Genomic DNA, 140,314 nt, shown 5'->3' on the forward strand with positions numbered 1-140,314 from the left:
CATCCTGACCCGAAAAACAAGAAGATGACTCATAACTTTAAATGTGCCGTAGTCTTTTTTTTTCTGTGTATTTAATATAAAATGTAATATATAAATGGGAATCAAAGAGATATTTGATTCCCACACTGACGGAAAAAAATAGTATAAGAGACACTAAAAACAGACATCATCCGCTGTCAAATTTCCAACGTTGTAAGACTGTTAAATGTATAAATCAGTGTTGTGGATTAAACTGAGCAAAAAAATGTATAAATAAAACGTGATGCATTCACTGCCAATGTTCTCTCTGAGAAAAAAAGCAGAGAAAGAAGACGGAGAGGGGGAGATGGAAGATGAGACTGCACCCTAATGTATTCTCCATCCATATTCTTTGATGTGTCTGTAATCCCCTCACATGCTATATTTGGCTTTGAAGCTCCATAAAATAATCCGCCATTCTTTACCGTAACAAAACTGCGTGAATTGGGCCCAGGATTACGCAAACGCACATTTGACGACTCAATGGCTGGCAGAGGAAGAGGTGCAATCGGCGAAACGAAAAGTCAGGAAGTTGAATTGTCAGTGGGAACATGTGGCTGAGTGTGCACACAGATGTCTGATGGTGTTGGTGTTTTATGTATGCGCGTGTGTGTGTGACCAGAGGAGCTACTTGTGTGTTGGAGATTTATGTGTGTCAGCTGCATGAAGCGGAGCAGGTCCTCCCAGGTTCTCTAGGTTCTAGGTTCTCAGGTGTGGACCCCTGCAGTGCTTTGTTGTGTCAACCTGCAGAGCTCGACTTTCAGTGCTTACAGAGGAGGTGGTGTGTGAGTTTCTTTAATACAGTAGTGCTCAAACTCTTTCAGGCCAGGCTCCCCCATCCAGAAGACAAAGTTCACGCTCCCCACGCCTCGATTTTCTACAATTATTAATAATGACAGGGGAAGCAACTATAGAGGTCCGCACAGATGCCTCATGTTCAATCAACTTATGTTCACCCCATCTTCCCCCTCTTGTCATCCACACTCATCCTGCAGTGGCACTATACATTTACATTTAGGGCATTTAGCAGACCTTTGGTCGAAGATCACTTCAACATGCAGAATCGAACCAGCGACCTTCCAATAACAAAACACTGGCTCAACCCAGGGCGGCCCCCTGTGGACAAAAGCAGTGTGAGCCCCCCCCGCCTCATATTTGAAGATCTTGATCTGGTCAGCGCCTGCATTTACTCTTAAATGGAGTGAAACAAACAGGTAACTTTTTTTTTTGTTATACTATTAATATCAGAGCAGTTTGCAGGGTGCATGAGGATGCGGTGATGTGTCTATCTGTGGAAATGTAAGATTAATAACTCTGATATGATGAAGCTGAGACAAGTAAACTTTATTCTAGCGCCGTAATGTTCCATCAGACTACAGAGCAGCTTCTCTCCTCAGGCCATGAGATTCCTCAATGCCTCCTCAGCACTGTGTCTTAGAAAAAGGTTGTTTTATGATTTATCAGACCCGAAGAACTATATACAAATAGCTCATCTTCCTCCTGGTCTCGTAGGTCATGTAAAAGCATCAGTGTTAGAGTAAGACTGTTTCATAACCAGTTAAAAGTTCCTTGTGGTGTGTTTAATCTAAATCTGTCAAGGAAACTGTAGCACTTGCAGCAAACAAACATTTGAAATGTATCCGGATGTGATGTTATGTGGCTTGATATCATTCCCAGATATAAAATCGATGTGTCTTCAAGGTCTACCACCACTTTCATATTTTAAAAAAGCAATATACTGTACGGTAAGGATGCTCATAAAACTATTCACACACTGATCACCAGTCACAGAGGGATGTAACAGTGGTGAGCGATCGGTAATGAGTCAGGAACATGATCCCCTGTTGAGTAGACCTACATTCCTGCTTCCATCCCCGGGGGCACAGGCTGACCCACACTTTAGGCCGTTTCTGCCCAGGCTCTGATGCTTCCTGCTGGGTTGTGACCGGGCGGCAGCCGGGGTGGAGGCTGGAGGTGGCCCATAGTGGCTGCAGCAGCCTCGGGGTGTTTCAGAGAGGTAGTGACACTCATTGACTGAGTTACTGCTGCATCACAAGGCATGAGGCTGGAGCGTGTGTGTGTGTGTGTGTGTGTGTGTGTGTGTGTGTGTGTGTGTGTGTGTGTGTGTGTGTGTGTATATGCGTGTGTGGGATGAGAGGAGGAGGTCAACAAGGAGTGGTTGTTCTTCGGTCCCCTGCCCCGAGCCCACTGCATGCCTTTACTCACGCACTGACTAATGGAGTCCATCTGTGACAGCTTCCAACCCCCCATCACACACACCTTCAGAGACAAGCTGCCCCGACTTCATTTAGAAGTGAGAGAAAGTACGTTTTGTGAATTCTGGATTAAAAAAACAAACCTTTCCTGACACAAAAATTAAGCAGAATTTTAATGGTGCATGAAAGTAAGATTACACACTGACTACCTGTCGTTAAATCAGTACAATTAGCCTACCTAATTATTCAATGTGCTCAGCCTCTCTTGTCATCCTGCCCAACTCATCACTGCAAGGGCAATCCTGCACCCTGTTTCTATGGAAACAGCCTCCGGAGCAGGCAGGCAGGCAGGCAGAAAGGGACAGGAAGAGATGCTGAAATGGCAGAAAAGCTTCTTTGTGCTCTCAGAGGCTTTTGGAGAAATTAGGCCTAATGGGGTTATAAAAGGGTTAATTACACACACGTACGCACAGCATCCACCTGAGGCGAAACGGAAGATAAGGAGCATCACCAGAGTCCTGAATTCCCCTTGAAGGCAAAGTGACGGAGCTCTACAGACAACTTTTTAAATCAGTTTCTATTTAAAGACTTAGTAAAACAAAAAAAGTGTTTAGTTTAGTTTAGTTTAGTTTAGTTTAGTTTAGTTTAAGACCAGTGTCAGTCATGATTTGCAGTCTTCTCACTGATACAGACCGTCGTAGTTGATGCATCCACTTGGAGAACAAACGCACGCACATACAAGCGCACGATATAAAAATAAATAAATAAATAAAAATGCAAAGGAAACGCATCGAGTCCCAACCTTTTTTCTCGTATACAAGCTTCACACACACACACACACACACACACACAAACACAAACTCTCACACATGAAATCTTACTCCATTCTGCATGGGAAAATTGGATTGCTGCTCCTGAATAACTTGATTATAAACAGCCTGCCTCTCACTCTGGGGCGGTATCACTTAATAAAGCTAAGTGCATTGACACGCCAGCGCCCACACACAAAGACATGGGCACACAAAGACATGCGCACACACACACACACACCGCTGCAGATCTGTCAACCCATTACATGTGTTCAAACAGTAAAGTAAAGAATATGAGGCGGGCTGAACGTCACAGACACGATTCAGGGGAAATGATGGATTCAAGGTCAAGAATCAGGCTCCAAGGAGTCCGATAGAGGCTTTGTACAACTAAGGATCGGCTGATTAGGACCTGAAGGCTAACGATGGTTCAAATATGTCAGCATCGAGCATGTGAAAAGGCTTCTCTAAGTCAATACGGTCATGTGCTGTTGCAGTGCAGCGGTATGTGGGCCAACACCGAGAACAAAAGCATGGAACGGCAACATGGAAAAACACTATGCGACGACCGAATGAGTTGCGTCGCAGCAGCAGCACAACTCGTCTTTTGTCGAGCCCACAATGTGACTGTGACAATATATCGACGTAATCATTTAACGTTGCTGAAATAAACGTAGCAGATGTGATGTGTCATGCTGGGGTTTTTCCCACGACTGATGTTGACAATCGAGTGAACACACAGCATCAGAAAGAAAGGAGGAAAGTATGACATCCTCTTACACAAGCTTAATGGTTTACAGACCAGGGAAATATTGTACTGTTTAGTCTAATACTTTTATTTGAGAGCTCTTGTTAATAGTCATTTACCCTATTTATATTCATTTCCACCACTGACACTTGACACCTAACCACAACACAAGTGAACTGAAATGTTGGGGGGTTTTTGGAGCTGATGCTGATGGAAGGAGGTCAAGGATTTTGAGATTGACGTGTCAGCTAATACACACACATTTTTGCAACAATCTCTCAAAGATGTTGTCAAACACTTGTGACAAAGATATAAAAGATAAGATAAGATTTTTTTTATCGTCACATCAGGACATCAGGGCACTGAAACAGAAAACTTACTTGGAATTCCATTATTTAATTACTCCAAAGCATCTTTTTCTGCACAATAATCTCTAAGGAAAAAAGGTCTGATATCAACGTGTATCGGGGCAACATACAGGCCTACACAGATACCCTTATATCTGTGATGGTTAACAGAAAGACATCTGTCCTGTTTAGAGAAGGTACGAGGGTCAAACCCTGTCAGTTTCCTTCAGATGAACCCCACTATGTTGATTGATTAGTGGCTTTAGTCCTCTTAATCTGTGTGGTCAAAGACTCGTGAACACCCAGCTTGGTGTTTGTCTGAAAAGCGATTTGGGGAAACCTCGACCCGGGTTCAGAATCAGTGGCATGATGCAGTTACACTGAAGCTCAGTAGCTCCATCTGGTGTGAAACTGTAGTACATACAAGTCACTCGGGGTGTGTTTGCATCATTGGCTCACCAGTTTATGCAAAGATAGCTGCAATGTCAGCATAGTGGCTGATTAAGATGTGTAAAAGTTGATGTGTACTAATGGCCCAAAATAGACAAAAGTCAAAATCAGGAAGGCAAATAAAAACAGACAAACTTACCCTGAAAAGGGGCGAGGCAGAAAATAAGGCCAAAAAGTCAGGAATTAGTAGAAATGGGCCTGTATGTAAATCCTGCTGCAGTGCTGATGAGGAGAAGTGTGAAGTGGTGAGCAGGTGGGCGGCGTGGCAAGGATCACAGAGCACACAAGAAAATGATGTGTGGTCAAAGAAGCAACATTTTGATATAAACAGGAGCATTTAAGACAGACTCGAAACATTGTGGACACATTATTTCATTTGTCTTAAGCAAATTAAGCATTAAGCATGTCGGTCTGACCAAGACAACACTGAAATACTTCAATAAATTAAAGCGATGACAGCCTGTGACCTCAAAGGAGGCAATGTGTAGTTCTCTAAGCTCGGAAATATACATTTTTTCCCATGACTGAACAAACAAGCTTGTTCTCAGAGGAAAATAAGGCCCCCTGAACACTGTTCGAGGCTAGACAGGTGGCAGGGTCCGCCAAATACAAAGTAAAACAGTAAAACAGTATGATACTGTGTTGTCCTTTAAGGTCAGTTTACTTATTCGGTTTATTCAGTCATGAAAATAAAGACAGTGTGTTTATTAAGTTTGTCGAAAAGTTTGTCAATGAAGATCTTTCTCTCTCTTTCTTTAAAGGTCTTCCCTGAAACGACATTGTGCACCTTTGAAAGTGAGAGGAGAACAGCCACTTACCAGAAGTGTAACTCGACTCTGTGGATCATTTAACCATCAATCATTCATTATCTGAAGACCACAGCCTCCCCCTAGAGAGAGGAAACACTCCTGACAGCTGACACTGAGGGGATTTAAACGCACTGGAGAGAGCACGTTGGCGTGCGGAGACAGATTTCCTCTGTGGAGTTATTCCTAATGTTAGACTGACGATATTTCATCCAGCAAAGAGGGGTTTAAAGAATGCTCCTGTTGTAACGAGAGGATAAAGGCTGTTAGCTGTTCGCTTTTTAACACTTTTTACAGACGACAGAAAACGAGACAAGGAGGGTGTGTTTTTTTCCCCCCCACTCAAACTTGTTTCCACCCGTTGAGGAGCGATGCTTCCGGCGCAGGAGGCAGCCAAAATCTACCACACCAACTACGTGCGTAACGCGCGCGCCGTGGGCGTGCTGTGGACGGTGTTCACCATCACCTTCGCCGTCATCACCGTGGTGGTGTTCATCCAGCCCTACTGGATCGGGGACAGCGTGAACACGCCGCAGGCCGGCTACTTCGGCCTCTTCCACTACTGCATCGGGAACGCGCTCACCTCGGAGCTCACCTGCAAAGGGAGCGCGCTGGACTTCGGCTCCATCCCGTCCGGCGCCTTCAAGACGGCCATGTTCTTCGTGGGGATCTCCATGCTGCTGGTGGTGGGCAGCATCGTCTGCTTCAGCCTCTTCTTCTTCTGCAACGCGGGGAGCGTGTACAAGATCTGCGCCTGGATGCAGCTGGCCTCCAGTGAGTTGACCAGAGTTCGCAGCCAGGTGTGGGCCACTGTGTGAGAAGTTTCGGTGAGGATGTTAAAGGGGCACTGTGTGGTTATGGAGAAGAGATTCAAACTCAACTATTAATGAGGTAATAAAACAAAGTCAGGGATCTTTTTTTTCCCATAAGTGAATAAACAAGCTGTTCTCAGAGGAAGGTAAGGTTCCCAGAACACTGTTTGAAACTAGAAAGGTGGCAGGGTCCGCCACATATAAACACAGTAAAACAGGATGTTTTCATGTCCTTTTAAGGTCAGTTTGTTTATTTGGTCATAAAAACAGAAAGTTTGTTCATTTTGCTTGTTTAGCTATTAAAGAAACAGTCAAGGAAGTTTTTTTTTTTTTTTTTTTTTTTTGTCTTCTGATTAAAGTTTATTCCCCAAAACTACATAGTGCACCTTTTAAAAAGAGAGTGAAAAAAATGAAAAGGATTGGCAGGACAAACTGAGGGAACAACAGTTCTGACTTTGCAGAGATATCTAACCAGCTACCCCAAAGCTCTATGCTACCAATGCTATCACCAACAGCGCTCTGAGCTCCCAGTCCAGACTGCTAGCTGCACAGCTAACTGTGCTAACTAGCTAGCCGTGACTGCAGTCAGCTGCAGTTGGCGGTTTTCCAGCGATATGCTGCTGCCGCCATTTGTTTTGAGGATATGTTCACTTGGTGGTCAATTCCTAAATATTGCACCTTTAAAAAAAGTGGCTTGTTACTGTACTGATTTGTATGACTAAAACTTGCATTTTGTCTCAAGTTATGGTCTTTGACAGGCTATAATTACTACACAAATTATTCTGTGTTTTTTTTTTTATAACAGCTCTTTCATATACAAAACAAAAGTAGTGCAAAAACTATGAAGAACATATAAAAAGGTAGTTCTCAACTTAATTCATACAAATAATGGGCTACATATGTATGGAAGCCCTTTTTTCCTGCCAGTTAATAAAAAGAAAACAATGAAAATTTAGCCTTGATAAAAGTGAAAAGAAAAAAAAAAATCCTGTAGTAAGTCATACTTGTGACAATAATGACTTACAATGGAATATATTTTCTTTCAAGGCTAAGTTTTCCTAATTATTTTCTTTATCTGGTGGAAACACGCTTGCATGCATGTGTGTCATGGTCATAGCTTTTCTGCATCCCCAGTGCATTTACTGTATTTTAAACACCAGCAAGGACCTTTTTATAGCACATCATAGCACTCAGTCTTCGCATTCATGCATAATTCTAACCATAATTTTAACCCCAAAGCGTGGAACCAAACCAATTTCAGTTATTGAGTTCAGAATGAGTTGTTTATTCAGCTCTTTATCATTTAAGCAAGTCTTGAAAACACAGAAAATCTTACTTGGTCTAACTTTTAAAGAATCAGTTACACATCGAAAAGGCTACAAAAGTATTGGGCTGTTATTTCTTCACAATGTATCATTCTGAAAATGTGCCGGTTTTTGTGTAAATCTGATGTGTAAGTAATAACCGTAGCTGTATGTGGAATATAAAGTGAGATATTTCCCTTTGAAACAGAGTAATGATATAAGTTGAATGACAGGCTGCAAAGACAACAGTAAACACAACCTAATCTCAGGACATCTGGCCCCCCACTAATCACTGGCCCTTTGGTTATTCTTGGAAAAAAAGCGGAGTACATCTGAGCCTCATGCAGAAATACAAGGAAACCCACATGCCAGCATTAACAAGGTCCCGCAGGAGAACAATTAAAAACTTTGTCTCGGATAATTAGAGGTCAGACCGGAACATCAGTGAAAGACCAAAGTGATGGTTTCAAATGGTGATTTCAGTGAAAACCTCCAGCGACTTCTCGGCCGTTGAACAGACACACACACACACACACACACACACACACACACACACACAGGCACAGGCACAGGCACATGGTCAGAATTGAAACCTGAGTCTGTTTCGTGGAACATGAAGCAGCTTGTGAACAGATGTAGCTGCAAGTGAAAGGACAAGCCTGTAATGAAACAAATAATGAGACTAACCTGGAGGTGTGCTGTTACACTTTCTCCTCGGCCTGCTCCCTCACACCTGCCTTTCGGTGTGTGTGTGTGCATCAGTGAATGCCAGACTCGCACTATGTGCCTGTATATTACACATGAGCCTCTAAATACAGTTGTATAATCATTTCTTTAGAATCCATATATATATATATATATATATATATATATATATATATATATATATATATATATATATATGTATATATATATATATATATATATATATATATATATATATATATATATATAATAATATGAGAGAATAACTGAGCCCTAATGATTTCAGGTTGCATCAACATTTTACTTCCTGATGAGAAGATGCAGTTTAATCATTTATCAATCTTAAAGTCAGGAAGAGACCTGAGAAAGTGAGCGTGAGAACAGGAGTCAGTGAAGGTGTCTGAGGCTCAGAAAGTGAAAGCGAGGTGTGTGTGTGTGTGTGTGTGTGTGTGTGTGCGTGTGTGTGTGTGCGTGTGCATGGTAATGTTTCACCTCATCACCTGATACCTTGCATGGCCCTTCATGCTGAGGTGGGTGTCTGTCTGTCTGCACAATCAATAATGGATGAACAAGTTCATCTTTCTGGAGCTGAGATGCTCTGGAATTGCTAGGCAACTCACCTGCGTGTGTGTGTGTGTGTTTGTGTCTACCTGAATGTGAGGAGTGTGTATATAGAGGCTCTTTAATTTCTCTGGTGGCGTCTTTGTTTTGGTGTTTGTTTCAGCGGCAGAGGTGGACATGGTGGTTTGTGATGTTGCCCGTCTACAGCAGCAAGACGCTCTCCTACCAGTCAACATGTCGTTACATAAGAATCAAACACAGTCAGTGAAGGAAGTATTTTAGATCCTTAATTCAGTTGAAGCACTAAAACTGCACTGGAAAAATACAATACTACACATTAAAAGTACAATTCCTGCAATGAAAATATGAATGAAAGTATGTAAGTAAGATCAGGAAAATGTGCTTGGATTATCAGTAAAAGTGCTTCATACAGAAAGCATCACATGTGACTGCTTTACTTTTATATTGTTTATCATATTAGTATATGACTCATTCAGTAATTCAGCATTGGTTTACAGTTTCAGATTGTTGATGTGGAGCTGATTTTGAAATGTATTGTACAGAACCACAATTACTGATTATATCCATTATGGATCAAGATGTTGATTGCTTTCTCCATCAATCAATTGTTTGTTTGGTTTGTAATCATTTAGAAGATAGTGAGAAATGTCCTTGACTGCAAGATGACCACAAGACGATGACAAACAAATTGATATCTAAAAGCAAAATCATCAAATGTTCACACTGGAGAAGCTGAAAACCATGAATAATTTTCTGTCAGCTTATGTTTCAGCTCTACTTATATGCATCAGTGGAATGAAACTAAGTACTTTTACTCAAGCGCTGTACATAAGTACAATTTCCACTACATTTTGGAGGCAGGTATTGTACTTTTTACTGCACTATAAGAAGTTGATAACTTAAGTGACTTTGCAGACTGCACACTGCATCAGAGCCAAAGCAGCATATTTCCGTATGAATTTATTTGATCAGCAACTGAATAAGAAAAATCCTTAATTCTGATATCAGACCAGATAGTAATAGTCGACCAATAGTATCCAGTATATACAGACATTTAAATATATGTATCATTTACTTTAACTTGTACTTTTTTGAAACCTATGTATATTTGATATCAGATACTTCACAACTTTCACTCAAATGATATATGTATGGTTGACTTTCCCTTTGCCAAAATATGACAGGTACTTTTACAACAATGCTTATACATACGGTTGGTTACTTTTTATTATAAAGCCATGTATTTTGTCTGCAGAGATATTAATTTGCAAAGTATCTTTGTAATGTCAACTCCCTTCCTTTTAAACATGTACAGCAGTGAAGTGGCATAAAAAGAAAATACTCAAATTTGTACTAAACAATAGCACCCACATCAAAATCCTCTAAAGTTTGTGTAATAATTTGAATAAATCAACAGCTAAGAAATGTTTCATGATGAATGAAATCCTTCCTCCTGTGCCTCCCTCGCTCTCAGGTACCTGCATGGTGATTGGCTGTATGATCTATCCTGACGGCTGGGACTCGGAGCAGGTGAAGCGCATGTGTGGCCAGCGGACCGACAAATACACCCTGGGCAACTGCACGGTGCGCTGGGCCTACATCCTGGCCATCATCAGCATCATGGACTCGCTCATCCTCTCCATGGTGGCCTTCAGCCTGGGCAGCCGGCAGGACAAGCTGCTGCCCGAGGACTTCCAGGTGGAGGGCAAAGGTACCAGAGTGAAGGGGAGGGCGGAGGGCTGGGAGAGGAGGACACGGGCCAGATGAGGATATTTAGCAGGAGGAAAGGAGGAGATAGGGAAAAGGGTGGAGTCCAGGATGTCAGCAGGAGGAAGGTGAAAGGTTTCATATCAGTGGTTAACCTACTCTCTGCAGTGCATACTTTCATCTTCTGGAGGCACTTCTTCATCAGAAGTCATACGATGTAGATATGTTGGTGGTTTTAGTACCTTCGATTGCCTTGTGCGAGCTTGAGCACCACTGTCAGGTCAATCGTGTACACAACAACCTCTGCTGTACTTGACATTTAGCACAAGTTACAAAATGTGGCAAGCTAAGACACTAAACTATTCACACACTAAACATTCAGTACGGCTGCTAGCACGGTGGCAGACTCTTCACGTAAAAGGTGTAGCCTGTGCGTATGTTAACATCCACCTCAATTACTGATGTAACAACACAAAGCTACGCCACTGTCTGCACTTCACTTTCCAGTAATGCTTTTTCTCTCGACTACAGATGACGCCTAATCGCCCTGCGGACAGCAGAGGGAGGGGCTGGAAGAGACTTAACGAGGAGCACCGCTGGCAAGAGGGATTCAGATGTTTCAGAGGATTCAGGATGGCTAATTACAATCTTAAAATAACTTTCGACACCAACTTCATACTGTCCCTCAAAATTGTGACATCTTGTAAACACCGTCCACCTCCAGTTCAGACCTCACAGTCCTAGATAAGTTCAATTGTTATTGCGTCTTGAAATAAATCAAGTGAATTTTTGGACTTTGTTTACAGAAATGACCAGTTCCTTGTTATTTTTGCAAGATCATTATCATAAATGTTAAGAAGACACTACAACAAATGTAATTTCATTCAGTATTTATCTCAGCATGTTACATTCATGAAGTGTTTAGAGCAATTTTGGTTGGACATCAGATAAATATATGCCCCCAAACAGTAAACTTCATTTTGGATTATGCGAGTGATAGTTATGTATTGTAGGTAATGATAGTTCTGGATAGAATGAAAACACTAGTGCGTTGATTCAAGAGGCAAATACAATCCAGTTAGATTCTGAAAAATCTTTATTCTTATCACCTACAGAAAAGAAATTAACAATCAAATTAAGAGAGAAGACATGGACAGAAGGAGACTTTGTAGAAAAACAAGCAAAATGGATTTGAAGGGATTCAAAGCGTTGTTACATTTGTTTTTAGTACAATCTGTTCTTCTCTAATCCAACACCTCCGTGTGCCCTTATCTTAGAACGAAACCTTTGTTTTTACACAACTTGAACTGACTGGAACATTCTTCAAGGCAATTCTAAAAAAGGAGGGCGAGAAAGCTCAAACCTTTCAGCTTGCACCTTAAATCTGCACCGCTGACGGTCTCTTCAAGAAAGTGTGCAAAGAGGGAGAGACTAAAGGCCGACTCTTTGGTACACTGGACTGTACTGACAGTGTGGATCCACATATGGTTTGACTGCATGTTGGAAATGACAGATTAAGTAAATTTGCATTTCATGGAGTAGAGAAGGAATCTGAATGTTTTTCACATCATTTTGTACCAAGTGCTTCATTAAGACATCATGAGATAATGCTGAAAAATCTGAGATTGCACAGCTTCCTGAAAAGTAGACTTGATTTCAGATGCGTCTCTCTGGACCTGCTGAACAAATTGAAAACGGATGAAATGTATGCTTTGTGATCATGTAGCTCTGCCTGTATATAAATGTACAAAGGTTTTAAGGATAAAGCTAACAGTGCTAAGAACATTGTTAGTCTCTAATTCATGCCTGTTAGCATAAAACACTTATTAACTCTGAGCACTTTGCACACATTTGACAGCCAAAGGCATAAAAGCTGGCACAGCTCACGTGATGACCGACAAACAGGAGACAGATTCGACTTATTACCTAAACAGTATGCGATTTTGGTGGTGATCTTTACGTTTCTGTTAACATCCTGCCTTCCTCTGCATTTGTAGACAAGTGCAACCTCCTTTTAAATCCTTTATCTATAACTAACAGATAATTATGTGCTGCAGAGAAAGAGCTAGGATCAGATAGAAAAAAAAAGTCCTGCGCAGCCATGAAGAAGAGAAGTCATAAATATAGGGAGAGAACCAAGAGTTCCTTCAAACACCAGCGTAATCCAAATCAGGACTAAGCCTCGGCAGCAGTCTCTCTTTTTATTGTAATAATGAATGTGTGTGTCGCCTCACAGAGCCACAACAGGAGGATGCAGGCACGATGCAGTCTCATGGTCTGGCAGACATGAATGCGTTTGTTTACTGTGTGTTTTCAAGCCCAGGATCTTCAAACTTAATTTATCTGTTCACAATATGGAGGGTGGAGGTGTGTGTGGCTGGCCTCTAGGACGTCAGCCATGGATGGGAGAGGCACTGGGCTGCCGTGGCCCTCCTTTCAGGCACCAGGTCCAGCATGGGCAGCAGGAAGCTGCTGAAGGTGTGTGCCTCATCTTTGGACCACTCGTACTTTTCTACCAACACGTCAAGCAACCCCCATGGCTTCAGCCTGGTGATGTGACGCAGGTCGCCTAGGGGGAGAAAAAAAAAATCTGCATTAGCATGACTACTTTAATAATATGGCTTGATATAGATAAGGTGTTTGACTTGGATGAAATGAACCCACTGCAGCACCTCTATGAACTGGAAATAACTGCACAAAATCTCATTTTCAAGCTCCGTCCTCAAACTGAGCAGATGGTCCGTCCCCAGAGCCATCAGGTGTTCAGTCTGGAATAGTAACTTCTGCCAGAAATACCGAGCATATTCTAAGAGCTCAACTGGATTCAGCTGCAGCAGACAGCTGGTGGCAGGGTGGGTGTGTTTACCTTTCTTGGTGAAAAACTCCTTTGAGTATTTGCCTGCCAAGATCAGCTTCCGAGGAACTTTACCCAGCAGCTCGATGATCAGCGCTATGTGATCTACAGGGAAGAGGAGAAAAACACAAACACAGATGATCAAGCACCGCAGGCAAACGGTGCCATTTCGATAACTCACTTCATAGCATTCATATCATGAAGTCTATAACTTCCCATATTAACCAGACATTCACCAAGCCACTGGAATAATCCTCAATTAAAACCACATGTTTTGGGGGTACTAACCTTCATCTCTGGAGTAGTCTTCTCCAGAGTGGGGTTCAAACAGATAATCTCCAGTGGCAAGCTCAAAGGCCTGAAGAATAAACACAAACACACACACACTCAATAACTGGTAGAGTCATAGGTTTAATTAAACACAAGTCAGTTGAAACCTGTAAACTCATTTCATTCTTTGTTTTGTTTTTCTATCTTAGACGACACAAAACATGCTCATTTTAAGGTTCATAATTTTATGTTGGGTCAGTTTTAGAATAGGTTTACATGCTTCAGTGTGTTTAAAAAAAAACAACAAAAAAAACATATCAGTTTTCTCATACTGTCGAGTGCTGCTCCTTTGTATGAAATACTCTGTTTTAGGCCTTCCTGATTACCCAGTCTGCTGTGATTGCTCTGCTCACACGCCTGAGCCAAATCCACTTGCAATGGCTTCAGCTGGCTCCGTCTTGTTTTCGAATACAGTTGGCTTCGCTTCTACTGTGAATATGTTAATTATAATAAAAATATACTGCACTTTGAAATGCATTTTTATTTGTTTGAAAGGTGCCATATAAATGAAGTCTGACTGATGGATTGAAAGACGGTTTTACAGCTCCTCATGTATGTACCCTGTGGAGATTTTGTCCACTTGTGTTGCCGTAGAGCTATATCTGTTCATTAGCTTAACAGATATTCGTTATCTCATCTCCTCCACGTGCACTCTAACACTGATACACGTTTCTGCCAAGTACAGTTACAGTGTGGGTGGGGATCATGCCTTTAAAACATAGCAATGAGTCAGCAAAAGGGGAAAAGCAGAGAGCTGATGTGAACAATATTGGTTCCAAAGCATTTAACAAAGGCTTTGCATATGTTTTATGGGGTAAGAGGGACATTCAAGAAAACACACTGTGTTTTAATGACAAATTTATTTCGTAAACTTGTGTTCAGAAATATCTTCACAGTTTCTCTTTCCAGTCAGTGTCAATGACCGGTCTGGTATAGTTCTACAGGTTCCCAGAGTGCGTGTGTGCGTGTTTTACCATGCATGCTGTGCTCCAGATGTCTGCAGGTGTACTGTATCCGGCTCCTGTCAGCACCTCAAGAGAACGATACTGCCGCGTCTGGATGTCGTCTGTGAAATGTTTGTGCTGCAAGAAGAGGAGAGAGAGCCTGAATGCTGAGGCACACAGTAACAGTCCAGCTGGTGTTCACACAGTGCTGCTTTTTGAATTAGGTGACATTTGAGTAACAGGTACATTTTACATTGGTCATTGAAATATAAAAGTGCTAACGTATGTTTGCACTCACCACCCAGCAGGCGTTGCCCAAGTCAGCAATCTTGACCTGCAGCTTGTCAGCATTAGCAGGCTCCAGGGGGTCTACTAACAAACTAGCTGATGCATCTGTAAGGAGAGGTAGAAGAATTACAAAGTGCAAGTACATAATATTTTGTTAAAATAATAATAATGAAACAAACAACAAACCCGTCCGCCTATGGCCTTCATAATGATAGTGATGATTACGTATACTGTGAAGCTGGGATATTTTCTGAGATGTAACAGTTGGGTGGAGGCTGTTATTGATGTTACGGGATAGTCTGTCAATACAATACACTCTTGCTACTCAAACATTTTTCTTTCTTTATGGCTAAAGAATGCGTACAAAACACATTCCATGTCTGCGTCTGCCATCCAATCACAGTGGGTGTAATAATATTCCAAATAGGAGAATCTTGATGTTTTCTGCGAGCCGGTAAAAGACAAACTGCATATATTGGAAATCAAATACTACCAATCCCTAAATCTAACTTACCAATACTGCCGTCTTCTTCCTCTTTTTTGGTCTCCCTGCGAGTGTCCATCTTCTCCTCCTTGTCTCCCTCCTTCAGCTCCACAGTGACAGAGTCTGGGCTGACAGAGGCAGGAAATTGCTGTGGGTCCTCGGGTGAACCGTTACAGGTCTGTTGCTCTTCTTTGTTACCTAACGAGTCCTCAGCCTCCGAGTTACTTTCTGGTCGATTTGCGTTCAGTTGGTCCTCCTGCTCCTCCGTCGACAGCTTGGTCCCTTGTACCTCCTGGCTGCTCTCGCTCTCCGGTGTGGAGGCGTGTCCGTTGCAGTTCACCTCCATCCTGTTGTCGTCCTCGGCTGCATCCTCTCTGTGTTCATCTTCCTCTGCCGTCTGCTGCAGCTGCTCATCAGGAGTCGAGTCTGTGGGAAGAGTGTGGATGAGTCAACTCTCAGCACAAACCAGTGGATAGCACCCGTTCTAATTTTCAAAACAATAAAAACATCTCTAAAACTAGCTTGACTGGTCACCCACCTGTCATTGCATGGCTGGCAATGTCCTGCAGCGTGGCAGACGAGGAGAGGGTGGCTGAGGACGTTGCATCTTCGGTGGTCTCTGTTGTCGTTGTCTCCTCATCATCCTCTTCTTCTGCTCCTCCTTCAGGTGTCGTCCCTCCCTCCATGTCCTGAATCCTCTTCTCCAGTAGCTCTGCCTGCTTCTTTTGCTTCTTCTTCATCTTCTTCTTTTTGTTCTTTGACATTTTGGCCATCTTGGGAAATGGAGAGAAAAAAAAGAAAAAGAAAAATGTGTTCTGACTCAACTCAAAATGTGCTTGGCCTCAGATCATTAGAAGTGGTTAAATAAATAAACATAACTTACTGGTTTGGAAACTGGGGCTGTACTCACTGTAGAAGACAGGAAATATCAGAGGATTACATTCGTCAACAACATATGTGGTATATCCTTCGCCTTTTTATAATTAGTATTCTGTTCGGGTGGCTGAGTTGATTCACACCAAGCTGTACTAATAGTCTGTGTCTGGAGCGGCACTCAGCTCAGTGGGAGTCACACACTCCTCTGAGCATGCTGGTAATTTCCATAACCAATCCAGCAGTGACTCATACTGTCATTCAGCTAAGAGCTCCTCTTTTATTAGAATCCTCTGCATGATTCAAAGTCAAATCCCATTAGTTTTTCAGAATGTACACAGAGAGAAGGATTTTTGGAAGAGCTGGAGAATCTGCATATTTGCAACTGATCAAATGTAGTAGTTTTAACACATCTGTCCAAATAATTGAAGACAAAAGCTTGCATTAATGTTGTGAACTACTAAATAAGTACTGCGTCAGTCAAACACTGAAAAGCGCTTGACCTGTAAACCTCTTTATTGTCAGCAAAATGCCGATCAAACTGCAAAAAAGATGCTTAGCAGAGTGCTGAGGGAAACAAAGTTTATGACCTGCAGAACCAGAAGGAGGTGCAGCGCCAGTCTTCTGCCACTGCGTAGCTTCAGCAGCCATTTTCTTGATGTAGGGCTCATTGACAGTCAGCAGGATGTTCTCTGGTTTGATGTCTGTGTGGATGATCTTGCACTTGGTGTGGAGGTAGTCTAGACCCTGCAGAACCTGCAGTGCAGAGAAGTCAATATGTGCCCCGCTGGGAACAGTAAAATGCATGACTCTCCAACAATCTCACAACTGAGCCACGATAAACCAAAACACTTCTGATGCATCTCCTGCTTTTTATTAAAGCGGGTCAAAGAGTAACTCCACTCCAATTTTACACATAAAATTGTGTTTACAGGTCTTAACTTGTTCTACCTCACACATGTAAAAGCAGCATCAAGTATTTTCTGTCTCCAGAGGAAGTTACACATAATCTCAAAACTGCCTCCAGTGATGTCACTCAGTGGCCACCTTGCCCTGTTGGTAATGTAGACGGCCAAATTTTGGAGGATGGAGGAACTTGTACATTCTTTGTATGGTCACCTACATTACCCACAATGCAATTTAGCCACTGAGTGACATCACTGGAGGCAACCACAAAAGGCTTTATACTACTTTTCGCACATATGAGAGAGTGATTCTACAAGACCTGTAAACACATTTTAACACATAAAATTGCTGGAATTAACTTTCAACTTTGACATCCCACTCAAACCAAAACACGATAATGAGTGATATTTTGATTTTGTATTAGCTGTACATTACCTGTCGTATGATGCTTTTAACACAGGGCAGGGGGAGGCCTTGATAGTTAGACTTGATGATCCACTTCAGCAGGTGATAACCCAGCACCTCGAAAACCATGCACACATCTAAAGAAATACAAGGTCAAGGTAATACAGCACAGCATCTACAATGACTTCGAGTTTGCTCAATGCACAGCAGACCTAAGCCAGGAAATGGATTATGTACACGCATAAAAACATTATTTTTCTTTATTAATAGTCAATCATCTTTATGTTTTGCAGGGCAGCTGCATCAAAAAGTACAAGAACTTGCAGTTGATTTTCTGCCAGCCGAGTTTGACTGCCTGAAACTGAAAACAGTCTTTCAGTAGACTCCACAAAGTTAACTTCATTTTCCAGAGGATGTCTGGGCACATTGCCTGAACACACAGCTGTAGACTGTTGGCGTGGGAGAGACTGCGAATCCTGGGGGTGTAATAAGATTGCTGGACAATTTGGACTGCCAAATGACGGCACTAATTGTAATTTGTCACTGCTGTTTGCATTCAAACTCTTGTCTTTTTGGTAGAAGTCGAAGTAGGAGTAATGTGGCCTTCGAGCACATAACAAGGATGAACTCAATTAATTTCCAGCTTGACAGGGCGCAGTCTTGTCCTTGAGTGTTTGACACTTGAGTAGTTATTTTGCCCAGAATGAGAGTAATCAGTATGTCAGATCCATTGCACAGCAACAGTCAGGAGGAGAAAATGGAAGGGCACTGAGCTTTTCAGTTGCAGTTGTAGCAATGTTAACTTCCTTTAAAGACAATGTAAATCATCAGCTGCACAGTCCGAGGATTTGTCTGTATGCTATGCGCCGTTTTAAAGGCACTCAAGTTAGGCTGTTAAAAGTATGTTTTTGTTGTTCAGGTATACATGAATTTTCTTCTCAAGAAAAAGTTTCTTTCCCAACAGAGGATACGAGTCCCATTCATGCCGGAGATTTTGAAGTCATCTAGAAGCTGCACCACTCTCTCTCTGTTGGGGTCACTTGGATCTGTGTTTCTCACCTGGAAAATAAACGCACACAAACGAGGTTGTGACAGGTGCAGGCACTGGAATAACTGGAGTATGAGCCAGTGAGAAAATATCTTCAAGTGATGACCGGCTGACTTACCGATTTGAGCAGCTTGATCTCATCCAGAGCCGTCTCTGTGTAATGTTCAGCACTTTTTACAACCTTCATGGCCACAAAGCGCTTCTCCCTGAATAACATACATGAAATCAGCAATTCAACTCATATCAACTGTAGAAACTAATGATACACAATTTGTATTGAACCAAAAAGTTTGCGGCCTGATGTTTGGAATTTTATTTTATCAGCTATTTATCAGGATTGCTGAAATTCTAGCTGATAAATAGAGATGATAATATGAAGCCAAATTGCTTTCATTGACTTTACAAGCGCAGCTCTACACACACATACAGTAGGTGGTGGTATGCACCTTTAAAGTTGGTTTGTGGTCTGTCAATAAACATAGAGGGGCAGGAGGATGAGGAGAAGAAGAAGCAGACACAGAACAAGACAAAGAATAAGGGTTTAGAAAGGAGGGAAAGTCTACCATATTTAACACAAAAACTTTTTATCAGAGCTCAGGAATATGAAATCACATATCTTTGCACACAACATCTTAGCCCTTCTTTCTCAGATGTGCATAAACTACAGGCTAGAAAATCACTTTTAAAATACAAAAATGTAAAATGATCAGATTGTCAGTTATCGGCCATGAGAGGCAGGTAATTTTCGGTTATCGCTGAAAAAGAATCTATATTTTGCATTCCTAATAGAAACATCGGATCTCTCCGTGAATATATCCACACAGCACTCCTTAGGTATTGTGTGAGATCCAGACTCTATTTCAGACCCTTTTTTCTAGGCTTATGACAGAACACATGTTCAAGTTTAGGAACAAAACCTACTGGATGTCCCAGGCCAGCCACACGGTGGAGAAGTGCCCCCAGCCCAGCTTGCGGATCACATGGTATCTCCCATTGAACAGATCTCCAATCTTCACATGGTGATATCCACCTGATCGAAGAAAGATGCAGATGAACTCAAGTGAGGTTGTTTCATCAGTGTCTAATATATGACGTGCAAAGACGAGTACGAAATATTCTACCCCTGCAGTAGTCGTTGGGGTCCTCCTGCTCATCGTCATCAGAGCCTAAGATCTCCTCATCTTGCTCTGGGAGTGGAGAGTCTGCCTGGCCCGGCTGAGAGCCGCCTCCACGACCGTGAGGTTCTGGTCTGAGGGTAGAGGAAGAGGGGGAGTAGAGCGGAATTAAAACTACAAGATAAGGATGTAACCAACACTGAGAGGAACGAGTTAACATCCAAGACTGTGTCATTTTTGGAGTTGAGACATTTTATCAAAAAGCTTACACTGCAGTTTCATCCAGAGAAACTCATAAGCGATGCTGTGGATAAGGATAAATTCTCATTTCACGAAAAGGACAAGCAAGCAAAGATCCAGAGGCAGTTTGACAAATCTGCCATGATAGAACTGTCTTGTAAGCACAAAGGGACGGAGAAGAAAGCAGCAGAAGAAAAAAAAAATAGATGATTTCATGGCTGTGAAGAGCGACAAGGCTCTAGTATCTGTCACTGATACAACACCAGTTGCATGCCAAAACAAAAAAGCTAATATCCAGTAATGATAGCAACCATGTCTAGACAGAAAAATGAAAGCATTTGAAACACTGAACCATTTTGTTCATTGTTTTAGCCCTAAAAATCCTGACAGCATCTGTTTCTCTCAGTACTCTGTATTGATAAGCCCATTTAAATGTACTATTTGTGTATTTCAACAATATAATAAAAGTGATTAAAGTGCATTTATGGTTATGGAATACATACAAAGCATGGTACACAGACACTGTTCACCTGTGAAAGGTACAGGACCACTGCAGTAAAAAGGGGATCAGACCAGCTGAGTGTCCCAGTGCATGCTGCAGAGCTCATAAATCCTTTCCCACCTCTCTTTCCCTCCTATCTTGAGAATCTAAAGTCATGCTAGATGTTTGAGAGAAAGAAATGGTAGCTTACACTAAAAGAAGAAACTGGCAGAACATTTTTCCCTTTAACAAGATCTCCCCGACTGTAACGAGAGAGCATTAAAGCCTCATAATAATACAGCCGATAAAATCTGAGTTTTCTCCTAAAGTATGCTATAATACTTTTTAAATAACAGTTCTTAACATTTACAGTGTGATTAAGCATCAATTACGGTACTTCCATCTTCGAAGCTCCATTGAGACACATTATCGCACCAATAGAATGTATTATATATGACTCTGGAGTGGAATTGTATTCATTTAAAACAGTGTGGATGAGTATGATAAGTACATTTTAAAGCTCTGCAGTGTAGTCACGTGTTATCATTGGTTTAGCAGGAAGTAAAGGACGGTAAGATACGTGTGATTTATTCCTCTTCAAACCCACCTGCTGAGGCTGGACCACCACAAAACCTGTACTAGCAGCATAGTAACAGTATTAAATTCCTTCAACCAAGACCTAATATCATTAAACATTAACTGTATTGTTGAATAACGGATGGCGAGTCCACTATGCTTAAATGAGCGTGCTGTGTTGTGTGAAGTTAAACATGGGGGCTCAATTATTAAAACCAACACTCCAGTTGTTCATATAGAGCAGTTCACTGGGGTATTACAGAGAATAAAGACTCACACATCAGACTCAAGTCAGAAATCAAACAAGTGCAACAAGAGGCACCCATAGTTTGTGAAGGTGCAACTACAACCAGCTTATCTATGAACTCTGAGAACACTACGTGCTGTACCTCGAGTTGATGATCTAAATGACGCATTTCTAAATAAACTGAAAAGCGTCTGGTTTGTTCACTGACTTCAGTCACGGTGCTGTCCGTGGTGCTGAAAGAAGAGACTGCTCTGTCTCACTGAAGCCAAACCACAGACTAAAAGACACATATAATGCTGAATAACATCAACACCCTTAAACCAATGAGTAAATGCTGTCACCTTTAGTACTATTTAAAGAATTCAACAAGAATACTGCATAATTCTAAAAGGTTTTTTGAAAATTCAAATAATGGCATGAAAAGCTAGACTAGGGCACGCTTTTAGATGTCTCCCTGCTCCAACACACTAGATTCAAATAGTCAGCTCACCATTAAGCTCTGCTGAAGCCTGATAATGACACATTCATTTGATTCAAGTGTGTTTGAGAGCAGAGAAACATCTAAACATGCAGGACAGAGGCCCCAGGACCAGGACTGAAAAACACTGGACTAGTGCATGCGTTTGTGTAAGACGTGTGTGCTGTGTGTTAAGCAAAACAGGATTTAAGCTGCTATACAATGGTCAGAGGAGTGGGAGGATGCAGGCATATGTGGACACTGCAGCAGCGTGTTTGTTTGTGCCGACTCGCTGTCGGAGGACAGACAAAGCGAGAAAGCTCAGCTAAACTTACTACTGAAACAGTTTCAAATATTCCGTATTGATAATTTATCAATATTTTGATATTTTTGACAACACTAGAGGCGATCTTCAGACATTTCACTCCATGCTTCCAGTAGCACCTCTCAGACGTTGGACTGGCTTGATTAACACCTCTTATAAACTGTACAGCCAAGCTGCTTTCACAGTAGCCAAACAGGGTTGAGATCTGAAGACTGCGCTCACCACTCCATTATAGACAAAATACCAGCAGACTGCTTCTTCCCCTATAGCTCCTGTATAGTTTGGAGGTGTGCTTTGAGCCTCCTATCATGTTGAGGGATGAAGTTGGCTCCAAACGGGCACCCTCCACAGGGTGTGGCATGATGCTGCAAAATAGTGATATCCTTCCTTACTCGCTTTAACCATCTCCCACTTTACCAGTACCAATGCACCCCCAGACCTTCACAATTCCTCCACCATGCTAGACAGATGGCGTCAGGCACTCCTCATTTGTTATGTTACTCATAAATGTTCTTCGAATGTGAACCAAACCCCTACAACGTTGGCTTGTCACCTGCAGTGTTATGTTGCATTAATGCAAACACCTGTACAAAACCTTAACAAAGCCCACATAAAAAAAATCACCAGAAAATATCAAAGAATAAGTAAACAAGACTGAGAATATGAGCAAACAGTTATTCTGCCATCTCATCATGAGCCCTTACGATACTGTAGACGGCTGATAGTGGAGCACTGTGGAGGTAAGAACAGCCAACAGCAATAAACACTGCACAATCTCTGCATGCGTAGCAGACAGATGTTTCCTCTTACAAGTCAACATTATTTTACTTCACACTGTTTAAAAGACACACGGTGGCCTAACATACAAAATCTCCAAGTCATCTACAGTGCTGTGTGCTACATTGAGTCAAACAGTGAACAGAGGGTGGGGAGGCTGAGGAGGATTTGGAGCTAATTAAAGCAAGTCACATATGATCTCTTAAGCTGTGAGAGGGTCGAGGCAGCTGAATTTTTCTTTTATAAAATCTGAAGAAAACTGTTTACTAACTTCTGACAATGGAATTTGACTGGAGTGGCTGCAACACATTGGTTTGATTACTTTGGTTGAGGATACTTTGATGTTATCTGCTTAATGTGAACTATGTTAAAGTCATTAGGATTAGCATCCACTAGCTAATCACTCATTGACTTAAATCTGAGCAGAGAGACTGCCGACCGCGGCTGCATTACAGCAAAACACCCTTACAAAATTAACACGCTCCGCTGCCTGCTGAACTCAACTGTTTAATACCATTCCTGAGGGGGGGCAACGTCATTGACAAGCCCAGTCAGACTTGCAGACATTAATTAATAAGGTCATTTGCTATTTTGACAACAAAGTGTTTGGAGCAACTTCTGAACTGGATATCTCTGCTTTAATATTTCCAAATAACAGCCACTAATATTGGGCTGATGATCTATCTGGCTCATATATATCTAGGGCACAAAGATTTGATATCTATTCATTCTGTGATAATTCATCTTCACGTTCACCCATCTGCTGTGAGATTTTTCTCTAATTCTCCAAAAAGAAAAGGTGTCACTGCAGTGGGGCACACTCACAATTTTTCATGTGCTCAGAATGAGTTTAAGCAAAAGAATCTGCAGTATTTAAAGTGAGGGGGCCGCAAAACTGCTTCAATGATTAAAATTTGAAATGACATCATAGTGCTGCAATTACCTGAAAATGGATCACTGCCGTCAGTCCTGACTGTGATTGAGGCTGAGCAATTTCAATCTCTTGCGAGAACATTTTCCGCCCACACACAGTGCGTGGCAAAGGTGAAACAACATTGTATTTGTTCATTTACATGCATGCACACACAGTACAAATTTTGCACAAAAAGAAACACCCATCCTTTATCCCTCCCACAGCTTCAAAAGTTGATGAAAATCCTTCATCATTCCTTTCTCAAATGCTGCTAAACATCAACATTTCTATTCTTTTTTTTTTTTTCTTAAATTCCCAACCTGAACTCCATGAAGGCACAGACAAGGTCAGTCAGCTCATTTTTTTGTTAGCACTTGATTGTCCATGTGTTGTATTTATAAGCTTTGGTGCTTACACTACCATCACAAGCGGATATTGTATTGTAACGTGATGCAGAATCTAAAAAGGTACTTTTGAAAACCTTCACACGTCACATTTTTATGGCTTGGCTAGACAGTGGACATAAAAGGATAAAATACTTCAGGGGGTAAACAATAACGAAAAAATTTAAATACAGATAGACTAAAAGGTTGGGAGAGTTTAGTCATCAACAATCAAAGGATTAAAGGGGCTCTTTGTAAAAATGTGCATTTATTTACATGTATTAATCACTTTTTTTAATGGCTTCTGTGGGCGCACTGTAATGTGACAATCACTGTCTATCAGTCATCTATACAAGACTGTGGACAGTAATGCTGCTGGACTGGATATCTCTGGGAAGGACTCGGGTTGGATTCTGCGCGACGGACCGTAAGAATGTGACTTTATGCGGGTCTCGGTGCCTCTTTGCACTCTGCCATCAAATAGCAACCGGAGCGACCGTTAGTTTAGAAATGGAGTCTACTAACATAAACTAACAAACGGCTTCCAGCACAACACAATTTCTCCACAGAGCTCAGCTCAAAAACTGACACATGAGCATTCGATCCCAGGCCAGAGGAACATTATTGTCAATTTGCATTATGTAGAGAGCAGAGATAGACTGACAGAATGGTGGAGGGTGAATGGGAAAAGATTTTGAACCTAACAAGAGCATTCACACATTTTGTGCAACAAGACAGACTGATATCTATGCCTCTCAAGATCACGAATGCAAGTTTGTTTGTTTTTTTACCACTGCGGCACATGAACACTCAGATCAATGTTCCCTGGTCCACAGACATGAACTGAAAGCAGGATACTTCAAGGACTTCTGGAGCACTCCAGAACACCTGGAGCTGTCTCAAGACAACCTCTAACTGTCTGTAGCTGTCAAGCCTGCCCACACTCCCTCACACACACACACACACCCTGCTCTTACCTGCAAGATGCACGGATGCCCATGGGACGTGATGCAGGGGAAGAGGACAGGAGAGAGTGCAGGTGTTAAAAAAAAAAAAAAACCTCTCACTCCATCCGCCAAGTGGAAAAAAAAAAGTGATTGAGAACCAAAGGAGAAAAGGGAGAAGAATAGATAGTGAAAAGTAGAGTGGAAGAGCAGCAGAGAGAGCGATCCGTGCTGATGACTGAAAAGCTGAGATTGCAGAGGAAGGGGGTGGCAAACAGAAGAGAAGAGGAGGAGAGGCAAGAGGACAGCAGGGAGCAGAGTGCAGGGAAGGAAGAAGAGAAAGAAGAGGAGAAATGTAGAAGCTCTGCTGCAGGCTGAGTCCTGGAGCACCACTGCACTCGCTGACTGCCTCGCTCACTTTTCCTCCCGCTCTCTCCCTCTCTTTCTCTCCGTCTGACCGAGAACTCTCCTTGGCTGTCGTCAGCCTCTGGCCCGCCCCCTTCACTGACAGCTTGAAGATGATTGGGTGATGCAGCCCAGCACTGCATTGCAGGTGAGGGACGACATCAGCCAGCAACCTCCCCGCCTCCTCCTTGTCTGACAAACAACACGTTTTCCTCTTGCCTCTTGCCCCCCTGTCTGTCCATCAGCATCATCATCACCCCCATTTCGTTTATGTGCCAGTCCAACAATGCGAATCAGAATGTTTGTCGTATGCTCATTATATCCCAGCCTCTGGAGGGTTTGCTTTTCATGTTTAAGTTCTTGGTGGCCCATGTGATGAGTTTCTACTTCACAATTTTGGATGAATGAAATTAGATTAATTATTAAACTGGCAACAGACAAGGTACTTTGCATTAATGTATGATTATCACGTGGACGTTGATCACACAACCTAACGGCTACAGAAAAATAACATCAGCATTTAAATTGGTTCAAACCACAAAGCTTTCAATGTGCGATTTTGTTCGATACCGGGCGTGCAATCTCCTGAGAAAATGAAGACTGGCACCATTTGGGTCTGATTCGCGTCTCCGTTACGGACTAGATGGAAGAATAAACTCATGTTTTGTCCTGTGTTGTTGAGAGTTATTACTTTGTTCTGGATGTTTTTTGTTTTGTAATCACTTCACAATCCCTTGACAAACATTATAAAAAAGGACAATCCTGCACCACTGGAATAATGTGCCAAAAATGATCGACCCCCTTCCCAACTGAATCGCATGGCTTCATTTATATAATGAATTACTTTTTCACCATCATTTGGCCTTTAAAAACCGAAGCTGCTGATGGCAGCATGTGACATCTGACAATAACATGGACTTTATTTATCCTCCTCATTTCATTTCACTTATCACTGCTTTAGTCATTCACTAACTACCTTCTCTTTGTTCACCACACAGAGGTTAATCTTTGATTGGATATGAGCCATGCTCTCCCTGCTCTCATGTCTGAGCTGAGGCAAAGTTAAACAAACGCCTCCTCCTTAAGAGTCAATATCAAGCACCAAGGTTCTTATTGTAAGGATCAAGTACAACGTGAGTATGTTAGGCATTCAAGGTTCGCAAGATATGTAATTAACATTAATTTTAATTCTAGTTAACAGAGATACTCAAGTTGGCAAAATAAAGTGACCAATGAATGCATTTATACATTGGAGCCATTTCTCCTTAGATTACATTTTTGTGATGCGATTTTTGCAGCTTGTGCATCGAAGCAAATGTCAGGTGCAGACTTGCTCTGGTGTATTGTGGAAACTTATCAGGTCAATCCAGTATATTCTGTGGTTAAGAGAGGAGCAGCACTTTCTCTGGAGAATTACCAAACTACCTTGTGTAAATACTCACACTAAACCCAACAACACAAGACCACATAGACACACACAGACTTGCAAAGTGAGAACATTACCATCCCACGCCGTCACAGCTGGTAGAAATAAAGTTAAGGAGAGAGCGTCCATGTTGCATTTGTGAAAAATTATATTAACTTTAACTTTCAACAACAACAACAGGCAATATCTAAAATAGTCCCTCACCCAATTTTGAAAGCTTTGCACATTTCAATTTTGTACAAATATTTTACTGTGAACTTTTGGACATTCCCTGTTAAATACTTTTTATCATCCCTGGACTAAAATGTACAGCCAACTTATTTCATTTCAACCATAACATTTGTATGTATTTTCTCATCAATTTTCTATTTATACTACAGTTCATGCTTTTAATTTCTCTCTCTTTTTTTTTTGACTTACTATATTTATTGTTATGTACAAGCTCACCAGGGCAAATTCTTTGTGTGATGACCTTCTTTGAAATAAACAGGATTCTGGCTCGCTTTCACAAAATATTTTCATAACGTTCACATCTCCTCAAAATATTGTTCAAAGCTAGTTCTGAAATTGTTCTGCACTCAAAGGGCAGAACAAATGGTTTAACTGCAGCCCAGGCCACATTTCCCTATGGGAAAGTGATTGTGCCAATGAAATCTAATACAGAACCACAAGCACTTGACATCTCCATCACTCCTGTGCACACATCTGACATGACAGAGTGTGTCAGTGTCTCCTGGTTTCTCCTGGCTGTATTGTTTCCACCCATCCAGCCCTATTACATCGCTAGAACAAAATAAACAAGGGCACAGAGGAAGAGGTGCTCTTGGGGATGGCGAGTGGCCAAAAAGTTGACGACGTCCTCCTCTCCTCTCTTCTCCTCCTCCCCTGCCGCCAGATAAAATCAATGCCAAGTGCCTGAGCAGTAGAATGAAACAGCAGCACTAGGTAACTATAATGAAGGTGCAATGCACACAAAGTGTAAATGAGTGTGCTGCAGCACCTTTACTTCAGGACCCCAACACCTGCTGACAGCAGGCACATCAGAGCAATGATACCCCGAGCATCACAGGCCGGGCCAGGTTCCAAAAAAAAAAATAAAAATTTAGAACAATGTTCAGATCGGGTTCAGTCAAGTCAGTACCAGTTACTGCCTGGATGTAACTCCACAGTGTACATGTGTGTACTACACAGGCAGGCTGTAACCATGGTAACAAATGAACGTCAGGGTAACGCAAACTCTGTGCTTCCACTTACATCAACTCCGCCGGCCTTGAGTTGAGTTTAGACATTAAAAACAGAAAGCCTTGTGAGTTTGGGATAGGCTTTGTTATTGCTCTCTCAGACTCGGGTTCAGACAGAAAAAATGACGACGAGATGCACTGTAATGTATATGCCATACAAGTGGTTGTGATTTTACTGACCCATTAGTTAGCATGCCTCCAAAATGTGTAAATAAACATATAATGACACACTGGTCTGCCGATTTTAATCATATATTACATTCTTGATAATGATTACATTATTTTATATTTTATTTTTCTGGTGGCTGATATATTAAAATCAACATTTTTTACCCCCCAAAATATCATATTGAAGCAATACTCCAGTATTGGCTGAGCTCTATAAAACCACAGACACAGTCTCATGTTTGCAGCACGGTTTAATGTATTAACTGGGCCTCCAAGCAGAAAGAGTGTGATGCTCCAGTAACAACAGAAAGAGGACACTACATCTTTGTACTACAACACCGGTTCAACCACTGCAGGCTTTCCAAGTTCACAGAAAACAAAGCCCCTTCACAGAAACCGGAAACCAAATATCTTCACAGGCCTATACAACCAACACATAAAAAAATAAAAAAAAAATAAAAAAATTACATATTTCTGCAAATTGATGGATGACAAACAGGGGCAGCAGTTAACCTGTAGGGTGAGGACAGAGAGAGGGAGACAGAGGGACACAGAGCTGTAGTGGGCTGCAGATGATAAAAGATTTGATGGGTTATGTAATGAACTGCAGCTATGGCTGGGAGAGGAGAGGCTGAGATAAAAAAGCAAAACACAACAGAAAGCAACTGTGATGGTAAATACTCTGCAATGCTGGCTATTCCCGTTCAGTCTCCTGAGTGTGCATGTAACACTGAAATTACATCTGAGGCACAGAGAGTCAGAGAAACAAGAGGTTTCACATCTGAAGTGATGCCAATAAATATAATATTGCAGAAATACAGTGGGGAAAAAGAAGCAGTGGGCGATGAGCGCTTTAAAAAGCTGGCAGCACAAATCCAACAGGGACATCATCAGTCCTGTTCGCACACGCGCACACACACACACACACACACACACACACACACACACACACACACACACACCTTGCATAGCAGCAACAGTCAGCATCTACTCCTGTTCTATGAAAAATAGATTAGCGTATGAATAAGTCAGCCGAACTGTAAACATACACATACACAAACACACACAGCTGAAGAACTCCCACCACTGTCACTGATACAACAGGCAATAAAGACAGGAGGCAAGTCTGACTTTTACGTCTCTTTTCCTTCACCCTGGCCTCCTCTCCCTCACACACAAATACAAACATGACTTGTTTCTTGCACTACTCACTTGCATGTGAGACCGCTGGCTAGCTTCACCACAGCTGTGTTGATTGAGAAGATCCAGTCCAGGAGCCACATGACCCAGAGGACCCTTGGCTAAAGCTATTGTATGTGACACACCAGTCAACGCTAAGCTAAACTTGGCAATAGGTGTGTTGCACTTGGGCTGGGCTGGGCCTGGCCAGATCTGGTGTCCTCTCCTCTCCTCTGCTCTCCCCTGGCTCTTCTAAATGAACGGTGGCTGCTACGTCCTCTCAGCAAAGCCCAACAACACGACTGACACAAGAGTGGGAGGGAAGGAGCGTGATGGGTGTAAGGGCAAGCGAGGGGGAGAGAGAGAGGGGAGCCGTTTTATGCTTGGATGCCCGCCACATGCTTGATGGTTATGGACAGAAAATCTGCATTTTCTCTCAGCTTTTTATAATGACAGACTTTGAAAATTGCTGCTCCAAGTCAACCCCGGAATAAACATTAAATTACTTCACCACAACAAGGAGACACTGTTGCCTTGAGACAGCAGTAGAGGTTAGCCTTATAACTATGAGTATGAGGATGTAATGACGCTGCTGTATTCAAACCAATGCAGAAAAGCATAAGCTTTTGCCAACCTGAGGCTATTGTAGAATGTGATAATAGTCATAGCTGTTTTACAAAAAAAGCCGGCAGAGGAAATTAGAAAACATCACTTATGACTCATGTACATAAATATAACATTTAACATGTTATTATCTTGTGTAGTCCTCCAGCAAGATAAAAGATAATTTGCTAGGTTGCAGTTTAAGGCTAAAAACATTTTAAATTAATTTCCTTTTTTCTACGAGAAGACCGCGGCAGCCCACAAACACCTGCTATAAAGCTAACGTTGAAAATGAGTATAGTGGCATTGAGCTAGCAGTATAGCAGCACAGTGCCGTTATTCCTCCGTCTGGGGAGAACCCTGATAATATTCTAGTTAAAAAGAAAAAGAATGAAATGCTATGAAATAAGTATTACAACCCTTAATTCAGTACTTAGCTGAAGCACCTTTCTCAGAAATTAAAGCCTCAAGTGTTCTTGTAACAACAAGCTTTGACCACCTGCACTTGCCAGGTTGGACGAGGGCTGCTGGTGGACAGTTCTCTCCAGAAACTTTTTGTTTGTTTAAAATACAATACAAGCGGTCACTCTCCAGAGATGTTCGATTGAGTTCAATGTTTTCATTATCTTGCCGGCCCATTTCAGGACAGTGAACCTTCAGCTCCTTCTGAGGACGGGGTCCTGAGAGCTTTGGATCAGGTCGTCATTAAATCGGTGTTCTTGATGCAATACAGTTTACCCTCAGCCCTGACCAGTCCACCAATCCCTGGCACTCACAAACACCTATGATGCTGCCACCACCATGCTTCACTGCTGTGATGGTGTTTCACAGGTGATGAGCAGTTCCTGGTTACCATCCAGCAATAACACTTTGAATTGAGGCCAAATCGTTTAATCCTCTTTTCATCGACCAGACAATCTTGTTTCTCAATGTCCCTTAAATGCTTTTTTTCTCTTTTAAACAAAGAAAAACTGAGGACCACAGCTAAAGTGAGCATCAAGTTCTCGGGCCACTTTCCTTACCAAGGGGCTTGTTTATAACACTGCGGAGAATTCACTCTAGATGTTCGTGTACCTAAAAATTTGGAAATGTCCTTGCAGCAAAAAATATCCTTATTTGAAAAACCTTGCATGTGCCAGCCAGTGTACATTTTCCTAACAAATCCCAGATCCACCTCATATCCGTCCTCTCCACACCCACAGTCAACCATAAATGGTCCATGCATACTCCAGTGTGCGTCTCTTTTGGTCACAGCGCCAAAGAGAATTCCAGGAAAATGATACACCTGTGTATCCTCCCCATACAGTCTCCCCTCTCCTCGAGGAGCATTTTAGGAATTAAGACATCCTTCAATATGGCACGTTAAGATCAATTTCTGGGTCACACGAGGGAGGACGGAGGAGCAAGGTGACAAGGAGGCACACAGTTTTATTGTCGTAGTGTTGAACTTATTTGCTTCATTTTCATATTGTCATAGCAAAATCACCCACATTTGATTTGCTATTATTGCGTGGTTACCTTGGGGGTGATTTAAATACAAAGTTTTAAAAAAATCTCATTTGCAGAGAACAGAAAGATCCCTATTAACCTGGTGTCTTCTGTTCAAAGTCAGAATAAACTTTTGTTTTCATTCCATGGATCATGGAACTTCAGACGGCTGTCACAATACAACATGTGCAACTAAATGTAGAGTTAAAAAACTATTATTAACAGGGCTTATGTTAGAAATGTTAAATCGTGTGCACATGTAATCAATTTGCAAAGAGGCTCTTATAATGGCCAATTAAGCACTCAAACGAACCACTTTCAATGAGGATTAAATGACTTCCTTACTATCCCCGAACAACCTAATTGGGTGCTTAAATGTCAAAGTCCTTCCTGTGCTTTTGCGTTGTTATTTTCATCATCTCTTATATTATTGTGTCTAGCGGCTGCGAGTTTAAATAACTAAATAAATAAATAGATAGATAAACCGTGCCTGTACGTTGCGGTTATCATGAGTACATCTCCTGCGGTGTGTTTACTGACCAGAGAGAGACGAACTGCGATAAGAAAACAAGCGGCAGGTGCTCCTCTACTTACTTTTTGCCAGGTTTCCTGGGCCTTGTCCTCTTCTTCCTTGCTTGCATTGCGAGTACTAACAGAGAGACAGACAAATAGTGAGACAATAAGCTTGAGTCGGATCTCGAAGACACTTCTCTTCTTCTCTTGGCTGTTAGATCTATATCGGCATTTTTGGTAAAGGGAACATGGTGTGCTCCGGACTGCAGGTGTAAAAATACTCGTAGTTACGAGTTAGCTGTATTAGCAGCTGTGGGTAGCTAGCAGGTACTTAGCTTAGAGTAACAGTCTCCCCAAAAGCTAAGTGAACCGGCCTGGGCGGTGTGTCGCTCCGAATGAGAGCCGTTTTGAGTTAGCTGCTAACAGAAACGTGCTGCTTTTCACTCCAGCTAACAGGCAGCTTTTGTCATTTATCATGCCGAGCCATGACAAACCCGCCACTACATGCAGGGACAGTGCGCCTTCTTGTTTTGGTCTTTTTTCTTTTGTTTTGTCTTACTCTAACCTGGATAGAAGTTTTTGCACAAAGTGGTCCACGATTAGATGCTAGTCTGAAAGCTACAGCTAGCTTACTGTTAACACACATACACACACAGCAGAGCGCATGGTCCACTTTTACTTCCAACAACTGTTTAGGCGGCTCGTTGGCGTTGTCAAAATAATGACGAGTTAACCCGCCACAGAGATGTCTTCAAGAAAAGCGCATGTGTCTGAGGTAATGTGTGTTCAAAACCATTTCGGAGCGGTTATCATCGTTACCTTTTCTTTCCATGCTGATACCCAGACAGGAGCTATGCTGCGTTCAGGAACCGTCGGAAACGTCGGAACTCTAAAGTGCGCGAAAGTGAACGACGAGTTTTGCTGCAGGGGGGCGGAGTGTGTAGAAACTGTCAACAGCAACTGATCATCTGTGATTTATATGTGTTATCTTTTGCATGTAGATTGAGACATTTACCGCGTGAATATAAACACTTCTTTTTGTAAATACAGCATAGCAATAGTTTGGATTGGATGTTTGGGTGTACCTGTCAGTGAGCACCAGGACAAAAACTGCTGTTGGGATCACACTGATCACACTGACTGTAGCTTCCCAAGTTCAATTAAATCCTATGCCTATACAGCCAAAACTCATTGGTATTTCAAAAGACATTTTATGGCAAATGTGATTCAGATTTTTAACAAAACAAAAGGAAATTAGTGACACTTATTTCTTAATGCCTTTTATTGTAAATTGCAGTATTTTCAGTGTTGAATCATAATCCCCAACTAATCCAGAAGTATCCACATTAGTTCGGTTTTGTAATCCAATGGATTATATTACTAAAAGCAAAAATATGCTGTGTAATTGGTATACAGTAACAATTTAATAATCTGGCACGGTCCGGGTAATAATACATGCGCATGTAAGAAAAGCAGTCTACATGTTCCCATAATAAACATGCTACTACTAACCCACACATATTTTATTTTATTAATAGCCTACGAGAATAAATAGAATCTAGCAGCGACTTGTCGTAAGCCCAGGAACTACTTATTACCTTACTTATTTTTTGTAAGTGTTACCAAAAAACACTTGCAGTGCAACTAGACTAACTGCAGGTGTACTGCATGTATTCTGCTCCCTGTGGGATGCTGTCGTTGGTCTTTGCAGATGACAGCAACTTTTTACTGAACTGGTCAGAGACGTGTTGCACAAAGCGTTGGCAATATTCCAAGAAACAGAAAGCTGTTTCCTAAGGTCTGCTCCTGCCAGCTCAGCCGCAAAGTGGATCACTTGTCTAAGAAACCACACACCCTAGAGGCACTTTGAGTTAATAGAGCATTGACTATCATGAGTAAAAGTTTTATAAGTTTGAAATTGCCCTGTTTTAATGATTGTAATCAAACATGTACACAGACAACTCCTTTCTCACCATCATGCACCACAGCGCCCTTTGTTCGATCAGTCCAAACTGAAAGAAGGGGCTTTTACTGACTGACCATTTGAACTAATGACCCGACATGGAAAATCCCAGATTAAATAAGAGCTCCCAATGACTGTAGCATCAGTACCCAAAAAAAGAAAACAAAAATGTTGCTTTTTTAAGAAAGTGGTGCAACACCAGGATGCTCTGAGGAAAAAAATAATAATTCTGATAGCTATTGACAAACAACCTATGAAATCAAACCAATAACATGCCATAAACACACATTTATTTGAAGGTTTGTTGGTATTAACCTATGATAAATGTTGTCCAGTCATTGATCATTTCAATACATTGTCAGTACTAACAACATTATTTTACCAGTGGTTTCTGTGGTTGCTTTTTTTCCCAAATGTAAGTAAACCAAAAACCTAAAGGTGTGGGTTTTCAACATGTCTGCATTAGGAAACAGGCCCCTGGTGTCTAAAATACCTCTATAGTTGATTAGGAAGCAGTTTAGCCAAGTGTTGATGAAGGTTCTCAGTCATGCAGGTCGTGGTAAATCTAGGTGCTGTCTCGTCTGCAACTGGACTTGTTTTAGTTTCTTGATGACATCAGATAAAATTCAGGGTTTGGGAGCAGGAAGGGTGCTGAGAGTGGTTCAATGTGTTTACAGTAGACTGATCAGCTGGTCCACGTCCACTCTCACATGCCCTCAGGAAGAGTCCTCTGCTCTATGAAACCAAAACAAGTCTTGATTTTATTTTATTTTTTGTTCAACACAGTTCTTCCTTTGTGTCGACAGGCATCATGGTGTTCTACCACAGTTCTCCTGCATACTCAGTTATCTTGAAATAAACCATTGTTCATCATTGTTCATTGTGCATTGTTTCACATCTCTGAACAAAAAGTAGGATTATCAAATGGCTAATAATAAGACTTGGAGGAGACTTCTGGCAATGTTATTTATAACCATACCTCTGTGAAACACACATAGCCGTCTTTAGGCTCCTACATTTTAAATTACAAAGTACAACAAAGTCAGTTCTATTGAGGCAGGATACAAATAGAGCAAAATGGAATTAATAATAAATAATAGAAAATAATAGGAAATAAGATGAGCACAGGGACTCGGGAAGGCTACTGGAGGCATCAGGGATTGACTTGATAAGTCAGTGATGGAGGAAGTTGAAGGTTTATATTCAGTTAAATTTAACCACAGTCACAGTTAGTGTTAGTGTCTCTAATGCAAGAAGAGTAGGTGAAGAGTTTGTCTTTTACCCACCTTTGCACAACACAGTTCCACATAATAATCCTGTTTACATTTCTGTATTCCTTTTCTAAAACACACCAGTTGTCATTTATAACTGGTTATTCTCCAGTTTTAGGAGCTGCAGTTGAGAGGGCCAAGGAGGGAGAGGTATGTATTTATTTATGTGAAAACACATTTACCAATTTAATTTAATTCTCATGCTATTTCTCCTTGCTTGTTTTCAAAATAAGAACACTTATAGTAACTCCAACACTTTTCCTCTTACCAACAGTGGCAATTTCAAGCTTTCAATGTCAATTTCTATGAACTCTCCATATCCAAAAGCAAATACTGAATGGTTAAGTTCTTCTTCTCAGTCAGTCTGATCTTTCAACTAAATAGTGAAATATATCAGAGTCACATATATTCAGACAAAACATTGACACAATGCGGGGTTGAATGTACAGAGACATTTTTAGTTTAAACTCTCATTTATTTGAAAACTAGCTCACAAACTGCATGAACTTTGGCCTCATAATGTGTCCACTAACAGGTCTGGATATATTTCTAGCAAAGCATCAACCATCAATAATCAGATTCAGTTATCCACATAAAGGAGGTGGCCATGTTTCCATGATGCTCAAGAAAAATACATTTCTTGGCATTATTGAGCCAGAGCTAGAAGTTGTAATTGAGCCATTATTGCCCAGTCTTCTTTGATTGGTCACATGTGTTCAGTCTAAAATCCAATTTAAGAAGCTCCTATTTTTTTATTTACTGTATTTTTTATTATCATTCTTAGCTGTGTTATAAAGAGTTGTTTCTTTTCCTGGTGGAAATGGGTTTCCATAATTAAGACCCATTAGGTATGAGAGGGAGGGAGCCCATGAAGACCCTGAGTGCACCAGAGAACAGAATCAAAGCAGCCAGTGATTAGTGTGTAGCGTCACGCTGTGAAGGAGTCCCAAGAGCACATGACTCAGAGATAGTTACTTACTTTCAGTTAGATCTCTGCTGCCGTTTCATATTTTGCTTCACCTTCTTTCCTTCTGGTTTGGTCATCTGACATGTTGGCAGAGGTTTTGCTCTACTCACGCAGTGCTGCCCCCCAGTGGTGGAATGTACAACATACTGTACACAGTTCCAGGTTTGAAAAATAGTAGCCTTTATTTTCTAATGGTGGTATTTACAGGTGCTGTGGGGTGCTGTCTTGGTACATGTGGTAAGAACAGAGTAAAAACATATGAACACATCTCAGGCAAAGAGAAGCAGAACTGATAAATTTGACTACTGACATTGGGATATGGACAAGATAAATAATCCAATTAATGCAGTTCTTCTGTAAAAACTACGAAGATGGAGGCTTCAGCATTGCCCTTCAGCATCCAGTGAGTAAACGTACACTCTTTCCCACAAATGTGCCCTGCTAAATTATTCAGAATAATGACAAACATAGTCCTAGCATTACTAAAAAAAAACAATATTACAGAATCACAGAATAACATCACATCTTGATTTAAACACACAAAAATAAAATAATTCATTACAAAAAGCACTACGTGGAAACAAGCAGTTGCAAATGAAACTGTGAAGACACCGATATGTTTGGTTGAGAATAGCCAGAGCAACTGTGGATATAGCTTGTATGTCACATGTCGATGTAATCTGACTCCTTAAATGGTTCACAGAGAAAAAACATTTTGTCAATATCTGAACCAGGAGTCTACTGTTAAATGGTATGTGTGTCAATACAAAAGTGAAGTGCTTGTCATAAGTCTTTTTGCTATGCTTTCTGAAAACATTTTCTACTCAAATTCTTTAGAAGTAGGACACTTTTGGAGGGCAGTAAGGAAAACAATAAGATAAATAAATCTTCAATTACTCCTTTAAACTGAGAAATCCCAGGAAATGAAATGAACTGAAACAACTGCAAGATTAGCAGAGTTTATCGGACTGATTGCAAAGTATTTGATACACAAGCTGTAACTGCAGTCACCACGGCTTCATTGACATTTGAGATTATTGTTGATACATTTGGTTTCTGACACAGTAAGCTCTCCATAAATAATAAAAAGAACCTTAAATTCTGACAAATAATATTCTCTTTTACATCGATATACAAACAACATAACAAAAGATCATAAATACGAGGCAGACTGGCGCCCCCGAACATTCAATAAACATTAATAGTACTGTGGTTTATAAATGCAATATGATTAAAGTACATTGTCAGTTGGTGTTGCGGTGGGAAACATCACATTTCAATAAACTAATAAGCCAGATCTGGCTTCATCATGCGTGTGTGGTACTGTAGATTGTGATAATGGATTCTTCTGAAAAAAACAGATCAGAAGTGCTTAAAAGACGCATGGATGTGTAAGAAAGGAGCAGGAACTAAAGTAGGTGAAATGCATACAAAAACTCTCCATACTCATGTTGTGCTTAAAAAAAAAAAAAAAGGGACACTATAAGCCTTCAAATCCAACAATAAGAAATACTGAGTTTGCCATATGGACGTGAATATTTGACATATTTTAGCCTATCCTTTCTACTAAATGATATACTGTATCTTTTTATATGCCGTTGCAGGCTAAACTCTAGTAATAAAATTCATACTGTCAAAGGGGTCGGCTGAGGCGTGACTCAGCTATTATGACTATTACACATATACGGTAACTGGTCTGACTAAAGTATTTAAACACAAATACTGTTTGTCATATTTACACAGGTCTATGTATTTATAGAAATCACATTTAATTATCATGTCCGGACAAAAGATAAACTTTAGACACACAGCTGTTCTGTTCGCCTTTTTCCAACCTTCTTTCCTACAATATTAATTACGGCTATGTAGCACAATTTCATTTAACATCTACCAATGGTTCAGGTTCTCTAATTTGCTTTCAAGATACTGATATGTAGATTCTAATTTGCTGAATCAAAGAGGGGATCAATATAAACAATAAATGTCTGAGGTAAAAATGCACTAAAAATATAAGGAGGATTAACGTTGGCTTCAGCGTGCCACGATGCAGGGTAACAAAAACAGCAAAGTGGGGGGACGGAAGGAACAGGATGTCAAGTTTTCTCCCTGATATCATCACGTCCCCCAGAGATGAATGACGGCAGGCACTTGAATGTCATGGTTGTGCGAGTGTGTGAAGAAAGTGGTGGATAGTCACATGAGACTGATAGTCCTTAAAGAGTGTTTCTTGGAAAACAAAAGATGGAGGAAGAGACGTCTCCTCCTCATGATTCCATCTCATCGCCGTCGAACAACTGTGGCACAAAACTGATTACCTCCTCATAGGTTAACCCTGAAAGACAACAAACGGTATGTGAGGTTATCGAATGATTATTTTCTGCAACATCTAAACTATTTTCTTCCCAAGAAGCTCGAGTTACAGTCAATGTTTCTAGGGTGTGCCAACTTACCCTTCCATTCCTCAATTTCCAGCTCACGGCTTTCAAAGCTCTGGTCATAAGGCTCTGCTTCTGGTTCATCGTCCGGATCATGGTACTGGGCAAAGTACGGGTGGGCGAGAGCCTCGGATGCTGTGATCCGCTTGTCTGTGTCCAGCACCAGCATCTTCTCTAGCAAATCCACCGCTTGAACAGAGACAAGAGAGAACACGGATGAGTATGTGAAAAGTAAAGTGGAAGCAAGGCGAAAAAAGAAGTAAGAAAAACATCAATCTAAACCTTTATGCGCTAGATAGGTGTTTAAACTGTTATCACACATTATAGCTGTGAGCATCTTTCAAAGTGGATGGTTGAAATTCAACAATTATGAATAGGAGTTGAGAATAAACTGTGTCTTAATTCTGATTTACTTTCCCTTATAAACACTTAAGACTAGAAAATTGGCCACCTGCTAACTGTGGCTGCCATTAGCTTATCAAATCATGCAACCATGCCGTTAGGTATATTAGCACACTCTGGCCAGATTGGGAGATTGTAGTACTGGGAAAGTGCTGCACTATCAGGTTATTCCCTCTTAAGGTATATAATGGCTCAGGGCTAGCTGGTTAGCATGCAAACTTCAACAGATACCTCTGCAACACAATGCACAGACTTCTTTGACATAATGCCCGAACTGTTATTTCTTCATATTCAGTTGTTCATTTTTGAAGGTTTTAAACTAACCTTTACATGTATGATCTTTAGTGTAGTTCACAGAGGTCCACAAGTGTGGACTTTTAACACCAGAAAAAGTAAACATGTGATAATGAGATCATTAGATTAGAACCAATTTATGAATAAACTGAGCTGAACTGATCTCCCTGGCTGTGACTTTACGAAACCCCTAGAGGGACTCAGTGAGCCAGGAGAAGCATCGGCCATGGTGTGATTGTGAAACTGGAATTTACCAAGAGGGTTGGCGCCAATAAACACATCAGCAAAGTTCCTCTTCGGCATGCATGGCAGTGAATTAATGTAGTTCCTGGCCTGTGAAGATGAACAAAACAAAAAATGTAAAAAGATCTTAAAGGAACCCAGAGGTACAACACTGTTGTGCCACAGCTTCAAACACAAAATCTTTTGTCATAGTTAGCATTATGACTGTGCATCCTTCTGGTAAGGCGTGCTCAAAGACTTGATTATGACCAAGATCACACACATTTCAAACATTGTGTAATTTTCAGAATCAATGTGTTAACATACAGAAGCTCATCAGAATACACTGGCAAAGCATTCTGGGAAGCCTTGCTGAGACAAACGCAGTGAGTCAGAGAGCAGAAAGGGAGTAAGTGGACTGAGAGTGGAGGCTGATACCACGGTAAATGATAAGAAATACTTCATAATACAACATCACGCCCAACAGTATTGGTTTGTAAACAGTAATGTGGGTACTGGCTGGTGCCCTTAATCCAGCTGGGAGGTGGGGGCCCCTGGGGAAGGCGGAGGGCACGTGTCTCACCTCATGGCTGGGCATCCTGCTTATGAGGGAGGCTGGGGGCGTCCCCGTCAGGCGCATTATCTGCTGCAGCTGGTTTATGTCTATAGCTTCCGAGTCAAGGGGCATCGTAACAATAATGTGAACATGTCAAAGAGTATGGGATGGTTAGGGTAGTTTGTGAATGGAGGGGGAACACACGCACACACACACGCGCGCACACACGTGCACGCACACACACACGTGCACGCACACACACACGTGCACACACACACACACAGAGTCCTGACATTTATGGGCACTGTGACCCAGCACTGTACCAAAGGCCTGTCACTGTTTTATGAAAAGATTAGAAGTTTGATGCAGCTCATAGTGCATGCTGGAAAGAAGTGGGAACCAAAGCTCAAGAGCAAATTAAGCCATTAAGAAAACGCACAATTTCAAGGGAAAACCAGGTGCGGCTTAGCAGCAGTGGGAGCGATACAAAGAAATAAAATACACTGTGTAGCTCTTGTCAGTGCAACACAACAGGCAGAGAGGGGCAGTGTGACAGAACTGGGCAGGATGGTATTTGACACTCACAGAATCTGAAGAGATTTTCATCAAGAGCTCGGGCCCTGGGGTTCCGACCAGCGTCATTATAAGTTTCAACTGATCAATGTCTACCACACTCACATGAAGGAAAACAAAAGGGATGGAGGGTGTTGGACAATGATAGAGGGGTGAGAGGCACATAAGGCAGCTATGATCTGTGTCTGTATTTTTTCATCCATTCAAAAGTTCTAAGTCAGCCTAGGTTTAACACAACATGTTTTCACTGTGTCATCTGATGTGATGCATGGATAGATACTGATTACAACACTGGACTTAAAAGTACAAGAATCCCAAACTTTCAAATTCATAGCCCACTATATTAATTGTTACATAAGATTAAACTGTGCTCTAATTAGGCAATATCATGCCATACTATATATATATATATATATATATATATATATATATATATATATATATATATATATATATATATATATATATATATATATATATATATATATATATATATATATATATATATATATATATATATATATATATATATATATATATATATATATATATATATATACAGTATATAAGTTACTTTGCATGCAAAATGCAAGCGTCTAATCATTATTAGAAAAAAATTATAGGGTGAAAATCACCAAAAGATATTCAATGAATAAATTATATTTAAAATAAGGTAACATTACAAAAGCTGAAACCTTTGAATGTTTCACATTTTTGCTTGACAAACACATCAACTGATAATCAAAATGTTGCTTTTATAGGTTAATTTTCCTGCTGATAGCCATGCCTGAGCCAGCACACTAATAACAATAGAGCAAGTGTGCTAAATCAATTTCAACGTGCAAAACTAGTCGCTAGGCATAAATTATGCAAATGTATGACATGATGATGCAGTTTGATGTCACAAAGTTGCGGAATTAAAGGCGAGAGTAGTGGCGTGGCGTTTCAGGAGCAGTTTTTTTCTGTGAAAGACAGAAAGCTTCTGTTTGTGCAGACATTGACCTTTTATACCTTTCAAGATCTTCTACATGCAAGAGCATCTCAAAAAAAAATCACTGAAAAAACAAACAACATCGCATAGTAGGTCTCCTTTAATCAACCAATCACTGCAGTTTACTCAAGCAAGGCATATCACAAATGTAAGTAAACAGCAGGCTAGAGTGCAGAAGTGATTTGGTGATACTGATACTCCACCAAACAAGTATAGATCAAGTACATCTATCTTATCTATCATTACTGTAATTTGCTTTGAGTAAAAAAAAAAAAAAATAGGAGCTTATAAGATGCAAGATCTCATTCTGGACCGTTGGCTTTGTTTGTCAGAGATCCTCCTGCAGCATCATGTTCAAAGACGACCATTCATTGAGACAGAGCAGGAAGGTGATTTTACTCTACATATTTGACTGGGTTTCTACATAGGTGGTCGCTCTACCACCTCTCTAGGTGATGGAGACTTGGTGAGAGGGCACACATTCAAATACACACAGCCATGGAGCACATAGTGAAGGAGTAAATGGACCGATTGATCCCCAAGAGCAGGAATCACAAACACATCCAACAAAAGCAAGCTTGTGATTTTGACCTTTAAACAGGACCATGACACCAGGTTCTGCATTTCAAGGTGTGTCCTAATTACCCAGCCTCATCCTGTGTGTTTTTGTTTAGAAATGCTGTTGTGTTCTGCTGCTGTGCATGGGAGGCTTTGTGGGAGGGAAACAGGAAGGTGTGCTGTATCTGGGAGAAGCAGTGGAGACAACAGTGGGCAGCACTGAGTCATAAACCACAGGGGACTAACTCCTATCACATGCATGCACACCCTCAAACACACGCACACGCTTCCTTGACTATTCTGGCATGCAGCTCTGAAAAGTCAATACACAGCAATGCTTCTGAGTCAGCGTGAAGTCTGTAAAGTTGTGCATTTGTGTGTTTGAGACCCTGTGGTCTTAGTAACAAAGCAACAGCTTGTGTGAGAGCCATGGATGCAGGGAACAATACATCTGAACATCTACCCACGAGTGTATACTCAAAAGACCAGCATGCATCCATCAACTCCCTCCTGCTGATCAATTTTTATTTCAGCACCGAAATAAGAGCAGTAGAAGGATACGGTCTGAGCCAGGGAAGAGCGTCCGTCCAGTGAGAAGTTCAGCCATGATGCAGCCCACCGACCAGATATCCACTATTACATGTAATGAAGAAAACATGCAGGACAGAGAAGACTTTAGAATATGATACTACTTCATATTCAGTATCAGTTACATTGCATTTCATAAGTCACTTTTGTACAGAGTGACTAACTCTTTTCCCAAGTTTAAAGATTTACAAAAAGCATAATGCAATAACATGATAAAAGGGTCCCCATGGGACTATCCAGGGACATAACATATGCAATTGTATAGTTTGTAATGTTTAAATAAAGGCTTTTAATAATGTTTGAATTCAACAACTCAACATGCATTTCCCCAAATTGCTATTGTTGAGCTGTGATTTTTGTAACTGCAGCATCTGGTGGCACAGCAAAAGGCCACATAAATAGTTTATTTGACCATTTATGTCCAAACCACAAACCATGCAGGATCACTGCTTTAGTTGCTGACTGACGTTGCACCTCACATTGAATCATCCAGAAAATTGAAAAGCTGGCCTAGTTTCTCTATAATTTCCTTCATCATTTCTTGTGTAATAAATTCTCAACAACTACAGAAGAAAAAGCTATATATAAATATAATTGGTAGAATTATGTTTTCTTATATATTTTGTGAATTATGACAACCACAAATTAAACACATGGATGCGGAAAGATATTTCAGGACAATTCCCATTTTGTGAAATTGCTCATGATGTAATATTTCATTCAGTTGCAGCCCGAAACTTTATGATTGAGTCTGTGTGTGTACCTGTCATGTTGTAGTGCATCCAGTTGAGCATGATCTCTGGGGCTCGGTACCAACGGGTGGCTACATAGCCTGTCATTTCATCATCTGTGTGCCGCGCCAAACCAAAATCCAGGATCTGAGGGACAAAGGGATTGTTCTTTTGTTTTTGTTTTTTGAAATAGGACAGATACAGATAGTAATATGTGGAAACAGCATGCATGGCTGACTCCACATGATCATCTATCATACATGGTGAAATGTTTTCTCACCTTGAGCTCACAGTCTTCATTTACAGCCAAATTACTGGGCTTCAAATCCTGAAGAGAAAAGGGGCAAGAATGAAAATTGAGAACAGGATAGAGAAGCAACAGCGAGGTATCGTGCTAATGGTTTTTGTTTTTCCCACTAGACATCATAAAAGATAGCCGACGTGGTATTCAGCATTTTGGCCTTTTATAATGAGTAAGGTCGAAGACACTTTGTCGCCAAGTTCAGGAGGCTTAATCAGTGTTTAAGTGTAAGTAAACAGAACTCAAGTGAATAAGGACATAAAGCAGAGTCATAACTTACTCTGTGGATGATGTCTGCAGAATGGATGTACTGTGGGAGAAAAAACAAAATCATAATGATTCAACCTTAACTGAACTCTCAGTTTGAATACAGTACAACTATGTCTTAGCCAAGTTTATAGAAGAAAAAAAAATGATGCATTGTTATCAAGACAGATAACACTGTATCCAACATAATAGCTTGTGGTCTTCCATTGGTTTGTATGGCCTGAATTGTTATGTTGATTATGGCATATACTCCTATAAGAATGGCTGATGTCAGGAACAAAAATCAGGTCAAACAATTACAAAGAGGGTTCAGGAAGTAAAATAATCATGGGAATGGACGTCAAGTGTTGACCTCTGTCCTTGTTACTCTGGAGTTACTGTGTCAAAGGTCAAAGCAGTTTTCAAAAGACAGTTTAAAGCCAAGCACCACAACATCATGAAGTTAAATGAAAACTTTAAATAGCCCGGTTCTCACTAATTGCCCATCAGTGTCTTACTAATTTGCTATTGTTTCTACATCTATGCCATCAAGCAAAAATTACATTTAGTATTATCAATATACTGACAAAGGAGGAGTTGGTACATTACAGGGAATGCACCAGTGTTGAGCTGAATCCTTGGAAAAGTATCACTGACCTTTAAGCCTCTGAGAATCTGGTAGATGAGGAACTGGACGTGGTCATCTGTCAGCTTCTGACACTTGACGATGTTGTTGAGGTCTGCACCCATTAGGTGGGTCACCAAGTACCTGCAAATCAAACAGTGCGAATGATAAGATTTTATCTCCTAATGTCTGTCTTTGTCCTCTAAAACCTTAATTAATTTGAGGATGGATGAGGATATCCGTTGGTACCATACAAGATACCCAGCCATGCTGACAGTATAGTTTGTGGTGGTATTTTAGTTTATGAAGTGCTGTGTTGTAAAATTATATTATAAAATGTTATTACAACGTGCAGTAATGGCTTTATGAAATATTTGGTTCTGCTCATCTTTCATTGTATAAAATAAATAATTCATACACCTTCAAAAGGCAGAATGGGAAGGAAACAGATATAATAGGTGGGAAAAGTACACTGGAAGGATTATTTCACTCATCTTCTCTTGTTAGCAGAATGTCTCCACAGCTAACCAATCACTTGAAAAGGTCAACAATAGCAGAAGTGTGTATGTGAAGTCTGCGCATGATTTATGTTCTCCATCTGACCTCACACCACTAGAGACCGGTTATTGGTTGGCCAGTAAAACATGAGCATCTGCTTCTCTTACATTGCAATAATCGGCCTGCTTTCACAATGATTCTGTCTTTATTACTGGTCATTCGCAAAGAGAAAAGAGAAGTGTAACATCTTTATTTTGCAACCTCTGTGATGGGTGTGTGGGTCTCTGGTCTGTGTGTGTAGCTTTATCTCACATTTCTACAAATGTGCAACATCCCAGTGACGCCACAACATGCGGCGGATTCAAGGACACTGATTGAGTATTCTGTGCACATAAAACACACACACACACACACACACACACCCCAGAGACTGCCAGATGGCTGTTACCATGGAGACTAGCTGTGATGTGTATAGAGCACGTGTCCACCCTGCATTCACCTTGGTGAAACCCACCACATGCTGGACTGAATGAAGTTGTGAGCAGCAGAGATTATGATGTGTTTGGAACTCTGGTTCTTCTGTCGGGTTAATCATGCAATCATCTGCTGATATGGGGGATTTCATTGTGTGAGAGGGAAACAAAGCTGTGGGAGAGCTTAAGACAGAGGGGAGGCAGAGAAGCAAAAACTAAAAGACAGAGGAAAAGGTTTGACTTACACATCATTGAACTCCTCTAAGCTTGTCCCTGGTGTGAAAACATCTAACAGACCAATCACCTGAAAGCAAAGAGAAAGGTCATGAGTTACAAAATAATTCCACATGCAGAAAAATACAGTTTTCATTGAGTGTTTTTATCAACAGTCTATTGATTTATTTGAATGCAAACACGTGGGTCTTATACAAGGCTTCAGATACCATTAGAGATTACATTTCTGCTATTTCTTTAGAATTAAATTACTTTGAATAGAATTACAGATATTGCAAGAAAACATCAGCTTCAGTCAACAAGCAGGAATTCTAACCTAAATGTTATGCTTGTAGACCGTTTTAGTCACTAAGCCGTTTAGTCACATAAACAGGGTTGATAACAACCACAGCAGATAGGAATCCAGAGAAAGCAGCAAACTTTATCTGGTCAAGTTTGTGCATCATGCTGACAGGACAGGCACCAGTCGTGTATTAATGTTGAGTCTAAGAGGGAACAAACCAAAATATACAGACATCCAAAAGCATCTTATCATGATTTATCAACATTACAACAGCTTTAGAGATAAGGAATGTTAAAGTGCCTTTCAGTTGGTGGAACTGCCACTTTCATCATCTCAAATGGGTAAACGTGTTTTGACTACATGACAGGAAACACAAAATGAAACATAATGAAAGCGAACGTGTGATAGCAGGTATGTCAGACTTGGATAAGGGCTGTGTGAACATAACAAACATATTCATTTTCAGTTTGGAACAAAGCAAATGAAGAAGAGATAGACTGAGACACAGAAAACATATTAGAGGCCAATCATATTGATGTGTATCTAGTTCATGTATGTACATGTAGACATTCCTGCATGCTAACTGTCAGAGAGCAGCCTGAAGTGCCAACCCTGCCCCCGCCCCCCTGGAGAGAGACACTGAGGTGGATAGGTAAAAACACAAGAGCAGCCCACCCACACAGGGTACAGACGCACAGCTGATTGGTGGGCTAGAGCCACAACAAACAGCTGATTGGTCCACTCGGGCTTTCCAAAATCAAAACCCAGGGAGTCTCCTGGCAACAGTGTGAGCAAAACACAGAATCCCTCGCGGAATAAGGCATAGGTGGGTATTAAAACACTTTGATGATAAAAACACAGCTTTATGCAATATTCCCTGATATGATGAAACAGAACCTGGCAACAACATGCACACTTATGATCACATACCACAACATAATCTTTAAAATAAGATGTCTGGAGCACCACAGGGATTATAGGTCACTGTTGTTATGACAGTCAGCTTTTTACAGACATTTCTATACACCATCTGCATGGTTCTGTATATCCTGAATAATCCATGTAAAACCTGTTCTTCAATTAAGTGTACCGAGGTGTTTTACCAGAAGTATCACTGCAACAATAATTCCCAAACTGCTTGACAAGTTCAAGCTATTCTTGCATAGAAATATTTAACCCATAAATAAAACAGCTATATTGTGCGCAAAATGATGTTCATATCAAATTAAATAGGGTCTTAAACTGCAGGTGCAGGGTTTCCCCCTTCTGAGACTTTCCAAACTGTTTCCTATTATTTCCTCTGTGCATGCGTCACGTAAAACTACTGTGCTCTACAGAGCCTGCTGGTTGGTGCTACCAGAGAAAACACCAGTCCACCATGTCACTCATCTGCAAACTCTCACAACAAGCTATTTCTACCCATCATAATGGACAAACTACTGAGTGAACTCTATACAATGCAAACTTCCCCCCTTTTCCCCCGAAAAAACCTCAGAAACAGAAACTCCCAGACCTACTTTCACTCACACACACGCACGCACTTCACCAGTTGACTTGCTCCCACACAGCACAAAGAAACCCACCACCTGCACACTCGAAAAAATCATAACCAGTGCTATTGCATAACACAAGAGGATTAACACGATTTGGTTGGTCAAAGCATTGGATGCTGGATGCATCAACACCACACAGGAACCAGGAACTGTGTTTGCGTTTTTTTAAGTCCTATTCTCATTTCTCTATTTTGTGCCACCTTGTCTCCTTGAAGGCAGGAGCGAGGAGCGGGAGATACACATAGGTTGTATAACAAACCATGGTGCAAGCACAGCTCTACAAATGTGTAGAACTTATCTATGATGATCAAATGCATGATCAAACTTTCTGCCCTTCACTGTATTCATTATGCCATGTTGTGAACTGAAGAGTAAAAGTAAATCTTTAAGTTGTCATGGACACTGGTATGCTCATCAGAGAGAGATAAAACACAGCTGTGACAAGAGAACGGACAGTTGGTGCAGCTGTGCCAAAACTCCACAAATGTGCACCACAAATGTTTAATTGACATCTCTTTAAAACGTAGCTCCAAAGCACAGACGTCTCATTTGGCTAAATGCCTGTTGCCTTAAATCCTCATTCCTATTGTCTCTCCCTTGCCTCCTTTGCTTGCATCTCATGAGGAACAAACTAAGACAAGAGAAGAGGAAGTGAGTAAATGAGTGAAGAATATACAAACTGAGAAATGACAGAGTAATTGTCAGCACAAGTAGAACCCACACACACACACACACACACACACACAAACCCAGGAAGGGGAACAAAAGCCGCTGCCAACCATTTTAAAGTAAAATTGCATGACTCTAAGTTGCTGCAGCAGATGAAAGGGGAAAGAACGATGCCACAGAAGGTGATACGACTGCAGTTGTAAACCTGTTTGGTGACTCACTGCTCACCAAGCGCTCCAGAACAACACACTTTGATCACTCCTCCTCAAACAGGACATCACACCCACCATAGTCTGTCCCCTTGCTCGAGGCCAGCAGTGTGCTCATACGTTTGTTTACACTGTCACACCTGAAACCAACACAAGAGTCCGCTTTCCGCTTCTTAACATGTTGTTGCCATTTCATAAATCCACCTATAACGTTTAGTTTCTGTTGTTGTGGAATGGGTTAGAGAAATTTCATGGCCAGCTCTGCTCCGTAGTGGGGCTGCTGTGTTGTTGTGACTTTGTCAAATGCAAAGCATGTGTTTATACCATGCGATCATTAGCTAGCGTCAAACTGGGTTGTGTTTACCTGATTCACAACAGCAGTCAAATGCAAATGGAAACTGGAATGTTTTGATACCTCATTTTTACACTTTTTGCAGTTCCCTGTAGAAACATTTTGAGCTGTCATACAGCCGGAGCACTTCCACTAAAGCTGTTTACAGGTTTTGGTTTCTAGTTTGAACTCTCCACCACATGGCCCACCACACAGACATACATTCCTGAGTGCAGATCTTAATAAGCTCCAGCAAGGATACAAACAGCATTACAATGTAAGCAGTGGTGAGAAGTGCCCGCTTCTGAAGTTAATACTCATTGTGGAAATCTCATGTGTGCACATATGCAACCCTTACTGAAGAGCTAAACTACACAATAATGCATAAACACACACAGTGAGGCCCCTGGTGGAGAGGGTGGAGGTGAGGGTGGGTCGGTTAGTGGCAGGTGACTCACATTCTCGTGCTTCATGTGTTTGAGCAGCCGCAGCTCTCTGTAGGTTCTCTTTGCGTGGATGATGGACTGGAAGGGTCTGGACAACTTCTTCACTGCTACCTTCAGGCCCAACTTCACATCGTACGCAGAGCTAGAAGACATATGGGAAAGTGTTAAAACTGATGGAACCTTGATCTTAAAACATAAAAAGGTATCAGATCAGGCTAATAACAATTGTCATATCAAAACCTAAACCACTTCCTTTGATTGAAACCAAGAATGAGATGTTTCACTAGACTGCGTAGGTGGCCTTAGCTGAGTAAACAAAACAAAAAATTGCATAACACAGAGCTCTTGGTTTTTATTATACTCTGCAGCCAGAGGATGTATGGGGGAGGGGGGGCATGACAGAATGTGTTGTCAAAAATCAGCTGCATTATGTACAACGAAACAATAGTGTAAAAATCTATCAAGTGTGAAGTGCAACAAGAATTAATGAAACAACACATTGGTCAGTCATTATATGCCTACAGAGAGCAGTGTTCAGACAGTGTTCCCTTTTTATATTCATGGTGTTTACATGTTGCAGGATGTTGGCACCATAGATGTAACGCAATCCCCAACCACAAACTTGACGCCTACAACTGAGAAGCTGTTAAATTAAAGCCCCGTTTGATAATGTATCACTTTTAACTCAAGTTGAATAATAAACTGTCAGTTTGTGGAACATGAATAAGAAAGTAAGACCAAGGTACTACACAGTATTTAATAGAAATAGGAACAAACACAAAAAGCAACATGCATTAAAAAAAAGATCTCATAAACAACCCTGACCCACATTTGCCCCTGGTGTCTAAATAACTGTTTTGACTTGTATACTGGTATAAAGGCTACTGTGGCTCCAGAGGAAGCTGCACGTAATCTAACAACCTCACTGAGTGGCAAAGTTGCACTATGTATAATGTAGGTGGTAGAGCTGAACGATATGGTCAAAATGTGATAATCCAATCATTTTTGACAGATATTGTGATATAATTCATGATTATTATGGATGATTACATTTAACATCACAAATGTCACTATCATTGAAAAACTTTCAGAAAACATTTCTCCTGGTCTCTGCCAAACAAACATGTTTTATTCCATCTGGAGTGCAAACTTTGTAGGCCAGAGGATCTCTGACGCACTACAACATTTTATCTAAGTCATATTGCAATTAATTGTGCAGCCCTACATTACCCACAATACAGGGTAATCTCATGACATCACTGGGGGCACTTTTTCAGATTACATGCAGCTTCCTAATATAGGGAGTTGTACTACCATAGACCTGTAAACACTTTAATGTGTAAAATTGGTGAAGATATCCTTTAAGTTCAATGAAAAGCAGCACCTCCCCTCAGATTCTGCTGGAGCCGTCCCTATGACTATGTTTGCTTTAGTCATCATGCATCTTTTCATTCATTACTGTCATTCTTGAGTCAGTGCAGAAGAAAACAAGAAGCAGGTGTGGCAAAAACAGTACAAAGAAAGCGTAACATAAGAGCTGAGGGGGCTGTAAAAAGCAGTAAGCAAACACCTTTAGCAAAAAGATATAGATAATCTTCTAGGGATGGATGGAAACTGTCCTTTTGCCAGGATAAAGGATTAATCAACTTAATCACACTGTAAAAATCAAGACAGACACTGCGAGGGTAGAAATAAGTGAAGCAGATGGGCTTTGTCTCCCCAATAAGCCTGACATTGCTGCATTTCCTGTATCTGTGAGGGAACACAACCCACTTAGAATAAACCACATTCCTTCCAGGTCAGTCACTTAAGCTGCATCACAAATGGATGATTGCAAAATCAGTCAAAAAAAAAAAAGTGCCGACACAAGTATAGTTTCCTCTTATTGTGCTCAAACCATGTGGGCGGAAAAAACCTGAAACTACTTTTTGCAAACTCCCTCACACACAAAATAAATCCAGAGTAGCAGAAGGGAGGGGTCAGAACTCATTCATATATTGGTGCCAGCTACATTAACTTCCTGGACCACTGACCCAGCTCCCAGTTGCACTGTGAGCTACTAGAGAATAGTTTAGTTCAAGGCCATGTCAGCATACTAGAGGAGGAGATGAGACTGATATCCTCTCAACATGCTTCACTAACCCATCAAGAGATCTGAACTGATGACCTTGTAACCTCACATGACTGGAAGTTCAGCACACCTTTGTTTGGAGTATTGACTACTAGTATCATTAAAAATGATCTGTGTGATTGCTCAAAATTATAGTCCATGTAGTAACATGTGTACGTCTATAACAAGAACATTAAGATAAGCAGTGAGTTTTTTCCAGTAAGTCAGAGATAATCTCCCACACCCAGTGCACTCTATGTTCCAGGCTTGCAGAACAACTTGTCTGTGTGTCACTTGTGAGGGAAAACCCATACTGAGCAAAGACAGAGTACACTAAAGCGAAATGAAACAAAACAAAGTCACATGTGTGCCATCTTTCAAACTGCTGCTCATCTGCAGGACAAACAAGTCAGGTCCAAGCAACAGAATCCAGTTAGTCCGTAATAAATGGAAGAGCAATAACGAATGGCCCATAAAAATGTAGGCTGTAAAAGGAGAAGCATTATGAGAATGAGATCACTGGGAGGGAGTGATCGTCTTGGCCTAAAGAGACACCGAGAGAGTACACGGGCAAATGTGTGTACTGTATATGACTCGATGAGATGTTTGTAGTGAGTGTTCTGCAGTCAGTTCAAGTTGTTTGAGAAATCAGGTTCACAATAAGGCTACAGCTAGTGGGTGCTTTCATTTGCAATTAATTCATTATTTTGTCATCATGATGTCCATGTACTGTGCTGCACAGGTATCTACTGAAGTTAGCATGCTGACTAGCTAGCCCTTGCTCGCCCCAGTCCAAAGCTCTTGTGCTAGTGGTGTAAACATTCACCTTCCCCTTGTCGCTGAGCTCCGAGTCCAGCCAGTCAGCTGTATGACTAATTGAGCTAACTAACTGAAAGCATCTACAGTTAGCAGCAGTTAGCGGTTACTCTGGTGATATGCTGCCCCTACTTTTTTTTTGGTATGAATTTGACAGGTGACCAATTCTTACATATTGCACCTTTAACATTGTTTTTTCCCACCGTATCAAATCTGCACATGTGCATGTTTAAGATAAAATTAATTTTCACAGTCTGAAATATAGGTGCATTTCTTTTACCTCTGTACCTTCAGTATTAAATCTGATGGCAAAGTAAGAACCGTACTGGAATCTTACACTTAACAAATATTGAAGATGAGCACTACAATGAGAAAATAAAACAAAACATCCTTGTGCATGTTACCACGAACAATAGTGAGATTAATAACAGCACAACCTGTGTGACAGGCATTTAACTGCTCAGACATGTCATCTAGACACAGGTCAAACAAGAACAGAGATAATAGGCCAGCCTGCCTAACCCCTTCAGCTGGCCTAACAGTCAAATGGTAGTCAAATGCAGCACTGCACCATCTAACATGCCACATGTTTCAAGTTGGTCATGAGGGACATGAATTTAAATTACAATATCTGACAATCACTTCTTTAGAGCACAGATGCACATATCTGTGATGTGCTCACTTTTAACAACAGCTTGAATAAAACATTACATCATTATAATCTGTTCATAAAAATGGTCTCAGCCATCAAGGAAAGACACCATCAGGCATGTTACCGAAGGCTCTCAGTTAAGACCTGCTTTTTAATCTGTTTATGCGACTGACATGAATTTACAGCCGTGAGATGAACATCCTGTTCCCAGCAGTGAGTACTAGCTGAAAGATGTGAAACCGGTTTTTGATGAGCATATTTTACATATTCAGCAGAAATCAGTTCCGCATTCACCATCATCATCCAGCTGTCTGTTATCCCAGGTCTAAATGGGTTAAGGCTTACCTTCTTTTTGGTACACATGATGAGCGTGATGATTTATTTGCCAGCTTCTTTAAAAGAAGCAAGCTTACAGTGATTATGACCACAGTGACAGGAGGATAACCTGGTTAAGATGTTTACACATCAGCAGCAGCAATAACCTTGTCTCATTTCCATGATCGAGCTTTAATTAAATTATCAAGCGTTACATAAACACGCTCATTTTCCGATCTGCTCTGCTAACACAATATTGATTAAAGTGAACCACTCACCTATCCCTCCTCAATCTCCAGGATAAACGGCCTCCCAAGTCCATTTGGCCCATTGTGTTTTCAGTTTGACAAGTCATGTATGGCTCTTTTCCATTGCTTCATGCATCTGAACACATTTGAAATTACCAAAATCCAGTTGCAAAAACTTGTCATCATGTACCCATGATGTCTGTATGAGAAGGGCTCTAAAAGCCTGATCCATAACTTTAGACCAAAATGAAAGGCTTTACTCTCCTGACATCACACTCAGTCATATACCCCACATGACTGCATGTGGCGCTAAAGTCATGTGAAATTGCTGGTTTTATCTTAAGCCTCCTGTTTGTTTGGAGAGCTGACAAGTCAGTGCACATTTCAGTGGGGTTAAAACCAAGTGCGTCAACCAGAACACGCCACAATATCGCAACTTCTCACCACACCAGCCTCAACATATAATCCTTAATCAGCAAAATATGTAATGTTGCATATTTTCTCTAAGAACAAAGTCAAAAGGCTGTTACTGGACATGAAGGCATGATGTCATGTGAAAGCAAGCTGAGACAAAGTGATGAAGAAATGCATGAGCTGCTGCTGGAGGCTCAATACAGTAAGAGAGTGAACATAAACATGTGCTGGAAATAAAAGTAATAGTAAAAATAATAAAAGTACAGTAATTATGTATATTAGTAAAAATACTTGAAAACAAGAACTGTTGTCTTCTTGGTAACTTAGAATGAGCCCTTTACATCTACAGAGGGAGCGGGTCCTTTTCCACAGCGTCCACCATGTTCCTAGGGTAGCCCAGAACAGACATACCAAACACTGGCTCTAGAGCAGGGCTGCAACTAATGATTGATGATTATATTCTCTATTGATTATTCTGCAAATGATTTTCACTATTGATAATCTGAGTATTTAAAGTGCAAAATGTAAAATAAAAATGTCTGAAAAATGCGCATAACAATTCACCCAATCAAAATAGTAAGTAAAGATTTTTTCCTCTTGATTACTAGTCATAGCTCTATTCTAGAGAATGACTTTTGTGTTTTACTGGGCCACCGTAAGGGAGGTATAGGTGAGGGGTATACAGCTGTTTGCAATCTGCAGCCACACCACAAGATGCCACGCAATCCTAAATGAGCTGCAGCTTTAAGATGGGCCTTTGTGCGAAGGACTCTTTGTGATCTAAATATGCTGAAAATTATTCTCAAAACACATAAACAGCAGTTTCAAATGTCACTTTGTTTTCAGAATGTATTTATGTAAAATATCCTTGGAAATCTTTATACAAATGCTATGTTTGGCAACAAGTGTTTTTTTCTGGTCCATGCATATCTAATCTAGAAACATGTAGATGTTATTTTCTAGCCATAATTCATTTTTCTGCACAGAGCTGAAAATAAGCCAGTCATTGAATATGCATTCATGCCCCGTGGCCTGTATGGGTCGGGTGCTTGTTTCTGCTCAGCTGAGACACATACACTGAATAACACGAGGCACTCGGCAGCACACAGTCCATAGTGTAATCCCAGCCAGCAGCATTCACTGTAAACACTTTCTTTCCACACCGACCCTGGATCTCCTCCAAGTCTGACATTTAGAATATAGAACAAAGGTCAGAAATAAGGAGAAAGTAGTAGTCTTGTATCTGACTGACAGGTTGACGAGGACACTCATTTTAAAACCCATAGTACATGCTTTCCATATTAAAATACTCAGCAGAGAGCTTGAGGAACGCCATGGCAGCAGCAACAAAGGCTGACGGCTGAGTCCAGCTGACCAACAGCCGCGACATGCTGGAGTAGGTGCTGCTGCGAGGTTATTTATACTTTTCAGATACCTTCTGAAGGGTTTTAAGGACAACATGCTGTTTGGGTCACTGTGTCGGCAGAATTTATTCTAACTGATACTGTCAAAAGGCTTCGGGACAATGAGCTTTCCAAGAAACAGGCAGTCAACTTCGCTGTGGTTGGGGATACAGACAAACACAGAGGAAGACACTGCAGGATTTCCTCGAAAAGGCAAATAAAAAGTAGCTTGTGACAGAACAAACGACGCAGCTGGCTTTTTTTTGTAGGAGTGGGAACCGATTCAGATTCTTGGTGTCACGATTCCATCCAGAAACCAAACTGAAAAGACAGAACGGGGTGCACTATTTTCAGGCTCTTGCTCAACTGATATGCAATATGAAACACAAATGGCCATTTGAGCTAAGACAACATGATGACAGTCATTTTCTCATTCAACAGGAATATAAAATACAAGCGTGAGCATGCAGCTTTTTTAATCAAATAAACTTGACTGTTAAGCATGTTACAGATTCTGTCTCTATGAAAACAATGATGTTTAACTTGTATTTAACTATTATTTACTTGTATTTACTATCACTGGGTAAAAACAGGATGATGTGTGTGCATTCTGAAGAATGAGGAAGAGTTAAGTAAGTACATTGACGTCATAATCTGAGAGTGCAGAGGCACAGATTATTTTCTGTTTTGGCAGCCCCTGAGCCTTTGAGATGCAAAAGGGTCACACGCCAATCATTTCTGACTAGCAAGCTGTAAGCAGCGCCACGCCTTCTCTGAAAATGCTAATTCTATTACCTTTAGTATTTGTTTGAACCATCCCACGCGGAGCATTTCAGTTCAGAGGTGGCAACAGGTCACACAAATAGTCTCTTATATTAGTTCTAATATTCTTCACTGTTAACACTATTCATAAAAACTGTTTATACATGATAATTTACCACTAAATCCAATGCAATTCTACTGGCTTAGTGTCAACAAATTTTGACTCTGAAAGTAGAAGAAATGATCTGACAGGTTGACCCTTCACTTCCAGGTCAAATCAAACAGGTGAGGACCTGCTCTCAGTTTGAGTCTGCTTCAGTCGGGAGGTTTAAACTTCCAAAAGTGAGCACTGACCATCACTGGCATGATAAACCTGCCTCAGATGTCCAGAAAATAATGAAGAATTGCTCATTATCAAAAGGTTCTCAACTATTAATCAGTTATCAAAAATAGCTGGCAAATGATCGTCTTTCCATCAACTGAAGGTTTGACCAACTACTCTCTGCAGCCTTCCTGAAGATACATTACATTTTACTCGCCACCTATAACTGCCACAGCCACACACACACACCCCACAGCTGAAGGTGTGGAAGTAACAGTAAAGTTAAAAATGACGGTCCGATGCCATCCGTGACTTTGTGATGACTAAAAGGCGTCACAGCTGAGGCCACTACCTAACCTCGGGACAGTGAGTCATGGGTGTACCACAACGGGAGAAAGGGTGACATCATTCTAGAGTCATCATCCTCTTCGGATGGGCTCCTATAGAAAGCTCTCACTATGCACGAGGGGGGCCTACTTTCTGAAAACCACGTGACCTTCTGGTACTCTGCAGGCTGCACCCAACTAGAAAATGCACAGTGCGTGCAGTGTGCGGATGTGTAAAGTGCCAGGTTGTGGGACTACAATACTATTGTAATGGAAGGTGATTCTCTGGCGAGGTGTCGGTGGAGCCTCATTGTTTGCTGAGCACAGATCATATCTCACGAGGAGGCACCGCTCTGGAAGATGATGCAAGCAGGGACATGCCACCGATCAGCCCTCTTCACGAGAAACCACCGACAAAATGATTAAAAGGCAGCTCGTCAGCAAGGAAAACACCGCGAATCTAGCTCAACTTTGATCCCGAGAGCTGCCAGAGTGTTTGCTGGAAATCAGCGGTTACACACACGCCTCCCCACCCTCAACACACACACACACACAGGTGTTTACGGGACAGCAGCACAACAAATATGTGCACAATAACAACTGAAATAATCCCCACCCTCCGAAGAAATGCGAGCCGCCCCGAAGCGTGCACGACGTGCCATCAATTCAACACCAGCCAAAAGTACGAAAACGTAAACAAAAAGCACCACCAATCTGTCCCGTTTCTCCCTCTGACACCGTCTACAGATCGATAAGCAGCCCGTGGGAAGACAACTCCGACGGGCCTCTGAGGGTGGTGGGAACCCGCTCGGCTGTTGTGCAATGGTGCTGTCGTTAGTGCTCTGCAACAACTGCTTACCACACGGATCCGTAAGCGCCGGAGCCGACTGGAGACAAGTTCTGGTACCTCTCCGGGACCTCCCACACGGTTTTGTTGAGCTCCTGTCGGTAGAAAGTGGGTCTCTCCTTCTGCGACATTCCTGCGGATTTACCAGCCGCGCAGTGACAAAACAAGGCAGCGGAAACTTCTGCCCCTCTCTCCTCTCTTCTCCTCCTCCCCGTGTGGCACGACGTGGTGAGCTGCTGCTGCTGCTGCTGCTGCTGCTGCTGCTCCTCTCTGCTCAAACTCAAACTGAGGCGGTCCCGAATCACACAGAACTTGAGCCAACCTGTCGTGCAAATTCGGTGCAGCTGTGCAAAACAGACTCCCAGTCTCTCCGTGCACGTCGTCGGGCCGCCTGGAGACAACTTCCTCCACAAAACGCGCTCGGGTCAGGAAGCTCAGTCAGGACTAGCTCTCGCTGAAACGTTCGCCCTGTTCTGGGCTCCCTCCGCTGGGGCGCGCGGAAACCTGAACGCGTACGTCTCTTCGTCACTGCGCGCTCCCGCATATAATTATTTTTATCGCGAGAACTGGGTCGCGATTGGGAAACCAGGGGATATCCCATCCGTGCTGAGGAGATGAGTGGGAATCTCCCTCTGTCAATCAACGACCATACTAAAATTACGTAAGAGCAGTTAACAGTAACACCTGTGTTTACCGAAACACATCTGACTGCAGACTTCCCTGTCATGACTGAACAATGCAGGCTTTAAAAAATGATGCAAATATGTCTGTAATATTGCCAGTCATCCTTCATTTTAATGTACACTGTTAAACATTTTGTTGGGGATTCTGCACGAAAACTTCCCACAGATATTAAATACAATTATTCTGTTTGGTATAATATTTGTCGTTAAAGCTCAGCTAAAAAAAATTGTAATATGTTATTGTCAATATGGAGACTTAACGTCAAACCTAGAGATAACACAGATGGCACTGATTGTGAGTGTCCTTGACACGTTTGTTTATGTAAAACATAATACTGATTGAAAGACTGACTGAAAGTACCAGTATTCATCCATTTATCAGGTCTGTGGCACACACCTTAATATGGCAAGTGGCGCCATTTTGTTTTATGAGCTGCATAAAAAATCTGGTGTGACAAGGAACTTTGAGCTGATTATGCTGGAACGTCGCTTGTCATTAAAACTATGGATCATTACAAACAGGTTTTTTTCATGGGGAATTGTGACATGTCACAGTAGGAAAAGTACTGGTGTAAGAAATGAAATGAATAATGGCTGAAATTTTGCTGATTCAGTTTCCTATTTACGGTATTGTGCTTTCTTAAAAAGAATAAAGCCATTATTAATGTTAAGAGTTCTACAGAAGACTATGATTCCTCTGCTGCTGTGAAAAAAGGGTTTGGGTTAGTCCACTCGGGGAATGGAAACAAGACTATTTCCAAGGAGAATAATAAACAATGGAAATATAGTTTTAAATCTGCTCAGAGCTGGATGTCACAAAATAAGTGTTTCTAACAAGGTCAGTGGGTGCAGAAGTAGACAAAGAACACAGAGAAGGGTTTTTGGCCTGACAGAACTAAAACAAGATTTTTGTATACCAGTATAATAAATGCTGTGTTTGGTGGCAGTACAGCACTGCACATTAGCAGAAATACATAATTGATGTCCCACCATCATGCAAGGTGGAGACATCCTTGTGCTGTGGGAGTTTATCTGCGGCAGGCCCACAGGGCTTGTGAGGGGGAACTCAATGCAGCAAAATACAGAGATTTCTGTGAGGGGAAACTGGGATGAGATGATGAGAGATGATTTATTTTACAGCAAGACAACAACCCCAAAGATGAAGTCACTACTGCACATAGATAGCTTTAAAAAGAGGAATTATGTCCAGGAATGGCAAAATAAAAAAAGGTCAAAAGATAGTGGCAGAAGTTGATAATTACTGTCCACTAACACCATAATGTGAATTGACAGAGCTTGAGCAGCTTTTCAAAGAAAACTTTTGACTGAATTGCACTTACCACATTTATAAATCACAGACCAAGCTAATGTAAATATGTCAAAACAAACTCAATAAATATGAACTTGCAGAAGGTGAATACATACACATTAAATTATACCAGATTAATCCTTTGTCAGACTTCTTCTGCTTTTTCTGTGTCCTGTTGATCAGTGCCAAAAGCTGAATTACATCCACTGTGATTGAAGATTTTAAATCAATAAAAAAAGAAAAACCCCACACATTGTATAGCCGCTAAATGTCATATGAGATCTGACATCTGATTTTCCAAAAACAACAAACACAGAGATTGTACAATTAATCTTTTACTCAAAATTGCATTGCATCCCCTCCCAAAACATTCTTCTTTTAAAAAATTAAAAAATAAAGGTGGCAGAATTACACTGATATTATGAATGATATTATGCAAATATTAGACGGTCCGATGAGCACCATCCCTATTTGGCATTGTATTTTAATCTTCAGGCAAGTCTGTTACAGCAATCTAGTTGTCACAATATGTTCAGTTATTACTCTTCTCTCTGTGAGATTGTGTTAGAACTTTTGACTCCTGCATGACTTAAAAGTTCAATTTGTAACAATATGTGGCATTTAAAAACATGTTAACTATTATTAGATGTCAAAGGAAATACAGCCTACACCTGTGCAAAATGTGTATTTCAAACCTTGACCAAATTCTACGAGATGCAAAACAGCGCTGTTCAGAAAAGAGATGCAAAGAATGTAAAATATAGTGTACACAAGAACATCTTCATATATTAGCTTTCCCCTCCACCATTGAGAGAAGTGATACAGAACCAAAAAAAAAACGCAGTTTGGAGCAAGCAGAATTGATCACCATCAGTTTGATCACACTTAATAACCTCTGACATATCTCTATTGGTCATATCTTTTTCCAAATACACTGCTCACAAAAATTCAAGGAGCACTTTAAAGAAACACATTAGATACATCAGATCTCAATATGAAGTTGGATATCTATACAAATAACGACAGGGCAATGTCTTAGGAACAAAAGGATGCCAAGTCTTTTAATGGAAATAAAAGTTTTCAGCCTACAGAGGGCTCAATTGTGTAGACACCCTAAAATCAGAGTGAAATGAAGATGTGGCAGGCTAGTCCATTTTTTCAAAAACTTAATTTCTGCAACTCCAAATGCTTTTCAGTATCTTGTGTGGCCCCCCACGAGCTTGTATGCATGCTTGACAACGTCGCGGCATGCTCCTAATGAGACGACAGATGGTGTCTTGTGGCATTGCCTCCCAGATCTGTGTGAGGGCATCCCTGAGCTGTTGTACAGTCTGAGGAGCAACCTGGCGGCGCCTAATGGACCGAAACATAATGTCCCACAGATGTTCTATTGGGTTTAAGTCAGGGGATCGTGAAGGCCATTCAATCGTTTCAATTCCTTCATCCTCCAGGTACTGCCTGCATACTCTTGCCACATGAGGCCGGGCATTGTCGTGCATTAGGAGGAAACCAGGACCTACTGCACCAGCGTAGGGTCTGACAATGGGTTGAAGGATTTCATCTTCATACCTTATGGCAGTCAGAGAACCATTTCCTAGGCAGTAGAAGTCTGTGCGTCCCTCCATGGATATGCCTCCCCAGACTATCACTGACCCACCACCAAACCTGTCATGTTGAACGACGTTGCAGGCGGCATAACGTTCTCCTTGTCTTCTCCAGACTCTTTCATGTCTATCACAGGTGCTCAGGGTGAACCTGCTCTTGTCTGTGAAAAGTACAGGGCGCCAGTGGCGGACTTGCCAATTCTGGTGTTCTTCAGCAAATGCCAGTCGAGCTCCACGGTGCTGGGCAGTGAGCACAGGGCCCACTACAGGACGTTGGGCCATCAGGCCACCTTCATGAAGTCTGTTCCTGATTGTTTGGGTAGAAACATTCACACCAGTGGCCCTGTGGAGGTCATTCTGTAGGGCACGAGCAGTGCTCAGCCTGTTCCGCCTTGCACAAAGGAGCAGGTATCAGTCTTGCTGATGGCTTGAGGACCTTCTACGGCCCTGTCCAACTCTCCGAGAATAACCACCAGTCTCCTGAAATCTCCATGTTCTGGAGATTGTGCTGGGAGACACATTAAACCTTTTTGCTGCAGCACGTGTGGATGTGCCATCCTGGAGAAGTTGGACAACCTGTGCAACTTCTGTAAGGTTAAGGAATCGCCTTATACTGCCAGTAGAGATAATTACTCAAGCCAAAACCAGCATGAGTGAAAAATCCGCCAAAAAAGATCAAGAGGGAGAAACTTGAAATGACCTCCACATGTAAAACCAGTCCTGTTTTGAGGGTTTTCTAATTGTTGCCACTGTGGTGCACCTGTTGTTAATTCCATGAACACCAATACAGCTGAAAGTGATTAACGATGCCCTCAGCTGCTTAACCAACCAGAAAATTATCAGACAGGTTTAACTGATTTCATGCCAGGCCCAATAAAAAAAGTGTCCCTTTAATTTTTGTGAGCAGTGTATATACATCTAGGCTAGTTTAGGTTGTATACATGTATAACGTATAATGAACACACTGCCCTTTGATCTTCTGCATCCTTCAGTATAAATATTTATGGGGTGTGGATGGAGACAACCAACGGTACAACCCTACAACAGAATGACACCATGTGACTCAACAGGCTCCCTCCTCTGTAACAACTGCGGGGTGGATTCAGGATGCCCTTCATGTCTGTAGTGCACACACAATAGTAAGAGAGGAGTTATTGTACCCAGTCACCAGAAGGGGGCAGCACTGGCTAGTCTTTAGCATGGGTCCACAGGGACAATGGGGTTTCATCAATCATGTAATCCAAAAGGTGTCCCACGACAAGGATTAGCACATAACCACAGAGATGAGTCCATCCCCGGCCTGCAGCCCTCCAGTTTTTTCCAGTCCGGTCTCGCTCTTATCATTTTAAGAAGACAATGTAGAATGCCATGACCAAACAGGAAATCGCCACGGCGATGTGAAGCCGCGTCCCGATTACCGCAGCTGGAAAGGGAGATGGAGAATAGAGAGGATAAGGGAAGAAAATTGCAGGTCAACGACAAACATACAAAAAAAGGAGAATATAGCATACCATCCAAACAGATGGGTTACAGTATGGTGAGCGTTTGGAAACACATCAGACTCTCCCCAAAAGTCAAGTGCATAAAATTACAGTGTGGTCTGAAAATATTTGAGCATTGCCACATCTTATTTTGTTGTGACTCTACAACAGGACAATATACCTGAAATGAAACAATGACTAAGGTAGAAGTTTTGACATTGAGCTTGCTCTTTTCACATCTCCATGATGGCCCTGTTCATCGTGGATATTCTGGAAGAGTGCTGGAGGGAATAATAACATCAGTGATGTCTTGACTAAGTGCCATTAAAATATCCAGTTAAGCTAGTATTCCAACGGGCCAGCACACACTAGACCTCTGACAAATTAAAGGAAAAACCTGAATAAACGAATCGAGAAACTTGGCTCTGTTATGCTGAGGGGGGCATTTTACTGGCTCTCTTAATCCCTTAGAAGGAACGGTCACTGCAAATCAATACAAAGTTGTTCTGACAGATACCCCTTTATGCTATGATGAAGTCATGAAGTATTGATGGGAGTGGCCTCTTCCAGGTTGAGAATGCAACCATCAGTAGGTCACGACATATCACTGAATGGCTTGATTAGTGTGAAAATAATGACAATTGTGTGACATGGCCTTCGCAGTGATCAGATCTCAACCAAATCAAACACATATAGGAGAGTTCAGACTGATGTGTTCGACAGCGCTCTCTACCACCAAAACACAAATAAGGGAATGACTTTTGGAGGAGAGATGTTCCACCATTATAAACACGTTCTAGAGACTTGTAGAAGGCACTCTGAAGCTGTTCTGGCAGCATGTGGCAGCCAATGCGTTATAAAGACATTTTACATAGGTTCAAGATCACCAGGATCAAATGTTTGTACTGACCATACAGTGACCTGACATAAATTCTCTTAAGCTGGTGTTTAACTGGCTGAAGATTGAAGCGAAGTAAAATGCCCTCAAAACAAGCAGGCAGTAAAGATAACCTTAGTAAAGCCTGGGAGGGAATCACCAAGCCAGATACAGAATGTGTCCTGCAGTCTGAGAGTCACAGACTTCAAAAGACATTGAGTACAAAGGATCTGACTGAAATATTGATGATGGAGACTTAATTTAAGTTTGTGTCCAATTATTTTTGGTCTCTTAAAATTTGAGTATTTACTCAAAAAGTGTTTAAAAACAAATGAACACAGTCAAATAATAGCAGGAAGTTGTTGGCACAAGGTCCCCACTGCTAATGCTAGAGAAAATGTTTCACAACTCCATAGGTTGGAGAGGAATTGAATGTGCAAGACTGCTTTAAGCACCAAGTTCTGTAAACACCTCTGAGTCTGCATTTTAACACTTGTCTCCCAAGAAAGACACACAAACGATGTCAATGACACTGGTCACATCTTCCCCTATTTTAATATCTTAAAGTATTCCCATATAAACACTATTTGCAGAAATCACATGTGTTTGTTGAAGCAGCATCTTGTAAAATTCATTACACTGCTACCTTTGTAGAAGACACCCCACACTCCTTTCTTCTCTGACAGCAGCCAGCTGTTGATGCGAGGCACCTTTTTGAGATATGCACAGGTGCAGATGAACAGCAGCCCAAACACCAGGATGCCATCGAAAGAGTACACTGTGGAAGAAGGGAGAATAAAAGATCTCACTGCTCGTGCCTGCCTTAAGATGCAAGCTAGCTCAACGTATTCACATTGTAAGTCACAAAACAAAATGAGGCAAACACAGTCGCAGCTATAAAATATGAAGAACAGCATCTAAAAGGAACATTCTCCACTTTATTACATCATTTAAAGATAACACATACAACTTTTCTTGTGGTAGATTTTCTTTTTATCCTACATGCACAGGCTCTGTTGTTGACTGTGGTTAGTCCAGAGCTGCTTGCAGTAACAAAAGCATGTATTATCTAATGTTCATGTACCCACATTAGTAGAGAAGGGCTGATATTTCAAGGACAAACATCAGTGGCATGCTAGCAGGTTTTCTTGCCTCTTTAGATTGTAGTTTTGATCTAGCTATATGGATTTTTTAGCATAAGCCTCTGATAGCCTAACGTTAGTCAATGCTAATTAGCATGAAACCTTGTAGCAGCACAAAAAATACGATGTTACAAGCTAACTTGTTATTGAGGCTCCCAAACCGCTCAGTTAAACTGTTATCGTAACACTGGTTAAATGAATGAAGAAGAATTGGGTTTGGTGCTAACAATCTAGCTGTGCTACTCAGGGCCACGTCTACAGCTAACCTAGCTTCCACTTTAGCCTTCCGTCTACGAAGTAGCTAGCCCAACTTGAATGTCCTGTTCTGCTACTGCACTTCTAAGATAGTTGCATAATGACGTAAACCTACCATTTGTCATATTCGCAGGTTGCTCTTTGACGATATTCTATGACTGTTCTTTATTCACTGAATCAGCAATCCATCATGTATTATAAAGTGGAGATATGATGCAGTGGACTTCGCTTCGCAGTCACTGAGTTGACATTTCCGGTTTCACTGGCTTACGTTCTTCTTCTACGCTACGTCATTGGATTGTTTTTGTGCATTTCGCATTACTGCCATCCACTGGACTTTGTGATTTACCGCTACTTGTCAGCATGAAGTTCACGTTTATCCATTTTTTAAATCTATATATTGTCTGTTGACAAACAATAGATGATACACATTTTACATATTAATCTGACTCTTTTGTCTCATACGTCCTTTCAATAAATTTACTTTACCATGAAGACTCCGGGCAACCTTTATCTCAACTCAGTGAATATACACCCATGCACAGAATTTCCTTCTTTTGTTGAAAGTTTCCCACAAATTATACTTCTTGCAGCTCAAGCCGAGTCAAACTGAAACATATTTGGAAAAAGAGAAATTGAGTTATTCCTATTCATGTGGCATTTTACCGGGTAAGACATGACCACGGTCACTGTCTATAGTGAGGAAACTTACATTTTGCAGTCACAGTGTGTGTTGAGAATATGTTGCCAACAAATGGGAAGGACTGATCATATAGACATACTCCACATGGGAAGACAGAAATAAATATATGGGGCGCTAAGAGCTAAGAACATGTCAGAGGATGTGGCTGACACACTGCACTCCGCCTTATAGGACATAGAGGCAGCACTTGCAGTGGAAGGAGGACAAGAGTAGGATTAACAAAGTGGTGAAAAATGCTGGCTCTGCTGCAGCTCTGAACCTGGACACACCTTAGACACACATGGAGCGGTGAGGATTAAGCTGAGCTTCCATTCACACCATAATGAGCTGACACCACTGTAAAAAGCCACCTCCAGCTCATGCCCTAGGGGGCCACCATGGACCAATTAGTGTTGACAGCCATCAGCCTTTCCAGAGTGCTCTCTGTCCAAAAAAACTTTTGTCTCAGCTAGTCAAGAGGACAGTCCTTGAACTGAAAAAGAAAGCCATACAAACCACCGTTACTTTACAATTTTCCCCAGAACAAATCATAAAGCACAAGTCTGTACAATTTGTAGCATATTTCAGTAACAAAATCACATTTAAAGTGAACAAATGAATAAATCAGTAAAATTGTGCACATATGCTGCTTTAAACAGCTGTTGTTTCAAACTGAGTAAACCAGACTCACACAGGCAACATGGTCAGGCTGCAAATAGCCAACTGTTTCTATAATAATATAATGTAGAAACACGGTACACACGACACCTGCACACACTTTGTGTTGCAAATGTATTGTGATTCCTATGTACCCCTAAACCTGGGCAATTCTGCTCATTAACTGCATCTATAATTTTTTTTCTTCTTTTTTTAAAATGTATTTATTTATTTATTTTTTACCTCTATTACTGTTTTATATCACAGTTTTTGTCATAGGCAAGTCTCAATTTATCATTCAAACAATGATTTAACACTGCCCATATTTTGCATCACAGGCAACATCCACTGCCGCTATTTGCGAAATCCTCTTACCATCGTCATTTGCACTTTGTCCATGCTTAATCCCTACATTTCTATTTAATATGCTGTAGCAGGGCTGAAATTATTTGCCTCTGCCGCACTGACCTGATTTCTCCTCAGTGCCATTAAAATATCCTCACAGGCTTCTCTTTCAGTGTGTTATTTCGCCATCATAATCATAATTTAAAAGCGGCAGGATGGAGGTAACTCTACACTGGAGAAAAAAACAGATTACAGACGGATTGACAGAGCACAAAAATAAATATGGTTGTGAAAAAACAGGCTTCACTCCCCTCAGTGTGTGTTATAACAGTTTTGTTCACAATATAGAGCCACAAAAGCCATGTTTGTTTGTTGTTATGTCACGTTGCATCATCCTAATCATTACCTTACATTATCCTAATCCCTCCATATGTTGTTCCCTTGCCTCAGAGACAACAGAAGTTTCTCCCCTGAAGGGAACAAGGGTGGAACAAAGGGTTGTGGGACAGTTAATAAGATTTGATCACAGGACAGAGAGGCACACCTGTTCAGATCAGCCTCACTGCAGCTGCAGCTTCTACTCCTTCATTCTTCTGCATGCGCTTCGACTGAGAACACACCTCAACACATCTCGCTTTCAGCAATGCGTCTTTACAACACACAGGTAAGACCGGTTCTGTCGTTGCCTATGGAGTGATGAAGTCTTACAAGGGTGTGGACCATCACAGAAGGTGGTAATGGTTATGATTAAGCAGGGAGAACTTTAACATAATCATATTATGAGTTTGGGTATGTTTGTTCAAAGCTCAGGTTTTCAGAGAAGGGAAGAAGAACAAAAGAGTTGGAATAAAATGATTTCCAAGACAGAGGAAGCTCACCTCAGCATTCTTACACGATGCTGAAAATAGTCACAAACCATGGTCTGTAAAAGTTATTGTTTCTGGCAAAGATGTAGCAAAGAGAAAGTAGGGTCAGTGAACGGACTGAACAGACTGGTTTGTGACCTCCTTTCAGTCCATTAAACGAACAGAATGACTGCAGAGCTTCTTGTTTTAGAAAATGTGTATCACTGGATGGCTCTTTGAATGCAATATACAGCTCCCTCCAGCAACAAAATACCATGTGCTGTCGCATCTGATTACTTTTTCCCCCACATGTCAATGAAAGCATGTCGAGATGTGTTGATTCCAGTGTAACATTCAGCATGGAATACTAAAAACACACACAAAAATGTATGTTGTCCATTTTGATACCTTCCTTATGCAACAGAAAGACAAATCAGAGAGAACCCACATGAAAAATGTCATTTCATTAAAGGAAAAGCAAATGCAATACGTATTTTTCTTAAAGATACATATAGTCAAACAAGAAAATGAATGTAACATATTAGTCATGGTGGTTTTTATCCAGTCCAATTTGTAGTTTGGATTGAATAAGAATGAGAATAGCATTTTCATACACGTCAGAAATGGCTCCCAGTGTTTTCCAGAGCTTTGCTGCATTTCATCTTCCAAAGTGGACTTGACAAAAGAAGTTGACTCTCTTGCCGTTCTTTCTTTAGGTATCCAACAAAATGGGTCTTCGGAACACAGAAGGTAAGATAAAATCAAACAACTGATAAGTTTAAAGTCAAGTTTCGATAAATCTAAAGAAATAGATGACGCAATCATCTTCAACGTCACTTTTAAAGTCATTGTTATGAGAACACATGTAACTTGAATAAGCAGATTGTGCTCATGTCTGTACAAAGACTAACTATGTAACTGCGCTTGCACTGCGTATCAGAGAGACATCACTGCTGGATGGCCCCACCTCACCAGGGGACTGAGGGTAGACAACAGGAGGGCAGTGACCTCATCCAACTGAGGAGGCTGCCGCATCCCATCCTGGCTTCTCGCCAACACAGGGCCCTTCACCGAGAGCTGCTTTTCTGCCACAGACGGTGAGAAAACGCTGAGCTCGCTCCGCGCCTGCTGTCTGTCACGAGGTCACCTAGGCAGCAGGTACATGCTGATCCACAGACACCCAAATGAGATATTAGTCAGGGAACATCTACCAGAGTCATTCTCTGGATCGCTCCGCAGTCAAAGAATCCTCTTACGCCTCCTCTGCCCAGCTGGCCGCCGTTGTGGTCTGTGATGAGCAGCACGTGTGGGTTGTGTTTAACACGATCAAATCAAAGGTACAACATCTCGCTGGAGATCACTGCTAATCTCACTGCACACGTAGGTCAAAAACAATCTGTCCAAATGTGATGATCTCATTGCTCAAGATAATCCTCCATTAAGAGCTCGATTCTACTGAATTACATCTGCCTACTGTGTATGTTCAGTCACACTTCTGTCTCAGCAGCCTCTCCTGGGGACTAGGAACCCTCTGGAAGAACTAGGTGCTTTTCAACCACAGTGACCAGGGACTATTTTAAGTAGGACTGAACATTTCTGATTGTTTAAGAACTTGCGGCACTCGTATAGTCACTTTTTTTCTCTCTTCACTTCAATTAATTTTCAGACCACTGTGGAAACACAGACAACAACAGGCTAAAGGAAACCTTTAGATCCTTGAAAAGTGGCTCCCCAGATTAAAAGTTGTGGGTACTTTGGTTGGAAGGGCAAAGAACCATTCACAACAAAGTTTGTAAATGATATTGGTACACTGCACTCCAGTGTGAGAAGTTTTATGGTAATTTGAGGTTTCATCTTCTTCCAGTGATCCGTGTAATTATCAGTACTTCTTCATGTTTTTTCAGGGGTCTACTGCCCAGAAGTAAGCCGGAGCTGCAGTGTGTTCTGGACCACAAAAGGACAGAGCAGCACAGGCAGAGGGAGCTGGCACTCTGTCCTCCCTCTGACTTTGAGGTGAAGCTGCGCACAAGGAAGCAGCAGATGCAAGTTGTGAGTAGTTGTGGAAAAAGATGCTAAATCTCTTGGGGCACACAAAATATTTAATAACCTTTTGACATTTTGGGCACGTGTGTGAGAAACCTGCAGATATTCTCATGAAGGAGGATGCCTCAACAAACGTTCCCTGTGTTACAGTACGAGCTGGAGGAAAAGAAGAAGAGCGAGGGCCAGCAGAACGTACCAGAGTTTGTCCGTGTGAGAGGAACCCTGAAACGCATTCAAACGTTTTCCTCATGACGACACAAGGGACAAAACTTTTATCATTGATTGACAGCTGTATATATTTCAGATTGCAATGATCAAATTGACTTATTTTGAGACTAAGGTGAAAGCATGATGGATCATGTGAAATCAGATGGTAGTTTTGAGTTGTATCCATTCAGTGTAAAATGCTTTAAATAAGAAATAGAGTGATAAAATCAGGGACACTAAGATTTGGATTTTTACACCAAATGTGTATTGTCTTCTTTATTACTAATAACTTGTATCAGCCCTGAAAGAAACACACTAGTCAGTCTGTAACTTAACTATTTCCTCTACAGTCTGAGGAGGTAAAAACAAGGCCAAAGGGTTTTTACACTAGAGTCATTCCTTAATATCATTGTTAGCTAAGTTGTTGTATTTTCAAGCATTGTCAAGACATTTTATCCAGTGCCCTTGGTAAAAATCCTTCCTTTTGTAGAGAATTTTACATCCCGTGTGCATTTGACTGTGATGTCACTTTTGAAATAAGTGAAAACAAGAACGTAAGTGACAAGAATACATTTAAAATTTTTAATAAAACATCCAGGGAGGCCGACCATGTACGTAAAAACAAACACCGGAACTGAGTTTGTACTGAATCATAATCTGCAAGTGACAACAGAGAGAAGATAGTCATGTCATTATTCACAAAAAAACCCCCAAAAAACGTAACAGCGGTCATAACCGTGAGCTCGGACTTGGCAGCATTCCTCATCTGTTTCGTGCTCCCAACACATTAACGCTGTACACATTTCACAAGTTTTGGGACACAGCTACTGACATCACAGGGTAAAGTTCAGGCCGGAGAGCTCAACATCAGAAAAGACAGGCAGTCATTGAATAATGATTCACAGACTTTGAAATGCTGTTTCTTGTTTAAAAAAAAGTGACCAAGTGCCTGCTGGAAGTCTTTATCAAGTTTCTCAATCTGAATATGTGGTGCACTGCAAACAAACATTCACAAACATATCTTGACATCTCTGCACAGTAATTGTCCTCGCTCTGTTGCAGGAATAAGAAGGCCAGCTGAATAAAACACATTCAACCATTTTCTCTTACACATTCTCCGCACCTCCAGAACACATGAAACCTTGTGTACCGTGGATCGTAAACAAACGTTTTACATTTAAAAAGCGAACATTTCTGGTCCAGTAATTATGTCCATAACACATGATCTCCAACCCAACATGTTCATAAATACAAAGTCATCTCACAAGCAGCAACCACAGCCACCGTATTTCTGTCCGGATTTGATATCAGTGTGCTGTGTTTGCTGCAGAATAAATTAACAATAAATAAAATACAAAAAAAGAAAAAAAAAATGCGATCACAAAAAGTGTAGATGTCATGGCAGGGTAAGAGTCTTCTGTCTGTGTTTCCCTGTGTTATCTAATACAATAAAATAAACCTAATAACCTTTAAACATACATCATAGTGTTGGAAAAAAAAATACTTAGCAAGAGTTACAGCAGAGTAAGAAGCACAGACAGAGCAGAGAAGTAGGCCACCAACGTGGTAAATTGGCGGTGAGGAGAGTACCGACATAAGCAGGGATCCAAGTAACAAGGCAAAAGGAGTTTACAAGCCAAGAAGGACAGCAGGCTGAAGTTGGCTTCCTGTTCGAGAGTAAAAAGGGGTAGTAGTTTTCAGCCAATTCTCTGCTGTTATACTGCTTAAAATAGTGGATATTACAGTAAACACATTAATGTTGGTTAAAACCAAATTCCATTTGCAAGAAGAGAAGTGAGTCCAAATGATTTCATTACTTGTTCTCCATTCAGATCATATTAAACCAGTCTGAGACTACAAAACTGCTGTACTCAGACCTGGTCTAAATTAATAGTGTCATTTTAAAGCCCCTTTATCAGATTTGTGAAACGTTTATTCTATTTGTAAAAACTAAAAAATGTTGATGTCATGGTTTTCCTCTCCATACAGAGTGCATCTGAGCAGCTGTGCATTAATATATGGAGACTCAGCCTGACGTTGACTCTCTTTGGTTAAAGGAGAAAAAAAGGAAAATGTTGCTACTCTTCCTCCCTCCAGATCCATTAGATCAGGTCCAGCTCAAAAACCCCTGAACCAAAATTGGTCAAATATATTCAATGGAAGATGGAAAAAAAATCTTGCCATTCGAAAAAAGGTTTTCCAAATCTGATAGAGAGTCCTCAACAGGATTAAGGAAGTTGTTAAGATGTCAGCGACCTCTTGCACAACTTGTATTTGCCTAACAATGGAGTCTTGGTCTAAAAATGTTATCCCTTAAAAGTTTCCAAATTTGGAAGATACAACTCGGGAGCTAACTTCAGCCTCATAAAAAGTACAAAAAATTAAGGAATACCATCCTTCCTTTGGCAACACTGGGAGGGTGGCACACTCCAGTCATACACGTAGGACAATCGCAGCTTGACTTCCTCCTTACAGAGTCTGCCCTCCCGCTGCAGAGTCTGGTGTTTTTCCAATATGTCCTCCAAGCTCTGCTTATGTGTCACCAAGTACTTGTTGTTGCAACCACGCGATTTATACTCTGTGTCAAAGCGTGGGTCATGTGTCCGCCGAACATCCACCGGTGCCAGCCAGGCGCCCAGTGACACATCCTCACTCTGCCACGTCTTGAAGTAGCCTGCATTAAGATGCACGTAACGTACCAGGTCAGCCGAAAGGATGTAGCCCCCTCCCAGTGCGTAGGGCAGGTAGTAGTCACAAAGCTCCCAAGAGCTTTCCCTCCACTTCCCAGCTGTTTTCACACGCCCTCTCCCCGAGAAGAAGCCCCAGTACAACCTGTTGGGCTCTTTGCCCTTTAGTTCCTCCTTAAGGAGGTCCAAGCGAGCAAATGTGTCATCATCTGCTTTGAGGACAAACTTGAACTCTACATTCTGGTCCAGCCAGGAGTACATGTGCAGCAGCTTCAGTGTTAAGTTTTCGTAAGAATCTCGCAAGTCAGGCAATAAAAGCAAGTCCTTGTGCCGCCCTTGCTCTGTGTTCAGGTTCTGAAGGTCCTCGGTGGGAAGCCCCTGAGTCCCCACCACGAACATGGCCAGAACATCAGAGTCTCGCTTGGCCAGCCAAGTGCTACGGATGATACTCCTCCGCTCTGTGTACTTAGGCCCAGTTGTGATGAGAACCACGAGGAATGCTGACAGGTCTTTGGATGCGGGGGCTGAATTATGCTGCTCCGGATGGGACTGTAAAGCAACTGCACGAGGGGCTAGGCCTGGAGGATCCTGGTGACCCTGTTTCAGTGTCTCTGAGGTACATTTGGCCAAGAAGACCAGAACTACTGCAAAGCTGCACACAGTGCCAATGACCAGCGCTGTCTTGTGGCGGCACACTAGACGGAACAGATTCATGGTGCTGAGTCTGGCGTGAAAACACAAAAGATTGTTAGCTCTTTTTTTTTTGTAACTCAAAACATCAGATTAATCATAAAAACGTGCAGTCATACATCTCTACAGTTAATATTAGAAACCTGAGCAAACACTTATAAATGACAAATCTGGCTTTTGGTTTCTCATCATTTTATGATTAAGTATGTGTCTGTCTGAAGGTGCAGCTGGCAATCCCAAACACTAAATACTTGCTTCTGCTGGTTTTACAGCTGTGTTTACAGGCATTACAATTATAAACGAACATATGGTAAAAGATGCCCAGTGTGTTTAGTCATTCTGAGTGTACTATCAGATGGCATTATTTACCATAGCTCCTTAAATCCTTGTGTTTGAAAGTATGGTAGTGAAGTTTATGCATTTAGATGACAGCTATTGCCTTGAGTAAAGGAACCTATCAAGTTAGCTAGTCATGCAAACTCGCCTCTGCTGCTCCCCCATGATTTCAAGCAGTACCTGCTTGCAAAGCTTAGTAGTACACTGTATACATGTGTCATAGCAATGTTGTTCACAGCAATAACAGAAATAGTACGTTAGTTACCTTCGCTTATTGAAAGGTACTTGTCCCGTAAACGTCAGTGTCAGAGCGGGCCACAAACAGCTGCTTTGCAGGGCTAACGCTAGCTACCGAGATAAGACCCTCTGCGCACTTGGTAAGCCCACTCCACTGAATGCGCACACACACAAGTTGCTCATAGTGGTCTAAACACGAGATGGAAATTAACAGGCTTGTGTCTGTAAGGCAGGTTATAATAAACTGGTTAAATTGTTCGCTGGTTGAGTTGAGCCAGGTACCGATGTGTTCATTTTTAGTCCCGTGCTGTGAACAAATATCAGTTGAGTGTGTGGCTCTGACGAACAGGAAGCGGAAGTGAAGCCCCTCGACAAAAAAGGGGATTCAAAGAACACAAAATAAATGGACAACGATTTTGTTTCTATGAGTTAAAAATAACGGAGCATTGCAAAACTTGGTTAAATATTACCAACGATTAGAAAAAAATATTTGAGAAAGAACAGTGAGGAGCAGTGTGTGGACAGCTGCTGTGTGGAGCATGCGCACTGTCGTCTGCATGCACGGTGATGCAGTGTCAAGTTTGGAGAGAGAGCGAGAACGAGACCGGACGTTGTGGACCAATGCTTCAAAATAAATGCAGAGAGGCAGCCTTTTTAGAAAACTAACTGCAGTTGATTAAAAATGAATTTTAGAGGATAGGCATCTGGTGATTAATTCATGGTTTTGTAACATCGGGATGGCCGAGTTGGTGGATCAGGATTAGGGCTGACATAACTCCCATGAGTCTAGGGGTGTGTTTTTAATAGCACAGACACTACTGAATTATCATGGCAAAAATATGAATAGTATATGGAGTTCTGAAGGCAACAAATGTCTCTATAATCTACTTTCTCGTTCACAGTCACACATTGCTACTTAATCATGAGGGTGACACTAGTCAATATAGTTCAGAATTCTATATATAGAGTACATATGTTACGGAACATTGTAGATCGGAGATGAAACTCAAAGAATTGACAGGACTGAGAGAAAAGGGCATACTAAAAAATCTGTTTGCTACTTCAGCACCATGGACAGAGTGTCAGGGATTTATCAGCACACAGCACAGGCCACTGTTATTTTAAAACCATGGTCTACGGCATGGATTTGCTGAAAAATGAAGGATCAGTGAGACAGGTGGAACAGGCAAACATATTCAATTGAATAAATTTAACTGTCCCTGTACTCTCTCTGCTGCTCTGGAATGAAGTGGAGACAGGTTAAAAAGGGGGGTGCATGATGGTCATTTCACTAGGGGGTTCCAACCCTACGAAGTTGCTTGATTTGTGTGACAGTGTCTTTGCACAAAAAGTCTTTACCTTGAAAAGCAAATCAACCATGAATGGACAATTTAAGCATATTAATTAAGCATCAGAACTTCATTCATTAATGGACAGGTCAAATGACTGATTTAGCGTAACTGACATGGGTGATTTCCAAACACCATTAAGACAAATTGTGGGTATTTCTCAAAACTGTTATTTGTAGCCTGTTATTTGTAACAGTTTGAATATAGTGTATTTCAGCAATACGTATGTTATCTTACATATGTTTTTGTAAAAAAAAAAAAAAAAAAAAAAAACCTGCTTTAATTGATGCAAATCAATTTTCACAGATATTCAATGACGGTTCAGCCGGATTTTACTTTGAAATGTGTAACCGGAAACTTAGTCTGTCATTGCGGACATGACACTAACGGGTTGCATTAGCTAGAAAAATAATGGCCTCATCGTAGCAAACTAGCAGTATGTCGTCCGTACTTCACTTAATAATAAAGAAGTCACTATACCTGATCATGTAAGCTCTTAGGTTCATATTTTAGTCCGTTACAGTGTAGCTTTGTAACGATACTCCACCGGGCAGCTCGGCTAGCTAACTGACGTCAACGTCCGACGAGGACAGTGGCAGAAATGACGGTTAGGAGGTCCAGCCGACATCCTCGGACATGTCCAGGTTTCCTCGCTTTTATTCTGCTTATTTTGAGTGTGGAGCTGGTGAAAACATCCTCTGAACACGACCCCTACAAAATCCTGGGTGTCGGCAGGAGTGCGAGTCAAACAGAAATCAAAAGGGCATACAAGAACCTGGCCAAAGAATGGTGAGTGACTGACATCAGGTCCCTTTAGGCCATCACATCTAGGCTGTACCAACCCCCCTATTCAGTCAGCAGGGTACATATAACACCTGAGCCAGTGCTTGTTAGCTAATTTAAGACGTTAACTGAGAACAATTTAACCTTATATGAGCCAGCAGTGGTCTCCATTCGTGATGTCCTGTCTGGGCTCTTTTTCAGGCATCCAGACAAGAACAAGGACCCTAAAGCTGAGGAAATGTTCATCAAGGTTTCAAAGTCATACGAGGTGGGTGAACATGTGTCACAACATATCATGCAGTAAAAGCTTGCCGTGAAATGTAGTTTCATGCAAGCTTTACCTGACAACTCTGACAGACCGTATGTTTCCACTGTGGCACTTTCAGTTTCACCTTCTGTATCATGGTCTCCTTGCAGTTATCATAACTTAAATTATCCTCTCTCAGATTCTGTCTAATGAGGAGCGAAGGTCCAACTTCGATCGCTACGGGCAGATGGACGAAAACCAGCCCTTTGGCCAGTCCCAGCATCAAGGTTTCCGTGGCTTTCACAACAGCTTCTACTTTGATGAGTCCTTCTTCCATTTCCCCAGGTACTGCACGTTCAGATTTGTTAAGGCTATCATTTATAACAAAGTATGTGTCGCTGTCAAAATCAAAGTACCAGCATTCTTTTGAGCAAACCCTGTGTGATACAGTTCTCCTCTCCTCTCTCTTCTGTGTTCATAACAGTGTTGCTCTGATACTGATGCCAGCAGCGGAAATGCCTTTGATACAGGCTAAAATGCTGGAATCAGTATTGGCAATTACTCAAATCAATGCACGATGCAATACCACCTAATAGTACTCTAGAAACAATACTCTTTTATCTATTTCTGTTTGACATATCTCCTCCTGAATACCCAGCCTTCTCTGATTGGTCAGCTTGCACATGCCTGAGCCAGCACCGCTAACACCAACAGAGATGCTGTGCTTGATCAGTTCTTATATGCCAAATATCTGCTAGGCAAAAATTATGAAAAAATGTGCCATAGTGAGATGTCATGGAGTTAACGGCAGGGCTACTAATGATGTGTTTCAGGAGTGTTTTATGTGGGAGAACTACTGTTGGTGTGGACTTTGACCTGTTTAACCTTTATGATTATTTACATGCACAAGAATCTAGATAAAATGCTGTGGGAAACGAAAAAAGAACAAACTCCTACACACTGTCTAATTAAAAAAAATGTATTCTATGATAAAGTCCTCTAGCATGGAAACACAACTTAAATATACAGTAAATTAATTTACATACATGGATGACAAATTGATAAAATGACCAGCATTTCTTGTCATTCATATCAAGTCTTAAATGTGAGGACTTGTGAATGGAACACCATGACTGATTTTTTTGTGTGCCTGTTTTTAAAACAAAGTAAGCCGTATAGAAACATAAAATTGAGCTCTGTGCTCCTAAGTGTGGGATTCGTTTTATAGTTTTACCAAGTTATCAAATACCAAAAACCCAAAATGGTGGAAGTTGCAGACTTGATGTGCTTAGCAGCCAGACGTCTGTATACTTTGTTTTCACAATGCAATTACTAAAAGGAGAAGATCACTGCAATCTTTAATCTGCTAAAGATCAACAAACTAAAGGGCCTTGTTAGTTGAACTGCTCTTTTGATGAGTTGTTTCAGAGAGGGATCCAGAAAGATTTGAATTGATTGAACAAATTAGAGTTACAGAAAGTTTTTTTTTCTCTCAGGTCGTGTCTAAAAAAAGACTCACTGACTTCCCTCTGACCCTCTTCTAGGTCCAGAGACTTTGCTGACAGCAAGTACCTGCTTCACCATGCACAGTTTAACAGCGATGTCCTTCCAGACAGCCACAAGAGGCCGTATCTAATCAAAGTGACCTCTGAGTGGTGCTTTGCATGCATCCACATTGAGCCTGTGTGGAAGGAGACAGTGCAGGAACTGGAGCCACTGGGTAAGTCTGCTGTCACCAGACTCCCATCACTCTGCCACCCCCATACACTCTGAGGATCATGGTTGGTTTTCCTAAAGGCATCATAACAAGGAAAATGTTTACTCAGTTCCAGGCCATTAGGACAAATGTAATTTGAGTGTTAAGATGCTTTTAAAAGTGTTAAGATGCTTTACAGAGAGCAAGCCATTTCTTAAATTATTCATCAGGGCTTAATGGTTCTTTGTGGCTTCCTCGAACAAAGGGTAAATGCAACCCCATGTTACAATCATCTGGCACAAGACGTTGAGTTGTATCTGCTAATTACAAGTATAGCTCCCAGTGCTCTGTATACGTGGTCCTGGTTTTAAGCAGTGAAGTTCTCTGCAGTGTGAGCTAGTAGCTGACTTTGTCTGCCATTTGGTGCCGAGCAGGTATCTTACAGTGTTTATAGAGCTTCAGAGCTTTTTGCTGAAAAGAGAAGACACTGAGACTCTAAAAACAGATGTATGCATCTTTCATGAACCCTTTCTATTAGGCAGTCCCTTACTAATTTCAGACACTGGAGTAAAATTCCCACAGCTTTGAGTGGTTCTTCTTTGCGACTTTCATCATCTCTTTGACTGGAGCTTGTTTGATGGAAGAGAGAAGTCACTTAAAATAGGATTCATGTTGGTTGTGTCTGTATTGTTTTACTGCTTAGTTTTTGTTTGTGGGTCCATTCTTTTAACAAAATTCTCTGTGATTTTGCTGGAATATATGCCCATTTTCTATAACCATCACCTTCAATTCATTTGTTTCTAAAATAACTGAAAGGGTTTCTGTGTTTGCATGTTTTATTGTCCAGAATCTCGGGAAAAGCAAAATGTTATGTGCTATTTTACCAGTCATTGCAACATTAATGGTGTTTCGCTCGATTGTGTCGGATACTATAGCTGTCTGTTTTTTTTACTCTTACACCAGGTGTTGGCATTGGTATTGTGGACTTGGGTTATGAGCGTCGCCTGGCCAACCAGCTGGGAGCCCACCGCGCTCCCTCCATCATCGGGCTGGTGAATGGCAGGGTGACCTTCTTCCATCAGGCTGTGGTACGGGAGCACCTACGACAGTTCATCGAAAACCTGCTGCCCCAGAGACTAGTGGAAAAGGTAAATGCAACAGAAATAAATATATTACCACTTTTTTGTTGAAAATTTATGGAAATTTTAGATCCAATTAGGGCAGTGCAATATGACTGAAATCTCTTTTCCCGATAGAGGTCATTTAACGTCCAGATAAGGATAAATATCATGTAATAGCACATATCCAGTAAATTTAATGAATAAATAACCACATGGAAAGGCGGTTCATATTACATTTTGTTACCCTCATGCAAATTTCTTGCCTGTTCCTTGATGACGGAAACAAAGCACCACCCAAGCAATGACCGATATTGCCTTCAAGAGTATGATTTGTGATTTTCTAAGATAAAAAGAGGAGCGTAATAAGAATCCCAGTCGTCAGTCCTCATTCTCCTCCGTTATGGCACAGACTTAGATCCAGTCAGGATTTACCCATAGTGCAAAAGATTTGTTTATTTTGTTCATACGAGTCAAAGGTATTTACTGATTTTAATCCGATTGTAATTGAAGATATGTGCTTGAATAGGTATGATGCATAAAGTGTAATTTTACAGATGGTGAAGTCAACAGGTTTTTATTTCAGTTAGAATAGGCTAATATTAAATTTAGTGAGAATATGTTTTTGAACTAATTGTTCAACGTTTCTCCAGATCACCGATGACAACTACCTGGCTTACCTGGAGAACTGGCATGCGGAAAACAAGCCCAGCGTTGTCTTGTTTGACCAAGTCCCTGTTGTTCCCTTACTGTACAAAGTAAGCAGTGTATTTATAAACACACTAAATTACAAGATGGTATAGTTGAGAATGTTACAGAGTTGTTCAGTCTGGCTTTTTAAGAAACTAGAAGAGTATCTCTGTATTCTGAGATCTGGTGCAGTTATACACTACTGAATAGCACATTTCAACTAATCATTTCAATTAATCTTAGCTATAACTGTCTTTTGTATACAGTTATGAGCTTATATAATAGCAGCAAGTCTACCTTCAAGTCTCTCTCTCTCTTTTTTTTTTTTACACATTATTCGCCTATTTATTTCAATGTATTTATTTTTGAGGCTCTCATCTTCCCACTCCCACTCTGCAGTTAACAGCATTCGCCTTCAGAGACTATGTGCGCTTTGGCTACGTCGACCAGGGTGACACACACAACACTCGGCTACTGCGGCAGTTCAACATAAACACATACGCCCCCACCATGCTGCTGTTTAAGGAGGATACAGAGAAGCCTGTTGACATCATCCAGGTACAGCCAGCACAGCTTACAGCCTACACCATTGCTTCCTTGATATAATATTGATAAAACATGTTATAGGGTGAAGCTCGTGTTTGGTATTTCTGTCTGTCAAAAACAACGAAGTGACAAAATGATCTGCGAATGATCTTCTCAAAAGTTTGCTTGCTTTGCACCCTTCACACACACTGCCCTATATCCTTTCAGGCCAGAGGGATGAAGCGACAGATCATGGATGAGTTTGTCTCCAACAACAAGTTCCTGCAGGTGCCACGGCTGGTCAACCAGCAGCTTTTTGATGAGCTGTGTCCTGTCAAGCAATTCCACCGGCGGAGGAAGTAAGACATTTTCTGAGCAGATGGTCCTGCACATAATCTCTCATTTAATTCAACCACTTCTGTAAGATATGATCAAAAGAGGCGTCTACCTTTAAGAAAGAAAGTAGGATAAGCTCAGTCAAGTCTAATGGGAGCTGAATTAGACATTTGACATAATTTCACAACTGTAAGAAACTGAAGTCGTTGTCACTGTGACCTGAAATGTAATCTGCCATTATAGCACATGAGTTGACTGTAAGTGGTTCGCAGGTACTGTGTGCTGCTGATCACAGGGGAGGACCAAGCCTTCCTCCCAGGCAACAAGGCCTTCCTGGACTTCGCGTCAGCTAACAAAAAAGAGGTGCTGCGGTTTGCGTATGTCTACCAGCGTCAGCAGCAGCCTCTCTGCCTGGCACTGCTCCATAATCAGGCAGCACTCTCACCTCAGGTCAGTGACAGGAACACATGCATCCACACACAATCTCACTAACATGCTTTCACAATAAAATGCATGATAGAAATGAAGCCATCTGAGGATCAAAAATATTTTTAGAGGACAGTGTGCATCTGCTGGCAAATCTTTTATATCGAGAAATATACAAAATTCGATATGTGTCAGATTACTGATCAGTACATTCTGAGACTCAGTTTACATTGCTATTTAACACCACTTCCAGGTGGTGATTCTTGAAAGGCGGAGCCAGGCCGGGAAGGTCCTGTACCGCTCTGTGAGTGGTGGCTGGAACGGCAGTGAAGAAGACAAGTACAGGCTTCATGAACAGCTGGAGCTCCTTCAGAAAGACCCCACCTATCTGAGCTCAGACACCACCCTGCCAGAACTCAACAACGAGATGGCCCCTGTAAGACAACGCAGATGCCTACTTACCTTAGTCTTGAGACCACTGAGCTGGAGGCTGCACTGATTGATGGGAAATCTGAACTGAACTGAATCTGGATTAATGTTGTTCTTGTCTTTTCTGTCAGATGTTTCTTATCCAATGGATGAATGCTGCCTATGATTACATCCTTCAAATATATGACGACCTTCTCTACTCAAACTGGTAAGACAACACTCACCCAGAATGTCCGCAGCATTTAGTGCAACAAAGACACAAGGCACAGTAGAGTACTTTTGCTGATATATCTGAAATGTTCAGAAGCTGACTCATGCCGCTGCATTAAGATGTTGCCAGAATTATCCAGTGGGGGATCTGGTGCTTTTGTGTGCCCCATTATTGCCATAATGCAACCCCTTCTAATAAAAGTAGAGGCTACATGGAGACAGGAAGGCGTGTTATTGGTTACTTATGGCTGCTGTGTATTTCTCCTACATGCTTCAATAACAAAGCGTTTTTTTTCCCCAAGGCGAGAGATGATGCCCATCCTGTCGCTGATCTTCTCTGCTCTCTTCATTCTTTTTGGCACTGTCATCATTCAGGCCTTCAGGTGAGAGAGGCACAACACTGATTTAGTTAAGACAATATATCGATGTGCCCAAACATCTGAAACTGCTCAAATTTCTCGTACTAATTGATTGGTTCCACTGGGCACGGCTGTGTCGTGGTTTTGTTTCCATCCTTGACCCAGCCTCATACCCCACTAATAGCGTTTTAGGAGCAACACATTTTGCCTGGCCAATTTTATTTACTTTATTGGATTTTGTTGATTTTTACTTGATTTATATGCTTCTATCACATGTAAGCAGTTACATAATTTCTTGTTTTTGCTCTTGTTACAGACAGAGTATGTGCAGGGTGTTTTATTTTGAAAATTGACCCAATGCTCCATGCTTTACCTGTGTCTTGACTTGCTGCCAGAAAATAGACTAGGCACATACAGCCGTCCCGAATGGAAGCATGCTGTTAATGACACCGAATATATCTACTGTGCAGTGAAACTTTACAATTAGTATTTAAGATTTATTCATCTTTTTGTCTTCTACTCGGTCATTCTTGGTTTTGTCTCCAGTTTAATCAAATGCAGGCTGGATAGCTTTACCCAAAAGGACCTGAAGCAGTGTGTATCCACACTGATGATTTCCCTTCTGTGGTGTATTTTCAGTGAGCCAGGTGAGACCAAACCCAGGAAACCAAAACCAAAGGAGCAACCACAAGCTGAGGAAGATGCATCAAGTAGAGCTAGTACCTCAAGGTAATGTGGTGGAAGGAGGTGAATGTGAATGTGAGATGAATGCAGAACTCTGTTTGTAATTCTCACACAAACTGCCTGAATAATGGTTTTCAAAACTTATTTAGCACTTGAGTGGCTGTTTATCCAGCTGACAGTACCGTGGGGGGTTTGTCTTATGCACGTCCTTGAGTTGTGAAAAGAGCTCCTGCAGCCCCACATGGAATTTTCTCATTAATAATTAGACATGACTCAGGAGAACAGTGTTAATGAATTCATGTTTTCACACACCGTTTCTGATCAAACTGCCATAAGAGGAAAGGAAATGTGTGTGTCAATGGTTTGCCAGAAAGCTGTAATTTTTTGTCTACACCTGGCTGATGTAGAGTGCTTTGCTGAGATGATCATTTTTATGTTCCTTTTGCTCCATCAGCTATCCAATATTTTAAACTTAAAGTGACAGTAAAGTTATTTGGAGCGTGGTTCTTAAAACATCACTGTCTGTGGACATTGTCGTGGTTTTCCACAATCAATACATACATGTCCTTTTGTTACCAGCAATCTGGATTTTGAGATGTACAGAGGTGGACATGTGAGAACATCTGGCGGCTGTGTGCATACGCCTCACAAGGCTTATGTGAGGCTTATTAATTATAGCACACTGCAATACTTAACATGCTCATAAAAGCTAGTTTTAGGCTGATTTCTCCACAGAGGAAAGTGCCTCAAGCTAGTAGTAAACTATCTGACAATGTTTCATGCTTCCACTCAGGTGCTTAAAGGATCTGTTGAAAGAGTTAATGCTGGCTGTAAAAAAAAAGGCGGGGGGGGGGGGCATCTCTATAATCCATAGAAATATATAATTCCTTCTTATCTGTCCATGCAGCCGTCCTCCTAAGAAGGACTTTGTGGAGGTGACAGAGCTGACAGACATCACGTACACCAGCAACCTGGTCAAACTCAGGCCGGGCCACATCAACGTGGTCCTGGTGCTCACCAACGCTTCCAAGACTGCTTTGCTCAGGAAATATGCCAAGGAGGTTTTTTCTTTCTCTGGGTAAGTCTCCACACTGCAGGAATATTAATTCAGTTACCATTATTCTTTGTTTCTATTGGTTTATTCGCACGCATCAGTAAAAAAGATTAAATTTCCCTTTAGACTGTCAGAACTTGTTCAACTTTGTGCTCTCTGTATCCTGCAGATAACCGCAAATATATACACTTTTTGGTGTAAAATGCTCTGATTGAATATTTTTCTTTAATTTATACTTTGTCTGCTTATTAATCTCAAACCCTTCTGCCTCTACAGCACTCAGACCCTCCACTTCTCCTTCCTCAACGCTGATAAGCACCGTCACTGGATGCCATCCCTCCTTCGCTCAGCCACTGATGTAATGCAGAGCGAGGGCCACTCAGACGAGGATGAGGAGTCCTCGGACTACACTGGCCACGTCCTGGCCCTCAATGGCCACAAGAAATACTTTTGCCTCTTCAGACCCGTCTTCACAGGGGACGATCCCAATGACTCCTCATCCGAAACCTCGTACTCAGACAGCAGAAGGAAGTCCCGATCCAGGTCCAGATCCAGCTCCCACTCCCGATCCAGGTCCCATTCCAGGGAGGATGGAGCTGTACCCAGGAGAGGCTCTAGCAGGGCCACCAGCATAGAAGTCCACCACAAGCTTGACAGGCTGGGACTGTGGATGGAGAGGCTAATGGAGGGTACCCTACCCAGATTACGGGTCCCTGCGTGGCCTGCACTTGAAGAAACCATTAACACCTCCTCCACAGAGAGCTGAGGTCGAAGTAAGAAAGGTACAAATAGTTGCAGTTCTGCCTCCTGCTTTAGTTCTTTAGCAAGAAACATGCAAAACAGTTTTCAAATTATAATTTAAGATCTCTTTATTACTGTTGGCACGCTGAACTGTTACAGCCTGTTTTGCAGAATGTTTTGTTTTATCTGGTAGTGTGTGGAGCAGGTGGATTAGTTGCTACCATAAACCTTTAATATACACATTGAGGCAAGGTCTGAGCTGTGAGCTTCATGTATTCAGTACAGAGACAGAAAGAGGAAAAAGGGGGATGGATCGATCAGAAAACATCAAAAGCAGAAGGAGTTTCTCCCTACATGCTCTTAAAAATGTTAATCTGAGCTATAGCACTTACATACACAGTCAGACTTCACACACACAGATGTTGTGTGCTTCTTTAGTTAGCTACTGTACCTTATAAAGGAGAGTAATGTTAGCATGCAAAGTGACTTTTCATTTCACTCTGTTTTGCTGCTTGCTTTTTACTGCCCCTGTATATTACCCACAGGCAGCCAATAAGCATTATGGTGCAAACTTTAAAAAGCAAGCTATGTGTGTGTGTGTTACAGATTAACTCCGGTTCTTTGTGTTATTTCCCTCTCCTTCTAACTCTTGTCTCTGTTCATGCGTATGTGAAGTCGTACAGCATGGAATAAATGCTTTTTTTTTTCCTTTTCTTTTCTTTTTTCTCCACTTGCTCTGAGTCCTTCGAACCACCAAGAGCCTCTTGAATTTTTCTTTGCATCTGAGCACATCTTGACAACTGACCGGCCTCTCATGAGTTTTATGTTGAGCATCATGTCGCTCCAGATGGAGAATACTGCTGTATACTATCAGCTCTCCACATTGGTTAATACACATACAAGCTTGAAAACTGAGCGAGGTGCACTGAATTTATAAAGTAATTATTTGTTTTGATTTGTTTTTTTGTTTTTTTTTACTTTCAGAGCTGAACTTTATCATTGACCTCAGTTTGCTTCTAGAGATTTGACGCAACCATTTAAAATCCAGGCATTAAGCCATAGACTAATTTACAGCTTTGTAAGCAGCAATAATCAACTCCTTCACATAAGATCATCTGCAGTTTCAGTATGTTTCAAGAAATGGTTGATGATCAGAAAGGATTCTTCTGGGTGTTTTTCTGCTCAGACCATGTTGCCATGTCTTGCTGCTGGTAAGTGAGCATTGAATACTCTACAAGCCAAGTTTGAATTCTGATAATGTTGGATATCATTTCGGGGTGAGTTTTACCCAAAACCTGCCTTTACTTGTCTGATTTAGCTTACCTTTTTAGGTTCTTGTCACATGTCTGAATCAGGGAGAAATGATGAATCATATTATACTGTACCCTTGTAAAGCCTGTGCCCTTAAACCACTGTAAACAATAATGCATGGACTCAGTAGATCTAAAATCACTAATACATGTTTAGTGAATTTGCACTGGCAACTTAAATGTTTCACCCTCTCCATCTCCTTCTTTTACTAATGTAATAATTTGCTGCTCACCAAATAACAATTGCAGTACACTGTAACTTGTAACCTTATTTTTTCTTGTCTGTCCATGAGCTTCATTTGTGTCCATATCCAACTGTGAGAAATGAAGTGTAACTTATTAAAAGAAACTTCTTTTAAGACAGTGTATTTATTGAAATGTGCAGATAAGTTTCACCTGCTTTTATCCTTGTTATTTCCATTCATTCTTCTTTAAACAGATGAGCATTTTTATCTAAAACAGTACAGCATTCAGTATGTTAATATCAGAAATCTGGCATCTAGCCAATTACACCATATATGGATTCAGTTTAAATATGTGACAGGTTTTACAATCAGTACATGATACAAGAACAGATATTTACCATAAATAGAACTACTGCTTATCATGTATGCACCTTTTCAGCAGCATTATTCACAGTGCACGTCATAGCGGTTCAAAGAACCAAACGTGTGTGGTCTTGTGCTACAGTACAGGCTCAGTACTCATTAGGAATGTCACACACTTTCTTCATCGACAAGTCTTCAGGGCCTGTAGTGCCAAAACTACTTGTCTATATTAGCAACTAATAAACTTTTTACTAAGCAAAAACTCACAGGTGTAGTCTCAAATTAAGGATGAAACAGCAGATCTTCCAGTCAAAGGTATTTATTTCACACAGCAAAATACATGCAGTGAGCTCTCCCGGGATGAACTGATTTCTCTGTCTGGCACTCCCCTTTATATACTATTCTGATCCGGGGGTTTCCACGCCCTTGGATCCTCCTTCTTTTTGGCCTGATCAATACCCTTAACCACGATTAACTTCCATTTTTAGGTTATACCAGTGGAATATCTACCAAATAAAGTTTTAAAAATAAAGCCAGGCACCCCTGTTTCAGCCCCCTCCCTCCTTGGGGCTCGGGTGTCATCCGGCAATAGTCATCTTTTGTTTATTTCATATTTAGCAGTCATAATCTCCATATACAGTAACTGTGACTCTCGTGTTCCTCTTAAGGGATGATTCCTCTATGGTTTATCCACTGCAGGCCCTGCAGGTGCTTTCCTTCCACACACACAGAACTGCTGAACACTTCTAAATAGGATGATGGTATTACAGATCAGGTTTTTATCCGCTACAGGCTGAAGGGGCCCGGCAGCAGTTCGTCCACGGTCATCTTCCTGTACGAGCCGTCCGGCTTTGACAGGTACACGTCCCAGTTTGGTCCAAACTGTGTAGGAAAGCAACAAAAAAATAGGAGGTTATATAGAGCAATTAAACAGTCTTACAGAGCAGCCATTGTCGATGCTTTTGTTTGTAGTCCTGACAACAAAACATTAAGAGGAAACTAGAATCTGTTATATGTTAGCCATGCTAGTGCAAGGCATTGCAAATACAGTATGGTTTACCTCCAGTCGCTCAGGTGTCCTTACAGGACAGCTCGATAAATGATCAAGGACCGGAAACTAAAAGCACTGTTACCTCTCTCATAAACTGCCTGCAGCCACCACAGGGGGAGATGAACTGGTCGTCGACGTCACTGTGAAGAATGCATGAGGATAAATGAGACAACAGGTCTGTTTGCTCACCTGGGCAAAGAGGCACTTTCTTATGTGACTGACTTTTACAACGTTTACAACGTTTACAACGTTTAACAAAAAGGAATTCAAGGCTTATCGAAGAAAGTGATATTTATTTTTTTTTAATAATTATAAGTAAGGTCTAAATGTTACATAAATAAACTGAAAGTCAAAAACACTCAGCCCACAAAGAAATGCGCACAATCTGTATTCAGAAAACCATGCCTTTATATGAGCCATCAGGACTCCAGTATGGTTGTGATGTCACGACTACAGTTACCTCCCTCAGCCACAGCGAGGTTGCAAAACACCGGCTGAGCTAATGTGGAAATACAGTGGAACGGCGCCTGTCAAGGCCCATGAGAGCTGATGTGTTGTTTGAACATTAAAGCATGTAAACGTTCTCGAGTTGTATGACCCTGAATATCAGCATCATGGGACCTTTAAGGTTGAGCACAATGATCTCGCAGCATTAAACAATCAAACTGCAGTCTCCCCAGTTCTGTCAAACATTTCACACTTCCTCCTAATCACTACTCGCTCAACTATAAATCTTCATAGTTGTAGTACAGTTTTTCAAAGAGTTTATATAATCACCGTACTCATCACAAGCCAATGAAAAAATGTGGGTCCATTGTGTTTGTCTCTGCGTGACAGAATTTTTACTGCCTTGCCTGTTGTTCAACTTTTGACTGACTGTTAGACTCTTAAGACAGATCTGGGAAGTGATAGCTTGACCCAGCATGGAAAGTTTTCCTGATGTACGGGGAGGACGTGCAATAAACTGAACACGAGAGAAATGAGTCATGCTTTTGGTGTGATGAATGATGACTGTGCAAGGGCAGGGCAGACGCTGGCGTATTGCACAGGAAATACAGTAAACTTTTGATATCACGGTCTTGATTGTGTAGCAGTAAACATTACCTGGCAATTGCAATAGCCTTGAAATGCCTGTAGCCTTCTGACACTGCCTTCGAGATGGCGTTCCTTTCGGCACACAATCCGAGGTTGTAGCATGCATTCTCCACGTTGCAGCCTGGAGGCGACACAAGTATGGTCAGTTTGTAGCAAACGTGGACACATCTCCATCCCAGCAGCACTGATAACCTTTTCAGTTATCACAGTTTCACGGTGGACGGCCAAGATTATTGTCACCTATCTGACCAGATATCAAATACGGTCACCGTCTCCCCTTCTCTTCCTGAGTTATTGTGTTGAATAATGGCCAGAAAGGTGTTTTCTGTTTTTCTGAATTTTGTGATGTCACAGTGCAGTTTACATTTCACCTTTTGGAGACAAAATCTCATCACCTCTTCAGTTTATCCTATTGGACATTTGTGTGACATATTAAATCATCAAGTTTTGTCACAGTAACCTTGACGATTGACACTTATCATTTCAACCTTGAGTCCAAGTGGACATCACAGACACGGAGGAGCCCTTTTCACCATCAAAGGGGCTGTCTGTTTACATCTTTCACCTGGTCAAATAGTTACTCAGTGGGTCTTTGCACTCCCAGCTGTTTGCCAGCCGTTTGACCTCCAAGACATTGCTGCTGGGGGACACATGTGACATCCCAGAGCTTTGGACAGAACTCTGTTGTCTTTGCTTTCTGTTGATAATGATTTGACATCCCTGTCCGTGTGTACAGCACTGTTGACACAAGTGATGCAATTACAAAAGGTCACCAGATCTCATGGGGAAGTTCAGATTTGTCACTCCTGAGACATAATTTTTTTTTTACCTCAAGCCAAGTGGAATGATTAAGACTTATACTGGTGTGGATTTAACGGTCAGCTGCGAAACTTTCCACACCGAGTCCACTAGTTTGAACCTTCTGTTGTCAGGGAAACATTAACATACTGAGAAAGTAAACTCCTCTCAAAGTAATGATCAACTTCCCTGTGCTTTAAACAAAATGCTGTTAGCTCTGCCAGATTTTGAAATGATCTGAAACTACAGCATGCCGCAACAAAAGACTTGACTGGAACACAAGTTGCTTGACGCTGTGCCTCTGACGTCTTCCCTGACTACATCAAGCAATACAATACTTTCTTTTTACAATCTTTATTCTTTAAGTCTAGTTGTTGACAATAAGAAGCAACTTTGCACATTATTTGTAGTAAAACCCTTAAAAACTCAATTCTGTGTTAATACATAAACACATTTATATACAATCATTTTACTTTGTGTTTCCTCTGTATTTTACCTGTAAACACTCGGTTTTCGCGGGTCAGGAGAGCAGCCCCCACCCTGAATTTGCTGTAAGGACAGTAGGCTTGCTCCTTCACCTCCTGAGACTGGCTGATGAGCTTCTGGACCGTTTCCTGGGACAACTGCCTGCTGCCATGGTCCTTGATATGCATCGCCTCCACGTTAAACTTGACTTGGTCCATACTTGCTCCTGAGGTTCGTGAGGCTGTTTTTTGAGTCTGTGAATGAGTCCGTTGTACAGCTTTAAATGTGAATGGGACAGGGCGAAGGGGGAGAGGAAGCAGTTACAGCCAATCACCCGGTAGGATGCCAACATGCTGTCATGGTGCAATGGGAGGCAGTGTTGTTGTTGCACTGTGTCATTTTGTGTTGACACACAGGCAAGTCCAGTCTGCTTGCTGTGGCTCACCTGTTTGACTAAAGGAGTCTGTGACAGATGATGAGTAACAGAGGAGACGGTTTGAGAAAATATGTGTCTTTATTGTCCAGCTTTTGTGTGAGCGCTGAGTTAACACCACTTCTGGAAAACAATAAAAACTCAGTAGTAAAGCTATAAAATACAAAGTGCAATCAGTAACATACATACAGTCAGTTAGACTTTTTTTTAATAAAAATGACTTCAATCTTCTCTCACATGATGTTCACTAAGCTGGGAAAACAAGTCACTGAGCAAATGTATTCATATGTATTCATACAAGACAACCAAAGATAAGTTTGCGTCTATCAGGATGTATTCAAATCTTCATGGCGGTAGTGTCTTCAGTGGGATTGTTAAAAAAAAAAAAAATTTTAAAAAGTCTCATCAGCTGTTCTGTGTCACCCACTTGATCCATCCGACGTACTTTCGGACCTTGGTGTAGACGCCGGGGTAGAAAGCATAGGCGCAGCCGATGCCCCAAGATACAATGCCCTCAAATTTACCATCACAAACCAGAGGTCCTCCTGAGTCCCCCTGAAGGCAGAAGGGAAAAACAGTCAAGGTTTACCTTTCGGTTGATGTGAAACATTTTAATGTAAGATACGAGCACAGCAGATGACAAATCAGAATTTTGTGTTTTTCAAAGTGTGTGTTTGCTTTCTTGCTGAAAATGCTTTTAAAAGGTCCAATATTATGCTCATGTTCAGGTTCATACTTTTAGCTTGGGAGTCTACAAGAAAATGTTTACACACTCATTTTTCTTTATTGTCCAGTGCTGCAGCACCTCTATTCACCCTCTGGCCAAGTGCTCGGTATAAGTGCCTGTCTCTTTCCTGTCACATGTTTCCAAATCAGTTCTGCTGGTGTTTTTCCAACCACGGCCAAGCTGGTGGCATTGTTGAGGGCGGTCACGATATAGTTGTGACTTCACAACCTTATGAAGCTCTCTGATTTTTTGGAATTTCTAAATACAGACTGTGTGAATTCCGTGTGCTCCAAAAACCTGTACACTACATGTCCAAATGTGTAGAGAAAACACAGCGACAAAGAGAGTAAATATTGGACTTAAAATTGTCAGCTGGCCAGAAACATGGGTCCAGATAAATAAAGCCTCTGCTGTTTGCTAATGTGCTGTGTGCAGCTTTAACAGTATCAGAAAAACAAGCAACTCGGATGGATAGTTCTTTGCTATCAGTCAAATTGGGATCCAGTTTAACCCTATGTTTTGAATTTTGGCGGTAGGGTTGCTGGGGCTCAATGACAATAATGTTGTGTGTCACAGTAGGCTCTTGAAGGTCCAGTATGTAGCCTTTAGTGGCATCTAGCAGTCTACACACAATAAAATACGCATGTAAAAGGCCTGCTGTAGAGTCAGTGTGCGGTTCGTCTTCTCTGGGCTGCTATAGAAACACGGTGGGGCAACATTCTGGCTCTGTGGGAGAGAAACCTCTTCCTTTGTAGATATATAAAAGGTTCATTCCAAAGTAACAGAAACGAAACGATTATTAGTTTCAGTTGATTAATGAAAACATGATATTCAATATAATATTCAATTTCTGCCCCTAAATCCCCCTACATTTGTGTACTTGACACGCTGACACCAGACCTTTAAGTACACTTATCTCATTTGACGCGTCATTACATAACCCGGAGATACTCGATGACCAGTTACAACAAAAGGTATCCCAAACACAACCACGGCTCTGTGCCTCACCTGACAGGAGTCTTTCCCACCATAGCGAGATCCAGCGCAGATCATGTTGTCTGTGATCCTGAAGTAGTAGTAGTACTCGCAGTTGGAAAAGATGTTCACATCCACAGACCTCAGTTCAGGTGACAGTTGGTAGCTGTTGAGCCAGGTCACACCCCAGCCACTGACGGTGCACTGGGTGAAGTAAGCCAAGGGTGGTGAGTCCGGGTCTGGCAAGGAGGCCGGCTCGACCATGGCGTTGATTACTGCTGGCCGGTCCAACTGAGCCACAAAAAGAGAGTCAACATCAAAAGCACTTTGTGATGGTAGCACTCTGCGTTCTCTATTCACGATGTGACTAGAGAGGGTTCCTGCTTTTCTCAATGGCCTCCTCTGCTGCCTGTGCTATTGATTGATGACGCACGAAAATGGCATAAAAACACTGTATAAAACAGAATACAATGAATAAAACATGAACAGATGGGGGCAGAAAAGGATAATAAGCACATAAATGGGAAGCCAATTATTCAATAAAAGTGCTGAATGTGACTGTGACAGGTCTCTAGTTCAACAGGGCAATTTGTAACACGTTTAATGGTTAAACTGTCACACTGTCCTGGCACTTCACTTCCACAGAAAAACCCCAATATGCACAAAGAAATGATTCAGTGTTCTCGCCGACTGGAAGTGATGTCACCAGACTTCTGAAAGACCCTTCACACATCTAATAAAATGAGTAATGAGTCGCACTCAGCCCGTGAAAAGACATGTATACTGTGTTCCTCTTTGTCTCTGTGAAGACAAACCTGATTAAACCATTAAGGTCATCTTAGCTTCCTGTCTGCAGTGGTGGAAAGTAACTCAGTACATTTACGAAATGCTCACATTTAAGGATATCATTTGAATATTCACACTGCCCTGCAAAATCTGTTTTTTAGGACTCATGCCAAAGTCAAAGGATGTGAAATATAGGCAGGAAAGGTCCCATGAGAAGATACTCTTAAGATATTGATTATAGGAAACGTAGGCCTTTTTTTTTTGGGAATTGTACCCATACTTAGTACTAATAGTGAGACTATGGAAAATCTGTCTCTTGTGAATCTTCCAACTTTTTGGAAACGCAATACGAAACAGCTACAGTACCCCTTTAAATTGAACTAAGTCGTGCTGTTTCGTAAGCATTGACTAAATAACCCTTACATAATGCTTAAATCCATGTTTACCATAATATGACACATCCGTGTGAAGGGTCTCTCGAGAGGCAGCACCGATGTGGAGCAGGACAGATCAAACAGCATTTCGGAAATGTAAATACTGATGCGGACACTGACACAGCAACGTTAATATCAAAGAGTTTTATTGCTTGTTTATAGAGACATTTTTCCCTGTAGTCTCAGAAATGCGTTGCCGGTCACTGAATGTCTGTGTCAATCAGTCACCTAGATTGGTTTCAGCTTACACCCTGAATCAGAGGATCAGTATTTAAAACCAAAACTGTATCAATACGCAACACGACCCTGTGTTATATTCTATAGTGTTCCATTACCTTGATCAGCATTATATCATTGTCAAACGTCCTCGGGTTGTACATGTAGTGCTGGAAGACTGCGGACACACCGAAGGTCTGCTCCACGCCCTCTGACTTGATGATGCTGTGCTCACTTAGGACCACTTTCATCAAGTGGCTCCTAAAGCACGGAGGAAGGTAAAAGAGAAAGAAGAGCTACAGATCAGACAATCTGATTATTCTTTCAATGTCACACGGCAAAACCTGATCACTATGATATACTATGACTTTTGGGATTAGAAGGCAAGGCGCAGCATGCGCTTCAGTAGATCTGGCCCTCAGTGTCAGTACCACTGGCTCGTAACAGCAGTAACTTACGGTCTCCAGCAGTGGGCAGCAGATACCACCCACTGTGGGTATATGAGGGTCCCTCCGCAGTAGTGGATGCCAAAGAAGTGGAGGGAGGCTTGATACTTGATGGAGTAGGGCTTTACCTCGACACCCCCAATGATCCTCTGCCCACACACACCTAAGGGCCGAGAGATCTAACTCATAAATGAAATATTGCCCTTTTCTCTAAACAAGAAATTTAAGCTTCAAGTTATTCCTTTAGAGTCACCTGAAGTCAGCCCTGTGTTCAGTGAACCAATTAAAGTAAAGAAAAAGACAGCATGCACTCACCTGTTAGGTTTACAACAAGTAGAAGGAGGAGTGGGAGGTGACAGGATGGAGCCAGGTCCATCTTTATGACTAGAAAGAAAGAAAGAAAGAAAGAAAGAAAGAAAGAAAGAAAGAAAGAAAGGAAGGAAGGAAGAAAGACATAGGTGGTCAGTATTACAGACAATAACAAACTGGTAAAAACAAAACAAAAAGTGGAAAGACAGACTTGAATGTCATCAGCTTGTGTCACATTTATTTTTTATCCTTTTGCATTCTACATTATCTTACACTGCTTTATGCACTTTGAAAATATCCTGTATTATTAACCACGATTACAGTTACAAAAAGCTGTAACTGTTGAAATGTAAAACTCATTAGTAGTACAAATGTATTCACTCCAGCACAATAGGGGGTTTTCTTTGCTATGGTCCCAGCGGGACGTATCAGAACTGTAGGTTCAAGTTTTACCCTGCAGCGAATGCCTGGCAATTATTCTTCACTTTACAATTTTAGGTTACGGTGGTAGATAAAGATTCAGAGCCTTCCTGAAGAGGTCATTCGTATCTCATGTAGTATTAAAACATAATGTCTCGACATCTGGTGTGCATCATGATCTCCTACAGCTAACATCGCCTCTGCACTTTAGAACTGCGGGGCACAGTGTTTTGATGATACATTACTATCTGATGCAGTTTGTTATGTTATTGACAACGATACACAACCAGACTAATATTTGTTTGATGTAAAAAGCTGTCTTACCTTATCTAGAGTCCAAGTCTAGCATCCACACACTCGTACGCACACTCCTCTCATGCCGGGACATGCAGCAGAGCTTGAGAACTCTCAGGCCTCTTTTATATGGTAACTCACACTATCATTGTTCCCTGCCATTGTGCACCATATATCTAAGTGTCTCTCATGCGCACAAAGCAGAGAGTGTGACCTAGTATATGACAAAAAAAAAAACAAAAAAACCCAGCAGCCTTCTCTTTCATTACGCCTCTCCTCCTAAGGCCTTTGTTCTCGCAGATTCAGACTATTGTCTCGTAGTGAAGACAAAGTGGCGATGAAACCCAACAAGCAAGAGAAATGATAGAATATACTCACCAGACATGTTGGTGTATCCGGTGACGTTACAGAGGGGAAGGGAAAAACCTCATCTGCTGTCTGAGTATCATCTATTCGCCCCCGAGTGTGCTACCAACTTGAGCCGTGCTGTAGCAGGACATGACAGCATTCATTTATTCAACAAGAAGAAGAACTTGTTCTCAGAAATCCCGTCCAATCTGGCAGTACTTGAGTCATCCAAGTGGATTGAGGGTTAACATGAAACAATCACAGTAAATAGTGCGAGTCCTGGAGTGCTTTGGTAGCCAAATGTGCAACGTGCACGCCATGGCCTTTCACGTCTCCGTCTGAGTCCAGCCGATGAGCTTAGTTGCACATCAGGGGAAAAAAAATGCCAAAGAGTAAAAAGTCTCTTTCCAGTCTCTATCATTTAAATTCCCAAGCTGCTTTTTTTTGGTTTCCTCTTCCTTTTTTTGAGTTCCCACACACAGGATCTTTTGGTCTGTAGACTAGCTCATAGCCTCCATACAGTCTCCACTCCCCAAGGTGTCATCCCAACTGTAAGGGTGAAAGGTGATAGCGTGCTTTCGTTTCCCTCAGGTGCAAGGCTGAGTTGACAAACACGGTGCTTTTGTGTGTGTGCATGTGAGTGTGTGTGTGTGTGTGTGACACAGAGAGGCAGATGCCCTGCACAGAATTGCATGTGCAGTATAGATGTAATGGTGGGGAGTCTGGGAGAAGCACGTGTTACTGAAATGAAATCGATGCACAACAAGTTATGGAAGCTGATATCGATGGTTTATTCTCGAGGCACATTCCCAGGTCATCAAAAACTGACAGGCTGGGTTTGAATTTCTGTCTGAATACTATCTTTCTCTGATTGTCTGAGTTTTGAAGTGGAGTCCTTGAAGAGGTTCCAGGGGGTTCCCAGCAACAATGGCTAATGCATAACACATGATAGTTCCATCCTCTGGTTACACAGTGACTATTTTGTCAAGACTACTTTCCTGTAATAAAACATCTAACATTCTTCTCAGATGTGGGGCCCTGCTACAAAATCTTATCAAATAGAAAAAAAATGAACCAATACTGAATTAAATGACAAAATCTTAATCGTGTGAATGTTTGAGCTTGAAATATAGTTCCAACTGTGTATCTGAAGGGTCCATTTGCGCAAATCACAAAAAGTTCTCATCTACCTTGACTTGAACCATGCATATAATCTTGGTTTTTAAAATATCTGTCTCTAGGGTTCTGCTTCTAATCTTAAACAACTACAGTGAACTGATGACAATTTGTTGTGCTCAAAGTAGAAGCAGGCAATATTTAGCATGGGGAAAATGCAAGTGTTTTAGCATTGTTGTTGTTGTTGTTGTTGTTATTGTTGTTGTTGGCAAAATGGCTCGCTAACGCCCCCTAAAGAGCAGCTCCCACAGCAAGTTTCACCTGCATGTCTGAAATTCATTACACCTGTTTGTCATACCAAGATCTACGAAGAAGTCTCCTGGTGCCACAACCAAGACCCAACAGGGAGTTGGCAATATTGAATACAATGCTCATTTTGTGCCATTTACAGGTGTTAAATTTGAACAAACTACTCCAACAGATTTAACCTGATCAACTTCTAATGTCAATAGCGTGGCTCCGCTGCTGAACTATTACACATGTTAATCCACAGACCTTGCTGTCCACAGTTTTCTTTAAAAAAAGTAATTACAGACAAAAATATTGTGTGCAGGTATGAAATTCATATACGTATGTTGGTTAAAGAGACCCTTTAAAATTGTGCTCATATTGTGAACTTCAACTTAAATATTTGTATTAACTCCTCTGTATTTGTGAAATTGAAAAAGTAACCATATGTTTAAAGGTGAGTGTGAGTGCTGGCCCAGGAAACACCTGACAGCGGGAGGCCGCACAAAGCCGTCTCTCCCATTCTCTACTGGGTGAAGCATCAATTATTCAGCCCGCTCTAAATGTGGGACGAGAGGAGGTCAGGCGAGATTCGCCTCCCATGCTGCGGATGATGCTGACTTGCCAGAGGGGCTGATGATGATGATGATGATGATGATGATGATGATGATGATGATGACAACGATGGTGATGATGATAATACTAGCGATGAACGGGGTGATGACAATGCGTTATCTGCAGACACAGATTCAATAATGACTGATGATTCATGCTCGTACAGAGGGACAGTTGTGTGTCTCGGCTGCGTAGAGTAGCTCTGTGTTGTCTCAGACGTGAATCTCCCCTCAGCTACAAAACACACACACACATAAACACGCACACACACACACACACACACACACACACACACACACACACACACAGTAGGCTATTGAAACATTTCAGCACGGATAAGCCTGGATGATGACACAGACAGAGCGTGCTGATACAGTATAGATGAACCTGCTCGGCACAGTACCCTGTGTTGCCATGGCAACAATGTAAGGCCTTTCGACAAGTCAGGAGAAAGAGTTGTGATAGTGGCGGGATGGCAGGGGGGGAGCAGGGCAGTTTTTGAAGGTGAACTTTGTTGCTCTCTTTCCTTTTCAATCAATGCTCCAGTGTTAAACCCCGGTGCTGTGTGTCATGATGAAGGATGAAATTAAAAAGTTTTTTTCTTCTCCCAGTGGAAACTCGAGGATAAAGGTTAATGTGACTGACTGCCTCTGTTTCCAGAGAGGAGTGGATGTCCAGGCTGGGTACAGGAGACAGGAGCAGAGGACACTGGTTCTTTGGCTGAAGTGCTTCAGCTGCTATGGTGTTTGATAACGGCCTGAGACCTCCACAGCTATGATGAGCATGCTTATGTGTCTGGGTTGTGTGCTACTGGACCTCATGACTGTCCACAGTGAGTACTGTGTCTTTTTCAGTTTTGAGGAACAAAATACTTATATCGTAAGTTTTAAATGTTGGACCTGTTGCAGTTTAACTGTCTTAAATAAATGTTCAGGAGGAGAAGTTTTACATCTTCTTAAAGGAGGGCTTTTACTTTGTGAAATATATGTTTTCATTTTCTTGCTCACAGCGAGATGAGTAGATCAATTCCAATGTCATGTCTGTGCAGTAGCTATGAAGCTAAAGCCAGCGGCCGGTTAGCATAGGTTAGCACAAAAACTTGAAACGTGGGGAACAGTTAGCCTGGCTTTTGCCAAAGCTAACAAGCTACCCGCAGTTTTACAGCTGACAGATAAACACGTTATGTCTTGTTTCTTTAATCCACACAAGTAAAAAAAAAAAAAAACAGGAGCTAGTTAGCTTAGTTTAACACTATGATTGGAAACATGCATGGGAAAACAGCTAGCATGGCTCTGTCCAAAGCTAGCAAAATTCATCTTGCAACACACCAAAAGCTCATAATTTAGGAAGTTATACCTTCTTTTTTAAGCTGTAAAAGTGACAAACTTTACCTTACTTCTACTTGTGTTCATTGGGATCTGACAATTTGAGGATTTTTTGCAAGAATAAGAATAGAACCCCAAAATCTTGCTATCCTCCAAACAGACTCAGCAGTTTAGTTTGTGATTGCTCCATATCAAGTGTCAATCAAAATATTCAAATATGCTTCCGCCAACGAGTGTTGATTCCAGGAAATAGTCTTTACTGTTTCCATCACCTCTGCGACTGTAGAGCCTGAAGCCAATGTATAGTAGTTGAGCTGTTGCATAAGAGCAGAACGGGAGCCCCCACTCTAATGTTTCAGAGCCAAAGTGAAGTGGTGACACTAGAAGGTCAGGTTATATTGGATTACCTTCATTACGCAGTGGCCTCCCTGGTGACAGAAAACCACTAATTGTTAGGCTGGGTCAATGGGCTTGAGGAGGGGATTAGGAAGGACTCACTCTTCATGTCTCTCTTTTGTTCACTCAAAGCTCGTCATGTTTTATGAGATGGACTTTTGAAGCGCGTTTGAAATACATACCTGGAGAGCTGTGACTGTAGGATGTTCTTGGTCTTTAGTAGATTAGATGAAGGCTAGAAGCGTTGTGAGCTTCGGGACAAATTCAACAATCGCCAGTCTACATGTATATATGTAGGCTATAACTATATATCTTGTATTTCTTTATCCTGTAAATTTTTTTGTTTCCATGCAGGCCATGTGCTCATGCAGGGCCGTATCGTAGGCGGGCACACCGCTGCGCCAAACTCCATCAAATACATTGTGTCCCTACAGAGCACCAGGGGCCAGCATTTCTGCGGTGGATCACTGGTTCACAGATACTGGGTGCTGACCGCAGCGCACTGTAACATCGGGTACGAATATTTAATTGTTGTCACCAGTGATCTGTTTATGCTTCTTGCTGTTATTGTTGGGTGAAAATGTATGTGGTGGGAAGGTCCCAGGCTACTGTGTTAGGGGCATGGATCTATGGATGGCAATGTCTGGTTTACCACTTTGGTCCAGACTAAAATATCTCATCAACTACAGGATGGATTGCTCTGAGTCTTTCTACATTCATTCATGTTTGGCTTGTCTGGGTCCAGACGTTTCAATACGCCCACTCCACTGAGTTTTTGTCTGATATCAGTCAAGCGTCTGCCAAGATGTATCCTAATGTCTTTGGCAATCCCTTGACTTTCCCTCTTGATTCACCAATAGGTTGATGCTTTCGGTTTTGACTGACACATCTCAATAACTGTTGGATGGGTTGCCATGTCATTTGGCACAGACGTTTGTCTGACCATCCAACGAGAAGCTCTAATGAAGCTTAATGACATCTTAAGATAATGATTAAGATGCATAGCACAAGTTAGCATTGTCATACTGATTTTAGCATTAAACTCAAAGCAACACTGTGCCTAATTACAACCTCACACAGTCGCTATCATGGCTGCAGACTCTTAGTCTTCTTTCTATAAACCCAAAACTAATTGGTTAAAGGAAGGATCATCAAGCAAGAACTGAGGCTGTTTTCCTGCCTCCTAAATACCTCTTCCCTCATGAATCGACCTGACAGTTTGAACACTTGCACAGGCAATGACATTCTTCTGGCGTTCCTTCAGTCGACTCACACAAGTCGCCGTGTAGAAGCTAACTTGGCATGATTTTATATCGAGAGCAGATGGTCCCAACAGATGCCTAAAAGCAAACATCCACTCTGCTACGCGTAGGTAATGTCAGAGCGATGCCGCTTCATCGTGACGCAAAGTAAACCTGTATACAGGCCACTGGGAAGTCAACCAGCACACTGATCAAACGAGTCAGCTGACCTTGGCACATCTTTGCAGTGTGTGTATATATGTGTGCGTGTGTGAGTGAAGTGTGATCTTGTCTCGATCCAGGAAATTGGCCGTATTTCTGTTATAGTGTCCTGCCTGCACACAGTAAGCCATTGTTCCCTGACAGACGAACACTTCAGGCTTCATGGCGGCCCGGTGCTCACTCTGCACTGTGACTTTGAGTCTAGGTCATGATTTGTCATGTGTGTCACATCACAGTCGCCCACCTTCTCCTGCCTATTGATACATTATTTGACTCAACTAAGATACTAAAAGCAACCACGATGTCTCCAGTTTATGATGTTGAAAGTACGCCTGTGCTGATTTTTTCCACTCTTTCTGTCTTTCGCACTGGTTTTGTTGATAAATGTGATGTAAAATGGAAATGCCTTTTTCTTTCAGAGCGGAGCACATGATGATAGTGGCAGGCGACTACGTTGTAAATACCTTTGAGGGTACCGAGCAGTACGCTAAACCCCACAGACTGGTCACCCACCCCCTCTACAACAGGAGCACCAACAACGCTGACATCATGCTCATTAAGGTGCAACAGCACACACATAGCTGCATGCAGTACAGCACTGCTTATGTCAAATGCTACCTTTAAAATGTATCTATTAATGTGTCAAAAAATGTGGACACAAATTCGTCAAGCTAGTTTGTCGTTTCGTGTTTTTTTTATCATTTATCATAGACGTTTAAAACTGTAAGTCTCATACTTCATGCCAAGGACTACAAACTGACACAAATCAGACCACACACACCCATTTCATAAAGTAAAGTAAGGAAAGTATTTGAAACCCCCCAGCCCTCCAAAATAGTCCTAATATCTGTCATTGTTTCTTATGGTTGAAATTTACAGTGAAAAAAAAAACCCTGGGCATTGGTGGTCTGGTTTGAAACTACATAAATGCAAAGGAAATATCACTTTCTGGTTGTATAGCGAACTATTAGATTTGTGAGTGATAATACTATGATAATGCTACGCCTTTAAGATTGAATGCTGTTTTTTTTTTTTTTTTTAACTATCATTTGACTACACACAACATTGACACAAAGCTGATTTAGTGAACGTGCCAGGAATCAGTTGTCTATTTGGACACACAACATGGAGTCAACATTGGCTCTATTTCGATGCTTTCCTTGCCAGCTAGTTGCTAACTTTGTTGCATGGAAAAAATGAAAATAGATTGAGCAGAATTTGAGAGCTGTAAAACCAAAACGATACAAAAATAGAATAAAAGGCTCTGTAGACAACAAGGGACTGCAGGGTTGGATTAAAATATTCAGACTGGTGTGTCACTACAAATCTTTTTTTTTTTTCATTGATCCATTGTTAATATTTCAATCTTTCTGTCCAGTTGCGAGCGCCCATGGTGCTGAACAAATACGTGTCGCTGGCGCCTCTGCCCAGGCAGGGGACAGGAGTGGTCGAAGGCTTCGTGTGTCGGGTGTCTGGATGGGGCTACCACAGCCTGGGTGGAAGCCAGGCCCCCTTCACCCTGAGGACAGTCGCAGTGCCCATCGTGTCGACTGCCAGGTGTAACAGCAGCGAGTCCTTTAACGGGAACATCACAGCAAACATGATCTGTGCCGGCTACGTGACTGGAGGAAAAGATGCGTGCAAGGTACACGACGAGAAACACGATCACGCCTTCTTTAACGACATCAGCCCGTTATTTTAAACAGCTGTGAGCTTTAGGTGTTGCCCTTTCATATCCTACCTGATCCACCGTGACAAACAAAGCCATCAAGCCCATTTTTGAAAGAGTAGATTCCCAAAGAGTCTATATCAAATGGCACATTGTCATCCTCTTTTCACCAGCTCACATTAAAGCAAAACAATACCACAATTTCGGGACGCTCATCCCCCAGACAGTATGACGACTCAGTTCGCGATGTCAGTGTTGGTTCAGATACGAGCTTTTTATTAAGCAGACGTGGCAGCGAGTCCACCCTCAGGAGCTGTATTAGTTATGATAGTTACAGAAGAGATAGAGGCCCTGAAATAGCATCAGGACCGAAAACACTGCTGTAACTGTGAAGTACAGTCACAACAGCAAGCTCCGCTCTGCTTATCTACAACAAGATTCTGCCCCAACCTTCAGCGTGAGAAGAAAAGTTACATGAAATTCAATGTGTGATATACCAGTAGGCTATATTCTGCCTTAGGTAAAGAGCCGAATGACTAATTAAAATGGGCTATATTTAACCCTGCAGTAGGCAACTTTGTGTGCTGGCATTTCCAAGTGGCAGCGAGAGATTTGGTGAACCAACCATCCTGTGAGAACACGCTTTTATTTCACTCATCTCTGCTGATCTTTTTTTTTAAATTTTGAGTTGTAAAATTGTCCTTGTCGCACATATGACTTCATAACATTTCTATCACGCTAGCGTTGGAGCATCTTCTCACATGTGATGAACTCACATGTATGCACCTGTGACTCAAGGTGTTTTACATATGAAATGTAAAATGTGTAAAAAAAAAGTCAGTGCGTTCTGTAAATGTAAAACATTTGATACATCTACATATAAGTCAAAGTGTATGCAGGACTGAAACTGCACAAGTCATCAAAAAAGATATAATAAATAGCTCAATAAATAAATAAATATTCCATTAAATGCACCACGAATTAAAAATGAATGTAGGCATTCATTCATTTATGAAATAATAATAATAATTTATGAAATTTGCTTCTGCATCCATTTTATTCATGAATTTCTGTATTGATTTTTGTCATCTATTTCTGTATTTATTTCTGTATTGTTCTCCCTTTGCACCCCCCATGCAAATGGAAATTATTCCAAAGTAAATAATTAAACAACAATTAGAAATGTATTGAATTGGAAATGTAAATAAACAGTAGAATTAATACAAAGGTTAGTAAATACAGAGAGAAATTAAAGGTGAAATATCAATTGATGTCCCATTTTACATATTAATGAAAGGCTACATTTTTCAATTTCATTTTATTTACTGGAATATTTACTTATTTATTGAGCTATTTATTTATTCATGAATGATTTAGGCAGTTACAGTCCTCCATAAAAGTGTTTTTATTACATATGAAACAACATTTCATGTATATGTATGCTTATGTTGTTCCCTGACATTTCACATTGGAAGGTTTTTATAAAATGTCTATTTTACATGTGAGGAAGTGTCTTATTATATTACAGATTCAAATATGGAAACAGAATGTTCTTCTCTTCTCTGCCACGTTTTGTGATTTCAGTCAAAACTGACCACTGTACTCCTAAATGTCGTGTTTCTTCTACAATGAAGAAAAGACCTTACTCAGCTGGGACATCTGACGCACATGAGGAGTAAATGCTGCTTGGAAACGCTCAGGCATCTCAACGGCTTTACAGTAAATCTCATGTTTTTTCATGAGGTACAAGGTGACATGCGGGCTGATGGAAGGTGCGGTGGTCTTGTCCTTGCAGGGAGACTCTGGAGGGCCGCTGGTGTGCGGGGGGCGTGTCTATGGTGTCGTCTCCTGGGGCAACGGCTGCGGTGATGCTAAATTTCCAGGAGTCTACACGGCCGTGTCCAGATTCCGCCGATGGATAGATCAAACCATCTACCAGCCACACCAACGCTGCACAAGATACTGATGACGGTGATACAACAATCCCCTGAAAATGTTTGTGCTAACATGGACCTAAGGTGCTTCTGTGGACCACTGATCTGATTAATCTGATCATGTTTTCAACACCAATGTAATGGTCATGTATTCTCTATAACTACCTACCTGTGAACATTTCCAGCTTCAGTAACTGTGAGAACCCGAGTGGGAGTTTTATAAGCCTGTTCTATATGTAAATCAGGAGAAGTTTGTAACTTGTTACTAAAACACCTTTTTATGGAAATAAATATTCAAATTCAGAATATTCAGAGTCGTGTCAGAGTTGTTTTTCTTTTAATGTCTTGAGTGAATGGTATAAGTTTAACAGGTAAATGTATGATCATTTGTTTTAAAACACAACCCTCAGTAGAGGATTACAAATGATGTTCGGGGGAGATTTTAATCACCCGCTGCAGAACCTGTCTGTCCCGAGTCGTTCGGGAGCCAAGCTAGTCTGTGACACTTCCAGTCAGGAGCCTTTCTATTGCTCCTCTGTAAAAGGTGACGAGAACTTTGCACAAGGAAATTTAGTCCTGAATTTGACTTTTGCACTGTATGTTCACTTTAGAAAACAATGATCTGATTTGAATGTGTGTTTTGTGTTTGACTGTGGCTGTCTCACACAACAGCTGTTTCTCGGGCCTTGTGTTTCTTTCTGTTTTCTTCTTATTGCATTAAAGTGAGAGGAGCTTTCACGGTGAGTGTTTTTACAAACCTCCATTCACCAGTTTGCCGGATCACTGTCACTCAAACTTGATCAAACTACAGCCACGCCAGTCTGGTGGAGAAAACTGTCTGGGTGCTTGAGTATTATGTTATAAAATAGTAACCAGTGGACAAAGTATACAGATCCTTTACTGAAGTAAAAATACTAATACCACACAAGTTACACACTACTTATGTTATTGGTGTGAAATGTGCTTCTCCAGTCCTTCGTTCCCCAGCAACTCACAATTTTCTTTGTTTGCTGTTCTCGAATATTCTCTTAATCGACACCAGCATGGCAAGTAGGTGTACATCCAGCTCCGTCCTCTCTGAGCTCACAGTCCAACTCCCTCGTTGTACATGTTGCTCTACCACTGTTTCTCTCACGCCTGTCCTTCCTAAAACATGGCAGATAAGACCCAGCATTAACTCGAAGGCAAGGGGTCATTTAAATCAAATGAAATGCTACAGATGTAAATATACAATATTATGTATGGTGCTTTGAATAATGATTAAATAAATATTGTGCTCAACAATAAACTCAGTTCTGCACGTCCAAAAACTGCCGTGGGATCATTCACTGATAACGTAATTAAACTACCACAGGTTAGCGCTTAGCAAGCAGCACCATCAGTGTTGTGAACTTAAGTAGTAAAAAATGACCCAAAGAAAATGTTATGTGTACTATGACTACGGCTGCACATAGCATCATCCAGTAACTGTCAGTTGTGACTGCTGTGCAAAAGTGAGTATTCCTGTGACATGTCTAATGTTCAGTATTGGCACGTTTGTCAGTGGCTTGATTAATCAAAAATAATCAATACAGAGACCAGCTCTGATATAATCCCATGCTGTGACCGCGCCAGAGTTGTTATTGACATGATCTGATATGAAAGGTGAGCCTCTCGATAAAACAATGGCCTCTGTGCGTCCACGGGGAGTAGGTGTGTCATGACTGCACCTCTTCTATGAATAGCTGACGGCATATTAAAGTTAGTCCTGCTGCAGCGCCACATATCAGCTTTCATCTCTTTGTCTGGGTAATGATATAAGTTTCTCTGAGAGAGGATAAGTTCAGATTTAATACCCGTCCTTTGGTCCGTGTCCTTTGCTGCAGACGCCTTTGTGCTGCTGCTCCTGTAGAGGACAGATTTATGTAAACAGTACAGTGGGTGGTAAACCTGATGAGAATTATTCAACATACAGAGGGCTTCATTTTACAAAAGCAAGACAGCCCACTGATCTGGTAACTTTACACCTACAATGTGAGAAAATGGATATTTTCTTTTGAGAGCTGGTGCCATTATCAAAATGATGATCTGAAGAATGAAAATGCAGAGTGTGAGGAGGTCACTTTTAGGGAATGCTGGAATCTATATCTCCAAGTTGCCTGCTTTTTTTTTTTTTTTTTTTTTAAACATCTGTGGTGTTTAACTGAGTAATCTGGATACCTTTCCCCAAGTAAAACCTGGAACACCATCAGGTCCTGGAACATGGACTGAGCAGCCGTTGTCTCTACTCGGAAAATATCCAGATCTCATCATTCAGTAAAACTGCTTCCTGGAGCAGATCCCTGGTCTCCATCGAGGACATCTCCAACCCCTTAACAACCCCTTCATACTGACATTAACAGCTAATGGAGAAAGCGGGGGGGAAAATAGCGCAGGCCCTTCATATTGAGCTGGAAGTGCGCCATGGGGCCAAAAGTCACATCTCAGCCTATGAAAACACTGCCATCCTCTGGCGAGCTCTGACTCGGTGGACACGCTCAAAACGCCCCTGTGATCAAAAGCAATCGCCAATTTCACGATCACATAAGACAGTTTCGGACGATTCGGAGTGTCTAACTCGTCGAGCAGTGGCACGTAAACGACGTCTTTCCCAAAAAGAACAAAAAAAGAAAAAAAGAAAAAAAGAAAAGAAAAAAAGAAAAAAGAAAGACCTGCGCTGGGCTCGCGTTCAGGTGGCCATCCTCGAATATAAGCTCGCCATTTGCTCTGACTGCATCCAGATCCCGGAGAGTGGAGCGCCGGTACGCCACGACTCCAACTGGAAGCTTCTCTGGGCTGCACCAGAAAAACCCCCCGTGCTGCTCCTTCGCCAGGTCTCCCAGGGATCCGTGTTTTGCATCGCTCCACAATTTGCATTTCTTCCTCAGATTTTCCGTGCGACGGGTTCAGCCGCTCGAAACCAGCGGGCGCTCCACGGCTCCATTGTACGCGCGCCTCCATTTCCAAAGCAATACGCACGGGGAAGAAACCGCTGGAAACCCTGAATAATGTGGCCGAAGCTCCAGGAGAGGGGAAACTGAGGACATTTTTATTTTATTTTTATTTTTTTTATTATTTCGCTGTTATTTCTGTTGCGTACCTACGGAGACAGACACGTGTCTTCGGGGTAAACAGAAAGGGCTAGATCGTGTCAGCAGATAGCATTGTGGGCTTTTTTTTTTCTCCCCCCTCTTTTGTTTGTTACAGACGACCGAGTTCAAGCTTGGCGGCGAGCTTTACATTTTCGGTCCGTGCGCCTTGGTGATAAAGACGCATTTGGAGATGTCGGAAGTGCTACCTTTCAACGAAGAGAAAATGAGTCATTATGGAAATGAGGGCGACGAGGGACACCTTTCCTTCACCTGTCGTCTTCAAGACACCAACAACTTCTTCAACGGCTCACAGAATAAACGTCCGCCGAAGCTCGGGCAGATAGGCAGGAGCAAACGGGGTAATTATATAATTAAGGCGTTTTCGTTTGCATGGTGATGTGTTGAATGCGCACATAGGTTACCAGTGGACCACAATTAAAGGATGTGCGTGCGTGCCTGTGTGTGTGTGTGTGTGTGTGTGTGTGTGTGTGTGTGCGTGCAGTCACATAGGCAACACCTTTGCCACGACATGTTCTCCAGCAGAATGATGAGATGATGATCTGCTGTCTGCACGCGTGTGGGATGTATGTGGATGTATGTGGATGTGTGGGCTTTTTAAATATTCTCTTCGCATTGCAACACAAGTTGGATGCGCAGTGCGTGCGTGCCGCTAAATGCCATCTGAATGCTGCTCAGCTGAGTTGTGCTGCTGGATGTCCCCTCCCCAGTGACTGCTTGGAATGATTGAGATCTCTGTGCTGTTGCAATTATGATTACTTTTTATTTATTTATTCATTTTTAATGTGTGTGTGTTGTGTTTGCATGATCATCCCAGGCTGTTTCTGCTTTTCGCATCCCCAATGACACCCGTGGAGAGGGTTCTTAGTGCTGGCACACACATGCACAGTTGCATGTACAGTAGCGCACAGACACAACATGGACAAACATGGCAAACAGGCAGACGCGTGAGGGGTTGCACCTGTGGGTGCACAGCAAGGAGATGCGCAGAAATACAGACATGCATATTCACAAATGTGCCTCACATACACACACACACACACGCAATCGCACTCATCTTTATCCTTCTCTTTTTGCATACTCTTCCCATCTCATGCACGCACACACACCACCTCTGCTCACTCAGCGCAGTCCCCACTGGTTCTGGGCTTTACTGCCCTGCTGTCAGTCGGTGGTGGATCTGCAAGACGCCACGCCAAGATGAGCCCCCCTCATTAACTCTCTCTCCCCTGTCATCCACAGTTGTGATTGAGGATGAGAATGGCGACGACGAAGCGCTGAAAAATGGAACAGAGAAGACCCCGGCAGAGGCTTAGAGCGCCTGGCTCACCACCCCCCAAAAGACACTCTTGAAAATTTTTTATGGCGATATTTACCAGTTTTAATCCAAAGACACTGTATATAAGCACTTTCTCTCATGTGGCAGCAAGCAGCACTTCCACGCCCTCCTCTCCCAGTCAGTCATGGCCATCCGGGTGACACTCACTGGCAGGGGCGGGAGATGGCAGCAAAGGAGACCCCCAGGTGGACCCCCCCCCCGACACACACACACGCACACAGATGCACTCACACGACCAAACACACCCTCGATTACAGGGTTTCGCCATAAATCCAAAAGCGGGAGAAGACTCCAAGAGGAGGGGGGGGACGAGTTGGAGGAAGGAGGTGACGCTGTCGAAATGCAGAAATCAGGGACAGGATACAGAAATAAATCTGATTTAAAACTAAAGCACACACTTCTCCTATATCTTATCAATCAAACCTATGGTACCATTCTTTCTGCTCTTCATTTTGATCGAGGGCAAATGAATAACAGAGTTTGTAAATATGGAAAGGGTAGCCCATATTTTCTTGCACAAAGTGGGAAGCGGTAAACTGGTTTGTTCTCTGTGTTGAAGACTTTATTTATTGATCCTTTGGAATATGTCTTTTGCAGTGACTTAAGGCCCGAGGGAGTGTTCTTTTGTATGTCGAGAAAAAAATTGTGAGTGAATGAGAGTGACATTTTTTTTTCACTTAACAATTCTCGATGTTGCCTGAGTGTTTTTTGTTACCATACTTTGCAGCTAAACAAGTCATTTATATACCGTGTACCTCCCACCTGTTTGTAAGCTTCCCAGGCTTTCACCTGGATTGGTTGATACTGTAACTTGACTGTACACACCCTATTGATAAACTATTTATATTGCATTGTGCATTATCGTGTGTGCCAAAATCTCATGAGGGATATACTGTACCGGACAACTTGTAACTTCTTTTTTTTTGTGCTTTATACATTTACTCATACGATTTCAGTCGTTTTGTTGGGTTGCCATTTTTTAGGGCTCTTTCTTAAAAACACTGAAGTACCAACTCATGCATGGCAAATATGAAATCATGCATGCACGGCAGAAGTTCTGAAACTCTTGTGTATTCTTGAAGCACCTCGTATACAGCTTTGAATGACAAACCTCGAGAAACAGTCTTAATTCTGCGTTGTACTGTACGATTCACACTGATTTGTACAGTGGCCTAATATCTTGTAATAAAGATTATGACAAAGTACTATTTACTGTTTAGTGTTGATTGTGGTTTACGATACGGAATCATGTACTCGATGTTGCTTTCTGTTTTTTAAACTGTTTTAAAACTGTAGCAAAAAAAAAAAAAACCCACAAAAGTCTAGTTTTGTATCAGAAAGATATTGACAGTAGCAAATAGCTTGGCTGACTTTTGGATATGTTCCTTGTACAGTTTCCCCTGTTGTTATTGGATTGCCTATCTGGCTGCCAAGGAAGGTCAAGTCAGCATTTTCCACTGTGAGAAAGTAGCATCCCAGTCCTCGGAAAAAGATCAGATACGGAAGGAGACAGAAAGATAAGCGTCAAGAATGTGAAATCCACACACGTTGTGGATTTGCTCAGAGGAGAGCTGAGACGCTGGGCTCGGACAACTGCGCAGCATCCTGCCATCTCATGAAGTGCTACAGTATTGCAAATGATTCTGTGGGGAAAATGTACACCGCTGCTTCCCAATGCAATAAATGTCTGTTTGCATCTAAAAAAAAAAAAAAAAATCTCAGCTCCTCTCTTTAATCAAGTCCTCCCTTTGACTCCGTTGCCAGAGATGTAAATGGTGCAGGGCCACTGAGGCATGAGGAACACTGATGAGACGTGACATTTCCAACTCTGCTGTGGTGACTAAATGATTCATGTTGTGTGACGAGCCTCTGTCAGCGTACAGCATCTTAAACTCCCGTCCGCCGGGGTGTGTGTGTGTGTGTGTGTGTGTGTGTGTGTGTGTGTGTGTGTGTGTGCGCGCGTGCGCTGGGGACACATACATGCAGCGTACACACATGTCCGTTTCAGCTCCCAACTGCAGGCGAGACTAACATATTGCTCACGCCCTCCCCCCCTCTCTCCCCCCCTCCCCAGTCTTGACAGACATGAAAGGAGCTGCCTGGGCTGGGTACCATGGTAACAGATGCACCTTGCACTCGATGGGTGCTGCGCCGGGTTTTCGGCGCAGAATAGTCTTCCCTGAGCCTCAGCTTGATACCATCGCTATCTTTAATGGAATGTTCTCCATTCTCTTATCTCTGCCCTCTTCTCTCAAGACCCCCTATTCACTCAGTGGCGTGACCGCATTATCCTGCCAAAATAGTCCCTTCTTCCAAGACGGCAGTCAACCATGACGATGGCGCCTACTGCAGCAGCAGCCTATCCCCTCACACAGAATGAGAGGATGTTACATTTAGGGAGTAATGGTCTATGATTTTTCTGTGTGGTGGATCCTTTCATCCAAGACGTCGCGGAGAGAGCGTGATGTGGTCGGACCGAACTCAGCTCTGATCGGTCTCAACACAGGGGTCACACACTGTTCCCACACAGCCAAACCTGTAGTGACACACTGCAGGAAATCACAGAAGCACATCAGAGCAGTCCTGCAGAAATCACCCATTGAAGTCCGTAACGTGCGGTGCACGCATGCCATTATTTGCCTTTCAGTCAATCTGAAGGTCAGGTCTGCTGTTCTTGTTTTTAACCTTTTGCTACTCACCACATTACACATTTTGTGCACCCATAGTAAATCACAACTCCAAAGGCAGCCACACGTGTGACTCATACAGTAGTAAGTTGAATACCAATTATCAGCATGCGCCACCTTTTAGCTGAGCTTTGGAGGAGAAGAGTGGATTTTTCCAGGCAACGTAGGACGACCAGCAGAGTTACAGAGAGAGCTAAAGAGTCTTTGCTTGAAAATGCTGAATTGCAGGTGCACTTGTCATAAACACCGCAAAATGACACTGTGTCTGACCAGTCATGATGCGCCAAACACAGAAAGTCTGCATCACAAGACAGGAACCGGTGTCACATGTTAACACACACCATCACTAAGTGGGAAAATGTTCCTGATGATGCCTGAAACTGCAACCTCGAAGGTGCCACAAAGTCAAATCCACGCTTCTCTACTCTTGGTATCAGTTTACAGATTTTGAAAAGCTGTATGGAAATACAGCAGGACAAACACATAAACCAACAACAGCAAATGAAAGGAGAGAAGAACAACACTTTCTGTACGAGGAAGAGGAGAAATTACTCATGAAGTTACAAGGTATTGGCACAAAACACTGACAGGTTGCCAGATATGCTGAAAGAGTCCCTCTCTGTTTGGCATGGAATATGTAAATAAACACCTTTTACAGCATCAACAAATATTCAGGATTTTAAGACTTACCATACAATATGAGACAGCTTGAATGATCTACGCATTTTATCGATTGGTTGACATTTTTTGATTAAGGAGCTCGTATCAGTACCATCTGACTAAGTGGATTATTAATTTTGACAACAGAGCAATTTAAAGACCTACGATAAAACTCTTCAAAAAGGAAGTGATTTGAATGCAACATATTGATTTTCATTGCGTCCACAATGATTATGAGGATGACGATGCTCTGCTGCAGTCGTAAACGGGATCGTTACGCGCCTCAATTATATCTACAAAGCTTGCAAGCCAATAAACACAATTTATCCATAATTGTTTGTTTAAAAATGCAAAGTTTGGTTGCTGTAGTTTTGCAACCACATGGAACAGCTGTGGTTCATTAGGTGTTTTGTGGTTCTTTTTTATTCCCGTCATACCCGGGAAGTTAAAGTACACACAGTATGCGTGCGAGGTGAGTTGGAGCTGATGGACATGCAGATACAAGGTCATTTACAGAGAGTTTTGCTCCACAGGATTGTGTCGACAACCGAGAGAGAGCGAGAGAGACGGGGAAGGGCTCAGTTTTCCACGTCACTTTAAAAAATCTAAAATAAAAAAGTGATTAATACATGTTAATTGTCAGACATTGTTACAAAGAGCCCTTATAAGGAAGCAGTGCACGTCCTCTATTGATGCATACCTTTGAACAAACGAAAGTCATGAATGAAAAAGAGGTCTGAAAGATTAAACAGTGAGAAACGGTTGATCAGGAGTGTATCAAATGTCTTTCTGAGTAATTTCCTGATCAACTATCTGTTTGGAACATCTCCTGAGGACGAACTGAGGCCCAATTTAAACGCGTCTCCCTGGATTGCCACGCTGATGAAATACATGATGAGGCTGTCAGTAGAGAGGGAGATGGACAGTGAAAATGTAGACCTCTGTGAAGTCTATCGAACACTTTGATGCGCACACCTGTTTATCAAAGAATCCGTGAGGAGCAAAGGAGCAACAGACATTTGAATGGATCGCCAAAGCCGATGACAGATTTATTGACAAAACCTTAAACATAAATTAACAGAAAAAACTGACAGCTTTCCCAGCTTTACCTCAATTCTGACTGCTACCGCCTTCACTCTCTGAAACATTATGAACCTTACCTGACACAAACCTCCCCTATAAATACAGGCTTTGGTGACTACAGGGCGAGACATTACAGATTCTGTGCCAGGAAAAGTAGCCTGTCCACAGCATCCGGTGTGAGAAGCCAGATTACAGTGTTCCCAGGGGGGAATGATACCTTAAAAAACTAAATATAAAACCCTAAAATTAAATGACGCAACAACAGTGCGGATTGGGCCTCGCTCAGCCACAATGTTTAATCCAAAGTTCATTACACAGCATGCGGAAAGTTCGCTCTGGCCCAGTGCACAAACATGCCACCTACTACATGGGATCCATTCAGACTTCTCGTGCTCATTTATTCCTCATGTGTATAGTAATGAACAGGTACGGCTGTCTCACTGTCCACTCTCCTCACTACTGACAGCCCGTCATGCATTTTAACTAGCGCTAATCCAGGAAGACACACTTCTCAGTTGGTGTAGATACTGTAACACTTATCCAGCTGACATACGTAACACATATTCACAGATAAACACACACACACACACACACACGTCTCGGATGCAGATTATGTATTTATCACATGAACCCTCTTAGCTGCATACTTAGATGCTCCTAATGCTGTTATCGCAGAGATGCAGCAGATGCTGCTCACCTCAGGCTGGACAGATACATTCAAATTAGAGCTGAGTGACCACTGCTGCTAGAAGAGGCTCGGAATCGCACTTAACTGTAACAGATCCTCCGTTCTTGTCATTTACAAAATGGGAAGCTCTTTATTAACTCAGTGAGTCAGACACTGTTTGGATAACATTGTGGCACATGGGTTTTGTAGTGAGGACTGATGAGAGGCTAATGACTGTGCGCTGTGAAAGTGGGCAGACAGATGTCAAGATCTTGATGGCTGATCAGGCAAGGTACTGTACGTCTGACAGGTGTAGAAGGGGGGATGGAGCGAGCAGACATATTCGAGGGAGAAAGAGCTTCATAGGTCACACCAGGAGCAAAACAACACCCGGCGAGCTCCACGCTAGCTGCACACACACACACACACACACACACACAAACACGAGCTGACACACACTCAGGCCTCACACAGCCTCTTCTCTGGACTCGTGAATCTGACCTTTGCATCGTCGCAGGGAAATACCCGCGGTGACCTCACATGCTGAGCCACCTCACCGGGAAAAATCGCCTCCCGTCTTTCTTGGCGCGAATCAATGGGCTTTATTTGATGCAGAAATAGCATGTGTGTGGCATGCAAATGGCTGAGGCAACATTTGCATCTCATTCCACTGCGTGTGTGTGCTTGTGTATTTGTGTGTCTGCATACGTTTTGGTGCAGATGTTGGTCTATTTATTCTGATTTTTTGCCATTTCAGTGTGTGTGCACAGATGTACGCACGTGCAGTATCTGTTTGTAGATTTCTGAGTGTGTGTGTGTGTGTGTGTGTGTGTGTGTGTGTGGGATCAATTGGCAGTGGGATCAGGTATTCTCTTGCCGACTGAGGCCCCGCTGGGAATTTACAAGGACGCGAAGAGGGAAAAGGAAAATGCGGCCCTCGTTGGAAAAATAAATTAACATCCCTTTAGACGCCACACCACAATATTCTGCCTGCTGCTTCCGAATGGAGGTTTTACGTCAAGTTTTTTTTCTGGGCAGAGCTGAATCAGAGCGTGTGACCAAAACAACAACCCTGCCTATGATATGGTGGTAAAACCCACTTTGTTTGCAGCTTAAATCGGGATCGCGGATGACGTCAATCTTTCAAGCAAGTTCCCCTCTCAGATATCAGTCCAGCCCTCTACTCCCCTCCAAAAAAAAAAAAAAACCTCAACCTCATGTTCTGCTCTGAAAAAAGGGGGGTAAGAGTCCAAGCTGGACAGATGGGACTCTCAGGTGCGGAGTGATAAAAATGGACAGACAGCAAACAAAGGCAGGGACCACTCCACATTAACATTAAACACTCTCTCGCACTGTTTTCCAAGGAAGGTGAAGAGAGCTGGAGGAGGGAGGGAAGGAGGGAGGGAGACAAGCAGGCAGGCAGATCGGAAGAGAGTGGGAGAGCGGCGGCACGAGAGGGAGATGAGGAGATAAGAGAGATGGAGAGTCAGGAGAGAAGGAGGGAAAGAGAGGGATAAACAAAAGTGCGAGTGGAGGAAGAGAGAGGGAGAGAGACAGAGGCTCAATATGATGAAATGAATGCCAGGGAGAAACAGTTCAGACCCACCAGATGGTTACTATAGCAACCACATCCCCAGTCTCTCTCTCCCTTCTCCCTCTTTTGCTCCCTCTTTTGCTCTCTCTCTCTCTCTCTCTCTCTCTCTCTCTGCTTGCTTTGTTGCTGCTTTAAGTCTGTGGAGGGAAACCAACGGCTGAGAGAGACAGCTTTTTACATTTTGGTGCAGTGGCATCGTAAAAGCCTCACGATAACCAACTTTACATGCTTGTGTAGCCGCTTACACGGTGTTGTTCATCCCCTCCCTGGTTGTGTTTTCAACATCTTTCGATGTCAGTCACGAGTGACACGCCAGCCGGTGCAGCGGCTTGCCTCCCAGCTTATGTATGTTTATGTGCATGGGGTCACGAGCAGTTCAAGGAGGAGGCACCGGCAGCAGTCTCTCGTGACCTCAATAAATGCAGAGTTTTACCTCTGACCCCGCCTCCACGGCCACATGCTCTTGTGCAAACGTGCAGGGTTTGTGTTGCAAAGCGTGCATTGCTGTAAACACCGCAGACAGATTGAGATGCTATAAGCGTTCTCCTCAAGCTCAGCAGCAGTGCACTACAGTTTCATACACAGAATGGGCATCGGATGTCTCCGTTGAGATCGTGTTCGCCCCTGCAACGAGCAAAACCCCCATTAAAAACACACGCACGCGCGCTCGAGCAATACGCACACTCAAACATGCAGCCTGGCGCCACGCGTGCACGCACGGCACACACATTCACAGACACCGACCGGGGAAATATCCAAACTGGGATGCACAACAAAGGGAAGAGCTTGTGGGCCCCCCAGCTAATCTCATGCATGGAGATCATTTTCAAAACAGAACAAAATGGTGGGCCATCTCTCGGTGGCAGAGTGGGTCTCCGCAGGGCCCCCGGGGCGAGATGGCATGTAACTGTGTACGCGTGCCTCCTGAATAAAAGATGCTGACCTAGATGGAAATCCGCCATTGGTCACTTAATTTGTCCTACATGCGTGATTGGCTCGTGCCCAGACACACAACATAGCTTCTGTCCAATCGCCCTTGAGCCAAGATGGTCGCGTATGTGTGCAAAATGTCGCTAAAATGTTGCAAACTTCTCGACAGTTTTGCAGAGAAATATTGTCTAAATAGAAATTTAGATACATTTCAGAATTGATCACGTATATTGTTTGACGCATCAAAATTGTCCTTCTTCTTCATCATGCACAGACTAACAAAGACTAATAGAAGAAAACACAAGATGCATTTTGAGTCGCTCCATCATCAACTAGCATTACACAGCTCACTGGTGCAGATTGGATTCATGCAATGTGCCAGCGCCGGACCACGTGGGACTAAACATAGTACATATGTCTGCAGGTCTGTGAGCATGAATGAGCCCGACTGAAAGGGTGTTTTGTATCAACATTGTACTGAGCCCTTCTACATTATTGATATGCAATTTGACTGCCTGCCATTAATAAATTATTAAGGAATTGAAATTTGTTGAGCCGGGGCTTGACAGCCTCGAAGCTCTTTGGCCCCGGTAGATGAATGAACACGGCCGCATGATCGTCAATGACTGTTGAACTCCAAACTGCATGAGCGAATGGAGTCTGCTTAATCTCCTTTTTTCAGGTTTTTCAAAGGTCTCAAGGCTATTTAGCCCCCACCTCGTGTTATGTAATAATCCAGCTGTTTATTGAGTGAATCGGTTGGCTTCAGTGAGAGCTGGGGCTCCCCTGGAGGAAGGAGGAGGGAGGCTGGATCCAGATGCTCGTGGTTGCATGGAAAATCTTGGGACTGAAACTGGCTTCAATTCTGGAGGCTCAGTATAAGGATTCTTACCTTTCCCACACCTTGGTGATGAATACAGCCCTATACACTAACCCTTCTGACACTATCGTTCACTTGAAATGTTTAGACCAACTCACTTTTTAATAGTGCAACATCTAACCCTTGCATCTTACAGTCACTCAAAGACAGAGCAAAAATCAATAGAGCTCAAAACATACAATTTTTCTACTAATCATTTGAGTAAAACAAACCACTTTGTAGTTGAGAAGTCTTTCAGCGGCACATAAAGAAAGAGCAGAAGTGTAGCCATGTTATGATTTACTGTACAGTGTAAGCAGCTGTTGGTCTGATCAGCTCCTGGATTTGATGGCTGGGCAGTCTTTTGACACTTAACCTGAGTATATGTTAAAACCAGAACCAGGAGATATATTTCATTAAAAGTCAAATTTGTTTTTGTATTTTTAAGATAGTGGTCAGATTCCTAGAAGGCAGAGAGTTCAGTCCTTCTTTAACTCCTTAAACACACAGCATGTAATTTACGCCATCGTGGGCCTCTCATTTCAAACAATGAAAACAGGAGATGTGGTGGGATGACGTGCTGAAATGTGGGATCTTGGGAGTTGCTGTCTTCATTGTTAAACGACCACCGCTGCCGATGACAAATCTGTCAGACATGACCCGGGCAGAAATGTTCATGGATGAGGTTGTGTTTTATCCACGTTGCAGACAAGGAACCAAAATGCAGCGCACATCTGGGATAATGTTAACGTCCAGTTCCCCCTCTTTTATTTCCTGTGGTATAGCTTTATGGTTGTTAAATTATTACTCCACTCCAAGAACAGTGTGTCATGTGTAATCGGAGCTGTATATATCTTATGGAGTGACATATTCAAATACAGCACAATGTAATGGCTGCACTATTCCATCAAATGGAAATATCTGTATGTGAATGAAACATTTTCCCCAAATTCTGCCTGACATGTTCTCTATATCAGGTGATTTTGGGTTCACTACTAGAATTTGAAATGTCAAGAAATCGAAATAAACACCACAGCGTAAGGGTGTAAACAGTATTAAGCAATTGTAGTTCATAACAAAGGCTAAAACATCTGTCAATTGTAATAAAAAAAACATAATAAACAGAAAAATAACACAAACAGTATGATTAAAGATATAATATGTAACATTTCACATTAAGCTCTTTAGACATGACTGGACCTTTGTTGTATATTTTGATGAGTTGGGTTCTGACATTATCCCAAATGTTTCCAACAATGTTTCCCGGCAGAGAAATATGTAAATTGGGTAACGCTGCGTTTCATTTGGTCGCCTGTCGCTATAACTTCTGGGGAAAGATTTGAGATGACGTGTCAGAGAGCGGGGAAGGAAGTCGGTGAATGTGAGTCAATGTAATGTGAATAAAACTTGAATAAATTACCTTGTCTGTGAACATTTCTGCCCGAGTCACGCCAGATAGACTGTTAATGGCAAGGGTCGTTAATTTGTGCTGTTTTACATTTAAACATCTATAAAATAAAACTGCTGTTTAGGAGAATAAAGGCTCTGTCCGTGGGTGAACGACATCTGTGAGACCAGGTCGTTATAATCAAAATATTTGGTAAGTTCCATGAATAATCTTTTTTTGTTGTTGTTCTTGTTGTTTCATTAAATACACAGTAGTTGGTAAAACGGTCAGGTTTGTAATATAAAGGCTGGCGCTCCGACTCTGACAACAGCAAGCTGTTCCATCCACATTGAAATTCCTTGGTGATGTCCACTCTGCACCATCAGCCTCTCTGGCTAAGCCTCAGGAATACCAACCAGCTGTCAGCCCCTTACTCTCTAACTCTTTCTCCCTCCTTCTCGCCATCTCTCACGCCGTCTCACTTTCTCCCTCTTTCTCTTTCTCTGCATGCCCTCTCTTGTTGACGGAAAAACAAGTGCTGCATCACCATTTTAATTCTGGCGTGGGCGTGCAGGTTCTGTTTCTTTTCTCTCTCTTTTTTTTTTTTTATTCATGCTATATATGCGTGCAGCAAGCAGTGAGGTGCGGGCACAGAGTGAAGGATCAGGGGTTTGAATCTTAACGACTTCTATCCCGAAGAAAGTGGGGAGAAAGGGTCTGGGGAGAAACCGCCCTTAATCTCCCTCTCTCCCCCTCTGCTTGTCTCTCCCTCACCTATGGACCCGTGCATGCAGCTTGTCCGTGTTTACAGGATTTGTCTCCCTTTGATTCTGATTAATTAGCCGACGGTGGACAAGCCGAGGACCTGAGCGCTGCCATGTTAAAGACAGAGAGGACAAGGCGGAGGAGACAGACTCCTGCTGCTGCAGAGTTTTACATGTGGTATTGCTGTCACTGCACAGTAGCATCACAGCCAGCACTCATACTGGAACCATGCTGGTATCCACACTGAGGCGTATATTTAATAGAGGCAGCAATGTGTGTGTGACAGCAACACATTGCAAAGTCAGTAATCAGACAATTAGGTGAGGTGAGGCAGCTATGCCCAGTGGTGGGTAAAGTTGATTGGCCTAACCAGAGACCTTGACACTTTCAGGATGAACTATAATGCCAACTGAGCTCCAGGCCTTATCGCCCAGGATCAGTGACTGACCACTTAATGCTCTCTCTAATAGCACCTTATAAATGTACAAGTTGTATGACTGCAGCCAACAATTGTTCTTTAATATCAATTGAAGTACAGATATTTTTTCAATTGATTACTTAGTCTGTGAATGTCAGAAAATGCCTGTTTTAAAGTCCAGTTGGCTGGTCCAACAAAACTCAAAGATATTCCATTTACTATCGCGTTTGGCACAGGGAAGCATCAAATACTCACAAGTGAGAAGCTGGATGGAGCCATGAAATGTTTCCAATTTTATCTTGTAAATAACTAAAATGATTAATTGATACATTTTCCCACACAGTATTCACCTAACTGAGTTGCTGTCAGCTCCATGGGGCATTTTCGGGTCTTTCGGGTCTTTGTTTTGGTTTTTATGGCCGACAACTTCACTGTTTGATTCCCTCAGACTAAAACAGTTTAAAACCATATCCCCGTGTGTGCAGGCTTTTTCAACGCTGGTAATCCGGCAAAAAACTCTCACATTGTGAGGAGACACGTTTGCCTCCCCCTTCTTTTGTGTGTGTGTGTCACGTCCATCATCACGAACGTGCCAGAAGGACAGGGAATAGCAGAAAGCGGCAGATAATATTTTCAGAATACATCAAGAAGACATTGAATAAATAGAATATCTGAATCGATAACACAGTTGCACACACACTGATCAGCTGGTTAGGATCTGACAAGGTGACAAGATATCTTTTGATATATTTTACTTCAGTCTTTCTTTCTTTCTTTTTTTTTAACTCATGTATGTGTTGGTTGTAGGTGTTGTGAGTGGGTTTATGTATCGAGTGTGAAAGGCTTCTTAACAGCATTTAGCTGTTGAGGCAATATATAAGTAGAGGTCAGGAGAATATATAGATAAAGATATAGATGTACAGGTATATGGGAAAAGAAAAGGAAACAGAAAATGGAAAACCTATTAGTGCTGTTTGCCATGTTATCTGACTTTTCCAGGCTGGCAGTTCTGCACCTGTCCACCAGTCGTCCCTACAGAGTCCCCTCCTCCCCAGCAGTCACCTGTCTGCCCAGCTGCTCCTCAGCCCCATTATGTACAGTATGGAGGACAGCCAGCATCCACTTTCTCCCAGATCGTCTGTTGCTGAGCTGTCCAAGCCCGAACCGTTTGATCAGTTCTGCCTGTCTGTCCTTGTTATGCCTTCATCCCAGCCTGCTGTCTGTCTGCCTCGGATCTCTTATTGAAAGGATTGCCTTCTCTTTGCTGGGTGTAAGCCTTTCATGTGTCCAAGTAAAACTGTCTCTACCACACCTGTCCTGCCTCTGTAGTCTGCATTTGGCTACATGGCTTGTGCTGGAGTGTGATATGTAACCAAATATCTAATCTAATCTAAACCATATGGTGTGGTTTTGCCATCACAAAGTATAAGAAACGTCCATATTTACATTTTATTAATTACCCAATTGTCTCTTCCTAGTTGTATTTTCAGGAGCGTTCAGACGACAGTGAAGCAGTCCGGCACACCTGGCCACTGGTGAGCTGCTTGTTCACCCTTTCACAGTTCAAACCGGCCTCGAGGCATCCTATGAATGATTGAATGAACGACTGAATGCATTTTTTATTTTTGTGTCATACCATTGAAATGGACCATCCCTCATGGGATTGCATAGCACATGGTAGGACCACAGAGAGACAAAGATGTTGGGCGGTTGACATTCAAGCTCCAAAGAAAAATAAATAAGAACTCTGAACCACATAGTTGGCATGTTCGAAAAAAAAAAAGAAACAAAAGGAGAGAAAAAAGAACAGAGACATAAAATATAGAAGTCCATCTTCTTTTAGTTAATTATCCTAACAAAACAAAAGAATCGTCATCAATACGGACATAAAAGGGACTCAAATGTTTAGATTTCACTAAAGCAACTCCTCTTATTCCATTTATAATCTCATCTAAAAACACAAGTTTTTATTTTTAACTGGAGCAGATCATCTTTAAATCAGAGGACTCAGGTCGGGACTCCTGTGTCAGCGCCCTGCTGAAGTGTTACTGTTTAAATGTATGGAGAGTACCAGAGAGTTTATACAGTTCACTGCCTACATAAACTGTGACACACTGTACATTTATGAGCACGGAGTAGCGTTCGAGCGATCTTACGTTATGTATTCAAGGGCTCAGTGTTTACCTTTCTTCAGGTTGTTCACACACAAAAAACAATTTCTTCTGCGACCACGCTACTTTGATATCCTCTCGGTCATATTCAGCGCTTGAAATGAGTCCTTATGTGGCAATACAAAGTCCTTCTCTCTGTCTCTTCCAAATTCCCTGGAGACCTCAAGCCTTACTTTTACTCTTTCAGTTGCCATGGATACCTCCAGCAAGGCAGCTGATTGGAGGCAACAATAAACTCAGCTCTTTCAAGCCTTTGACAAATGTGACTCCAAACTGACGATCTAAGACACTCTCGCACGCCGGCGAGCACAAACTGTACATGTAGATAAACTGGGAGCGATGCACATGTGAAGTGGCGTTGACCGCTGGGTGACAGCGGAACAGAGATCAATGTAATCTCCTCCAGCACAATCCAAAGCCACTGTCATCATCTATCTATCTATCCCAGTGGAACAGGGGAAATGTGTGAAATCAATTCTGCATTCGTTTAAGGAGCAGTCAGCCACAGCAGTCTGGCTCCAGAGGTGACCCCGGGTGCTCCTGCGTGGTCCTCAGTGGAGGCAAACTCTGGTTAATAGCCTGGTTTCCACTCAAGCACCGAACTGGGATAACTAGGCTGCGGCACTATTCCTAACTGTGCCGACACAGTTCAAGTGTCATGACTGATAGATTCATCTGCTTCAGATGAGGAGAACAAGTCTCAGCTCTGTACTGTGCACTTAAAGGAATAGTTGAGAGCTTGGAAGCGTGCGCATTGGCTTTCTAGCACAGACTTAAATGAGAAGATGGATGCCTCTCTCGTGAATTTACAGCAAATATGAGGCTACTGCCAGAAGGCAGTTAGCTTAGCTTAGCATGAACAGAGAAGACAAGGGGAACCACCTAGCCCACTGTTTACCAGCACTTACAAGGCTCATTAATGTTATGTCTGATTAGTTTAATCCAAAGTACAAGACAGTGATGGAATTTAACTAAGTACATCTACTCAAGCACTGAATACTTCTGAGCTACTTGTACTTTTCTTTAGTATTTCCATGAATATTTTTCTCTATACATTTTGGAAGCAATTATTGTACTCCTACTCCACTACATTTAATTCATAAATTTTTACATTGCAGATTACATGAAATGTAGCTAAAATGCCACTGGCTTTAGCTTCAAATATTTTGTGCAGACATAAGAAGATCATTAATCTTCTAATCTAACTCACGGTGAGAACGTTGAGTATGTATTTTGCCCTTAGTCTTCCTCTATCGCTAACCTACCTTAAACTTATTCTAAACCGAACACCAGTACTAAAGTTGAATGATTTACATTGTGGGAACTTGTATGTTGTCCCAAAAAGGCAGACGAGTTCCCACATGTATTTGTGTAAATAGATTCATGTCTCCTCCACGTAATACATACTCCAGCATACACATGCACTAAACCAGCCATATCCTGGTCTTCTATAGAGAGATATAGATCACTGGCTTAAAGTGTTTTTTACATATACATGTACCTCAGGCTCCTCCAAAACAGTTTAAAAACATGGTTAACAATTATACGCTGGATTTGTTGTTTGACTTCAAAGTCGAAGTGGTGAAAAATGCAGTTCAAAAACTGCAGTCATTTGCACTTTCAAAGGGAGTTTTTTCTCACGGGATCCCCGTCTCTCTCTCTCACTCAGTTCTGGATGTTACTGTTTAATGATGATGATACACTGGTTGCATCACAGGAATTCATTCATGCTTCTGAGTTTCTCAATGTGGTGGTCATTATATTTGGGATTCTCCCCCCTCATTATTTCAACACGGCTTTCACTGATGTAGTCATTCTGAAACAGTCTTTACACCAACAACTCTTTTCTTTTGAGAAAACACACTACATCCACAGCATGCAGTAAACTGATCTAAATATATAGTTCATGTCCACTGTCCTCGATGTACATAAACAGTGCAAACGAGTCATTTGTGCAGTGATGGCTGTCATGTGATTTTAGACCTTTCTTACAGGGACCAGTTTTATTTGGGACCAGATGAAATACTATAAGAAAAAGATGTGTCATTTGCCAATAGCCATTACTTCTTGTCCAATATGTCTCTCAGAAAAAAAACAGGATAATCAAAACAGCACTGCATTTGACATCCACATTTTCTTTCTAAACAGTGAAATGTTGGAAAATGTGACTGAACAGAAAAAAAAAAAAGTTTAAAACCATCATTCAGCTTCACTCACTTATTTTCAGCACCTCTAACTGCTGAGGCTTTCTCCAGAGTAGGCCCATTACATTACTCTACTTACACATGTACTTGGGGAAATGCATGATGAAAGTATGATATCAGCTGAATTTTTTTTACAGGTATTTTAACTAGATTTTGACACACGGTCCCTAGGCAAGGTCCCTAGGTAAATAGCAGGAGCCCTAACCAGTCCACTTCATATTGCATGCCAGCACAGCACACTGCCACACAAATCTAAATCAAACCTAACTGCCACATTGTAAGAACGTAATATTTAGGCCATCTAGGCTCAGGTGCCTTGGAGCAGTTCCCCTTATTTCCTGACTGGTATTCCAGAATTACTTGTTTTCTTTCCTTGTATGCATATAAATAAACAAACCTGCATCGTCGTTGTTGTCAGTGTCAGTGTGTGTGTGTGTGTGTGTGTGTGTTTTACACAGGAAGGCTGAGTTTATGCAGAACAATTTGGCGCCACCCACAGGCTCAGCGGAGTCGTGGTTCCTGACATCCAGCCCAGTCTCCCCAGTCTTCACAAAAAGGTTCAAATGACGGTTTTTAAGTCATTACATTTAATTGTTTTTGTTAAATGTCTGACATTAATTGACAGTCACGCATGTTTATTTTGTAAGTCTGGTGGGAACTTGTCACAACCCGGGAACTGTTAGCGTTCGGCACTTTCCACCCGGATTTGTGGGCGGTTGCACATGTGCCCAGAATCGTTTCGGCACGCCATTGTGGTGAATAGTTACTTTCACATTTACTGACTCCTCACTCTGAGCTTGCTTTCCTAGTTGAGATATCCTCAGTGAATAAACTAAAGAAGAAAACTGTCCCACAATGGCTACGGACTCCTGGGCCCAGGCGGTGGACGAGCAAGAAGCCGCGGCGGAATCGGTAAACCTTAATTTACGCAACACGAGCTAACGTGTTGTTAGCTTGTTTTAATGATGCATTGGCCTGTTCTGCCAACCTGTAAACGTAGACTAGCTGCTCAGCATTGTTCCTTACAGTTGTAGCTGTTCAACGACAGCGCTGTCATTGAGTAAATATGCTCATGTGGCAGTCTGTCTCAGTCACAGTATGAACTTATGTACAAAACTACCGGGTGGCCTCCATCTGTCGTGAGAGCTAAGTTAACTAGCCTCAGCCCAGACGCTGCGTGCTCGTTCAGCTAACTGTTACTAGCGTTAGCAGTTAGCTGGCTAACAAGCAAGTGAGGCAAGAGGCTCTAAAATAGCGATACTGACAAAGTCATAACTCAGACTGAGTTGTATGCTTGCCATTATGTATTATCACGATATGCACAAATTGGGGCTAGCCCTGACTTAAAAACAATGTTTATTAGATGTATTTATTCAGATGAATAACTCTTATTAACTTTATCTTCTTTCAGATCGGTCACCTTCAGATAAACGAGAAATCAGAGGAAAATGGTAAGTTTGTAAATAATAAAACTCAGAAAACAGGTTTTTTCAAAGGTTTTTTGGTTGTGAACACAAGTTTTAATTGTGATATTGCCAGGGACGACTACAGCTAATGCGACAGACTCCAGCAGTGCAGCTGCGAAGTCAGAAGCTGAGGGGAAGAACAAGACAAACGCAGAGGATGACGACAAAGGTGTGCAACTCATTAAATACACATACTTATGATATCCATCCTCTGGTGAATCAGCCCGACATTCTCGGTTGTTATTGTTTGCCTCGCTTATTGCAACATTATATATTTTTTTCAGAGGACAAAGCAGCACAATCGTTGCTCAACAAGCTGATACGGAATAATCTCGTCAATAACACTAATCAAGTGGAAGTTCTTCAGAAGGATCCCAACTCTCCGCTCTACTCCGTCAAGTCTTTTGAGGAGTTGCGACTGTAAGTGGATCTCCTACTTCTATTGATTGTTTTTAATCAGCTGTCAGTCAGTTTTTGTTTTTAATCAGCTGTCAGTCAGTTTTTGTATTAATGACACATGCATGTAGTCAGAAAAGATGTTCCTACCAGGACCCAGGCTATTGATCTTTGAATGGACGACATCTCTATTTCTATTTGCTCCTGTGTGCAGCAAACCGCAGCTGCTTCAGGGCGTGTACGCCATGGGTTTCAACCGGCCATCCAAAATCCAGGAGACTGCCTTACCTATGATGCTGGCCGAACCGTGAGTACACTTTGCCCTGTATGGAAATGTTGTGTAGTCCTCTAAGCAAAGCATTAAGCCTTTCAAGGCCCACTGAAATCTCTCACATCAAATAGTTTCTGTATAACTTTGAAATCAATTTAATCACACCTTTTATGGGTGACAAGGGTTTATTAGTTACAGTAAACTAAAACCATCTTTCTTTTACATCCTTTGCTTGGGATCTAATTCCATGTTACTTTTAGTCCACAGAATCTGATTGCCCAGTCGCAGTCAGGAACAGGAAAAACAGCTGCCTTTGTCCTTGCCATGCTCAGTCATGTAGATCCCAACAACAAATATCCTCAGGTAGGTTTCACTTTTGGAGCTCTTCTAAAAGAATCTGTAATTGAAATCTTGTGTGATGTGAAATGCTGTTTGGAAAATCTGTGGCCTCCTTTTACCTGTCTCTTGCTATAATTATTATCCTTGACAACCTTTGATTAATGTGAAGAGCATTGATTGACTCATATAATTCCCCCCCCTCCCATTTCATGTCCATCAGTGCCTGTGTGTGTCACCAACATACGAACTGGCACTTCAGACTGGCAAGGTCATTGAGCAGATGGGCCAACACTACCCAGAGGTCAAATTAGTCTACGCCATCAGAGGAAACAAATGTAAGGCTTATCTGCTCTATACAATGTGGCATTGACACTCAAAGTTTTAATTATAATAACTTGTTAGTTACTAGATTGAATTTAGTCTTGTATTTGATTGGTTCTTACTGATGAAAACACAAGGCTTAAAGACGGCCCTGTGTGTTGATGAGTGGTTGTTTCTTGTAAACATTTCAGTGCAGCGGGGCATGAAGCCGCAGGAACAGATTGTTATTGGCACACCTGGTACCATGCTTGACTGGTGCGGTAAACTCAAGTTCATTGAGCCCAAGAAGATCAAGGTGTTTGTGCTGGACGAGGCCGATGTCATGATTGCCACACAGGGTCACCAGGACCAGAGCATCCGCATCCAGAGGTCATAATGAACACCAACACAGTGTAGAAAAAATGATGGCACTTAGCAATAAATAAAAAGTACCTGTGAGGAAATTTCAACCAATTTGACTTTTCTCTACTCCGCTACACAGGATGCTGCCCAAAAACTGCCAGATGTTGCTGTTCTCTGCCACATTTGAAGAGACGGTGTGGAACTTTGCCCAGCGCATCGTGCCTGATCCCAATATCATCAAGCTGAAGAGAGAAGAGGAGACACTGGATACCATCAAACAGTACTATGTGTTGTGCAACAGCAAGGAGGAGAAGTTCCAAGCCCTCTGTAACATCTATGGTGCCATCACCATCGCACAGGCCATGATCTTCTGCCATGTGAGTTCATTCACTTCATATTTCCAGACATGAGTTGCATTAAGAAAGATTCTAATGAAAATACAAATCCCTGTTAAGTGTGTCTTCTGTAATCGTATCACAGTGTCAAGAAAACCTGCTGCTCTTCAGCTATTCTAGTCAAGCTTTTCCTCTGGGTGAAGAAATAACTTGGCACCACCAACTCACTGGTTTACTTTACCAACACTTTCCAACCAAGGCCGTCTTGTAAATCAGCTATGGTTTGCATCTTAGGTTACATGAACACCTTCTTTGCTTGTGAAGAAGTTCAGCAAGCAGCTACAAAAAAGGTTACAAAACTCTGCACACCCGAACAAGTTAAACATGTTAAACGCAAGGTGTTGAACAGAATCACAGGTGGAAAAAGAGAGTCTGCACGTAAGATATTGCTCTTACGAGCATTTATTTCCTCCAAGGGGCCCCTTTGCACAGCACCTTCAGACATGAAATCGGTACAGAGACACGTCTTACAAGTACCTGTACAAAGGGATACAATATTTATGTGCAGATAAACCCTGTGTACCATAACAAAATGGTCAGAAATTATGGTGAGACAGATGATGACCATGTTAAAACAACAACATTATGCATTATAACATTATTTAGAAATTGGCATTTTATGCAACACCCCAGACAAAATATAAATGCAAGAATTTGCTGGATGTAATGTAGGTGCTAACTACAAACTAAACTCATTATGTCATAACAATATTATATGTTAACTTGTATCTTGAAGTAATCATGTATGTAACACTGTGGTCCTGCAATCTCACTGAAGTTATATGGTGCAGAAACAAGTGATAGGGGGGCGGAGTGGCTGAGACAGAGACACCTTCACCCAGTTACAAGACACTGTAACATCAACATGATTTTAAAGCTGTTATTTTAGGTTAATAAAAAGGTAACATGATGTTGCTTTAAATCAAGAGGATGTATAGCAGAAAACACGTGTGCTGGGTTCCCAAAAAACACCAAATATACAGTGCACATATATACATGTTTATATGTACAAAACGTCATTTCGATCAGGTACGAACCATCATATTGTCAAGCATTAAGAAGAAGCAAACACAAAATGTGGCATTACTAGTTTAGAGGGACCTCTGATAATCATCAAGGTGATAATATTGAATGACAAAATAACAGCAATGAGCAGAAGAACACATTTAAGATAATCATGAAAAAACAGGACATTCATCAACACATCTGGTGAACGGTCACTAGAGAAAATCCTCAGCCTAAAACCCAGTGTAATATATTAAGCTGAGGATTTAATGTCTACATCGTCGTCATCATAATCAATCAATAAATCAATAAAACAACACAAGGCATATCTTGGGTCTATATTGTTGGAGAGGAATGACTCAAGAGTCACTATGGGTGCAAGTCCAAATCCCATAATATTTAACAAGTAGTTAACAGCATGTTCCTCTGTATGATTCAGACAAGAAAGACTGCAGGGTGGCTGGCAGGGGAGCTGTCCAGAGAGGGCCACCAGGTGGCGCTGCTCAGCGGCGAGATGCAGGTGGAACAGAGGGCTGCCGTCATCGACCGCTTCAGAGATGGCAAGGAAAAGGTCTTGGTCACCACAAACGTTTGTGCTCGAGGTAAGGACTGAGTGCATCGTGTCATCATGTGATTTTCTATTAAGCTGTTCGATGTTAATTGAAAAGGCCATTTTCTCCACAGCTTTGTACTTGAGAAAGATTTCTTTCCAAATTTAGAGCCAGGGGTCTTCACATTCATTTAGGTGGCCCCTTTTGACCATACGTGTGGGTCATTGGATGTGGATTTAAACATCCTTAAATCCATTATACTTTTCATTTTAAATATGTGATGGAGCACAGAGCTACAACTTAAACTATTCAAATACGCACACACTGCACTGTTTGCTGTTCATCTTGATGGGAGCTAAATGTCCTTGAACAACAGGACGACCCATGTACGTTTTATCATCTCCACACTTGCTGCATACATCCAGGTATTGATGTCGAGCAGGTTTCTGTGGTGATCAACTTCGACTTGCCAGTAGACAAGGATGGTAACCCAGACAACGAGACATACCTGCACAGGATTGGCCGCACAGGTCGATTTGGCAAAAGGGGACTGGCCATCAACATGGTGGACAGCAGGATGAGCATGAACATCCTCAACAGGATCCAGGAGCATTTCAGTAAGTCTGCAGCTGCTACAGTAGACACTTCTATACACACAAACAGCCTGACCAAATTGATTTTGACAGCTTTACAATAAAAAATATTACTTAATTCAGGAAGATCATGGCTTTTAAACCCTCTAAATCAATCCTCTCATTTTTTTTTATGGTTTCTCCCTCTGCAGGTAAGAAAATTGAAAAACTAGACACAGATGATCTGGATGAAATTGAGAAAATCGCCAGCTAAAGAGAGCGTTGTTTATCGCATGAAGAACGCCGGCCCACTTCCCCCCTCCCCTCTTCGCTCTCCAAGGACTGTACGCTCCTACAGTGTTTTATGCTTTTATTTTTTTAGCCGTCGGAGGAAAGAGCAAAACCACAAACACAGCATATGTTTACACGTGGATATGTCTCCTCTCAGACAAATGTTTTGTAAGTCTCTGGAACATACCCCATTTCACTCTTTGTACCTCTTTGAATAAAGTTAATCAGTTTATTGCTGTGTATCGTGATGCTGCAGAAGCAGCCATAGTGGACTCTGTTTTACTGAACACACACAGACTTAATAAACACTTTTTGGTGTTGGCTGTAGTGGTGGCATGATACAAGCTACTCTGTAAAGAGATTCACAAATAACCTGAATAGAGTAATAACCATTCTATGTGCCACAAAGTTTTTAATTTTAAAAAGAACAAAGTATAATTGAATGTAACTGTATCATGTAGACTATGACAGCATTTATCGTGCTCTGTATTGACCAAAAGTACAAAGGGTGAAGTTGGGTATGCTGCTCCAAGTGGTAGTTTAATCATTAAGATTATGATATTGAGATGGTGATGGTTGGGTTTCAAGGGTCTATGCAAACTTATCAACCTGTGATAGTTATTATCAAGTACTATCAACCTGTACTCACATGACAGAAATTAATCCTGAATTAACCTCAACTTTAGCATCAGGGTCTGTAGTCAAACAAGGCTGCCTAGAGTGATCATACACTACTAACTCATTTTAATTATTTCTGTTTAGCCAGCAATCGATCATCAGCCATCACACATCTCACATGCATGTTATTTATATCATTTAAAAAAAACAAAACGATCACAGCCATTATCAGGACATGCTTGGCGCCACCACTGAGCATTAATCATTAGTCTTCTTTTTCCCCTCATCTGTCTCGTAAAACCTCATTTTAATCAAAAAAAATGTGGCCATTAAGGTCTGATGTGATCAGTTCCCCTTTTGTGTCTCACTGTCCCACACAATCTTTTCAATCAGGGTCTCCAGTTAAGCTCAGCTACATTCTTCACCCAGACTGTGCTGTTATTAAGGATTGTGAGTTTTAAAAAATATATATATATACGCAATGCCTTCCTCAAGTGCATTATATATACATATGATTTTGTTACTGATATTCTAAGACATTGGGCTTAATATTCTGGCTAACACTTGAAATTTTGATTATATATTGAATTATGGGCGTCTTTAGGATGTGTGAATTCTCTTCTTGAAACCAAATGCTGAATTGACTTGAGGACCTATGCCAATCAGATTCACTGTGTTGCTCCAACATGGTCGCATGGATAGAAAACATGTACTTGTGTACATATTTGAAATTTTTAGGTTCAAGACATAGTATGACTGAATTATAAACACTTCTAAGAAGTGCAAAAACATTCCTCATGAGGTTCAATTTTTTTGACAGATGCAGCACTTTGATCACGGTGAGCCTAAATCAGTTAACCTTGCATCAGTGTGTGACTGTGTGAAATTTATGGAAACGGTGCGACGTCTGGTGTATTTGATCAATGCGCTGGAACATTTAAGGGCAGTGATTGGTCAGTCTGAACCTTGTGCAAACCTCATCTGGCCTCCACCAGCACTGAGAAGACTGCTGGTGGTGGTCCTCTTGTAATAGACTGTTTACAGACAACTTGCTGAAAATCACTCAACTCAATGAGCAGATGCAGCCAAATTAAAAGCAAGTAAGAGCGTGCGGGAAAATCCACAAGAATGGTCTGTGAAGAAGCAGCGTATGCAGTTTTATTTGGACATTTGGATGTATACATCATCAGTGAGAGTGTGTGCACTTTGTTGATCCATAATGTAATACCACTGTATGAGAGCCATGGACACACACACAAACACACACAGCAGTTTTTGCTACAGAACGTAACACTCTTCTCCACCTGTTGTATACCTTGTTTGATAAATGTCAGAACCTACCAAAACCCAGTTCATACATGTATACATAGGAGTAATACTGCCTAACTAGGCTTGAAGCAAGTTGTCTGTTGTAACCTGAAGGTCATGTGTAGACACTGATAGGTTCAAGGTGTGTGGTATTCTGTAGCTGAGCTGCATTCATGGACACAGTTATGTATTCTTAATATGTTGATTAAAAGAACATGTAGATGTCCATCCGTATGTGCTCTAATGTTTATTTGTGTGTGGAGCCACTGACTCGAAGTAAAGCTGCCACAAGCATTTGTCGATGTGACTGAGTGAGGTAGCATCAATCCTCCGAGTTTCCACTAGATGATTCCTCCGATGTCTGTGGTGAGTGCTGCAGGTCTGAGGGGGGGAAAGAAGACGTACTAAATCTGTAAAATCTTTTCACTCTGAAATAATGAAACCTAAAAAATATCTGAATTCAATCAACACCTGAGTGATGGTGCTTACAAGCACAGCACTGTATGTATTGCAAGTTAATGAAAAGATTTGTTGATTGAAACAAAACTATTTAAATTTTTTGATAACTGACGCTGTGCCTGTTTATTTTTTCCAGCAAACATTAGCTGGTTCCAGTTTCTCAAAAATGACGATATGCCGCTTGTTCTTGGTTTTATATGACAATATAAAAATGTGAATATCTTGGACATTTTGGATTGTTGGGTGGAAAACATGTTGTTTGAAGATAGCACCCTTGGTCAAGGAAACTGATCTAACTGATTTAATTTATCATGATGATAAAATGAAAAATGAAAACAGTCCCTAATACAGAACTATTTACAAGCATGGTATTCATGACAGGGCTCGTGCAGAGAACAGCTGGCAACTGACAATATACATCCCAGCTGGTGTATATGTTTTCAGTCCCCTGCAAATGTAGTGCTAGAACTTACCTTTTCACTGGTTAAGGGCAGGTTTAATCTTGTTTGCAGCATTTCAGTATAAATAATATACTGTTTTGGTTTTCACAGTTAAATCTAGTGTAATACTTCCTATTGGATTTGTTTTAATGAGGCGTCAAATTTGGGAGATTTTTGTTTTTTAAGCATAGCAGGTAAGTATAAAGCTAAGTATTATTTATCATGTCCAGTCCAGTGTAAAGATGGAGACTGTTTTTTTTTTTGTTTTTTTTACAATGAGTTAGGTTATCCTCCAATTCATCAACAAGATTATTGCAAATATATATAGTGAAAAGACAGTATAAGGTTAATTGGCAGTTTTAAAAATGTGTAACATCAGAAACTTTCACACAGAGGAGCTTGACCCATTGCCAAAAAAAACCACAAATAATTTAGATAAAACTTATATTAGATAAAATTTGGGGTCAATAAGGACTTCACAAATTCAAGTTAAGACAACAGAATGAAATCATCAAAAACTGTATTTTAGACATGAAGGATCTGCTTCCTCACCTGTCTCTTTGTAATCCACCTGGGTGAGGAAGAGGCCATGGGCCGGAGCAGCCAGGGCCTGCGGGAAGGCCAGAGAGTCCCGAGCCTCCAGTACCTCCTTCAGCTGAGGCACAGAGAGCCGCCCCTGGCCTACTCCCACTAGAGCCCCTGCCATCCTCCGAACCTGGAGCACAGGACCAAATTAACACGTTTTAATCCATAACTGAAAATATCAAACTGTATGTTTTCCTTTATCTTGGACATTTCTCTCAGGGTCCATTTATCTTGTATGGCTTGTATTTATGATGCATATTTTTCAGTTACCACCAGCAGATGGTGCCACTTGGATTTCAAAGTAATTAAGGATGTTAAGAGGAACAAACCTGCTTATAGAGAAAAGATTTGCTTGTAAAAGTCAGCTCCCAGAATGGTATCTCTCTGGAAAGAAAACAAAAACAACACTAGTGTTAAAACTCGCACAAATGTCACAGATTTCTTTTCTTTGCCTGGTCTGCACATTGGTGCAGAAGGTTAAAAAAAAGGGCTTTAAAACGCATTCTCAAACTTCTCGTGACACATTACAATTAAAATGTTAAGTCCAGAAAGTATGACAGTATCTGGTATTGCAATACTGTGCCAGTCTAAAGAATGGTCAAAAATCTTCCCACTGGGGTTCAAATATAATTTTAGAAGAAAAACAAAAGTCTGTAACAACTGTCAGATGTAATAAAGCAAGTATGGATCACAATGACGCCTACAAATGATAAATATTTCTATATAAAATGCATTTCTTAAGACCGATCCATGTTCTGAGGTTGAATTTATCATTCCAGCTGATAACCACTCCTGCCTCTAACGTCTGTTAGATGGTAAGACATGTCTTTGCTTTATCTCTCTATTGTTGTCTGTTTCAATGCTTCCCCCCCACTGGGTGCACAGAGTTGGAGGCTGATGTGACATTCAGGCTCATGCCAGACATCAGATAGAGCCGGGGACCCTCCTCGTGCACAGATTTGTTTAAATGTCACATGCTGAATATGCCAGTGCAGCTCAGGCCCAACAGGATTACGTGTAATACCGTAAAAATACGATGGCTATTTATTTTCTTCTCCGTTTTTTCTATATCAAATTTGACATTCAATTTTTCTTTCCACTGATGTCTCTAATTTCAGCATTATAGTAATGGTGGCTCCCCCCCTCAAGACTGATTGACTTTTTTTATTTTGAGGAGTGATCTGAGCAAACAGGCACATGGGAGGAATTGGGTCAAATGCAAATTAGAGTCATCGCTCACTGTATTATTATGTTTGACATATAAGGAGTGCAGCGACAGATTTATATAGCAGGGCTGTTGAGCTCTGGTGAGGGACAGTATGTGTACATGAGCAGACAAAGGCTGTGTGTCATGTTGCATCTGTGTATGTGTGTCTTCTCTGATCAATATCTTAATATGGTAATGACAGGATGAGACACAAATACAGGAAATTAAGCCAACATTAAGCTAAAATTATGAACTGATTAATTTTTTAGTTGACACAAAATATATTTGTGGCCATTTTGACTGCTTTTTAATGGTTCAGGTCTTGAGTGACATGATCAGAAGGTTGCAGTCATGCTAGCAGCACTGTGGGACTACAGCGGTGCTTTGAGCTAATGCTTACATCAATATGCTAATATGCTCACATCCACAATACTGAGAAATAAACAGAAAAATGAATAATCATAAGACCAAATAAATATATTGGTTGTCAGCTGATTGAAAATAAAGTATGTGAGTGGATATCTGAGGCAGTCGTTCAGCCGTGCTTTGAGCTACGCTAACAGCAACACTGAACAAAAACAGGACTAGAGTGATTATTTTGGTAACTGTCACAATTTCTGACCATGGACATGCAAAAATAACCTTTTAACCTTTAATGAGTAACAAGGCTAAACTGAAATGACCTGATGGAAAAGTGGCTTAACAATTAACAATTAAGTGCAAGTTAAGCTTGTAACGTTTTATTCTAAATGAAAAAGGACTTCAAAATGTGATGACTTAATGTCTACAATATCATACACACATTATATTAGGTATAGTATAATGTACAGTGCAACCAATTTATACTTGTACTCATCACCCAGAGTTAGTTTGAATTCAACCAGTTGGTTGAAGACAGAATTTAATATATATTCCAACCAGAACACACTGTGCTAATGCACAGTCTGGCCAACACAATGCTTCGAATGGAGCACTGTTCACTTCTGACTCATCTTCACACACAACAGCTGTCTGTTTTAAAAGTTCAGCCTTTTGCTCTTCAATAACTCAGTACTCAAAATAAAACACACAGCGCTGCATGAAAAGATTAAACCATGGACACTTCAAATCCAAATCTGAAACCCTGATGCTCACAGCTTGTTAATGCACCACGTGTGTTGGGGGTTAAAGGGGCTTTTTGACGCTGAACTGCTGACAGGCTGCTCATGTCCATATTGTGCGCCATATTTTCTGGGCATATAATTAATGCCAGTCAAAGTGGTATTTGGCATGCAGAGTGACCCCTGGATGTGTAATCCTCCAAAGCCCACATGGCCCTCTCTCTTTCTCTCTCTCTCTCTTTAATTACTGTCATAATAAAAAACATATGTGATACTGTGTGAGTGATATTTAGCATTTTAGTGAACCTCGGACAGGCTGTTCTTACATAGACGTTTTTTTTTTTAGCTTTTTCATTTGGAAAAGATACATTTAGTGTCTATTTGACCTGTGATTTTGATCACATCGGACACACCGCTGAGTCTGATTGAAGCTCAAAAGGGAGATTTTTGGGGCTGTACATGCACGGCTCCCTGAGAGGAGTGACTGTAAATGATTCAAAACTTTGCCTCAGCAAACTTCTTGAGCATCAGTTGATGCAAGATTGAGAAACACAAGATTGATCTTTATGGGAGTGGAAAAGCACATTCATAATTTCTTTATTTTCATGGCTTTTTTCTCTAATGTTGAATAGTCAATTTCCGGCTCACCATCTTACCGCTAACTCCACTGTTGCCCTGGGGACGCTGCAGTCATGTGCTATCTCTGTGACAGCCTGCCACTTCTTTTCACCTGCCAACGATAAGCTTTGCTGGAGGGCACAGTGGGTTCAGAGGTTCACGCTAGCATCCTAGGTTTCTGTCCCTGTTGGCACCTAGTCCAACCAGCTTATCGTTGGCAGATGAAGGCAGGAGCAGCTCAAAAAGGTCAATCCTTACAAGTGTGTATATTGAAACATTTATTTATTTATTTATTTGCCATCTTGTTAGTAAGATGAGAAAACCAAAACAATTTAATATCTGAGATAATATTTTGGTATTATATGACGCTATAAAAAAAACAAAACAAACAGAACGTAGGGTCAATGGGTGGTTGACAGCTTGCTGCACTGCCCTCAAGTGGCACCAAAATCAATGCTGGGAGCCAATGTGATTAGTGCGACTAGCCTACCTGTGGAAGTGTGACTGTGCGAAAGAGTCTCCTCGCTGTATGCTGGCCACATTCAGCGTCCTCACAGGGCTTTTAAAAGGCATGTCAGAGTTGACTGCCCTGAAGCTGCTGAAGTCGTGAACCCCGACCAGCAGGGCGGCGGCCTCGCGCATGGCTCCCACATCCAGCTCCCTGGTGACAGGCATGTTTTCAACAGGCATCATGACAAACAATACATCTTACATAGGTGTTTATAACAGGCAGATTAAATTCTGCAGATTACTCGTGAGATTGCAACATGACCCAGGCGCTAACATGTCGGGTCACGCAGCAGTGACTTGGTGCGCAGATTAGGCCCGGCGGGTTTTCAGGCCGCCGTGTTCCTGCTTTCCAAGTAGAATAATTTATTGGCTGACTTATATAATAAGAAGTTTTCTGATGCACAGTGCCACGTGAGCGAGCGGAACATGTCGGCGACCGGCTCATTTGAGGCAGCGAGTGGGAGTGGGCCGGTGCTCACATTCTCTACAGTCTCTGTCTCTGCTTAAATATGATCTGACAGAGAGCGAGGGAGAGAGGGAGGGATACAGCGAACAGGGAAACGGAGGAGTGTGCTTCGTGACTCACTAATTAAAGTCTTGAGCATGAGAGTCATGAATGAAGATGTGACAGAGCACTGAAATGACACTCCAAACTGCCGAACATGGTCAACCTCAGCATGTTGGTATTGTTGTTGGCATAGCCCAAAGCACCACAGTCACACTCTCTCAGAGCTGCTAGGGTGGGTCGTAGTGTTGTTGTGATGATAACTGATCAACCAATTGATGTCTATCTCTATCGTACACATGTTTACCTATAATGGTTTTTATTTAATGTTTTTATTTGTGGAGATCAGAGTTGAAACTACCAATTAATAGATCAGTCATTCAACACTAAATGAATCTGCAATTTATAAAGTAAAAATGCCCAAAATGATCTGATTCGAGCTCATTAAATGAGAGCTTTTGCTGCTTTTTGGTTTGTTTTATCACTTGTGATGGTCAGACAAAACAAGCAATTTGAGGTTTAAATTACATTGCAGCCCTTGAGACGAAGGATTGGTTGTTGGCAAAAGTTTTTTCAAAACCTGGGTTTGTTGTCCAAAAATGTTACATTTTTACCTTCACCAAGGAGGTCATGTTTTTGCCTGTGTTCATTTGTTGGTTGGTTTGTTTGCAGGATTACACAAAATCTGCAGAATGGATTCCTACCAAACTTTTTTCACCAAACCAAAATTTTTTCTTACTTAAGTTATTATGGCGAGATAGGATGTTATTGAACATTTATGTACATTTCTCAGGGAATAATGCTTATATCGTGATAATAAAACATAATTAGGTGGCTGGTATATATGAGTGAGTACAATTTAAGGCAGATCCAAATTGAATTCCAGATCTAGCAGATCTATATTAGCTTTATTTGACACTGGATTAGGATTGATTGAATTAAAAGGGGATTGCTGGGCCTAGGCAGAGGTATGTGCTATACTGGGTGCCATTATGGATTAAAGATGAAGTTCATTTTATTCTGTTCAACTGAATTCAGCTTAATTTGGGGTTTTTTGGGTCTGGCTAACTATTTATGATTCGTTTTTAAGTCTTATTTTTAGTCTTTGTAGTTCCAGTTTTGCTATACGAGTCACTTTGGGTTGGCTGTTTGCAATATGATGATAATATACAGGATTTCAAAACATTCTCGAAAAAGTAAAGAGATGAAAAAAGGTCTACACTTATTCTAACAAATACGAGATTTTGTACTGAACAGTGTACAGCACTGAAATGAAGCAGTGATGAATATTTTTTGCAGTGGGAGAGATGGGGGGGTGTGATGATGAGGGAGAGGCAGATCAAAGAGAGGAGAGAGGAGAGAGACGCTCAGGGCTGGAGGGACGAGATGGATGCTCAAAATGAGCGAAGGGATAACGAGGCAGAGACTCAGAGAGAGAGAGGAACAAGGGAGGGATGGAGAAAGACAAAAAGGACAAAATGTAGTGGAGTGAAGGAGAAGGATGGGAGGGAGGAGGGAGGAGGGAGAGGGAGAGAGAGAGAGATAGAGAGAGAGAGAAATAAACACACAGTCAGAGCAATGTGCGTGGGTGTTGTTCTGCATGTATATAAGCCTGCAGCTTATCTTGCCCTACTTTCCCCCCCAAAAAAGTGTAGCGAAGACATACTCTCATACGTGCGCTCTCTGAAATGTGTTTCTTCACGCTCCTTCCGATCACAGCTAAAAGAGCATCGCCTAAGCTATGAAGCGCTTGCCGTTTCACCCATTTCTTTCTCTCTTTCTGCGCTCTGTCCATCCTCATCCCCGTCTCCGTCCTCTCCCTACGTGTCCTTTGTTTGTTTTTGAGACGTCAGCTCAGATAAAACACTTGGTTTGAATGGCCCTAATTTGCAGTTCCGGCGTGGCACGTGTGGATTATTCATGTGTTTAACGTGCCATTGTTTCTGCAAGGCTTGGCGGGACCTTACTGAGGGTGTGTCTGCGTGTTTGTGTGTCTGTGTGTCTGTGTGTCTGGACCTACTTGTTAGATTGAGCTTGAGAGCCTGAGCCTGATTTTTCATTTCTTGTGGGAAATCACCATGTACACAAAGGCAGGGATGGAAAGACAACGAATGAATGAAGGGAAGGAGGGAGGGAGGGACAGTGTGTGAAGTGGGATAACTCACGCGTTGGGGAGGGTCCAGCAGAGATTGCTTTCTGTGAGGGGAAGCAGAGAGCGGTGGCTGGTTCTCAGGGCTATCCGGTAGACGTAGGTCCGAGACTGGGCACAATAACGGGCATGGAAATGATCAGGCACGCGGTGGGCACGGTTGACCCTGGCAGAGTGACAAAAGAGCAGTTAGTTTGAAAGCCGACATCTATTCAGGCCTGAAAAGCTGTGCTCTGCTAGGGCTGAGCAATATGGCTTTAAATAATACTCTGAAATATTTTTTTTGCCAGGAGGGGGCAGCCAATCACCGGAGTACCACTAACTGCTGCTAGCTGTTGCTGCCATTGGCCAGTTGGCTTGGTTAGCTATGCAGCTAGTGGTCAGAACTGGGAGCTCAGAGTGCCGTTTTGAAAAAGGCTTGCTGCTAATTTCAGAATTAATATCTGAAACGCAATACATGGATATCTTAAAATAATGTCAGAATGCTTATTTCTTAATAATAGGTTGATGTTCTTTCTCAAATGCGTTTCATGATGAGAGTCTTTTGGTAAATAATCAATACAGCCTGTAAACCAGGAAAAGACAACACTTACGCCATATCACAATATAAAGCTATCCAAAAGCTAAGATGATAACAAGTCATTAATTAATCATGATAACAAATTATCAATATGTTGCCCAGTCCTAAACTCTACTGTATGTCTGACATGTGCCGTATTCTCTTCAGAAATCACAAAAAACAATATCAAACATTTTAATTCTGCTGAATGTTTACACAGGCATTAGGCATCATTTCTCCCTCGGACCGAAGCCGTCCCCAGACACAGATGGTGTTAACGCTCTCATTCTGTGCTGCCAACAAGAAAAAACAGTGCACAAGTCATTGTCCAAAATGCCAACGTTGCAGCTTTTCACACAAAAGCACGCCCGTTGTCAGAGCCCTTTAAGTGCTGCCAAGAAGCCGAAAGAGCCAAAGCGCTCATGCTCACACAGTCAGCGTCACAGCAGACTCGAGAGGCTGGAGCTCTCTGATGT

At 41.7% G+C, this 140,314-nt stretch overlaps 13 protein-coding genes and 2 long non-coding RNA genes across 28 annotated transcripts in view; 6 read left to right on the forward strand and 9 right to left on the reverse strand.

Annotated features, from left to right (window-relative positions):
* Window positions 1-5,485: 5,485 nt before the first annotated feature.
* On the forward strand, window positions 5,486-11,309 carry lhfpl5a (LHFPL tetraspan subfamily member 5a). The gene is made up of 3 exons (XM_037102583.1): window positions 5,486-6,168; window positions 10,272-10,508; window positions 11,036-11,309. The coding sequence occupies exons 1-3, from the start codon at window positions 5,766-5,768 to the stop codon at window positions 11,044-11,046; spliced, it is 651 nt and encodes a 216-aa protein (XP_036958478.1). The 5' UTR covers window positions 5,486-5,765; the 3' UTR covers window positions 11,047-11,309.
* A 273-nt stretch (window positions 11,310-11,582) lies between these two features.
* srpk1b (SRSF protein kinase 1b) lies at window positions 11,583-33,036 on the reverse strand. Of its 4 annotated transcripts, none has more exons than XM_037102577.1 (16): window positions 32,937-33,036; window positions 32,199-32,253; window positions 19,758-19,885; window positions 19,558-19,666; window positions 18,755-18,842; window positions 18,560-18,647; window positions 17,619-17,725; window positions 16,868-17,033; window positions 16,288-16,313; window positions 15,943-16,177; window positions 15,435-15,830; window positions 14,931-15,025; window positions 14,663-14,770; window positions 13,647-13,716; window positions 13,371-13,463; window positions 11,583-13,073 (listed from the first exon to the last, which is right to left on the reverse strand). In XM_037102577.1, exons 1-16 carry the CDS (start codon window positions 32,947-32,949, stop codon window positions 12,889-12,891), a joined length of 1,962 nt encoding a protein of 653 aa, XP_036958472.1. In that variant the 5' UTR covers window positions 32,950-33,036; the 3' UTR covers window positions 11,583-12,888. The 4 variants fall into 4 exon arrangements, with proteins under 4 accessions (XP_036958472.1, XP_036958474.1, XP_036958473.1 ...); XM_037102579.1 differs by lacking the exon at window positions 32,937-33,036 and adding an exon at window positions 32,766-32,892; XM_037102578.1 differs by lacking the exon at window positions 32,937-33,036 and adding an exon at window positions 32,683-32,819.
* Window positions 28,568-30,332, reverse strand: LOC119021967. Its single transcript, XR_005075809.1, has 2 exons — window positions 29,547-30,332; window positions 28,568-28,847 (listed from the first exon to the last, which is right to left on the reverse strand). It is a non-coding gene; the product is annotated as an uncharacterized LOC119021967 (long non-coding RNA).
* A 3,438-nt stretch (window positions 33,037-36,474) lies between the features above and the next one.
* On the reverse strand, window positions 36,475-58,309 carry mapk14b (mitogen-activated protein kinase 14b). Of its 2 annotated transcripts, none has more exons than XM_037102582.1 (12): window positions 57,764-58,309; window positions 49,549-49,678; window positions 46,057-46,115; window positions 44,873-44,984; window positions 44,250-44,279; window positions 43,949-43,996; window positions 43,701-43,815; window positions 42,911-42,982; window positions 40,813-40,892; window positions 39,704-39,782; window positions 38,769-38,942; window positions 36,475-38,650 (listed from the first exon to the last, which is right to left on the reverse strand). In XM_037102582.1, exons 1-12 carry the CDS (start codon window positions 57,880-57,882, stop codon window positions 38,583-38,585), a joined length of 1,086 nt encoding a protein of 361 aa, XP_036958477.1. In that variant the 5' UTR covers window positions 57,883-58,309; the 3' UTR covers window positions 36,475-38,582. The 2 variants fall into 2 exon arrangements, with proteins under 2 accessions (XP_036958477.1, XP_036958476.1); XM_037102581.1 differs by lacking the exon at window positions 40,813-40,892 and adding an exon at window positions 40,255-40,334 and having other exon boundaries at window positions 57,764-58,286.
* Window positions 58,310-62,668: 4,359 nt separating this feature from the next.
* On the reverse strand, window positions 62,669-65,359 carry tmem167b (transmembrane protein 167B). The gene is made up of 3 exons (XM_037102608.1): window positions 65,218-65,359; window positions 64,352-64,483; window positions 62,669-62,770 (listed from the first exon to the last, which is right to left on the reverse strand). The coding sequence occupies exons 1-3, from the start codon at window positions 65,225-65,227 to the stop codon at window positions 62,688-62,690; spliced, it is 225 nt and encodes a 74-aa protein (XP_036958503.1). The 5' UTR covers window positions 65,228-65,359; the 3' UTR covers window positions 62,669-62,687.
* Window positions 65,360-67,335: 1,976 nt separating this feature from the next.
* LOC119021818 (protein FAM107B) lies at window positions 67,336-69,952 on the forward strand. The gene is made up of 5 exons (XM_037102334.1): window positions 67,336-67,450; window positions 68,348-68,381; window positions 68,572-68,728; window positions 69,536-69,680; window positions 69,825-69,952. The coding sequence occupies exons 1-5, from the start codon at window positions 67,430-67,432 to the stop codon at window positions 69,924-69,926; spliced, it is 459 nt and encodes a 152-aa protein (XP_036958229.1). The 5' UTR covers window positions 67,336-67,429; the 3' UTR covers window positions 69,927-69,952.
* Window positions 69,953-70,435: 483 nt separating this feature from the next.
* b3galt6 (UDP-Gal:betaGal beta 1,3-galactosyltransferase polypeptide 6) lies at window positions 70,436-74,387 on the reverse strand. Its single transcript, XM_037101297.1, has 2 exons — window positions 73,860-74,387; window positions 70,436-73,292 (listed from the first exon to the last, which is right to left on the reverse strand). The coding sequence occupies exon 2, from the start codon at window positions 73,280-73,282 to the stop codon at window positions 72,263-72,265; it is 1,020 nt and encodes a 339-aa protein (XP_036957192.1). The 5' UTR covers window positions 73,283-73,292; window positions 73,860-74,387; the 3' UTR covers window positions 70,436-72,262.
* Window positions 74,388-75,537: 1,150 nt separating this feature from the next.
* On the forward strand, window positions 75,538-86,147 carry LOC119021202 (dnaJ homolog subfamily C member 16-like). Its single transcript, XM_037101296.1, has 15 exons — window positions 75,538-75,969; window positions 76,165-76,231; window positions 76,410-76,555; window positions 77,755-77,930; window positions 78,870-79,054; window positions 79,678-79,782; window positions 80,114-80,272; window positions 80,468-80,598; window positions 80,848-81,025; window positions 81,255-81,437; window positions 81,562-81,638; window positions 81,943-82,023; window positions 82,639-82,728; window positions 83,591-83,761; window positions 84,014-86,147. The coding sequence occupies exons 1-15, from the start codon at window positions 75,782-75,784 to the stop codon at window positions 84,501-84,503; spliced, it is 2,427 nt and encodes an 808-aa protein (XP_036957191.1). The 5' UTR covers window positions 75,538-75,781; the 3' UTR covers window positions 84,504-86,147.
* On the reverse strand, window positions 85,446-90,044 carry LOC119021204 (cytidine deaminase-like). The gene is made up of 4 exons (XM_037101298.1): window positions 89,777-90,044; window positions 88,492-88,603; window positions 87,470-87,527; window positions 85,446-87,218 (listed from the first exon to the last, which is right to left on the reverse strand). Exons 1-4 carry the CDS (start codon window positions 89,961-89,963, stop codon window positions 87,123-87,125), a joined length of 453 nt encoding a protein of 150 aa, XP_036957193.1. The 5' UTR covers window positions 89,964-90,044; the 3' UTR covers window positions 85,446-87,122.
* Window positions 90,045-90,263: 219 nt separating this feature from the next.
* Window positions 90,264-99,217, reverse strand: LOC119021661 (trypsin-3-like). Of its 2 annotated transcripts, XM_037102082.1 has the most exons (7): window positions 98,544-99,217; window positions 95,164-97,386; window positions 94,078-94,146; window positions 93,775-93,925; window positions 93,436-93,577; window positions 91,914-92,171; window positions 90,264-90,733 (listed from the first exon to the last, which is right to left on the reverse strand). In XM_037102082.1, exons 2-7 carry the CDS (start codon window positions 95,168-95,170, stop codon window positions 90,584-90,586), a joined length of 777 nt encoding a protein of 258 aa, XP_036957977.1. In that variant the 5' UTR covers window positions 95,171-97,386; window positions 98,544-99,217; the 3' UTR covers window positions 90,264-90,583. The 2 variants fall into 2 exon arrangements, with proteins under 2 accessions (XP_036957977.1, XP_036957978.1); XM_037102083.1 differs by lacking the exon at window positions 98,544-99,217 and having other exon boundaries at window positions 94,816-97,388.
* LOC119021660 (trypsin-like) lies at window positions 97,570-104,247 on the forward strand. Of its 5 annotated transcripts, none has more exons than XM_037102079.1 (7): window positions 97,570-97,656; window positions 97,813-97,984; window positions 99,228-99,387; window positions 100,756-100,897; window positions 101,715-101,981; window positions 103,640-103,680; window positions 103,801-104,247. In XM_037102079.1, exons 2-7 carry the CDS (start codon window positions 97,927-97,929, stop codon window positions 103,925-103,927), a joined length of 795 nt encoding a protein of 264 aa, XP_036957974.1. In that variant the 5' UTR covers window positions 97,570-97,656; window positions 97,813-97,926; the 3' UTR covers window positions 103,928-104,247. The 5 variants fall into 5 exon arrangements, with proteins under 5 accessions (XP_036957974.1, XP_036957976.1, XP_036957972.1 ...); XM_037102081.1 differs by having other exon boundaries at window positions 97,571-97,656; window positions 103,640-103,705; window positions 103,801-103,879; XM_037102077.1 differs by lacking the exon at window positions 103,640-103,680 and having other exon boundaries at window positions 97,571-97,656; window positions 97,764-97,984.
* A 123-nt stretch (window positions 104,248-104,370) lies between these two features.
* Window positions 104,371-106,322, reverse strand: LOC119021663. Its single transcript, XR_005075714.1, has 3 exons — window positions 106,139-106,322; window positions 105,775-105,824; window positions 104,371-105,085 (listed from the first exon to the last, which is right to left on the reverse strand). It is a non-coding gene; the product is annotated as an uncharacterized LOC119021663 (long non-coding RNA).
* Window positions 106,323-106,586: 264 nt separating this feature from the next.
* si:dkey-33m11.6 (uncharacterized protein LOC555986 homolog) lies at window positions 106,587-109,757 on the forward strand. Its single transcript, XM_037102084.1, has 2 exons — window positions 106,587-107,408; window positions 108,310-109,757. Exons 1-2 carry the CDS (start codon window positions 107,240-107,242, stop codon window positions 108,381-108,383), a joined length of 243 nt encoding a protein of 80 aa, XP_036957979.1. The 5' UTR covers window positions 106,587-107,239; the 3' UTR covers window positions 108,384-109,757.
* Window positions 109,758-124,305: 14,548 nt separating this feature from the next.
* On the forward strand, window positions 124,306-131,152 carry LOC119020567 (ATP-dependent RNA helicase DDX19A). 2 transcript variants are annotated; one of them, XM_037099977.1, is made up of 13 exons: window positions 124,306-124,388; window positions 124,641-124,743; window positions 125,243-125,282; window positions 125,359-125,466; window positions 125,582-125,717; window positions 125,908-126,000; window positions 126,225-126,327; window positions 126,524-126,638; window positions 126,816-126,993; window positions 127,106-127,343; window positions 128,806-128,968; window positions 129,343-129,534; window positions 129,702-131,152. In XM_037099977.1, exons 2-13 carry the CDS (start codon window positions 124,687-124,689, stop codon window positions 129,761-129,763), a joined length of 1,485 nt encoding a protein of 494 aa, XP_036955872.1. In that variant the 5' UTR covers window positions 124,306-124,388; window positions 124,641-124,686; the 3' UTR covers window positions 129,764-131,152. The 2 variants fall into 2 exon arrangements, with proteins under 2 accessions (XP_036955872.1, XP_036955873.1); XM_037099978.1 differs by lacking the exon at window positions 124,306-124,388 and having other exon boundaries at window positions 124,516-124,743; window positions 125,371-125,466.
* A 375-nt stretch (window positions 131,153-131,527) lies between these two features.
* pusl1 (pseudouridine synthase like 1) overlaps window positions 131,528-140,314 on the reverse strand; it is a 15,897-nt gene continuing 7,110 nt past the window's right edge. For 3 of the 4 annotated variants that reach the window (XM_037099981.1, XM_037099979.1, XM_037099980.1), the window contains 5 exons: window positions 139,296-139,445; window positions 136,606-136,776; window positions 133,520-133,574; window positions 133,158-133,320; window positions 131,528-132,087 (listed from right to left, as the gene is read on the reverse strand). In XM_037099981.1, the coding sequence (XP_036955876.1) occupies window positions 132,029-132,087; window positions 133,158-133,320; window positions 133,520-133,574; window positions 136,606-136,776; window positions 139,296-139,445 (598 nt within the window). In that variant the 3' untranslated portion in view covers window positions 131,528-132,028. The remainder of the gene's footprint in view (window positions 132,088-133,157; window positions 133,321-133,519; window positions 133,575-136,605; window positions 136,777-139,295; window positions 139,446-140,314) is intronic. The other variant, XM_037099982.1, reaches the window with a different exon arrangement.

Source organism: Acanthopagrus latus, chromosome 6 (genome assembly GCF_904848185.1).
Source record: "Acanthopagrus latus isolate v.2019 chromosome 6, fAcaLat1.1, whole genome shotgun sequence".
Lineage (NCBI taxonomy): Eukaryota > Metazoa > Chordata > Actinopteri > Spariformes > Sparidae > Acanthopagrus > Acanthopagrus latus.

Excerpts from the sequence above, each read along its gene's own strand:
- lhfpl5a (XM_037102583.1), top strand. The coding sequence starts at position 5,766 with ATGCTTCCGGCGCAGGAGGCAGCCAAAATCTACCACACCAACTACGTG. Across the intron at positions 6,169-10,271 it reads CTGGATGCAGCTGGCCTCCA|GTACCTGCATGGTGATTGGC; the intron begins GTGAGTTGACCA and ends CCTCGCTCTCAG.
- LOC119021204 (XM_037101298.1), bottom strand. The coding sequence starts at position 89,963 with ATGGACCAAGTCAAGTTTAACGTGGAGGCGATGCATATCAAGGACCAT. Across the intron at positions 88,604-89,776 it reads CGAAAACCGAGTGTTTACAG|GCTGCAACGTGGAGAATGCA; the intron begins GTAAAATACAGA and ends TGTCGCCTCCAG. Across the intron at positions 87,219-87,469 it reads GCAGGCAGTTTATGAGAGAG|TTTGGACCAAACTGGGACGT; the intron begins GTAACAGTGCTT and ends TTTCCTACACAG.
- LOC119021661 (XM_037102082.1), bottom strand. Across the intron at positions 92,172-93,435 it reads ATGATATAATGCTGATCAAG|TTGGACCGGCCAGCAGTAAT; the intron begins GTAATGGAACAC and ends TTTGTGGCTCAG. Across the intron at positions 90,734-91,913 it reads GTGGGAAAGACTCCTGTCAG|GGGGACTCAGGAGGACCTCT; the intron begins GTGAGGCACAGA and ends TTCTGCCTTCAG.
- mapk14b (XM_037102582.1), bottom strand. The coding sequence starts at position 57,882 with ATGTCGCAGAAGGAGAGACCCACTTTCTACCGACAGGAGCTCAACAAA. Across the intron at positions 43,997-44,249 it reads CTGCAGACATCATCCACAGA|GATTTGAAGCCCAGTAATTT; the intron begins GTAAGTTATGAC and ends TTTTCTCTTCAG. Across the intron at positions 38,943-39,703 it reads TATTGGCGCCAACCCTCTTG|CGGTGGATTTGCTAGAGAAG; the intron begins GTAAATTCCAGT and ends TCTCTGTTCAAG.
- tmem167b (XM_037102608.1), bottom strand. Across the intron at positions 62,771-64,351 it reads GTGGGGTGTCTTCTACAAAG|CTGCGGTAATCGGGACGCGG; the intron begins GTAGCAGTGTAA and ends CTCCCTTTCCAG.
- LOC119021818 (XM_037102334.1), top strand. The coding sequence starts at position 67,430 with ATGCGTCTTTACAACACACAG. Across the intron at positions 68,729-69,535 it reads CTGCTTTTCTGCCACAGACG|GGGTCTACTGCCCAGAAGTA; the intron begins GTGAGAAAACGC and ends ATGTTTTTTCAG. Across the intron at positions 69,681-69,824 it reads GGAAGCAGCAGATGCAAGTT|TACGAGCTGGAGGAAAAGAA; the intron begins GTGAGTAGTTGT and ends CCTGTGTTACAG.
- LOC119021202 (XM_037101296.1), top strand. The coding sequence starts at position 75,782 with ATGACGGTTAGGAGGTCCAGCCGACATCCTCGGACATGTCCAGGTTTC. Across the intron at positions 77,931-78,869 it reads GCAGGAACTGGAGCCACTGG|GTGTTGGCATTGGTATTGTG; the intron begins GTAAGTCTGCTG and ends CTCTTACACCAG. Across the intron at positions 79,783-80,113 it reads TTGTTCCCTTACTGTACAAA|TTAACAGCATTCGCCTTCAG; the intron begins GTAAGCAGTGTA and ends CCCACTCTGCAG.
- LOC119021660 (XM_037102077.1), top strand. The coding sequence starts at position 97,927 with ATGATGAGCATGCTTATGTGTCTGGGTTGTGTGCTACTGGACCTCATG. Across the intron at positions 97,985-99,227 it reads GGACCTCATGACTGTCCACA|GCCATGTGCTCATGCAGGGC; the intron begins GTGAGTACTGTG and ends GTTTCCATGCAG. Across the intron at positions 101,982-103,800 it reads GAGGAAAAGATGCGTGCAAG|GGAGACTCTGGAGGGCCGCT; the intron begins GTACACGACGAG and ends TTGTCCTTGCAG.
- b3galt6 (XM_037101297.1), bottom strand. The coding sequence starts at position 73,282 with ATGAATCTGTTCCGTCTAGTGTGCCGCCACAAGACAGCGCTGGTCATT.
- srpk1b (XM_037102577.1), bottom strand. Across the intron at positions 19,886-32,198 it reads CCCAGGAAACCTGGCAAAAA|ACCAGAACCTCACGGTCGTG; the intron begins GTAAGTAGAGGA and ends CTCTACCCTCAG. Across the intron at positions 16,178-16,287 it reads CAGCCCCAGTTTCCAAACCA|ATGGCCAAAATGTCAAAGAA; the intron begins GTAAGTTATGTT and ends CCATTTCCCAAG.
- LOC119020567 (XM_037099977.1), top strand. The coding sequence starts at position 124,687 with ATGGCTACGGACTCCTGGGCCCAGGCGGTGGACGAGCAAGAAGCCGCG. Across the intron at positions 124,744-125,242 it reads AAGAAGCCGCGGCGGAATCG|ATCGGTCACCTTCAGATAAA; the intron begins GTAAACCTTAAT and ends ATCTTCTTTCAG. Across the intron at positions 126,639-126,815 it reads CGCCATCAGAGGAAACAAAT|TGCAGCGGGGCATGAAGCCG; the intron begins GTAAGGCTTATC and ends TAAACATTTCAG.
- si:dkey-33m11.6 (XM_037102084.1), top strand. The coding sequence starts at position 107,240 with ATGTCGGAAGTGCTACCTTTCAACGAAGAGAAAATGAGTCATTATGGA. Across the intron at positions 107,409-108,309 it reads GATAGGCAGGAGCAAACGGG|TTGTGATTGAGGATGAGAAT; the intron begins GTAATTATATAA and ends TGTCATCCACAG.